This window comes from Aythya fuligula, chromosome 5 (assembly GCF_009819795.1).
Source record: "Aythya fuligula isolate bAytFul2 chromosome 5, bAytFul2.pri, whole genome shotgun sequence".
NCBI lineage: Eukaryota > Metazoa > Chordata > Aves > Anseriformes > Anatidae > Aythya > Aythya fuligula.
The window spans coordinates 8,352,331-8,472,158 of record NC_045563.1 but is presented as its reverse complement, the minus strand read 5'-3'; the positions used below and the strand labels follow the sequence as shown (position 1 = coordinate 8,472,158).

At 41.8% G+C, this 119,828-nt stretch overlaps 1 protein-coding gene across 1 annotated transcript; it reads right to left on the bottom strand.

Annotated features, from left to right (window-relative positions):
- Positions 1 to 35,245: 35,245 nt before the first annotated feature.
- Positions 35,246 to 95,957, bottom strand: NUDT14 (nudix hydrolase 14). The gene is made up of 5 exons (XM_032188959.1): positions 95,857 to 95,957; positions 67,798 to 67,841; positions 53,184 to 53,248; positions 48,100 to 48,337; positions 35,246 to 36,862 (listed from the first exon to the last, which is right to left on the bottom strand). Exons 1-5 carry the CDS (start codon positions 95,935 to 95,937, stop codon positions 36,622 to 36,624), a joined length of 669 nt encoding a protein of 222 aa, XP_032044850.1. The 5' UTR covers positions 95,938 to 95,957; the 3' UTR covers positions 35,246 to 36,621.
- Between the last annotated feature and the right edge of the window lie 23,871 nt (positions 95,958 to 119,828).

Here is a 119,828-nt window from a genome sequence, read left to right as displayed (position 1 = left end):
TATCCCATTCCACAGGGCAGAACAAACAGTGCCCACTTCTTGCATAACAGATGGGTATCCGACCTCTTCTTAAAACATCCCCAGATAGAAATTCTCAGCTGAGATAACCTGTTCTAGTAGCTAACCAGCAGAAAGTGTATGGTGCTGAATTGCTGCTCTTTGATCCCACTTCTTGACCTATTTGCAAAGGACGTGGAGCACAGCATAGTCCCTTCCCATCTACCACTACCCTTTATGTACTTGAAGACCACTACTGTGCCCCTGTCTGTTGCATCTTCTTTGTAATGAAAAAATAATATTTTGGTCTTATGAAGGTAGATCATATTTTTTTTTTTTTTATATGTACTCCTGATTGTTCTTGTGGCCCTACTGTGGTCTCTCTGCAATTGTTCCTCAATTTTCTTAAGCCCAGTGTGCAGAACTGGACACAGAGTTCCAGTGAGCAGTGCTGGGTGAGGTGAGACATCACAGACCAGGCAGGAGCCACTCCTGGCCATACATGCAAGCATGATGCTTGCTTTAATGCACTTTTTTTTTTTTTTTTTTTTTTTTGAGGAGGAGGAGGAGGCAGGGCTTGGGGTTTTGTCTGTCTGGTTTTTGCAATGATATTGTTGACTTCAATTTGGTTTGCCATCCACTGAGCAGTTGTGTTTTTGTGTTTTTTTTTTTTTTTCTTCCCTTGGGGCTTTTGAGTGTGTCTTATAGTTATAAGAATGTCCTATGAGAGTCAAAATGCCTAATAAAGGATGGGTTTATTGCATCTACTGGTTCTTGCATACCCTGCTGCCCCAGTGAAAGGAAAAATAACATCTGGGTGATTTAACAAATGCATGTTAGCTGTTACTCACCTCCTTGTTGCTTTCCAGATGTTTATAGAGTATTTATTTGTTCCACCTTTCTCTGGGAATTTAAACCAAGTTGGCTTGAGTATTATTCTTCAGCTCCTCCCCTTTCTGAAAAGGGTTTATGTCTCCCTTTTCCAGTCTTCTGACATCTTACTGGTTCTCTGAGGTCTCAGAGCTGCTGACCACTGAGTCTGCTTCAACAAGCAGTCTAAGCATATCGTAATATGTAATCCAACTAAGCGCTCTTCACTTAGTCTTTCTAGACTGAACTCTTTCTTTGTCATCATTCAGCACTAACTGTGGTAATCATTTGGGAGCAAGTGGTCTTTCTACTAAAAGCTGAAGTAAAGCAGGTAAATACTTCCAGTGTCTTCACATCATTTATTCCTTACCTTTTGGGTAGTTCTCATGGCCTTCATGTCACTGCTAATGTGCTTTAAGTTTTCTTGACTTCTTGTTGCGTTGATTCTCTGTTTATATCTTGACTTTTCTTTTTTAGTCCCTGCATCTTCAGGCTATTCATTTACATTCATATGCAAGTGAATCTGTGAATCTAGTTTCCATTTTCTAAATGCACTATTTCTTGTGTTAGAGGTCAATGAAGTGGTCATGATTTAAGCGTCTTGCAGAAGTTGCTTTCCCTCCTCTGCTGGGATTGTTTGAATTGATGTCCTCACCATTGTTTCTTTAAGCTGCTGCTAACTTTCCTGAACTCCCTTTTCTCTGAAACTTGTTTCTCATGATTATCAGTTCTATGAGGTTTTTGAAATATGCTTTCTGGAAGTCCATTGTATTTATTTTGCTGTTCTCCTTCCTTCCTTTCTGACGACTTGTGAACTCTGTTGTTTCATGGTCATTCTCACCCAAGCTGCATTCCTCTCGCATGTTATAAGCGGTTCATTCTCTTTGGTTAGAGTCAAATTCAATTCTCATTTTGATTTTGTATCAAGATTTTAATCTCTTCTTATTTATTCCTTATCCTCTTGTGCATTATTTCATCAGGTGATCTCCTGTCCTCTTCAGCATCCCTCCAATGATTTTCGTATGAGTAATGGTATTTCCCCTAGTTTATATGCCTCTGCCCAAGTACTTGATGCTTGTATTTACCTGTTTGCTTTTGAAACCAGTCCTTGCAGATCCTAGCTGCATTAATTCAGCAGGTCAGGGCACAGAGATGCTCTTCATGCTTTGTGCATTGAATGCTAGCTCTGATCACCAGTCCTTTTTCTTGGAATATCCACCCAAGTTCAAGCAAGTCAGAACCTTTCTGGTGACACCACCTGCACAGCCATTCATTCATTTCTAAGAAAAGAGTTCTAAGTAACCGATGCCACTCATGACTGAAATAGCCAGTGCCTTATTCATGGAAGGAATTTTCCCTTCCTCCTTTCATACATGAGCTGGTCTGACCAAGGCTAAGAAAACCCATCCTGGGTATCTCTGTTCTAACCAGCTGCCAACGCATTGCTAATTCCCAAGGAAAATTCATAGGGAAATTATCCAAGATGCAGTTAGAAGTTTGTCTGATTGAAACCCAATGGGGGCTCAGACTAAGACACTGACATTAATGGTATCTTGGATAGTCTGTTGACAGAGGATGGAGCCCTGACATCCCTCTCCTGCACCTGGACCACTCCACAGAACAGGCACTGGTCTTGACCTGGAGATGCTGTTGTCCTGGTAAGGGGAGGTGGCAGAACTCATGAAAATGCAATAAAATATCCATGCCTGTAGGAGGAACATATCTGATGAGTCAGGAGGAGAGTAGCTATGCATCTATTTGATGAACTGATTAAAAAAATAAAATAAAATTGCAGTACATCAAACATGCATACGTAAATAGAATTATATATTTCTCTTCATACATAAACACTCCTTTCAATGCATTAGCCACATGGTTGACCTTGACCAGCTTACAGCTTGTTAAAGTTAAATGTGTTTAAGGTGGAGAGTATGGTAGATGGCAGAGATAAAAACGTGACAGAGCATCACAACCTGACAAAAGGTGTACAAAGCTACCATCCCATTTTGTTTGGCTGAAAGCATCCTTCCACTACCACTCTGTTAATCGAGTAGTGTTCACGTGTTCCTCACCTACAGGGTCCTACACGGGAACATTCTCACCCAACGTCGTCTGCTGTTTCTCACCTGAAAGACATCCCAACGCTGGAGGAAGAGGGATTGATCTTTGTGCTCCTCTACCTCTCAGAAACCACTGTAAAGCAATGTGCTTGAAAGTAAGGGAGTCCTTGGGGACATACAGATTTGTATGTGGTACACTGGTGATGTCCAAGGGCAAGCACCATGCCAGTCGAGGCGCACAAAAGAAGCTCTTTCAGCACAAAGGCCCGGTAATATCCTTACACAGTGACAGTGATTAAAATTAAATAATAATTTTAAAAGACCAGTAGCCATGACACTCCTATAGATGTTTTCCGGTTACTCAAATGCATTTATTTGAATTTCTGTTTGCATAATTTGATCTGATGCGCGTGTTTATGCAATCTTTCTTCTGCTTCACCGATACCTCCAGCCTCTTACACTTTGATAAATAAAACTGGATCTCTTTCTAAAAAAAACCTTTTTATTTGGAATTTTGTGTAGTTGAGGTTGTTGGAGAAGTGATCATTCACTGCAGAGCTCTTGAACTAAAATAATTCTGCCCCCTGTCACCTGGATCTCAGCCAGTCTTTGGCCTTCCTTTCAACTGGTGCCTTCCAGTGCGTTCTGTAAGGAGGTGATGCACAGGAACAGACCTCTCGCTTGCAGAAGACAGCTCAATTCATTTGAGAGAAGTGACTCAGAGCCAGGACCATGCTATCCATTGTGCTGGATCACAGTCACATTCACAATTCATGTTTATGCCCTGATTAACCATTCAAATAAAATTTTTATCACTCCTAGTTAAAAGCAGGCATAAATGAGAGCTTCCTCTTCTGAACAAGGGACTGTACTCCAAAACAGAAGTCTTTCTTTCTGGAGCCAGGCAAAATAACCAAGAGGGGTGACAGATGATTCATCTGCCAGTGCTCTCCCATCAAAAACTGTAGATAAAACAAGATTACCAAGAAGAAGAGTGCTATTAAAGGAGGAAACTGCTTCTGTAATTTTGTTAAGGAACAAGAGATTATTTAAAAGCCTTTTTAAAAGTGTGTTTGTTCCGGGAGAGGAGGGGTGAGGGAGGATTTTAGAGGAAGAGAGAAGCGAGAGAAATCATTAGTCTTTCTTTCCTATAAAGATTCATGCTGCTTTCTTTGCCCTAGCCAGCAAGGGTAGCTATTTCAGGAGCCATTGTAAGTCATTACTCCAGTCCTAATGAATAGGACACAACCTGCACCTTAGCTTTGCAGGGGCTGAATGCATGAAACAACCATCGAGGGGTGTAGAGGATTTGGTGCACCATACTGCATGTAATTGCAGGTTCAGATTTTTCCACCAGTGAGCAAGCCTCAAAGCATGCACCTTGCTTCACTCGCTGGTAGCTAGCTTTGCACCAAGCTGCTTTGTGCATGAAACAGGCAGTGAAAGAGGCTACCGGCGCTTTCAGCAGGCTCCCTGTATCCTAATCACCGCGAGTTATGCAGCAAAAAGGTGTTAGTGCAGTGACCCCATAGGAAGCGGTGCAGAGACTCAAATAGATATTAGTGCAGTGACCCCACAGGAAGAGGTTCAGAGACCTACAGTGCCGAATCCCAGACCTGGGAGGAGCGGGGATTTGGGTAAGCCTGCCGGGACGGATCCAGCACTGGCTGCAGACATCAGCAGGGGGCTGCTGCTGGATTTCATCTGCCCCAGCGCGACGAGGTCCCCCGCAGAGCCCAGCTTGCACAGCTGCTCACCAGGATCAAGGGCAGAGCGCTCGCCTGGAAAGCTGGAGATCCTATTCTGCTGCTGAAAGTGGCTTCTTCACATACCAGCTGGACGCATTGTATGGATACTGAGGGAGACATAAAGGGGATTTGCGCCCTGCAGACGCAGACCACTGGCCAGGAGTTACATGTAGCTGCTCCAAATGTGATTCTGCACAGCAAAGGCTGGGGAACCGAAGGGATCCATTAAACCAGACGCTTTGGGCATTCAGAAAGCATTTTGTGTACAGTGTCAACTCTCAGCTAGAGCTGTGCATTTTGATCAGATTTTCAAGGTCAGGCAGAAACCTGACGGTGATCCAGTCTGACCCCAGCTGGTTTTCTGGCTCTCGCTCAGTTTGCTGTTTGCTCTGGATCAAGGCTCCCTGGGTTTGTGCAGGAAGGGCCACACTGGGCAGGATTTGGCCTGGGGGCCACATATTAGAGAGGAGGATATGCTGCTGAGCAGCAGAGAAGAAGCATCAGGAATGGGTATGGGTTTGTCTGTGCCTTTCCCCTGGACAAAGAGTGCTCTGGCATGGTGCAGATGCCTGTTTGTTAACAGGGTGTTGAAGCTGCACTGTTAGCCCAAATAAGGGATGTGTTTTAAATGCAGAGATCTGCTGAACTGAATATTATAGAAATTTGGCTTTGTATTGGGGTGGAATGGGGAATTCAGTCGAACTTCTGCCGTTCGGGAATTAAAAACTTATATGAAGGAGCCTGGAAGTTGAAAAAGGTTCAAATAATGAATGATTCTGAATAAAAAGAGTGAATTCAAGTTGGGAAAAAAAAAAAAAAAAAGAAAAAGAAAAAAAAAAGCTCAGGATGTGGCTTGTTTTTTGTAGTTAATCCCTTCTAAATATTTAAGGGAAAAAGAAGAGAGGGGATGGAAATGGTGCTTTGTTTAAAAATGGGATCTAGGTTCTACTAAACACATGAAGAAATCCCACAGATTCCTGTACACTTGAGCCTCAGACAGGCTCATCCCACTTGATGCAGCCTATAAGGAGCCAAAAAATGAGTATGAATTCAAAAAATGCACACCTCGGATTTGGTAGCCTCCAAATACACTTCACTTTTAGTCCTCAAAGCATGTGTTCAAGGTGTAGGTTGCACACAAGCCTTTCCTACGTGTCCGTGGGCACAGGAGAACGGACCCGCTCTTGCTTTTGAGTACAGAAATACCCTGGCACACGCAGCCCCCTCACTGCTGCCCATACACAACCTCCCTCTGCAGGCAAGCAGTGTGCCTGGGGCCCCCCAAACCCTGGATCCATCCTATATGGACCAAGACCCACCGAGCTGGCTGTGCGCCCACCTGCAGGGCTCCGTGGGTGTATTGTGTACTTGCATTTATTTCCAGGCAAAGCATATTACACCTAGCTTCCAATGCCAAAGTTTTCCAATTATGAAAGAGCAGTAATTCACAAAGGAGCAAGTATTCCTTCAATTTCCTTTGCTTGGAAATGATACCGAGAATCTGTTCTGAATGGAGGCAGACGAAAAATGCTACATGTTAATGCACTCTCTGGGTTAGCTGTCTTTGTTAAATGAGAATGAATGCTGCTCATTTCCCATCTGGTCCTCTTTGACATTACTTCCAGAATATATTCACAGCTCTTATTTGTACAGTACAAATGGCTGGCTGTAGTACCAACTTTACCTTTTATAGGCTGCTAAAATGTGGGTGCCAGATCGCAAAATAACATTCTACTTCTAGGAAGCATCTGTGGACTTTACTTGCTCCAACAGCTTTCTTTTTTCCCTCCTCTTATTTTCTTTAAATGTAACCATATATGTGAAGTGAGTTTGTTGTCAAACCGAGTGCAAGTTGACGGTTTGACAGCCCTGGAGCCTGCAGCCCTCCTCGCGCAGCGAGGATGCAGCAGACAGATCAAGCGATGCGCTATCAGCCTCCTCATCTCTTCTGCACAGCCTTCCCCGAGGGCCGAAAGAGCAGATAGGTCCCCATCTGCAGCTGCTCCTCAGTGCCTTCGCTGCCTGCTGTGCTGTGGGGTTGTGCTCTGGATCCTTTGGGTCACCCTGAAAATACCAATGCAGCAGAAAAGCGAGCAGCACTCAGCCAGCACCCAGTCTGCTGCTGCCCACCGGAGCTGGCTTGCTAAATCCCAAATTCCTCCTGTTTGCAAGTGTTTGTTTCTGGCAGTTTCCTTAGCAGGCTCTCGGCAGCCTCCGCCCCTGCCCTCCGATGCGTTTCAGACCTACCTGGGTAAACACGGGCTCGTGAGCCGAAACACCCGCGCTCGTCGGCGTGCAGTGACCGAGCTTTGCAGCGCCGCACGGGAATTCTCACCATAGCAACTGCCCGCGTTGACAGAATTTGGGGCTTATTAAATAGGCTGTTTGTTTACCTCTCGGGCTGAGTGAGCGGAATAAAACCTGCGAGCTGAACAATGCTGGGCTGCCGCTGGTGTCTTCCCATGCAAAACATGCAATTATTGTGTTCCGTAAGTGAAACAGATATGGGAAGTCTGTGTGGGGTAGGAGTAGAAGGAGAAGAAGATGTAGGGTGACACGCTGTTATTAATGGAAGATCAGCAAGCACACTACCTGCTAGGCGATCTTGAGGGATCATGCAGGTCACATCTCAACAGACAATCTAAATGATCACGTTTCCAGGGGTCAGTTCATGGGCTTAGCAAGCAGCAAATGCATGGGGAAAAGAGAATAAAATATTGTTACCCTAGCAGGAAACAAGCAGGCATGCATGTAGAAGCTTCCAACCTCCCAGGGACCAAACATATGGAAGTGTTTTTTATGATATCTGTCAATGCCCAACATGCAGAGTCCTGTAACAGTGAAGAAGTGATTGCCACGAAGCTCCTCCTCTCGGCTGAGAAGCTGTCCCAGCTCCTGCTCTCTGTGCAGCTGTTCTGCAAGGGGCACAGGTGACAAAGATGGGACAGAGCAGGAAGCATGCAAGGTCAGGTTTGCGATGCAGAGACCCCTTCTGCACCATACGAACTTATTGAGGCCCTAGCATAGCCACAGAAAAGGGGCACATGGCCAGAGCACACCACAAACCAGAAGAATTGAGCACCCTGAAACATGCAGCTGCACTTTCTGTCCAGCACCCAAACACACTGCCTGCTCCTGCACATCCCCTGCAAGCCCGCAATCCCAGTGGGGATTTTGGCTTGCTTTAGCACTGTGAGCTGCCTTGCCTGCCTGCTGCCAGAGCCCCAGTGAGGCTTAGGGTTATCAGCAATGAGCAGCCCAATCCAAACAGCAGCCTGAAAAAGGAGCAAGAAGCCACAATGCACAGCCCATGCCTGGCATCCCACTGAAAGGGGCCGAGGCTTTGTTTGCCAGCACTGAGGGGATGCCTAGGATTTCGTGCAGGCAGGTGCATGTAGGAAGGCAGGGTGAAGGACAGAAATGCCTCCGTGATGAACATGAGCCTGGAAACCGGAGTTCTTAGCACTGCTGATTGCAAAAAGCCAAGGACTCAACAGGCTTTTATTAACATTTTACCTTGAGCTACCCTCTCTCCCTTCCTTAGGCAGTAATTATTCTTTTTTTTTTTTTTCTTCCCAACCTTATCACTTGCTCATTATTCTCTCTTTTGTGCAGGTGCTAACCCTTCTTTTCACTTACCTTGTTGAAGTAATTAACAAAATTAAACCCAAGGAATTGTGCTCAAATACCCTTAGACTGGAACTGCTGCTCTTTTATGCCTGAAAACCTGCCTGTTTTCTTCAGCCATGCGATCTTGTCTGATGAGAGGCATTACTTCTCCATACAAACCTGTCCTTGCCATTACAAAGAGCCTGTGCTCTTGTCCCCTGCTGCCCCAGCACTTTCTGCATCTGTTTAATTTTAAATGCAGAGCTCTCTCCTTGGGAGTGCCCTGAGCAGGAGGAGATGTTTCTGCTCCTTCTCTCCTGGCAAATGAGAGCCTCCATTATTTTTGATTCAGCATCAATGGGAGGAGGGATGGAGAATGTCTTTGTAGCCCAGCCAAGCGCAGGTACGCTCCCGGGGGATTTCCACCGATTTGGCTCCTTGTCTTGATGTACCTGTGTGGCAACCAGAGGGTCTGGTCCCCATAGCTGTGGTCCTCTCTACTCAGCAGTGAGGAGATGCCCCAGAAGGCAGCAGAGCAATGATTTCAGCTGTCAGGATCTTGGGAGGGCTGGGGAGGGCCACCACAGCTTTGTTGCCACCTCACCAGGCATGAGGTACAGCTGGTCTCACCCAGACCCACACCTGGATGTGTGGGGCAGTATTTTGGTCCGCTCAGATACCACAGCTCCTCACAACATTGGTATCCTCCAGTTCTGGGTGCTTGACTTCAGATGGCAAGGATTTCATTTTCCAAGGTGCTGGACTCGCCTCGCTCTTGCTGAAATCAGGACAAAACATAACAGCAGCTCCAAATCAAAGCCTCCAGTTCGGTCAGAGTGGGGGTATCAGCATACCTGGAGGGGAGAGGTGATTGCTTTCCCTTTGAAAGGACAAGGATGGAGTATCATGAAGGAATGAGGATTAAGCAAATGCTCATGGTGAACATGTAAAGGTGATCAGATTAGAGGGCAAGCTGCAGGCCGTGACATGTGGGGACAAGCAGAGTTATCTGGGGCAGCCATGGGCCATGGGGCTCTTGCTTTGTGCTGCTTGTGCCTCTCAGAGAGGTGCTGCTGTGCTTTGTTTTCAGCTGGGTTGTGGCATGTTAGTTCTTCTCACTCCACCCTTCCCAATTGTTATGACCAGGCACATTCCACCTTTTGAGGTATTTTTTGCTGACTGTTATATGATCAGGAGTATGACCCAAAATGCAGCCTTGACTACTTCAGAGTGACCATATGAAAGATCTTCAAAGCTAAAACTTCTGCAGTGTCAGACATTTGGTGATGCTAGAAGATATGGAGATGTTAAAAGATGGTTTCTTGCCATTTGAGTCCACAAGGAGAGTGGCAATGGCATTTTTTGTGCCCCTCAGCCTCCTGGTGGAGAAGCAATTCCACACATACCTGAAGGACCTTTTGGTCAGCCTTGTATGGGACTTACTATGTCCAGGATAAAATCATGTCCCTTGGAAAGTCAACACGAGTTCCCATGGACAAAAGGATGCTTAGGAAGCCTGTCTTTGCTGAAGAAGTAAGCACTGTGCAGAATCAATTACATGTGACAGGAAAAATATATATTTGTATGCGAATTTTGATGAATTAGCTAGGTAATTGGAAATGTGTTTTCTCACTGGGTTATTTATTTTTACTTTCCTTTGCCTGTGATTTCTAAGTAGAGCAGACACAGAAAGCATGGACTTGACTGCAAAACAACAAGAAAACCGGCCCATTTTTCTCAGTTCATGTGGAGGCCCCAACCTGAGTCTATCACTGACCTCACACCCTCCCTGGACACCAGCAATTATTTCTGGTCGCCGCTTTGGAGGAACACCAGGGAGCTGCTCATGGGGACTTCTGTGCCTCTGTAGGTGCAGGATTTACCCGCAGGGAGGGAAGGGCCCAGCTGGTGTGCGCAGGCCCTGCCATTCCTCTCCTGCCTGCCCCTGCCCAGCCCTCCCTGACATCTCCCACCCTGCTCTAAAAGAGCTCCTGCCCGCTGCGAGGCCATGCGCCCAACATTTGGGGCTGAATCGGAGCCGGATTTCAGGCACAGCTGAGCCTCCCCCAGACCTGAACCCCAAATTTACCCCGGTTCGAATACCTGGGCGCTGATTGCTAGGAGTCAGACAATAATCCCTTTGTTTCCCATTTCTAACTAGCCCCCTTTCGCTGCCTCACGTTTCCAGCAAGGAACGAGACCAACTGCCAGTTCGGAGAATTATTTTTGTGGCAGAGCGTGCCTGATGGGAGAGACACCCATTGCTATCCATTTCCATTAGCAGGCTGTCAATAGAAATTAAATTACATGAATAAGGCACTACGAGTGCCAAAATCACTGCAGGAAAACATTAATTAATCCTCATTTACATTAGTCAGTGCTACCATCAAATAGACTCTTCTGTTGCTACAAAAGACATTTCCACAAATGATTGTTGCTGTCTGATAAACAGATTCACAGAGCCTCACTGACTCACTTGTTGGTAGCTCGCCATCGCACTCGGGGTCTGAACGAAGCAAATGCTTTGTGGGATCCTGTTCAAAGCCCAGGTTGAACGCTGGGCCTCTGCGTCCTATTCAAGCCAACCCGGACATCGGAGAGGTGGGGCTTCGGGCTGCAAAGAAAATAAATCAGCTCCCCAATTAACTTACAACAGTCAAAGCAAATTTATTTTTCTAAGGACTTTGTGATGTGCCTGTCACCATTATATCTAAACATCATGAAAGGTCTAATGATCTTTCAGAGGGTGCTATACAATCGGAGGAAAACAGAGAGGGCAGATCCTTCCCTTCTTGCTCAAGAAGGAATGATTAAGAGCTAAACTCTCTCCTGAACGAACATTTAAGACATGCTCTATTTAAATCACATCTTTGCTTTGTGACATTTGAGTCCTGCTGAGGTCCAGGTTTGCAAATTGCAGACCAAATTGAGCTCGTACATCCAAACACTGCTGCCCTGAGAGGGTGTCTGAGGGTGTGCGGCCCTGCAGAGGGACCGGGCCAGGCCTGACAAGAGAACTGCAAGAGGCAGTGCTGCTGCCACCTTTTGCACCTGGGTTTTGGGGGACAAAGAACTTATGGGACATGGCCGTGTCCACAGCTGGAGCTCATCCAGTGCAGTGGGAGTGACAGCAGTGTCACCATAGTGTCCTTACATCCTCAGAGGCTTCCCTGATGCTCCTTCACCACCCCATCCATCCATTGGGTTGACACAACTGGCTGCACCACCAAACAGCATTCAGGTCCATTTGTAGTGTGAGAAATGCAACCCAGGTGCCAGCAGGCCTCAGTTTCCCTCCAGGACACCTGTAGGAAGGCAGGGTCTGCAAACCAGGGCGGGTCAGAAAGCAATCTGGAGGGGCCAGGCTCCTGATTTGGGATTGTAGCCCTGCTCCTGGAGCCAGGGACATGAATATTGGATGCAATGATATTAATGCTGCCTCCAAGTCCTTCTGTTCTTTGTGGATGTGGAGGGAGCACTGTGACAACCCAGCCACCACCAGTCACAGGTGGTGCATGCTGTGGCAGGAGTGGTGCAGGTATCTGGAAAGCACCAGAATGTCTCTAAATCTGATCAACGGCTGTCTAATCTTCGTTTTGCCTTTCAACCCCTGATAAGTCGCCTCGCACAGCTTTATTTCACCAGGCCACCAAGGTGACCTTATGTACCAGACTGCAAATATTTTATTCTTCTACTTTTCTGCAGATTGGTCTAATGGGAGGTGGGAATGGGTGGAAATGGAGATGGTGATCACCAGCAGCTTCTGCCAGGAGATAAGGAAGGCCATTAGCGGCTCTCCTTCACAGCAGACTGCTGTGTCACTGGTGCTGCTTTTCCTCCATGAACATGCATTTTGCCTTGCCCTGGCTCTGCCTGGTGCTGGAGCTGCTTGGATGCACAGAGCCACAAGCACTTTTCTCAGCGGGGGACCTGCTCACTTGTGCTCAGGGTCTTGTTTTCCCATGTGGAAAGGCAGTACTGCTAGGCGTCTGTGCACTGAAAAGTGCTATTTTGAGTATAACAGGGGAGACAGAAACAACAGAAAAATCAGCCACAAATCTCTGGGTTTGGGTAGTTTTGAAATCCTATTCACTGGCTTGGCTGTGGAGGGCTGGCAGGAATTGCTGGTTATTGTAATAAGTCTCTAGGTCTATCTACTGGAAGTACCCTTCCATTTTGTTCCTTCCTTTCACAGGCTGCGTTCAGCCACCAGATGACTATGTGGGGATGTATTAAGCAATAAACAGCACAGTCCAGATAACAAAGCTTAGCTGGGATAAAGATAAGGCAGTATCCACTCAATCAGTGCATGCATGGGCAAAGCCGAGAGCAGGAAGAGTGAGATGCACCTCACGAACACTGTGCACAGAAGTAAAATAGACCCCAAAGCCTCCTGACATTTAGAGGAAACGGAGATATAAACAGCATTTATTTACTGATGGGTCCTGCCACGGCATGAAGTGTCATGGGAGCACAGAGATTGGCAGCGGGGGGAGATGCTGCCACAGGGCTTTGAAGCTCTGCTGGTCCTTCTGCAGCATACAGACCATCGACCTCCTCCTCCATCTCTCTCTACACCTATTGATCTGTAGGGAGAGACCATTTCAGCGCATGCTCCCCTGAGGCTGATGCGTGAAACGATCTCTGCAGGAGATAATGGTGAGCAGCCCTCAATGAAAGCATGAGCTAAATCTGATTCACAGCAATTGCTTGAAATGTGTTACCCAGTCATCTGCTACCTTGTACTGCGTGCCAACACTGATATAATGAACCGCTGATCGTTCACTTAATAGCTACACTGTGGCTGAAAAGCTGGGGACTCCTACATCATGTAAATTTGCCTAGATTTCATACGCCTACTGGTGACCTCCAATCCCTTTTTAAATGGTTTAGTTCCTCTGAATAGAATGGATTTATTCTTTTTTAAATTGTATTTATTTATTTGGTGAGCTAAATGAAACAAGTTAGATCCATAACATTATGATAAATTGCCTTGAAGTACCTGTGGCAGAAAATCTCAACTAAGTAGTAGGTATTTAAGATTTTTAAATATTTGTTACTAGCTTTCCTTGCATGAACTGCTTTTTTCCCTAGTAAGTCAGTCTTTACCCATTTTCCAGATGATAAACCTTTTGCTTCAGAGCCAAGGGTGAGCATGTGAGCGCTATTACTCCAAGGCATTCTCACCAAGCAGGACAAATAAAATTAGCAGTAATTAGATAAAAATAATATGGCACCATGAAAGACTGATAGTGCTGAAAGCAGAGAAGAAACTGTGGATAGTCTTACCTCAGGGGTTTTAAAAAGTGGTGATTTAACAAATCCAACTGTAATATGCGCCAAGACATCAAAGCCAAAAATAACCTGCAAATTGCACATCACCTTAAAAAAAGCCCATTTAATCAAAAACAATCTCCTTAACTAAACTCGGAGACTGGTTTCAGTCAAGACCCCATGCCATCCATCCAAGGCTTTGTTTGGTAGGGCAGTCCACTGGGATGTACCTTGCACAGTACGTATCCCTGTGCCATGGTGAATGACCTGCTGTCCATGGCCCTTCTGCTCCCTGGTCTCTCCCACAGCCCAGGGCTGGGCAACACTTCCCAGTGGCAATAGCAAAGAGAATGGCAAAAGAATTCTCCTTTTTCCATCCTTCAAAAAGAGGTAGTGCCTCCAGGTCTCTCAGAGAGTCATGCTGTTGGACTCTCTCAATGTCAGCAAACAGCTCACCTACTACAAAGAGCAACTGTTAGAAATGGGGCAAGAAAATTGAGGTGATGATGTAACTGAAGACATCCTTAATCCTGCTTTCTTACCTATGTAGGATTTGGTTTTCTGACTTCAGTGTTGTTCCATCATAGCTCAACACATAAAAAGGTCCTCTTCACAGTTTCAAAGATATGAACAATTCCTTACCAGCCCATGAGAGGTAAGAAAGAGCTCATCCTCAGAGGCTGCAGATTCATGCCCTGATCCTGGGATGTTTGTTCATTGACTCAGGAAAGGTAGCCTGAAAGATTTCCTAGCTTTAATCTGAGTCACACCTCCCGTTAGACACAGCAACATGGCGGAGTGAAAAGCTGGTGTAGAAGGGAGATGGAGGATTGCCAGGACGGTGAGATATCGAGTAAGTTTAGCTACACACACTTCTTATTTGTGTTGCTGTAGTCCTTGGAGGCCTAGCTGTAGTTCAGCACACCGTTCTACAAAGTTCTTGTTGGTTCTCCTCCTTTGTTTTACATTTGCTTTGAGATAACAGGTAATTGCATGGGAAATAGAAGCTGGGCAAGAGACCAGCCACGAGGTTTTGCTCTCAAAGGCTACCCAGAAAAAGCAAGGCATTTCCATGGATAAGTACATGCCAGACATCCCATCAGGATCATGTTTAATCAGTCAACAGTGATGACCCCCCTAAAAATTGCCCTTTGCCTTAGATAAGACATATCTGCTCTGATAACCTCAGTATTTGCCTTATTCGAGATATTTCCTATAACGAGTACAATGAACTACATTCTATTTGTTTAAGCAAAATTATTTTTGTAGGGAATGGCCGGCACTGTAACTCAGATGCTCACAGGTGCTCTTGGATATCGGACGGTCACAGTGATGTCCTGCTTCAAACAGGACATTCCTTGAAGGGCTGTGGTGACCTGTCCCCATCCCCTTCCCCTTGGGCAGCACTGGGGCAGTGAGCACCAGAGATTCAAGGATCTTCCCACCTATGGCCCCCACAAAGCCTACCCAGATGTTTGCTACAGCCCAGCTTACCACGGAGAGGCTGAGCAAGGCTTCAGTGTTCTCAGCATCTTCTTTCAGTTCTCAAACAAGCTTTTCCCTGGTTTTCAGGTTATTTGGAGGCTCTGCCCTAGGAGAAGGTGGTAGGAAGGGGAAGGCAGTGGGTGAGGGTGCATCTGGGTCCTTGGTCTGATGGACATGGAGGTGGGCTGGAGCACACGTGGCTGGGAAGGACTAGGTCATGGCCCCAGCTGGGAAGCTGGTGCTCCACTTGGTCTTTCTTAACAAGTAAAGCAAGAGGTTGAATGTGGGAGACATTTCTGTACAAGCCAAGAGACGGAGAAAACGTTAGGGAAGGAAAGTGGAGCAGGTAATCCACCAAAAGCAAGGCATGCTTTCACCATCAACAAAATTTCTGCAAAAGAATAGGCAGAGACTATAACTTTTTCCCTGTAGTGTCTAACTATATCTATCTATCTACATGTGTGTATGTGTGTGTCTATGTCAAATCCCCCAGCCCAGGCATGGTATGCTGACCACTCAATTGAATCTGTGAGGAACATTATACAGACCTACAGACCCAGGAATGACAAGGATTTTACAAGGGGCATATACACACAGGACCCTGAAGCCTAATAAGGAAACTCTTTACCATTTGTTTAAAGACTACATAATTTATGTTTTTCATCATCTCACAGAAGAGAGGAGGTTGTTTACTTTGATTTGTTGATGCAGCAATTTTAAACATACTGTATGGTATGTGGAGTCTATCTGGAAAAAAATACACCTTATTGATTGTGGTGTAACCAGGCCAAAAGCCATAGCACATAAGGAAAAAAACTGCCTGTGCGTGATAGAGAGTGTACAACTGCTCCTGTTATGCACCAGCACTATTTACACAATGTTTGTGATCAATGCCACCTTGCAGGAAGAATTATGGGAAAAGTAAGAGGAAAGGTTCAGAACACCAGGTTTGAAGTGTGTCACGGAGGCAGGAGGAGGGAGAGGTGCCTGCCGAGTCACCAGGGGATGCAGGGCTCCCAAAAGCAGCGGGTGAGGCTCGAGCCCTCGGAGGCAGGTAGCTGCAAGACCAGAGGAACAACAGCAAGGCAATTCCACGGAAAATCTGCAGTGATAAATTGTTTGCTCTTAATATAAGCAGGTTCATAAACCAATCTGATCCCTGAAGCTTGAGAGAGACCAGATACCAGCAAGCACATTTCCAGCTGCAGAGCTGGCAGGACTCGTACCTGGGATCCTGACCCAGGTACAGCGTCACATCGCGCTTCGACCAGGTTGGATTCCTCACGATGTCCTCACTAGGTAACCTGGCACTGTCACGCACAGCGAGGCTCTTGGGGATAAAATAAGCTTTGGTTTTGTAATCACAGGTAGTGCTGTGCCTTGGGTGCGCACCCCATCCACCTCTCGGTCCTACAGCAAGGAGCCCAAAGCCCCTCCTTTTGCTCCAGTGTCCTTGCATCATCTGTTGTTTTCATTTGCAATACACAAGTGCGCTGACGATTGTGAGTGGGGACAGCAGACCTTCAATTCTTCAAACTTTTTACAAGAAAAGAGTGCACTTTGCCTAATATGGGCTGCTCCCTGGGCTCTTTGCTTACATCTATAGTTTTAAACAGAAGGAGTGGGTTTTTGCTGGTGGCTTTTATTCCCTCCTTGCTCTCATTTGTTTTACTGTAAGAAAAACGAAGCCACGTAGTCTCACTTCTTTGTGCAAAGGGTTTGCCTCCAGGTAACGGGCAAGAAGTAAAAATGTAAGTTCGATAGTGCATTTTCATAGACCTGATAAGCAAACGGCAGATATACACTGAAAAAACAGATTCTGCCTTGAGCTCCTGAGTCAAATTGAAGTAGGTGGGCTAAGAGAAAAAAAAAAAAGAAGAAGAAAAAAAAAAAAAGATCTAATTCAAACTTCTTCCTTTGTTTATAGAAAGTGCTTTTTCCATCCTGAATGCTCTTAACATAAATTGTTACTTTGTTTGGTTGGTGGTTTTTTTTGCTCGTCTTTTATGTTTATATTTTAATGCAGCTGGGAATTTATTGGCAATATCTCTTATCAGAACTTCTTGCGTTGTGTCAAAATGTTTATAGAGGCATTCTGTAAGGACAGAAAAAATAACTTCATAGTGTAGGGATGATTTGCTATCCTGAAGCTTAACTTTTTATTAGAGGTTACGAAATCAAGATATCAGACAACAAATGGCTAGAATGGACCAGGAAAATCCTTTCCTTATCTCTTCCTCTCCTTTTTCTGCTGAGATTTTTTTTTTTTTTTTTTTTTTTTTTTTTTTTAAAATGCAGTTTTAGTTCCATTGAAGCATCTTGGCATTCCTCAGGAAGACCTCAATTTCTTTTACAGAATATAGAAAGGCTTTTATATGTGAAAATTACTGTTTCTGCTAGCAAAAACGTCTAAGCAGAAATGTTTCAACCAAATTTACTAATGGTAGTGTGCTCTCTGTTCCTATCTATTAATAGGATATATTCCAGTCAGTACTTGAAATTAAATAGACAGCTATTAATACAAGGTAGTTTCAGCCTCTGAATTTTTATGTTCATATCATTCCCTTTGAATTCTCTTTGTTCATGCAACGATCTTCATTTCTGCATTTGAGGGAGGCACTGGGTTTACCTCCAACATCCATTTGCACTGGAAACATAATAAAATGCAAACAGCATCAACAGCATCTCACCTTGGTTTGCAATATAGCAATAATCAGGTGCTTGTTATAAATACAGATATGACCTGCTGTGTCTCCACAGTGCATTAGGTTAAACAGCAGCAGCTCAAGGAGCACCAGGCAGCATGAGGAAGAAGATGCCACCAGCCAGTCGTCTCTTCTGGAGACTGAGAAGCCTGAAGGTGTCATCTCCGTGACTTGGGATGGTGTCCTGGGTGCCAAAGCAGTAGGGGGTGGTGTGACACCCTGCCTGAATGCATCAGCCCAGGCTAGCCACCCACCTCCAGGCTCCTTAGCTCCATCCATGCTGAGTTTCACCCAAACCAACCCTTCCCACCCCTCCCTGCCAGCAACTCGCTCCTGCCCTGCTCCACCAGCATGGCCATCAGGGCCTGGTGAGGACAAGTGTTGGAGATCAGACTCAGCTGTGGAGAAAGAACACTTTTTCTTGTCTCCCTCCCTGTGTTGTTTTGAGTCTCCTGGGCTGGCTTACAGCGATGCCACACAGGCAGGTAGGTGGCAGGAGGGACGAGGTGAGGAGAGGTGCGGGGACGCCAAGGGCCTGCAGCACTCCTGGGCAGGGCACTTCACCCGCTGTGTCTCGGCACAGGTGGCCAGAGCAGCTTCTGGTAAAGCAGAGCCCAACTGCCTCCAGTGGGCTCTTGATTAAGCCATTATGCCTGTGACTAATTACTTAAATATCTGCTTTGCTTCTTATGTTCTCTTAAGAGGCTCCTGCTCTGGAGCTGACTCATGAGCGAGCAGGTGTTGCTGGCACAGGCAGCAGGTGCTCAGTTTCTACCCCTACCCAGGCCCACAGCCCCCATGCACCTCCTCCCACCATGGGGTGAGAGCTCATCCCCAGCCTTTGGGTCCCCGTCAGGTCCTGGAGGCAAGCGTGACCCACTCCTGTTGCACACCCGAGCCACACGTGGGGCTACTTCTCCCTCACAAACTCCTTTGGACGGGCACTGTCCCACCTCCTCTTCCACAGCCACCACATGTCCTCCGTGGTGCTCCAGGGCCTGACAGGAGGCACATTCAGGTCTGCCTGACTGTGTGGCAGACTGCTGGGAGGCTCAGGGACAATTCAGCATGGACCTGTCCTGCTGCTACTGCTGCCAACTGGAATGAGGCTCTGAAGGAGCTCACAACACCCAAAGACCAGCTCAGGTGAAAACCAGCAATTTGATTGCTTGTTACACCTCTCAATGATGAAGAAAGGGTTTTGCAAAGTACAAGGGAGTCTGCAGTCAGGAAACAAAGCATTTCCATCCAGAACCTGCTTCATCATTTCCGTGATGTGCCTAATTGTGAAGACATCTCCATTTTCAGCATTGAGCACTGCATGGAAGGGGTTATGGTATCAGGGCTGAGGATAGGGTAGGCCTGTGAACAAATCGGTCAGCTGCAGGACAGGCAAGAGAACCGGGTTTCACTGCAGCTGTTACAGCACTGACAAATGAATCTGCCCTCTTAACCAAGTCAGCCTTTCTTAAGGAAATGACAGAAGGGGCCAAACTCACACAGTGCTGCAATGCAATAATCACTGGAGCACTTGTTTGAAAATTGCAGGTCTTGCATTATCGGAGAGCAGAATAATTTGGCAGCCTCGGCCCTGTGTATGCAGCTCGCTCCATGCACCAAGGCAAGGCAGGGGCTCCAGAGCCGAACCTCACTTCGTATTTAGGGAGAGGTCAAGGAGAAAACCGAGGGAGGAGGTTGCATTTCCTTAAGTGAGGCATGGGTAAGGAGATCTTGGCTGCTGTGCTGTCACAGGGTGTACCCTCCGCCTTCTTGCAAAGCCCTGCCATGATGAGGACGTGATTTGGGGTGCCATGGGAGAAGAGGGCAGATGACCACTTGTTGTGTGCACTTTCTTCTCATCATCATTCCCTTGGTGGCCCACGTGTCTCATCCCCATGTGGCAGCGCTGTCCATCTCTGCAGAAGACAAGGACAGGTTGTGGAAGCAACAAATGCTGCCCAAACAGATTCCTGATTGCTCCACTTGGGTGCTGGATTTGACCTGCTGGGGTCAAAATGTGACAACCCAACTGCTTCCCATGCCGTGCTGCAGCTCAAGAGCTGCAGCTGCTCCGGAGCCCCCGCCAGCAGCTTGCCAGCCTTGCTCTGCCCTCCCAGCTATCCCTGCAGCAGGGCAAAACGTCGCCGCAGAGAGCTCTGCAGCTGAAAGAGCAATTGCCTGTCTGCAAGGACCTCACACCACGTTATTAACGTTTTGTGGCAAGAAAAACATCACTGGGAAAGACTTTCCTCCCCAGCGCAGGGGCACGGCTGCGCTCTGCATCGGGGCTGCGCTGAGCCAGCCAGCGGATCTATACAATTTCCAGACCCGTTCCTTGCTTGTCCTTAGCCTCGGAGAGCAGATGCAGCACCACTGAGCTCATTCCTGCTTTTCCTTCCATATTAGGCAGACCCCTAAGTGTCATGCCCTTCGCAGAGCTAACATGATCTCCAGATAGCAGCAGATGGCACTCGACGGCTTGTGTTGTGTCCGCGATGCCTCGCGCACGTTTCACCCTTCTCCGGGGCTTCAATTCCCACCCCTAGCATCGTGCCCCACTGCGTCCTCCCTTGGGGTACTGGTGCTGGAGCGTGCCCTGTCTCGTGTTTGAAGATACCCGGCTGCTGCCTGTCCACACAGGCTCCCAGTGAGTGGGTACCACTTGGATTGTGCTACTGATGCTGTGGAGAAATGGTGCCCCAACCTTCCCCTTCCAACCTTCCCCGTGACCAAACTGTAAGAAAGGCAGCAGAGTGACTGAAAGATGACATCTATCCTTTGCTCGCCTTGGCCTCTGCTGGAGCCTCCTCCTCCCTCCTGCACCGCCGGGCTGCAGTGGGGTGAGCTCATCCACTCGCAGAGGGTCAGCCCTCACCAACCCACCTGGTGCTCATGCTGCTAAATATACCGAGGGTGAGTGGCACCGGCAAGCACATCTAATTGTTGTGCAGGAGATTTCTACAGTAGATGTCTCGTGATGATTTACCACGGTAGTCATTTGAGAGAAGGAGCATGCAGAGGATAAAAGCCTTGGAGATGCCTTACAGGCACTTGTCTGTACCAAGTGAAACTCGTACAGAAACTCATCCTGGGAGCAGTTGGATTTTGAGCCATTGCGAATGTTTGAAATATCTACACAACATATTTATCTTAGCTTGTGGCTTTAGCACTTAGCGTGTTCTGCAGTCTGTAACCACAGTGCGAGGCTTCTGCCTCTGCCTGGCAGAAGAAATGGCCTGGTGATCACTTTTGTGTGATTAATGTAACCAAACAAGTGTGTGCACAAAAGGGGGCAAGGCATTGCTCGTGCGACCCCGCCAACCTGGCAGTCAGTCTGGATCAGGAGTGATGATGATTTATTTGCTGGTGGGCAGACAGACGAAATGTGCTTTAATGCACAGAGAAGCGACTTAACACCAGGCATGCAAAAACAAGGGGTTGATTTCACGTGGCTGATTCCTACAAATGAGTCCATCATTTTGGCACTTGGTATAAACCAAAAGATTGGAAACAATGGGTGTGCTTGATAACAAAGAGTAGATTACATGGGTCATCTTCTTGGGCTGAAACCCCTCTGCCGATGTGGTTCATCCTTATTCCCCAGCTGCTCCAGGACCCATCCCTCATGCAGGACCATGGCATAGGCCAGCAGCATAGCTCCCTGTGCCTCCTTTGCAGGCCCTGCCAGCCCCCACCATCCTCTGACTTTGTACTCTCATCTCTGAGGGCTTCTTCCCTCAACACCCATTTCTTCAGAGCCTGGGCAAAGCATCGCTGCTACCTGCTGAAACTCTGTCTTCCCCAACTATTGGGTGGCACCCCAAGGCCTTCCCGTCTGTTGGGGAGGTCGTTTCACATCTCTGACTACACCATCCGTAACATCTGCAAGGCTAACTTCAATGTGTGTGCTGTGCGAGGAGGAATAAACTCAGATTTGGGACAGTACTCAGACATTCGCGCTTTCCCCTCCCATCACAGAGCAGCCTTTGCAGCTAAGGGAAGAAGGTGTGCACTTAGCTCATAAAAATAAACAGTGTTCTCTGCTGCATTCCTGGACGTAATGTTTGCAGATCTGATATTCACTTGTGCCGCTCCGGCAAGCATTAGTTGGCTCAAATACTAAATATTTACATAGTGTGTGTCACGTGCAGACTGCGAGGAGGGAAAGCATCATTGCTCCCACTTACAGGGGAGTTAAGTGACTTGTCCATGGTTTCTCTGGAAAGACCCTAGCAGGACCTACAAGTGAGCAGAGCCCTGGGCACAGGGCCACTCTCTTGCCCGGGGATCTTGGGAGCTGCTGTTTCAGGGGAAGGAGCAATAAGGAATTCAACACGGGCAGCTGGGTAAAGCTTCGAGTGCCCCATGGAAAACCAAACCTCTGCGGGCACCGTGGCATCACAGAGACACACAGCTTAATTTCACGCAGGACGTGGTGCCAGAGCGTTTGAAGAAGCAGCAGCTGCCCCCTAACTCTAGAAATGATGTGGACTTCTGAGAAAACTCATCTCTTCCAGGCGGCGTGGCAAACAAATTGTTGCTCTTTCTGTTGACAACAAGCCATAAATTATCCTGTTATATAAAAGGGACCAGCAGCCTGAGGAGCTGTGCCCCAGCCACATAGCAGGGGGCTTGTTTTAGCAGGGAGGGGCAAAATCCTCGTGTTTAGGGGAGATGCCCCCAGTTTACCCAGGTTGCTGCCCAGCAGCCTGCTGGCCTTCTATAGGTTTCTACAGTAAAGGTCACATAGATGGCTTGAGGATAACTCACCCCCTTTGCTGCATGTCATGCGAATGGAGCTGAAAGTCTCTCAGGACTGCTCGTCTCCTGCATGTTTATTTTATTCAGTGGTATCATGTCAGTGTGTCTGCCTAAATATAGCTTCTGTGAAGAGCATTTCTAAGTTTCCTGTTACAGTTTCACTCGCAGTTACCTTACAGTAAATGGAGGAAAATCAATGTAATCTCCATTACATGCCACATCTAAATGTGCGTTGCTGGAAATTCTGCCCGGATTGATTTTCTTCTCATGGAAACTGTGCGTCCTGTCTGCCCCCCACTTTTTTTTTTTTTTTTTTTAATTGGAATAAACCACAATTTTATCATTTAAAAACCTTCACTCTCCTTTGATGTACTGTGCAGATAAGTCTCTGGTAGGAACTGACAGCACAGAAACCATGGAGTCCCTGGACAGGGTTGCAACTGCAAAGCCCGGATCAATTGACTCCGTGTGGCATTTGGACATGACCATTTCAGCAGCTTCTACAGAGTAAATTGAGCAGAAGGGTCAAATTCAAGGTAATCTCTGAATAGCAATCATTACCCCAGAGCTTGCTTTTGTTCTTTACAGACTAGATGATCCCACAAGTTGCAAGAAAATGATTGCTTTAAGAATAAATTCCCTTCGCCGTGGTGTTTAAACACAGCTCTTTTACCCATCCCTCCAGTGACATGGATCTACAGATACACAGAAAAAATACTATTATCATATCCCTGCGGTGTCAGTGTCAGTCAGTCTCCAGTAAACAATCAGGGCTATAAAATGATCCAACAGATGTTCTGCTGGAGAGGAGTAGTCCGAAATAGAAAGTCTAAAAATACACCCGCAGGGCCAAATCACACCCTCGCTTTTCTGCCAGGCTCTGCCATTTCTGGCCCACAGTTGGCTCCCGGGCTCCCAGCGTAGGCAGTGCCGCGGCCACCAGCACACGCTGGGCAGGGGCAGGACGGGGGGACATGGCTACCTGGGGCCCAGCGGTGGCCACCACAGGGACCGTCATGGTCCCAAGCCTGTGCCTTTCAGGTTTAGTGCTCTTATTATTTGCCCCTCGAATACCTCAGTAATCCAACACCAGGGGCTCTGCCTGTGCTAACAGACTTTCAGAAATGGTGCGTGTTGGTATATATACTTTAAAGACGTGGACTTGAGGTAGAATTTAATGCCCGGAGGGGTGCTGTTGGTCTGTGTGATAAGCAAAGTGTCGCAGTCTCAGCTGTTGTAGGTAGGGAAGTGAACGGGTTATGGCAGATGAGGATCAAGGCACGTGCAGCTGACAGCTCTGTGTTGCTTGTGGTAAACTGGGGCCAGACCTGGGGCTCCTGCACTCCTGTTGTGGGTCCCCAGTCCCTGCATCCAGCAGGGATCTTTCATCAAGAGATTTCTTTTCTTTTTTCCTTGCTTCTACAGTCTGAGCCAAAAGGATAGCGCAGGGCCTGCAGGGGGGTTAAGAAGCAGCTCTAGATAATAATATCTATTAAAACCTGCAGACAAGTGCAGGATTGTTTTGTATTTCTTTGAAAGAAGAGACCTAGAAGGTGGCTCAGGGATATCTACTTTGCAGAGAAGAGTGCTGCAGGCAGGAGGACCCCAAAGAGGGACCGTACAGACCAGTGACCACAAGGTCCTTGGGGGTTTGTTGCAGCAAATGAGGAGCAGGTGACACCAGTCATTTTGGCCTCCGGTTGTGCTGTGATCCTATCAGACCTCGTGAGCCAAACAAGATGAGGCCACAGCAGCAGCTGGCTGGGAGATTTCCAGGAAAAAGCAGCAAGCAAGCAGTCTTTACAATCCTGCCCTCATAAACCCGACACTCTGCTCAGATCATTTCCTGTGTGAGGAAATGTGGGCATTTTAGGCATAAAAGACCAAAATCTGGGGTCAGCACAAAGACCTCTAACCCAGCCCAGCTCTGTGGCTGGAAGTAGCATTTCCCAGTTCTGCCAGTGGTGATTATTTGGTTGTTGAGAGGTTCTGTCTTCTGCTTGGCCTACCGCTGTGTCTTCTGCTCAGACTACCACAGAACAGCACTGCATGGACCTGACCCAGTGCTTGAGCAGAAACACAGCCTGCACAGACAGAAAGGAGGGACTGGATCAGAGGATGGGGGAGAAGCATAAAAAGATGCTGGGAGAGGGTAAAACATTCTGATCTCCAAAGGCGTGCAGTCACCTTGATAAGAAGCAGCGATGGCTGGGGAAGCCCCAGCAGCTTCCCTCAGTGCTGGCCTGCTGGCAAGGGACGGTGTGGAGGATGCCTGCAGCTGGCACCAGGGATATCCCCATGCCCCAGGCTGGGCCTCCTGTCCCTAAGCTTGGAATGAAATGGGACCCAGAGGCTCAGCAGCTCTCTGCAGGCCTTGCCCCAGCAAATGCTGACTCTGTTCCACAACATTAGCAGACAATTTGACGGGGTCACAACGTCCCCGCTTCCATATTCCCTTTGCCAGGTGGTGAACGTGGTTGTGTCAGCTCAGAGACAGAACCACGGGATGCCATCTCTGTGTGGCCATACAGAAGCAACCAAAGCCATGGAGGTGGCTTTGCAAGGGTCCTGTTCTAGAAGGCGATGCCCAGAAGTGTCCCGTGGCACGTCTCAACTGCCCACATCCACCTTCCTGAGACGTACGCACTCAGCACTGGCTAGGATACTCATCTTCCAGTGTGGAGGAAAATAATAAAACCAGAGCAAGTTTCAGGGGTTGCCTGGCCTGTGTGCATTGTTTTCTGAAATGACATAAGCATCTCTATTTTTTCACTGATTAATTCTTGCTCCCTGTGCTGTTGTTTTTTTCCAGTTTTACAGAGACTTCAGGCTAAACTCAGTTACTCTAGCAAGAATGCTTATTGCTTCAGCTTCCCGACATGGGTTAAAATCAGTAATGTTAAAGTTTATTTTAAACACTTTAATTTATCAAAGCAATTTTCTCAGCATTCCAGCCTGCTGTCAGTTTTTTCAATGTTATTTGCAATGCATTAGGTGTAGTAAAAGAGTGTTTCACAATCCCATTTGCTTTGAAAGCCCTTTCTAGCAAACCCTGCAATGAGGATATAATTCATTTGATGACCTTGGTTGAAAACAAACACAGGCCCCAAGGTGCAGCATGTGCAAAGGAGCTGATACACTCACAGGTTTTGTTAAAACAAAGTTTTTGTGCGTCGCTGTCTTGCTGAAGCTGGCTGGCCTTGTGTACACCCAGCAGCACAGCTGTTGCTAGCTGGGAAACCAGCTATTTCTTTGGCTCATTTTGAAACCATGAAATATATTTATGCTTTTAAATAAAGCCCTCGCCTGGTAAATTGCTCTGCCCATGAGCCGATGTTTGCAAACGCATTATGCCATTATCAGCTGAATAAATGCATGTGCAAAGTTGCTCAAGTGCAGAACCTGAAAGGGATGACCAGACATTTTTACAGGTGGGAAGAATTTGGAGGAGGCAAGCTGGGTGAATAAATTTGATGCATAAGCTCTGCAGGTAAGTTCTGTAATGAGAGGGCAGTTGGGTTTTGCATGCGTGGCATCCTCCTGTGCTGCAGACCAGCTCGAGAGGTGCAAAATAAGGTTTAGGAAGCTGATTCACAGCTGCTGCAGACTGACCGCTGCCATGGAAGTTGAAGCCATACAGGGAGCAGGTTGTGAAATATCCCCCCACTTCTGAAAATCAGGTCAGCTCTCGGGTGCCGACTGTGGCATTAAAAGTCTAATTTTAGGCTCTTGGCTTCTGAAAGCATCCCTGTACATGCTCAGCTCCTCTGCCAAGCTTCTGCAGGCTGGAGGGGAAATTTGCATCAGGGAGGTTTTACTGTCTGCACAACGAGTTGGGAATAAGAAAATAAGATGCAGCAACACATGCAAAAGAGGCAGAATTGGTTATTTTGTTTCTCAGCACAGTTTTGGGGCCAAACCCCTCCTTGCTGCAGGCTGCCACTGTGTCCTGGACCAGGAGTCCAAGAGCTAGGAGCTGCATGTGGAAACCAAGCCGAAGCCCAGCTCGCATGCAGACTTGGTGTGAGCAGCATGAGGTGCTGCTGGCCCTGATGTCCCATCCTCATCTGCTGCATGTTGGGAGGGAGCTGGGGCTGCAGAAAAAGTGAGGTGGGAGCAGGAAAGGATGATGGTGGCTGCTGTGAAGGAGGGGCGGCTACTTGCCACCCTGCACCCTCGCTTTCACATACAGAGCTGATACTCTGAGCTGACCCCCGGGTTATCTGAGGATGCAGATTAGCTAAGTACTTGTTTGCAAAGGACAGTTCTTTTACAGTGGTGTGAGTTATCTGCGATGCAGGCTATATGCATGAAAATACAATACCTTGAGCTCCTCAATTCAAAGCACTGTGATGTGATAGTGAGATACATATTATAGGGTCTTAAATCATGTCTACAGCACTGATTACAAATCCCATAGTCCTGCCTCAGCATGCACCAGGATCAGGGCCAGACCTGGAAAAGATTCTTTGGAGATGGACAATTCAAGTGCTCCAAATTCCTGCTCAGACTCTGGGCGAGGCTTTTGCTTAGGTGCTACCTTCATTTTCCCTCTCCAAACCTTCCAGCTTGGAGGAAACCTTTGTCACTGGCAGAGGAGGCTCTGCAGATATCTGGGACACAGTTGTGATACCCAGCCACTGCCACCCCTGCATTTGTTTTCACCAAGGGACTTCTGCCTCTCCCATGATTGTGGAGGCTCAGCCTGCAGCTGAGCTACCTCCTGAGCTGATCTTCAGAGGACGTGATTTTTAATATTACCGTAATATATAAATGGCCATATTACTTTGCCATAAGCTCTGCTCTTCTGTGTTGTTTCTGGGGTGAAATCCATGGGATGCTTGAGGCAACTGCTCCAAGAGGATCCAGAGAGAGCAGGTAAGGAAAGTGCTGTAGGCAACAGAACTGATCTATGGAGAGAAGTTAAGCAGCCCTGCTGAGCCCTCCCATGGGGACACCAACACAGACCCACACACGGGGATTGCTTTCAGCAGCTGCGTTTTCAGAGATGTGTTTCTAATGGAGAGCAAAGCACTCAAATTTGAATATAGTTATTTTCCTTAAGCGTCTCTGAGAAAACCCAAAATGTCTGAGGCTCAATACTGCTAAAGACATGCTCTTTTTTAAACAAGCCTTTCTTGAAGAAGCCTCAGTTGGTGTGCTGAAGATGAATGTAGATAGGGAAGCTAATTAGTTTGCAACCCACAGCTACGAATATCAAACATGGGGAGAAGGTGGCTGTTTCACCCAACTCTGCAGCTCTAAAAAGGAAATAATGGACATGCATTGCAACCAAGGATTACTGGGGTAGCCTCAAGCCAGCGTTGCTGATAAGCAGTGGGGTTTTAGGGCAGGAAGACAACATTTCGCTGCAGGCAGTCACCGACAGATGCTGGAGACACTTTCCTGACCAGAAAAAGGTCCTGGGGGGAGCTCAGAGACAGGTGTGATCCTGGAGGGAGGAAAGATCAATTTCTCTGCATGTTTCCCTCCTCGTACTCTTGTTCTACTCTGCTCCATGGTCAGAAGTCCTGGAAACCCTGCGCGTGCTCCTTTTCCTCAACAGCAGATCTTGTGTTCAGTGTTGACAGTTCCTTGTAAGCCGGACACGTAGCTTCAGGATCTGTGCCAAAACAATCAAGTCAAAGAAAAATGATGCTATCTTCCCGTGCAGTGTACATCAGCACAGCTCCCTTTCTGTCCACAACGCATCTGTATTTACTTCCATCCAAACCGGTTTGGCCCCAAGGCTGCAGATAGAGCTGTGTCATGTCCAGCAGGACAGTGAGCAGCTGAAAAGTTCCCTGGAGCTCTCCTGCTGTCAGAGGAGGCCTTTTGCTGGGGGGTGGCCTCAGATTTCAAAAAAAAAAAAAAATACCTCACAAAACCTAGAAGGATTAGGCCACCATCTTTCATCACTGCAGTGTGGGACACCCAGACCTTTATTGGTGGTAGCTGGAGAAGGATCGTTGGTCCAGACGGGCAGCAATGCCACCAAGGTTCCTAAAGTCATCTACTGATGATAACACCAGAGTCACAGAGCTTTGGGACTGGTCCTGCTGGTGATGCTTGGTTGTTTTAGCACACAGACGGCCAAGGCTTCTGTGCTGAAGGACCTGGAGAAGATACCACTGCCTGAAGGACTCGTAACCTGCAGGCAGAGCAGCAGAACAAGGCCAGGGGAGCCTGTGAGGGACAGCGATGGGCTGAGGGGGACCCAGAGCCCGGTGGCACCGAGCGCTCCCCTCATGGCCCTGCCTGTGAGGCCTGGTCTGCTGGCACCCGCAGCCCTCTCCTGTGAGGCTTTCCACGAGCACTGAAAATCAGCCGTATGATAGATTCAGCATAAAAAAAAAACACATCAGCTTAACTGGGTACCCACACGCAGCTTACCGAGGAAAGCTCCATCCTGAAAAAGAGACTTTTAAATGCAGCTTGGTTTAACCCTGGCTCGTGCAGAGTGCAGCGGCAAAGCCCCCGCTGACGACTGTGAGCAAAATGAGAGCTTTTGGCTCCCGCGTCTATAATTAGACTGAGCAGAAGGCAAAATATTCCATTATGACAACTTCGGAGTTGAAAGAAATAGGTCTTAGCAGATGTTGATTTGCAGGATAAACAAATTAATTCGACTCAGTTTAGTTCCCTCTGCCGTTCAAGTCCTTTGTTCCTTGATTTAAAGTGTCAAATACAGCGCTCGTGCTGCACGCATGACAAAAGCCAGGACAGACACATAAATCTGCAAATAGAAACTACATCCAGTATCCCTGTAGGTCTGTTGGTTTTGTCTATCGTCCTTTAGCCTTGAGGACCTTGGCTTTTACCCAGGGCTGCTGTTCTACAAAGAAAAACTCCATTTTCAAAGCTTTAACAGCTTGCAAGTGAAATGATTGCCTTTGATGCCGAGATCTCCCAGGATTACAGCACTGTATTAGGTTGTACCGAATAAGCAGATTGAGCTTTGTCAATTTAAATTCCCAGTCTCCGAATTTTAGGGGGGGAGGAAGATGCTTTCTCTGCCCCATCGAGTGCAGGGCCTGCTCTCCTGCCTGCTGCTGAGCTGAGCAACACCTCCTGGCACCCCAGGGGCGAGTGCCTGGGCTGGGTGGTCCCATGCCATAAATCATAGCCACTGGGGCCGCTCTCTGGCATCCCATCCCACTTAAAATGATGTCCCTTGTAAAGGGCTAGTTTGTGAGATGATTTGGGGAGGGAATTGGGCCCACACACTCAGAGTTGCGTGCTGAGTCCCTCCCTGTCCACATGGCAAAGTCCTAGAGGCTGGGGATTTCCTTGGAGGGCTGGAAAGCCCAACCCCATGAAGTGTGTTAAATGCAAATGGCTTGGAAATGAGCTCAGCTCAAAAGCAACAAGCAAATAAATTAGTACGGGATCTCTCCTGAGGCCACGTGCTCTTTCTGGAAAGTTGAGCTTGGGTTTAAAGGACTTTGGCTCCTTTAGAGGTCTTGCAGAGGTCTCTGCCTCCTCTGACTTCCAGGTTTAGACCGAGACATAATTCAGCCCTTTTAATAATTAAAAGGCATTTGAGTCTTCTTAGTCCAAAGGAGAAGATAAGCAGCTTTCTGAGTACTAAAACTCTGGCTGGCTTTATAAGGGGCATTAGTGCAATAGTCTTTCTGTGTTCAGTAACAGGAATATTAGTGTGCAGACAGGCTTAGAGAAATAATCTAATATTTTATTGTTCAGCATTTACGTTTCTTCAAACACCCGGCCACCCATGATTGGGGTAAAGGGAAGGGAATATTTTGTGTACAGGGTTCTGAGGCCCCAGAGCATGCGGTGGGGCCCTGCCCAGCACCAGTCCTTGCTCCCAGACCTGTCTGCTCCTGGGGTCCCACCCCCACCAAAGCCTCCTGCATAAAAGATCTAAATCTATTACCTGAGGAATGAAGCGGCCCTCATTTTTGCATCCAGAACAAATGCTCTGTCTTAACTCTGTGCTGCCATGTGCGTACCCTCAGTGTGCTTCATGAAGCTCACAAGGACAAGCCAGCTCCCGAAGCACCAGTCCTGCAATGAGCAGCAGCCAGCCACAACCCCAGGCTCCAGGCAGGTCTGCGGCGATGCTCTCCGACCTCTTCCAGGAGCAGGAGCTCCCAGAACAACATGTTTTACTACGAAACAATTTTACTATGTAAAAATGAGTCACTTTGTTTAGTGTTAAACTACTTGCATTGCATATTTACGTCTTCTCCCTCCCTGCTGAGTTGCAGGCTGCAGGTGGCAGGAGAAGTGATGCAAGGAACAGATTGTCCTGAGCGTGGTGGAGCTCAGAGGCTAGGGCTGTGGGATGTGCTGGTGCCTCTGCCCTGTGGGGCTGTGCACCCAGTAACATCCTTAAACTCATCCTGGAGCTCCTGCCCTGTCCAGTCCCAATCTCTGCAGCCCAAGTTGGGACATGGCAAGGCTGGGTGGTAGGTGAAGGCCAGAGCCCCTGCGATGGGCAGCCGGTTGCATAAGCCCCGTTTCTCTGGAAAAATGGCTAAAAATAGCCAGGGGAGATGTGCCACGGGCTGCACACTCCCTGTGCCAGGCTTGTTTTATATTATTGCAGCAGACCTGGGACTGCAGCCCAGGCTGGGCACGACACCAGCGCCAAGGGCAGGCCTCGAGACGGGCACCTTCGTTAGGTCTGGAGAGGTAACGAGGAAGATCGGGGAGGTCTCAGTTTCTTTATCCCCTGTAAGAAGGTTTGTGCCATAAGATGATACTGTGCTGCAAAGCAGTCTGGTCAAGTGGAAATCAACACTGGCTAAGTAAACGCTGATCATCCTGCTTAGAGACTTGAATTAAAAAGCTTTGCCAATCAGCCTTGATTGATAGAAGAAGGACAGGGCATTAGGATCAGGCACAGGGCATTGGAAGGCAGGACCGTTGCCTCCATTTTTTTTTATTTATTTTAATTAATTAATTAATTTATTTATTTATTTTGCTTTTTTGACATTTGCTGATGCTTTCCCTGTTAATCTAGCTAGGAGCAGAGCTATATTGGTGACAGCAGAATATTTACACATTGCTTTTGCCAGCAAGAAAAAAAATAAATCTGCACATTAGTGTCCATCCAGGAGCTAAATCCTCTGCTGGAGAGAGCTGTCATGGCTGTGATGAGTACAACAGCCAAGGTCGCTCAGTGCTGGGCTGTGTAAGAACCCCTCGGTCCAGATCTTATTCTTTGGGTGCCTTGGCATTACTTTGTCTGCTCATCTGGGATTGATGCGTGGAGGAGGAGCAGTGGCAGCAGAAGCAAGGGCAGAGCAGCCTCCATGTCCTGGGGAGGTCACTGGGAAGCGTTGTCCCTGTTAAGACCCCCACCCTTTCTACTGAATAGCGAAGAGCACAGCATGGACTTGCAATACCTTTGGATTCATTTTCCTGATTCCCTTGCCACAGCAGCACCCTGAAACCCTGGGGCGGGAGCCCGAAGGAGGAGGTTACGAAAGGAGCCGCAGGTTATCGCTGCAAGTGCATTCCTGCGGGGCCGGGCAGCCAAGGCCGCTTTCGGAAAGCCCAGGAGCTGTTTGCACAGCGCCTGCTGCTTGTCCCAAGAACATTTCTTAAATTGTTTCTAGCGCTTTCGAGTGCTTGGTTGCACCTTGTCCAGTTATTTCACCGGTTGCTGCACGAGCTAAAGTGCTCTGGAGCTGGCTGCCAGCATGATCGCTGCAATGTTTTGCTCTTGTAGAATGATTAAATCATGTTAATGCTGCTGTTAATTGCTCCAGTCATCACACCTGCAGCCCCATATTGAAGCACAGTGGGCACAAGCAGAGCCAGTGCCTTTTATTTAAAGGAGGTTGGGGCATGAGGGAAGCCATTCATTGATAATGGTTGATGGACATCTCCATATCACCCGCTGACAGCCCGTTTTCATCCTGACCAAGTGTCCAAAAGGTTTTTTTTTGGAGCCCTACTGCTTTTGAATGCTTTATTAGAGACCAAAGCCAGCACAGGATATTACATCCTCCACCAGCAGAGCAATACAGAGCAGGGTTTAATATGTCCACGATCATGTTTCCAATTCTGAGGCAGGCCGGGGAGCACCACAAGTCTGGGCTGTTCCGCTATGGTCTGACTTCTGCCTTGTAATTTATCTGGAGAGCAATTAAAGCCCTTGTAAAAATGTGTTCCCAATTACAGAGCGAGACTGGCTCTGAAGGATTATACAGATCGAGGGGTAACATTCGCAGCAGCACGGAAGGATTTGTATGAACATCTTCCTGCTTTTTATCAAGCAAAGCCACGCGTGACCCGGTGGGAAGGAAAACTGCCATGGGGCACCTGACCCACAGCCTTCCGTACCTCAAATGTGAATTCGGCTTGGGGCTGAGGGCTCTGAGGGCTCCACCTTGCTGCTGTGCTGCCTCCAGAGAGCCTTTTGGAGAGGCTGAGCCCAAACAGGGGCTGTAAATCGTGCTTAATGCCGGCTGGGCCGCTCGGCAGCAGTCCTGGGACCGCAGAAATGGGAGCTGCAAGCCCACCCTGTGTGCATGGGCCTCATCCTGACCCCTGTGAAGCTGCTCCACGCTTCGGGAGGTGGCTGCGAGCGGCTTCCAGCGAGGGCGTTAATCTGCCACAGCCTCCCTCGCCACGCGCAGGGACCGGCGGCACAGGGGGCACAGCGGGGGCCGCGCAGCCAGACTTTTATGGCCACAAAGGCCAAGTCGCACCTGCTGACGGTTGTGAATAGACTTGCAGACAGCACCAGGTGTGCCATTTCAACAGATTTCACAACTGGGTGTGCCTTTCATCTATGTATAGAGCTCCGGCGAGGGGGATGAAGCCTGCGTGGCGATTGTCCTAATTTAGCAAAAATCCGATTTGGCCGGTGGGTCGCCCTGCTCTGGCCGCGTGTGTATTTCAGGAGCAATTATATCGGTTGCCCTTGGCCTGGCCCCGGCCCCGCAGGGAGTCAGGGCACGCCGCTTTTGTCCTTGGCGGGGAGGGATGGTAATGAGGCAGCGGGCAAAAAGGCGAGCGGCTGCCTGCCAGGGGAGCGGGGCCACGGCAGGAGCATCCCCGCGGACAGGGCACCCCCTCCCCGCAGCCCCATGGTTCATCTGTCAGCCCTTTAGAGAAGGCATTTTTATCAGATCACTACTCGTAGGAGTAGCTTGGGGCTTGTAATTAATTATTTTACAACCATCCCAATAAAGAACAAAAATAAATGTCATCTGTGTACCTGCGAGGTGCTGGTGATGTCTTTTCTGCCGTCTCATAGCGAGCCTGACAGCTACTTTACATCCCAATTTTATAATTTCAGGCTTCATTAGAAGCCTGATTCATAATTTCATTAGATTATCTCTATATCCCAAAGCCATATCAAAAAGATTAAAGAGATGCTAAGACTTGTTTTCTAAATGCAGACCGATCGATGCTGCTCAGCAGAAGGAAGACGCTGACCTCACCGGGCAGGGTGGATGAGATCAGACGTGACTTTTGCACAGGTTTCATCACCAGCAAGCGAGGAAAGGCTGAGGGAGCTGCCCTGCTCAGCCTGGAGAGGAGAAGGCTGAGGGGGGACCTGATCAACGTGCAAGTTTCTGAAGGGAGGATGTCACAGGGATGGGGCCGGACTCTTCTCAGCGTTGCCCAGCAGTCAGACGAGAGGCAACAGGCACAAACCAGAACACAGGAGGCTCCATCTGAACACAACAAAATGTTTCTTTCCTGCAAGGATGACTGAGTACTGGTGCAGGATGCCCAGAGAGGTCGTGGAGTCTCCTTCCCTGGATATATTTAAAAGCCACCTGGGCACAACCTTGTGCTAGGGGACCCTGCTCGAGCAGGGGGCTGGACCAGGTGCTCTCCAGATGTCCCTTCCGACCTCAGCCATCCTGCGAAATGGGGACTCTGTTTTATTCCAAACTGCAGGCTCTCCACGGCCATATACATGTGTGGTGGCATGTCTGAAGGATGTATCTAAAAGGCAGACGTGATTTCAAGATTCCATTAGAAGCACTTTTCTCCTGCCTGGGCTTGGCTGATGTATATCAGATTTGCTCTAATTATGATCTTTGAAATGAGCCCTGATGAGAGAAGTGGTATCTGAATTGCCCTGGTTGTATTTTTATATATATGAATCATCTTCCATTTGGAAAAAAAGTTCAAACCCTTTCTCCTGCATTTTCAAACCTTCCTAACTACTTACAAAAATCACCACCAAAACTGACAGGGAAGAAGGAAAAGGATGTCAATACTTTTGTATTTGATACTGCACAGCCCAACACCAGGCACAACCGTGCTCTGTGTGCATCACATTGCGTTGCTTCTGTCTGATGACTGCATCCAGGGGCGGGACGGACTGCTCTGGTGATGGGGAACAGCCTTCTGCTGCCCAGCAGCTGCAGTTTGTGCTGGATTTTGGCAAATCCAGCAGGGCCTTCACTCATACCCAACACACACACATGCACTTGGGAGGCAGGACATTATTTATCATCTATATTCTACTAGCTTTTAAACGCCTCAGCAGCAATCAGGACACATGGTACTGAGCCCTGTAAGGATGCAGAGCAGCAGAGACCCCACCCTAAAACACCTTCTAATGTAAATACCTCAGACAGACGAGATTTATTTACTTTTCACAATAACTCAGCTGTCGGCTCTGCGGACCAGGCACAGTTCTGTGAATGTGTCTGCACTCTCATAAGAGGTGTCGAACTGCTCCTTCTCCAGTGACTCTCCAAAGAGCTTTCCTCCCTCTCAGCAGAACAAGCAAGTACCAGTTTTAAAGGCTTTTTATTTATGCATTTATTTCTTAAACACCGATTTAGATCAGCAGCAATTTCGAATCACCTGGCGGACACAATCGCTTCCAGCTGATCCGCGCTGCGTTTATCCCAGCCGCTGTGTGAAAGTTTGCACATTCCTGGTGCTCGGCTTCTAAAAATACCTTGTAGTCCTACAAGCACAGATAATGTAGTCATCTTAATTAACATTAACTCAATGAATTGCATAAACAACTGCATAATTAAATGTCCAGACTTGATTCTCTCTCATTCATGCTATTAACAGTTTTTCACATGACAAATCGTCCACATCTAAACCATGCTGATAGAATAATATACGTTCTAATTAGACCACTTTATTAAATCAAATTGCGTTGCTCAGTGTGTCTGTGCAGGATGCACGGCCTTCGACGTAAACTGCACAAATGATGATAAAGCCTCTCATTAAAGCACTTCCGATGGTGGGATTTCAAGGAGCGCTATCTAAGAGGTAAGGCCTGTTCTTCCCATTTTGGCTATAAGGAATCCAAGACCACAGAGCACCTCCGAGAAATCACTTGTATTAGTCACCTCGGAGTCAAATGAAAAGAATTTGGCTACTCAAGTCCTGCTCTAGATGACAAAGTTTGATCTAATTAAGCAACTATTATCCATACAACAAACAAAGAAGCATGTGTTCCAGTCGCAGCCCCCATCATTCATCCCCATCCCGGCTGCTCAGCATTCTAGCGGGCGCAAAGGGAAGTACATAGCCTTACAGCTGGGCTATTGTCCGAATGACACATTAGCAGAAGGATTTACAGGCATGTTTGCTTATGAAATAAAGGTTTGCATGTTCAGAAATGCAAATGTTTTCTCTCTGGTACGGGAGCTACACATCACAGAGAAAGCTGCTCCCTGGAAGCTGTGCTTAGCTCAACAACATAGTTAGGGTATCTGTAACTACTACAGTTGGCTTCCTCCCCCCCCCCCAAAAAAAATATTAGGAGAAACATCCATGAGAACTAGAGTGAATACACGGCTACCAGACCCTACAGACAGCAGCAACAGGTTGGTATAGCAGCTGCACCGAGGCCCTGAGTATCTCTTCAAAATAGTGGTAGAGCATTGCCATGAAAAGAGGGCACATTTATTAGCTGTTGAGTGAGAATCAACATTTGCCTCTCAGAGGCAAACCCTGGTCCCGGAGACACCCACTACTGTTCTGCTAATGATGGAAATTGGGTGAGGATTTTACTTCAGATTTCACTTCCAAATTTATTTTGAGAAACATTTGAGAACTCTGTGGTGAGTTGAGTTGATCAAGGCAGTTTTTTTTTGTACCCATAACCAGCAAGAAATCTTCTCTGAAAGTCACAGTGCTTTGATCTTATTTTTTTGGCAGCTTGGGTGCTATGTTGGTTTGGAACCACATGAAGCTGAAGATAACACCCATTGTCTTCGGGAAAGTCTCATCATAAGCAAACTTCATGGAGTCTTCTAAAGGTATTTCTACAACTTCAATCAGCTCTCCTTCCTCAGGCTGGCCACCTCCTTCACCAGTTCTCATCTGGTCTGTTACTTCTGCATAAAATAACGTTTGCCTAGAACCTGTCACACCAACTCCAGACCTGGAAAAAAGCAGAGAGGAAAGTTGGTTTTAGATAAAAATATGGTAGCTACGAACCAGGAAACCTCGATCCTTAACTTGCGTCTCTAAGCAATGCCAAAATATGTCCTTACCCTCTGTTAATGTAATTGCTTGCAACTTTCATGCTGAAATATCAACACTTTTGAAAACAGCTGCATATGAAATGCTTCTGTCTTCAAATACATTCTGCAACTTTGGGAAAATGTTAGCTTGAGGGAAGATGATAAACTTTTTTTGAAATTGATGAACAGTTGTTACACATATACTTGAAGTCAACAGAAGTTTTTTTCAGTTGATCTTGGTGAGAACAGAACTGCACCAGAGATCTACAAACAACAGAATTAAGCTCCTCAGTGTATCTGTATGCTATTATGCTACATTCGTTTACTTGTTTTTACACAAATATTTAGAGTTTTTACTTAAGAAGATTACGTCCATTCACAGCTGGAGGCCTCTACTCATGGAGTAGATAGATACAGGAATAGAAAGGCAGCCTGAGAGTCTTTCTCTATCCTTCCTGAACTTTAGCCTTGACCCAAATGGACCACCGTAAGCATGCATGTATCTGAAATAATTCAGTCTCCCTGCTAAATTTATTACAGTGGATTTAGTTATTTTAGATTATGTAGTCTTTCTTCAGTTAGACCACTTGCTGTGCATTACACTTATTTGTTAATCCTCTATTTCCTTTGGACAATTTCATTTAGATATTTTAAATAAGGGATGAGCACATAATCCACTCATTTAGTCCTTCCAAAAAAAAATCACTTTGTAATTGCAACTTCCTCATTCTGTATAATTACAAGTGACTTCTCATATTGAAGATGGATCCAAAGTTCACTGAAGCTATCAATCAGGCCTTAGAGAAAGCTGAAAAATTAGCCTCTAAATTATTACACACTCCGAGGATTCTAAGATTTGTAGCAATGTTATAATCCTAAAGTGTACATCCGCGCTTACCCAATCACCAGTCAACTAGGTCCCCCAGCTAATCCAACATAAATACCTCTATACCAGAAGGTCATCATTTGTCTCTCAATTTGCTATGAATGCTGACAATTATTCTGTTTGGTCAATTAATAGTGATTATTGAAGTTGATTCCTTACACCAATATACACCTCATTTTTTAAACATAGAATAGGGAGTGAAAAAGTGAATTATTTTCCTAAAACCACTACTGATGCACTCAGTGACTTTGGGCAAGGCATTTCACCCCTCCAAGATCGTTCCTCTATTTCTAAGAAGTGCTAGAGAAACTTAAGCATCTTCCACACTTCCATGAACTTAGAATAAAGGCTGATATGTGATTTTTTTTTATTCTGGGCTCATCACTATAGTTCAGTGTTTGTAGTACTTTTTTTGATACACACTCTCTGCCCTGTGCCATGATCCCTTTCCCCTGCTCTTAGGGGAAGCTGCCTGGCAAAGCAATGCCATCTATCAGCGGTGCTGCCACTCATCCTGCCATGACCAAAGACCCGACGGCAAACTGCAGTCTCTGAAAGCAGCAGGAGTTGCACACTGCCCCACCGTGCTGGCTTAATTGTCCTAACCTCAGTACAAAAGTAAGGTAGACTCATCTTTCCTCAAGTTGCTATCAGCAACCAGCTTCCAGCAGTTGGAATGCCATTTTTTATGCTGATGTCCGATCGGTCCTCTCTGCTGTTGGGGTGACAGCACACTTTACCACATTCTCCCTGTGTTTAAACACAACACATTTTCTTGATATTATCAAGCAGTAATATATAATATTAAAGAGAAACACTGGAAATACCGATGAGGAGCAGACAGATCCCTTTCAGAGCTCATCACTGCTGGCCATTTATGCTCTGGTCATTCAGTGAGCGATCTGCCCCAGCTTATTCACCTTGTTATCTGCCACTGGCTGCTGAACCATGTGCTGCCCATTCCTCACTACTGGAGTTCTGCCCATGCAAGGAGCCTCACTGACAGTACATATTTTGATGAAATAGTACAGTGTTTGTTCACTTTTTGGCTCTTTTCCTTCTTTTCTTGTGTGAGAAGTCAGAAAGGATTTTATTTTTCTTAATCAACTGGAGAGCCAGATCTGTTTTCCTTTCTATACAGCGATACTTTTTCTTCTATTGTTTCTGCAAGAATTGCATTTTTAGTAGTAAAATAAACATAGGAAGCCTGGGGTTCAGCAATTGTTCTTTGGTAACTGATACTAAGAAATAAAAAGCAAATGTTAATTTATACTGCAAAATTTCCAACACAGAGAATGCAGCTTGCTAGTCTCTACAGGTACTACAAAAAAGGACAGGACTGTGCACAATACATTTAATGTTACATTATTTCTGCTAAGTGTCAAATCTGAACTTCATCTGGGGTGCCCCACCTGGAGAATGAAGATGCTCTTAAATGGACTTATGCCCACGTCCACTTGATATTAGGCAAAGGCTATATAAAAAAAATAGAGACTTTATTGAAGAAGCCCTTCTATCAGAACTTTCTAGCTTGCATATTTACAGTATAATCTCCTGCTATACCACCTGTGACAATTTACTTAGGAAATAGCTGCAGCTGTGGAAATCACAGGAGTTCACTTGCCACACATCTTTTCTTTAAAGTAAAAGACAAATGCTTGCTGTGTGGCTATACCTTAAGACTCAGTTTCTTGTCACTCTAGCTCAGACAGCACCGAGTGATTTCCATATGCTTTTATTTCATCGTGTTATTTACTTATATGACACTTATAATAAATCAGCATTTCTTTTCTTATGGACTGGACACACCAAGTGTGGCTACTGTACTGAATACACTTTCAAAGATGAAAGCACTGGACATCAAAGTCTTTCTTTGTTACGATGCCCAGAGTTATAGTCGGTTCAAGTGGGGTTTCTCCATGCATGCTGGCATATCATTTGCCATGGAAATCAATGAAAAATTTGCAATAATACATAATCAAGACAGGACACAGCCACATGTTCATCCTTTCTATTTGATTACCTACCTTCTTCTGGCACAACTTTGCTGCGTGTTATGCATTAGAGGCTAGTAAGAACTTCAAATGAGCTTTGAATAAAATCAAAGAGTGCTGGTATTAATATTCATGCTATTCTATTCTACTTTTGCCCCAGAACAGCACACTTGACATTTCTAAGACTACTTATAATCCCCTCACTATTTAGATCGGTAACTTTGGAGACTGGTGTCTTACATTATTTATGCACATATTCACTGCATTTGCCGTCTAACTACATGACTAGTTCAACCTCTTTAGTAATAGGTTGACACAGGAACATCCTGTAATGCATTAAAAAAAGACCTTTCTACTTAATATTTCTTAATCTAAATACCTTGGCTTACTCTGCTACTTTTTGCATGGACCTATGTGGAATGCCCTTTACTAAATATTCTCCAATATTGCCTACTGCTGTCTTTCACATTTCCAGACCCTTAGGTATTTCTAGATTCTGCCTGTCCTTAGAAAATTGTCAAAAACAACAACAAAAACCAAACCCCAGTGCTATTGCCAATCCACTTGTCTTAGTACCTTTGGTTTTTATAGAAATGAAAAGTTAGCAGGTCTGTTGCTTTGAAGCCAATCTAAGTCTCCATCTGGATGAAGTAATAACGTGTTTTAAAATATACTTTTGAAAATGTGTATACATTTCAGCAGAGGGAGGAAGAGAGGGGAGTGAGAGAAAGTGAGTCTGCCTGCTAAAGAGGCAACAGGCTACAATTATGTTTTCAGTGTGCTTTCAGGTTTATCTGCCATGAGAAACTTCCTACGCTTTTGCACAATTATTTGCACTTTCTGAGCCCTTTGTTTAAGGAACGCTGATGTGCCTTTATTCATGTTTTCATTACTTCTGCTTACTGCTACCTTCTTCCTCTACCCTGAGTCTGTGACATATGTTTTTCTTTTCCCTAGTATTTCACACTACAAATAAAATGCTTTTGGTCTAAAATGAGTCACCTATTAACAGATTACAACTATATTCATTAGCTTTGCATCTGTGAAAATCACAGGGGTCAGCACACACAGACCGCAAGTGATGAGTTTCACCCTGGGAAAACCACCCCCTGACGAAGGTGTCCCCCCTTCCAGCACACTGGGACCTGCTCTGGGGGAGGGCAAGCAGGGTCTGAACTCGCCGCACTGCCCCACAGCAGGACTTCAAGCTTCAGCCTCACTCCGCAGGCATAGCACCGAGCTGCCCGGATCAGGCATGGCATGGCTCGTACTGACCCAGACCTACCTCACCTGGCTTGACTCGGCTCGCTGTTCCAGATGTATTTTGATGTGCCTGCCTCTCATTTACCACTGTGGGACAAATGCAAATGATCTATACAAAACACAGCTCTGATTTACTCGTCCCTTTCTCATGAGGATACTCTGAGAAGCTCGTAGTTATTTCAATTAACAGCTACGTGGCTGACAGAGACTCTTTGTCAAATCATTAGGGCTTAAGGTCACAAACCCTGTAACCTCAACAGATAGACTTAAAATTAAAATCTTTAGCAATAAACTTTAAGCATTGCTTCAAAGATGGTAAGAAACCTCTACTACCTTTGACAGTAGCAAGTCTAAGAATGTAAGCACATCAAACTGAGGATACCAACGCCGTATGGTTTTCATCACAACAGTAACTTCAATTTAGGTTTAACGCACCAAACCAGACTGTGTGCTGCTGTTCCACATTTCACTTTAATAAAATACCCAAATACTGGGATCAAATCATGCTTATGAACCTGTGGGCAATACACTTGTAGGCAAGAGCACAACAGAGATGCAGTTCTGCAAAGTGCTTTTCCTCACCTCCTGCCCAGGGGTGGGACTGGCTGGCAGGACAAGGCTGTAAGGAGGGTGTTTTATCTCTACTTCCCTCTTAGACCAGGGAAACACAAGAGGCAGATTGTCACTGCAATCTGGCTTTGAAGCACAGCAATAGCAGCTATCACAAAGTCTTTGTTTAGCTTTTCCCTTTCATCAAATAGATGAGGAAATATGCAGCACCTGAACCAGAGCTCACAACACAGGACTTTTCATTCCTCAAGTCTAAGTTCATAAGCATAAAATATATAATTTGATTAGAGTTGGGTGGCAGAATCATAGTGCTTTAAAAAAAAATGTTTAGTAGTTCCCACAAGCTACAAGAGATTGAGTCCACCTCCTATGAGTGCCTATGCTCATTAACAAAGAGTTTCAGCTTCAAATTCTTGTGTACACACACATGCACATTTGTAAGCAGGGTCAAAATTCAAAGTGTGTACTCCAGTATAACTTCCCCTTTTCTCATGTCCAGGTACTCATTTATGCAAATCAAATTTTACATTCAATATTTTAATGTGAAGGAACAGACAAACATCTACGGCAAAATAAACAGGATTCATACTGTGCTCCTCTGCTGAAATGTGGGGAACAAATAAACTAAATCATGATTGGGAAGATGTGTTAGTTAAACTCAGATTTCTGAAAGACAGTAATTAAAAGTTAAATCTCTCATCTTTTAATATTTAATAAATTATATAAAACTAGTTTTATGTGCTCCTATTAACATAGAAATACATGTTTTGGTTTTAATATCACGTAGTAAATGTGAAAACCCTTAATGCCATATATCTATTTATAAAATGTTAACCCTTTGGATGCAGTATTTGGATATATGGTGAATTCATAGTTCAAGTTTACATATAAATGTGACACAAATCTCTGATCAAGATCTATTTAGGCATGCCCCATGTAAACTGATGAACATTGACATCCAGCTCCTATTGTCACTTCTTAGGACCTTTGTACAGTTCTGACATTATAAGCAGCAGGTGCAGGGAAAAAGCAGAGAAGTAATTAACATAAAATTATATTACATTATGCCATCACCCAACAGGTGTACTAGCAGGTGATCTTTCTAATTATAATGCACTCCAGCATTTTGAAGGCCGTTATTCTTTCTACATAATAACCTGTGAATACAAACCATTTTTACCTCATTGCACAGGGACTAATAGCCGTAGCATGGTAATTGGAACATCCAATATTAATTCTGTGAATACCCTCCTTTGTTGTGTACTTTTGGAAAAAATTCAAATGTAGGAAGATTAAAGTAAGTACCTATGTTAATATAGGTAGGCCCTTAAACTAATCCATCTGAATTTTTTACAGCAGGGCTGGGAACCTGCAGATCCTATTGTATCCAATTCATATCCCAAGATTTTGTACAACCGCTGAGAGAAAATGAAGATGGGATGAAGAGGAAAGGAAGATGAACCAGAAGCTCTAAGTAACCTTTTTCCTGATGATCTAACATATTATCAAGGTCCAAATAATTTTTAAAATACTCCTCAAGATGACCAAACATTTTGAGAACTAGAAGAAAATACTGTAAGTATTATTATAACAACATATTTAGTAATAACAACAACAACAACATATTTATCTTTCTCTGTCTTGTAATGAAACAAGTCCCAAGGAAGATAGCTGGAAATATTTCAACATAAGAAACTAACTCAAAGCTAAATTCCACATGGGATTCAAACCAAAAACTGCTGGGATAGGATGACAGAAAGAAAATTTGTTTTATCTGATACACAAGTAAGGCTAGTTCACTTTCAAATTTTTGCTTTTAAGAAACCAAAACCGTATGAAAGCTCACAGATTCATTTTAGAGCTTTTAAAAATGAATAATTTCACTGACAACCATTTTCACGAAGCCCCAGTTTACAGTTACACAGCAGAATTAGCACCTACCATCCATTCAATTTTTGACTTGAAGCCATACACATAGCTGACTAGAACTCAACACAACGCTAGGTGTCAAAACTATCACGATGGAAAATGAAGTCTCCAAAAGTGGATTAGTTGCTGACAGAACAGAAAAAAAAAAAAGAAAAAAAAAGATTACTGTAGTGGCAAAATGAGGCTACTCACTTTGTGCCAGTCACAAATGTAGCAATTTTTGCAGCCATGCTGAGAAGAGGAAACTCATCACAAGGGTGAAAACTATAACGTATTTTTCAGAATGATTCCTGCCTCCATCTACAGAGGTGAACCACGTACATTCAAATCTAGTTTCTGGCTGGCGTAATTCTATCATAAAATCAGATGTTTCTGATTTTCAAAAATACAAGTCCTTTGATTTCCTGCAATCAAGCCCCTCTTAATATATTTGTCATTCTTATGCTCTGCTTCCAATCCAGTCTCCTTCGTTCAGCCACAGCATGCTGTGTCCTTGTTGTTGGAACAATTTGTTCCAAAGACTCTTGCTCAAATAGTGTAAATTCTCAATTCCTGGCTTTCTCACTGACTCCAGCTACTCTGTGGATCATTCAAGGTAATTATGTTTCTGCTTAATTCAGTGCCTGACTTCTATCTGATTAGTATCATGGCACAGGAGCTTTGACAGAGCTTAAAAATGGAGTCCAATAGCTCATTTGTAAATGCTTTTGAAATACCTGTAGCAGGATAGTAAACTTTTTCAGTTAGCTGAGAAACTTTAATAATAATAATAATAATAATAACAACAACAATAACAATAATAATAAATCCTCTAAAAACACTACTGCAGACCCTGGTAATAAATATGAAGAAAATGCTATTTTCAGATTACCTTCAGTCTTTACTGCACCCAATTCTTGAGAACTGAGAGAAGTTCTGCTTAAAGTTTAGGAACTTTCCACATGTCTTTAAACAAATTCCTCTCCACCGCAATGATTGTACTTTTCCTGAGTCCATTTCCTTTTCAGTCCATGTTCTTTCCCTGCATTGTCGCTTCATCTCTTCTTCTCATTTATAATTGAGGAACTTCTATTCCATTTTTCCCCCTAGTCTAAGTTCTCCCCATGCACTGTCCATGTCCCTCTCCTTCTCCATCCATTAGCCACAGAACTGTATTTACTGTTCTGGCCAAAACTGCTTCTCCCTTTACATTTGTTGTGTCTTCTGCTTTCCATATCCTTCTGCCAGGTCTGCTTTTATTCAAGTCAGGCAATTTCCTTCTCATTACCAGGATTCTAGAAATGGGTGTCATTAGGCATACAGGACAACTCCTTGCTTTCAGAGCAAAGGATGTATCACAGAAGCTCCTGCGTGTACGAAAGCCTTCTCACTGCATGCAATTCTCAGCTTTTATCTACAAAAATCTAATAGACTTAACTCGGTAATTCTGCATTATATTTTATCAGTATTCGCAGTGTGGCATTTTTTGCATCGAGAAAAGAACAGCTAACAGATTTGTAAAGAATGTGTGATATGCAGTCAAATAATTCCAGCTACAGTAGGATAACAGCTCTTGTGGGTAGGAGTATCAATACAAACAATATAACTTCCGTTTCTTAAGGCTTTGGATTTTATTTAACATGACTGTTTCATTAAGAAGCTAGGAAATCATTATATAGTTAGAAATTGAAGAAACTGTGAAATTGGTGTAAATCTAGAATGAAAATGGTACTCATGGAGTGGGTATCACTGCTGAATTGGAAACACACACCAAAACAAATTCCACTGTGCATCATCCTCAATTCAGTATGAATCAGTATTTTATTTTAGGACTTGCATGTTGGAAGAGTGACTGCAGGTAGCAAAGCAATGGATGGGTTATTTGTGAGAAGCTAGAGATTAATATTGAAATTCAAAATCATCCCAACAACTTGGAGAATTGGTCTGAAAAAACGGGATGCAATTCAGTAAAGACAAGTTAAAGATCCGGTGTGCAGGCAGGAGTAACAAAAGCACACAGAGAGCCCTGCATTCAAAGAATGACAGTCCAGTACTTCTGCAGAAAATAGTTTTGAAATAAGAGAGGCATTATGGACCAAAGTCAACAACATAATGGAACTGCAAAAGACATCTTACTACAGCATAGAAACAAAATCATCTGTACGACTAGGGAAATAATGGTTGCAGTCAATCTGAAACTGGTATAGCCTCTATTAAAATACTGTGCTCCACTTTGGGCACTATGTTCTTAAGAAAGATGCAGACCAGATGGAGAGAAGGCAGAGGACAGCAGAAGGAATGATCAGACATCAAAAAAACATAGTCTATAAAGAAGCTTAAATCAACTAAGATAGCTTTTCATAGACAAAAATAGAATCAAGAGGAGACCTGTTCAAATAAATGCACGGAAGGTGCAGAAGTACTTCACATCCACTGGGAACAGGGTAATAAATCACAGACTTGAAATGAAGAACAGGAAATTCAGACAAGATATGCGGAAAAACTTGCTTATGGCAGGGACAGTTAGCCACTTCGAACAGAATGCTTGCAGAGGCTATGAAATGATTAGATTTTAGGGAAAGCACAGACGCACATTTGTCAGAAATTATTTAAATCCTGATCTTTGGAAGAGGAGCAGTCTAGACAAGATCCTCCCAAAATTCCTTCCAATTGCATTTGCTAAGGCTTTTCTCTGACCTGCTGCAGTGGAACAATTAATAATATAGAGCTACTATTACACAGATCACTGGGATAACAGATAAAAATAGAAGAATTGCATGATGCATTTTAACTATTAATGACATGCATGGGGCACTAATGTAACACCAGCATAAACCATTTGTAAAAACCTGTTACACTTCGAAAAAGCTCCGAAATTCTTATATGTACCATAGCCATTATGGAAAAAAAAAAAAGTATTCAGCAGAGTCTAGGGGGACCAATTATTTCCTCTCTTTGCATCAAATTCAAGTATCAAACAGATACCAGTCTTTGGCTGAAGGAAAAATAACAGGATATTGCTAATGGAGAGACCATAACATTTAGAATCAAATTTTAATACAGAACACAGTAAGTCCAATAAAGAAACTGAAGAAAATCATTTTTGATGATTCAACCTTTCACATTAATCTGAAAAAGTAAATACTATACAGAGCCTTTTGACTTCTGCATGGATCTCTGTGGGCAGAAAGCTGTGCCCAGATAGACAAAGCAGGACTGGGGGATTAACATATTAAGCATCCTTTGCATGGGTTTCAACAGAGAAAACTCCAGTTGTACGCTCTCTTTGCAAGTCTCAGTGCAATTAAAAAAAAGTCAACCTATAAGATTAAAAGCCACTTACCAATCCAAAATGTGTGCTATTTTAGCAAGCTGAGAATCATTATTGTTGAGTTAAACTTCTATACTGACAGCTACAGAAATTACATTCTACTCTTCCTATTCTGTAGGTATGTGTATATATCTGTATGCTACAGCCCATCAGTGTCACCCAACATATGAAATGCTACAGACAGCTTTTCCTCAGAAATCTGGAAGGCACTTTTTCTTTCAGCAGAACAAACCCTCAATCTAGTTTCAAGGAGTTGTAAGAGACAGCTCCTGTGATTCACCCCTCCCCTCAACAGAAGCACTGCTCGTTAATCCAGCAGGAAATAACATTTGCCAGGATTGACAGCTGTGGATTTGTATTCAATTCCCAAATTAAAAACCAATGACAGGGCCTAGTTCAATGGAGATGTCAAGCAAAACGAAGAAAGTAAAAAACCTGCTGCTTTCTCTGTAAAATACAAAGATACATACATTTTTGATAGCAGTACTGAAAGCTGGGAAGGAGATATAACAGAATTAAAGCTGCATGCAAAGTTTCTCCTGAGCTTTTTTTTTTTTTTCTTTTCTTTCCTTTTTTTAAGTAACTCATATTTTTGTAATTTTCCTCTTACTCCTAATACAGATTTTAAAACACGTTCAAATCTATTTCAATAGCTATTTAAAATACTGCAGCAAATATTATGTAAAAAACTCCACAGTCAAATCAGCAAAATCTTAATATATAACATTAATTACCATTCAATTAAAAGGAGCATTAATTATGCCCTAAATATATGAAGAGACCAAATGGCACAAGTTCTCATATTTCATATTAATAGAATGTAAGAGCCCATCACGAGCAACTTATACCAGCGCAGGAAGAATCAGAGGTAGAACAAGCCTGGCACAGAAAAGCCAGGCAGTTTTCTAGTGCTGTAACAAACTGCTCTTAAGAGCCCAATGCTACTTCTGTCCAGTTCTAACAGCCTTTGGAATAAATCACAATAGTTGAATTCTTACTTGGAATTCCATTCTGTAATTATCAGTTTTTAATTCCTAAATTCTTAATAAATACTCCTTTTACTTGTTGAAAATTACACCTTACACATACTTTCAGATGCCCGTGCTTCTCCAACACACTGCTTAGAACATTAATTCACACTCAAGCCACTTCAGAAATCTGCGACACACAAAAAATGCAGTATTTTTACTTACTGTTACTTACCTGTAAGAAGTGATCTTCCTTAGGTTTGTAATGGGAACACGATAGCCACACTCTTCTAAGATCTCCTCGCATGCAATTTCTTCTAAAGAAAGGTCTGGCTTGTCTATAATGCCAGCACAGAGTTCATAAGTCACTCCTACCGCAGCAGGTAAGGGATCCTCTACACGAGATAAACTCTCCTTGTCCTGGTTCTCAAAGAGCTCAGGATGATGTCTTTCTAGTTCGCACATGTAAACAGCTAAAAAAAAAAAAAAGAAAAAAAAAAAAAGGAAAAGAAATGAAGTGTTTTTTGAGTTTATTTGTATTAATGGAAAAAAAAATATATATAACATATGAATTTTGCCTGGGAATTTACAGATACCAGAGCATCAAGAGCAGCAAATATTCAGTAGAATTATCTATTAAAATTATCACACACTAAAAATGGACTGAAAACTTTAGAGAATAAAGGTTATTTTGCCACTTCTGTAAATTTATTCTTTGAGCTCTATTTGTGCTTTTATCATTTGGAATGAGATCATGCACACCTTTAAAAAAAATAAAATAAAAATAAAAATAGGAAGCTAGTTCATCCAAGAAGTCTACATCCAAATGGAAGCACCAAACAGCTTCCATTTGCTGGGCAATGTGGATATCAGGATTTAATTTAAACTATGCAATTATTTTGCAGGAAAGTTGGGTTGTACATTATGTACCATGTGCACAATGATGAGTCTTTCAGCCTGTCAACTCAGCTGTTATTTAGAAAGGGTATGAAAAGCATGTATGTTTGTTTGAAAAAAAAAAATCCTCTTTTGAACATATAGTTCCTTGCACAGATTCCTGTGTGAAGTTTGAAAAAGACTTCTTGAATTAATCTACAAACAGCTGCCACTGTAATGGACTCCTAAAGAAAGTGCAAATGCCAGATTTTAGCCCTCATTTAAGCAAAACCTCTCACTGATGTCAGCAGAAATTTTGCCTGAGTTAGAACTGCAGGACTGGATGCAAACACACAAAGAATCATTGTTGATAATTCCAGATGACGGTAACTTTAATTTACAGGTATAATTCCATTTAAAATGGCATGTCTACCATCTTGTTGTTCTTGAAAGGTTACCATGAGGGTGTTATAAAACAACCTTAATAAAACTATTTTAAAATTTGAAACAATTTTTATTCCATTAAAATATTTTACATCCATATTTCATGTATGTGTAACATGGTTTTCAAATGAGCTCACCCTTTATTTCCCCTTCTAAATCTTCTACAGCTGGCATATAAAAGAGCTCAAGTTCAATGGACAACCTTTTGTTCTTCCAGTTATTGCATTTAGCTCATTATTTCTTAAAACTGTGTTACACAATCAGATCCCTAAAGAAATGTAGCATAAAAGTAGCACAGTGACAACTTCTCAAGCACTTTCTGTATCCCAGAAATTGGTGCCTAGGCTTCTTCTGTAAGACAGCTTAAAAGGGTCGTACAGTGGACCAGCACTTCATGGGAGCTGTCAGTCTACATAGAAACATGAAGTGCAGAAGAGTGTCCAAAAATTCATCATTGTCCAGAACTCACGACCTTCAAAGCTGTTTGCAGTAAGTACACCTAGGCCATTGAGATGCAAGGATTTAAGGAAAAAAGCCTCCAGTTTTTAGATGAAAGACATGGTAGAGCTCAATTTTCTCCTTAAAACGCAGTAAGGAGGAAAAAAAAGTAGTCCATGCAGAGCCTGAGGGACAGATCCTTGAGAGGTGAATATTGTCGTTAATCCAAAAATATTTTAAAAGCTATGGCAGTTATCACAAATGACAACTACCTCCAGGATCTCGCTGAGATGAGCAGAATACTCTGAAGATTGTATTGTCTTGTCAGTACTGCCATGCCTTTATCAGCGAATACAAAAAGGCACAAAGCACACATTCCAGTAGAGGACTTAGGCACCAAACCAGGATGCAGGTAAGAGTGTGGGAACAGAAATATGAAACTGTGATTACAGTAACTCTCTGTTACAAGCCTGCTGAATCCCTGAAACCCATCCTGTCATTCCAGCAGGCACCTGCCATTCTCCTTCTCCCCCAGCACAACTGGGCTCCATGTGGATCAAAGTTACATTCCTGGAAGGACCCAGTCGAGCAGTCCTCCTCAGAGCAAAACCCTGGAATATGCCAGCATTCAAAGCACACTAACAGCTTTTCTCTGCAGATAAGGAAGAAAACAAGCAGTACTCGTCACTTCTTTAGAAGTGTACGAAAATTAGAGAGTGTTCACTACAGAATCAAGTGTGAATTCATTATCACCACTCCTGGAAAGGTTCAGACTCAATTTCTCTCTCATATAGAAGCAAAGCCTAGAAGGCCAAGCTGCCTGCTAATATTAGGGAACAGAGGAGTCCCCCATCTCTCTCCTGCAGGTGGAAAACTGACCGCACGGCTGACACGCCAAGGGACATAAAGCCACGGACGGAGCATCAGCCTGTGGTCTGTTGGATAGGGCATGCTCTTCGGATGTAAACCTGGGTCTTCCCTCTTTCTCATCACAGGTTGTCAACTTACTGCAAACACATAAAGAGTTCAGACAGCAGAAACCAGAACCCAGGACTCAGCTGCCAGCCCCATGGCCCACCGTGGACACTGGTGCTGTGTCTGGTTGCTCTCTCATGTCTTCTGGTGGCTTATGCTACTTCAGTCAGACAGAGACACTTCTTCACCACCAGGCAGCCTCCTCCATCATCCGATATACGCATGCAACCAGCAGCGGTGCCATGAAGAGCATCTTGACTAATTACCCTGGAGCAGCTCAGCTATGAGGGGTCCCAGAGTGGAAACTGTGGCAGAAGTGCAGTACTTGCCTTTCTTTCTGCAAGTGGGGGACAAGGGAAAGACAGCTCCACCAAACTGGTTGAATAAGATGGTTACAGCTATTCAGAGCAGTCTTTTTAGATGATCCATAAAGGGATTTGTTGCTCTTGCTAGAGAGAATAAAGTAACAGCCTGGACTTGGAGGGGTTAGTGGGGTTCAGCTGACTGGGGAACGTGATAGCTTGCATGTAAACTTCAGATTTCTCTTTGATTACACCAGTGTTTACTATCTCCTGAAACAGAATGTGGCTTATGACTCAAATCTTTGATACTGCTTACTTTGAGTCAGTGCAAAAACAAACATCACAATCCAATAAAAGGTAATTATTCTTACAGTGAAAAAAAACAAGGCGCATGTCCATAGGTACTAAGGCTAGCCTTACCCCAGAACATACAATTTTATTATAATTGAGAGTGTGTGGTCATCTAACTGCTATAACGAGCATTGTCTGAGTCCTTGGTCAGCAAGTAACGTGTGAGGAATTAATATGGAAACTACTGAGATATACGTGTAACTTTCCATTCTCCATGTTCTTTCCAAATATCCCATTTTATGACCATGCAAGGTGGCCTAAGTCTACAGTACACTGAAAAATAGAGTCCTGTGTGCCTCACCAAGGTTGTGTGCTCCTGCCACCCCTCAAGCCACCATGAGATCTTCGAGGACAGTCAGATAAGCTGCCTAACCCTCCACCTTATCTGCCTGCAGCCGTATCAGACCTCTGCTGGGGCTGCATCAGGGCTGGTGCCGCCAAAGGGAACGGGGTGGGAATGTGCGTACGGAGAGGGACAACTGCCTGCAGAAGCAGCGCGGACTTAAATGGGAAAACCTGACTGTGACACCACACCCGAAGGAAGGGCGAGCACAGATGTCACCACCAGGCGTGCAGGGGACGTGCCTGGTGCCTGAGCTGCAGCTGTTTGCTCACCAGAAAAGGGCGGCGTTACCGCCTGCCTGGTGGGACCTTGGCAGGGGCAAGCAGCGAGCAAGCCTTAGCCTTCGCTTCTGCTCTGTGAAACAGGCACCGAGGCAGACAATAACCAGCCGATGGAAATGTAATAATAGCGATGTGAGTCATGGAGGGGCATTGTTGCATTCATGGGGCTGCTATGGGATGTCTGACCCACCACCGGTCCCTATGGCCAGGATTCTGAACAGCTCCAGCCTCTGGAACAGTTCAACTCCAAGAACAATCCAGTCTGCTGAGGCAGATTTGACATTTCCATGGAAACGATATAATGGACTTGTCTGTGTTGCTATTACATACATACATATATATATATATATATATATTTATGCATATACATGTAGGCTTTTGCCTAAGACTGCCTCAAACTGATGAACAGCTATATGAGCGATTTTATTCAGCTGGCAAATAAAAGGCACTGAACTATGGATAAACAGATAAACAAACTCTCCGTGTAATAGCCAACATAGTGCTTCATGATAAATATACACTATTATTATAACAGTGCTGCACAAAACAGAGCCTGTCAAGCTCTGTTGGTAAGCAAGGACAGCATGACACCACCCTAGAAAGTTTTCAATAAAGTCTACCATAAACAGTCTTGGAATGGTTTCTTAGCAACAGTCAGTGAAATATCTCGTGATTTTTTAATTAGCATGCAAACAATATGCATTTCATTTTTAACTTCCAAAAAGTAAATATTGCTTGGAATTAAAAAAAAAAAAAAAAAAAAAAAAAGACAAAAATACTGAAAAATACAGCATATTAACTTAAATTTGTAATATCTCATAAAATGAAACTGTTCATGTATTAGTGAAACATTAGCATAAACAGTCCTGAATTTTTCCCATTTTAAATTTGCAGGTATATAACACACAATAACACAATCTGATTTTATTTTATTTATTTATTTAAGGAAAAAAAGGAATATTGTGGTTCAGAACAAAAGCCCCCAACTAAATACTAGATAGGTAAAGAAGGAACTTCAAATAAAGGCAACTTATTGCATGATCATCATAGAGGTGTTTGAAATTTCATCCAAAAGAGGACAATGACAAGCCCAAAAGCAGAATGTGAGGCTACCCTCATCATTCGTTTCATCTGTAATGGAAATTTCCTTGGTTAAGAATTCCAACCTATTGAAAAGTGTGGGCTATCGTACAAAGAACAGAATATAGAACAAAGATTTTATCACCACAGATGCACCAACTTTTAACTGCTAAACCCTTAAAGCTTGCTTCACAAGAGAGCAAAAGTAAATCTAAAAAAAGAGGATTACCTGGGCGGAACTGCTTCACCACTACAAAGCACTGCCGAGAAGTGTTAAAGATCAGGATTGACACACTGAGGAAGAAGATAAAAAACAAAAGATCAATGCTTTATGAAGGATTAATGCAGCACTATTAGACTTACATCTTGAGAATTTCATTTTAACTACATAAATACATAGAAGATTTATTACTAGAGAGACAATGCAACAAGATCCTTGACCAAAATCCATCAAGAGGAATAGATAATGGGTCATGTTCCCAAAGCAAGTCACTTTTGTCTCTTGCCATATAAAGTAACTTGCCAATCAATTCTTCTCTCCAACAGGAAAAAATAGACAGACCAACTCTAGGGACATGGCTACAAGACAGCAATAACAAGAAAAGAATTTCTTAAAACCATTTTCTTCCCTCCTAACGGGCCCATATTAGGATGCTCTAAATTTTAGGAACAATCCAGCCCCATTCACACCTAGACTTCTGTATAAGCACAGAGCATCTCCTATCCGTAGCTACTTGCTGAACTGGGGTCGTAAAAAATACACCACCCAAGTCCAATTTTGTCCAAATTTAAATCAGAAGTGGTTCTAACTGCTACCACATTCTATGGTTTAAAAGCCAGATTTTAATCTTTCTCCCATCTTCCTGGATGTTTGAAATAAATGTCATAGGGAAACCTGACGGGCTGAGTATTCAGAGACGCTCAGAAAGTGTGAAGTGCTGAAGTTCCCCTCTTTTTTTTTCCAGTAATATTACTCTTTGATTTTACTAGTTAAAAAGAAAAAGAAAACAGACAAAAGTCTCCCTCCTAAGTTGGTAGCCCATTAAAACCTGCAAAAACAAGCACGTATTATGCTTATTACCATAGTAGCATTCTGTCATTTGTTATGCCTCACTGTGTGCAATTGGAAAGTTAATTCATTATTCTATGAATTCTACAATAGATTATACTAACAATGGCATATTTGCAGAGTTTAGTCAAACTATTAACCTTCCTTGTAAAAGAGCTGTATATTTATTTTCACTATTTGATTTTATAATGCAGTCTCAAGCTGCCAGAGTAACTGCTACTTGATGATTATCAAAAATAATATTAATGTTTATTATAATAATATAGAAAGACCAAAACAGAAGGGGGAAGTCCAGATGTTAACGTTTATATTCATGGTTGTTATTCTCAAAGAGCTGTACTGCATATTGATGGCTTCCTGCCCCACGAGATGTCATTTGCAGGCAATTTTCAAGCAAAGGTTTTAGCCTTTGGAGACACTGAAAGTGAATATTTGTTCTTTTTGTAGAAATGGGGTTCCTTCTGACACAACCCCAAAGTATCTGGGAGCTGCAGTGTGGGCTGCTAGAAGAGATGAAGTTAAACTACAGTCTATAATATTTTAAAATTTACTTTATTTTTTTAAATTATTTTTTAATTAGTTTCTTTATTTCCCCATTTATGTGGCCATTCATTTTCGCAAGAGCAGTACTGTCTGAGGGTAGACATGACACAAAAGGAGATAAGGAATTACTGCTACTGAATATATATATATGTACACGTATATAATATATACACATATATATATATATTGACCATCGTTCCAAGGCAGAGTACATTGCCTGAAACTGGAGTCAGCAGCAGTCCAAGTCCAAGGTTAAAGGAACTGGTAGGGACTTCTAAAGGATGCAGATGCCCTTTGCCTTTCTTCACAGCCACCACCCCAGGCCCAATTTTTCCTTTGGCATGCCTTCTTCAGCATGTCTCATTAAATAACTCATACCAACTCATTAAAAATGGCTCAGCTATTAGACATTTTTTTTTTTTCCTAAGAGTCAATCACTTGAGATTTTTATGGAACAGATGGGAAAATTAAAAACAATCTGTCAGAATTAAGGAACAGGATCAAATTAAGCTGGAAAGGAGTAGCAGCAAGTTATTACAATTGTCTGCTTCTCACACCATCTTGAGATGAGAGGGTACAGAAATGGCACAAATCTGCAGAACTTTCTATTTAATTACTTTTAGTTTTCTGAGAGACTGACAAACAATTTTGAACATAAATTTACATGTTTTAACAAACCGCAACACACAAGTTCTAATAGTTCTTGTCAGACTTGGAGAGGAAAAGTTCAAAATCAAAGCTTCTTAAGAGGAGTGTGACCCTACAAATACTATTTGGTATTTTTTATTCCACAAGAAACAAGATAACATGAAGTATTTCCACACGTTATTATGCTTGTAACTTACAAAATGTCATTTAAAGCTGAATTCAGGAGAGTTATTTGAGTATTCCATAAAGCTAGGGCAAGGCCATTCAACAGATCCAACTGGAAGATCCCCACAGCTTTCAGGGAGTTTCCTTACTGCTGCAAGAACCCAAGGATGTTCTTTGGTCTGGCATATAAAATTAGGAAAGTATCTTCCAGAGTTTTACATCACCCCACAGAGAATTTATTACAGAACTATTTCAAAATTACTATTTTTACAGATAAGACAGGCTACCAAAAAGCCATATTACAAAAGAGTTGCAAATGCATCTTTTAGTGGTAACACACCACAGGATATCAGACGAATATTTGATGTTTCAAGGCAATTCCCTTTAAAATATTACAACTGATCCTATTTTTAAGTATTATATATGCACCTATGTAAGTTAAAATGATCAAAAAAGAGTATACATATTAAAATAAGCAATTAAAACTTGTGTAATGACTCTTGGGAACATCTCCACAAATAAAAGATATGGAAGATCAATGAAGCCTAGCTTGTATGTTATCAAAAGGGAAAAAAATAATAAAAATCACACATGCCCACAGGTGATGGTGGGGGAGCTGAATTTCCTAAAAAGGCAGAAATCCTTGGCAAGACTTTAATCTGACACGGGTATCAAAACATCCTAACCTAACAACAGGCTTCAGGTGTACAAGATCTAAAAAGCTGCACGGTGTCACATTTTTCTTCATTTTTTACAAAGGAAAAAAAAAAAATGTCTATTATAAAAGTGTCAAGGTGTATCTGAAACTTGCCTCCACGCTTTAAAAACAAGCTGCACAACTAAAACACTGCCCCAGCTTAGACCTGCCACCCTTTTCATTCCGGGTAGCGGGTCACTCCTTTTGCAATACTCTGCAGCTGTAAATCTTCGCTGGCTATGCCTGCAGCAGCTGACACCCAGGCAAACAGCTGGTGCAAAAGACCAGGCCATTAAGGCAAATGCCATGCCACGGAGCCACAGACCTGCACCTGGGACCCACTGGGCTAAAACTTTGTATGCAGGGAGCACTTGGGGTACTTGCCATTGCTGGTGGGCTTGGTACACGTCTGCAGGCAAGAGGAGGCAAAGGAGATCACCCTCCCAAACACCCTGTACATATTATTTGCTTCTGTAAAACACAGATCACCTTCAAGCAATAATGGAGCCCTGGCTCCCCTGTGCTGCATCTCTCAGAGGCTGCCTTAAGGACTTCCACTAAACAGAAGCAAACTGCATTAGAGATGCCACAGGTCTGTACAGTGTCTTCCAGGGCTGGTGATGACCACAGACCTGCTCAGCCTTCAGGCCAGCTCCTCCTCACTTCAGACATACAATAAATCACTGCTCCAGTGACCAGAGGCTTTCTCCCAGAGAAGGCATGCACATAAACAGGGTACTGTGCAGTAAGGCAGGACACTGTTCTTTCCATAAATATAGCAACAATTAGTGTAGCCTTGAAGTATTTTAAGAAGGATAAATACCTACAATGTCAGCAAGATGTATCTTAAAAAAAAAAAAAAAAAAAAAAAAAAAAAAGCTAGGCTATGCTGAAGCTTTTACTCTAATCTTGTTTGCTGAAAAATGTGCCTGGTTTTGGTATTTAATAGAGCATTTTCTTAGAGGGACTGAACTGTTCAGTCCAGGGACTCACCTAGCAGTTAACCAGCAGAATTCAAAGAAAAGCCTGACTGAAATAGCTAAGCTTTCTTTAGGCTTCTCTAATGGCTGTCAGGCTTCCCTAAAATGTCAAAGTCAATGTGCAGAAATCACATGCAGCTCGCTCCTGGCCATCTACAACACAGGAATCCAGAATCTTAATTCCTCTTCCACCTTTAAGACTCTCAATAAGAGCGATGATCTCCAGCAGAATACTTCCCTGAGAGCTGAAAACAACTCTTACAGGAGTTTAGAAAATGACTCTATTGTGTGCCACTGACCTAGAAAACCACTTCCAAGTTTTTCTTTCCCCCAGCATAGTACACCTCTGTATTTATTGAGCTCGTGGTAACTGATGCTTTGTGACATTTCAGCAGAGCAGACATGGGCGGAGAAATGATATTACAGCTTCACACCCTCGAGGCTGAAAAACGAAGGTGATGCTTCCTTCTAGGAGCCATGTAAGAAACATGGTACGTGACCACAGCAGGTACGAGGTAGGGGACAGACGAAAACTGACATCCTGTTAAAATGTGCACACGCATACGGAAGGACAGAAAGTTAATTCTTTTGAATTACACCCCAGCAATTAAGATCAGCAAGCGAGCTTTGCCAAAGCTACAAGAACAGGTACTTCTTGAGATCCAGAGCTTGAAGGATGTTATTGTGTTTGCTTTTGGCTGAGCTACATGCTTTGTATTTTGTTGTTGCTTTTTGGGGGACAGAAATAGAAATTCACTTTGTAGTCGTTGGTTTTGTCATTTTCTGTCTTGAGGATTTGTCAGTTGTTAACCTGGCATACAGTTAATCCACGAGCACATGCTAACATTTCCTAATTGCTTTTCAAGAGACAAACTTTTAGAATCCCTTAATAAAAAGATCCATTCAGCCTTTCGTTATTCTTACATGTGACCTTAATGCATGCTTTACAAATGTGTATTTGCAAAATAAGTAAATAAATAAATCACAGTTTAGTAACAGCGAAGAAAAGGACAAGATTCTCTTGTGTTTCTGTGAATGAAATAAGACTCTCAAGACTGGAGATGAAGCTTTTTAAAGATAATCTTGCACTAATACTATAGTATGCTAAGTAATTGATGGGGTAATAAGGGCAAAGAAACTGACCCTTCTTTAATCATTTTAAGAGCAAGTCAGGATATTGTTTTGTAGATGTCTAGTGTGGGTATGTGTGTGTCACACACACATTCTGATCAAACTGAATAATGGAAGATAAAGCACCTAAAAAGACTGGCATTAACACTGAAAGCCAGGGCTTCCCACCTATTAACCCCAGCTCCTTCCATCTACTTTTAAAGGCTAAAAATTATCACATAATTAGTTGAAAGTCCATAATATTAGGAATGACAGTCTCCTGCACCATAGTGGAAATTCAAAAATATAATGTTATTTGATTAATAAAAAAAAAAGGAAAAAAAAAAAATCAACCAAACCCCCACAACACTATCAGAGCCTGTGCTAATTCAATGCCAGTCTCAAAGACAATGAAAATAGACTGGACAATGAAAACAAAATTCCAAAAAGAAATACAAAAATGGCATGCAAGAATAAAAGTAAGTAATTGACTTAAGTCCCCTCAACTCCCAGCATATTTGGTATTAAAAATCCCCTAGATGCAATCAAAAGGAAATAATCAATTGCAGTGTGCAACCATAAAAGTATTTAGGGAGATGTACTCATCTCAGCTGGAGAGCACATGAATACAAAATATACACGTAGTATTTTTGCCTTGTATGTTTTATAAAGGAGCAAATGGCAAGATTCATAAATCTCTCAAGAAAGGAAGTAAGAGAAAAATATCACTTAGATGTACTACAATTGTTTTAGCTTTAAAGTATATATTTTTTAATTAAGTTACATTAATTTGGCTTTCTTTGTTTATACAGAGTTGACAAAATGATCTTTCACATTATTTTCTGCATCAGATCTATAACTCCATTTAGTCTTTTTTTTTTTTTTTTTTAAATTATTACCTTTGAGAAACACCGTAGATCAGGATTAAAGCATGCTAGTGAGCAAGCATCCTTTTCTTTTCCATGAAATGACTGAGCTTTCCATTTTAAAGCAACAAACAAGCAAATAAACAAACCTGTTTGAGAGCTAACAATCAGAAGGAATTGTAAGGGAAGATTCATCCTCCAGGAGGGCCTATTTCACATTAAGTTACTTCAAAATTATTTTTGGTGACCATGAGCAAGAATTGCATACAGCCCCTGTGTTAATTCTGTATTCGAATTAACCATCCACAGTTGGACACATCCCTGAAAATTTACAACTTGGTACCTAAAGCGCTGTCGTCTTCCTTTTATCAGAGAAGCACAGTATTGTAAGCCAGGCCCTTCATTTCAGAACAGACATGTAATAAAGCTGTACCCTTTGATTATTCTCCAGTGCAATTCCTTTAGTTTCCCAGAGCTTTAACTATAATGCAGATAGTCCTGAGATTAAACGTGGGCTTGCACAATCTTTATTGGTTCATTTAAGTCTTCCTTCAAAGCATTTTACATTTTTCAAAGGCCAGCACCAATCCAATTGGCTGCTTAAAATGCAGCCTATTACAAAAGCAAAGCTATAAGCTCCTGACAAAAACATTCAGCCTTTCATACTAATCACAGATAAAGTGGATTTGGCAAAAGATAATTAGAGACGTCTAGAAGACTTCTGTATTCAGATGAAATGTGAAAGCTTCCTCCTTTACGATTTAAATATTTAATATCAAGTAAAACCAGAATAAAGTGGTGAGATGCATATGCTTAAGAAAACGTTACGTTGGGAAAAATCCAAAGGAAGGCTGGTTTCAGAAAAGTGAAGTGCAGCAGGAAGTTGTTCGTGACACCATAGAGCAGGAAGCATATGTTTGGTTAATCATCGGCCTGGTAGAAGAATGAATTAAGGAGTGCTAACAAATCCATACACATGCACTTCTAAAACATTCCCTATCTCCTTGTAAAGCAGTAATTAGTCCCCTATTCAAAGAATAAGATGTGGGACAACTTGTTTGGAATAAACAATCCTCCCAGCACCCTGTTTTCATCTAACAAAGAAAAAAAAAATTAAAAAGTAAATTCAACTGCAAAATAAATGAGACATCAAAGCACATTGCCTTCAATAACATTCTTTAAGTGTCATATCTTGGCCCGTATCCCAGGATACCCTTGGAAATGACACACTGCATCTTAATGGGATTCTTTCAACAAAATATTTTAATAAATAAATTCAGGTTTTATTCTTATTTCATTAAATAAATCTTTGTAGGCATTACGTACAACAGATGTCAGAATCTGATGGGCTTTTGTTCCAATTCCTAATTATTTTTCTGAAACTACTGCTTACAAATGCTATCACAAAATAAGACCACCAAGTGATCTATCTAAAAGGCAGAAATATGACTTCATTCTGAAATGGCAAAAAGAAAACTTTTAAAACAACTTGAGAATTCAAGGACAGTGCACAGAATAAAAAACTCAAGTGTTCTGTCCAAGCTAAAGTAAGGGACAAACCAGCAACTTTCTTTCATACCTATCAAAAATCAAATATGAAGTGAATAGCAACTTTTTTTCCAGGTATAAAAGTATAGTCTCACCACCATGAGTGAGAAACTGATAATGTCAGTTATTCACATTTTTCCTAGTTTCCCCATTTCTGAAATAATGGATTCAAGAGTTTCCTCTTTTCCACGAGATATATTCTGATAAAAATTCAAAAACACAGGCACTCAGATTAGAAAACATTTCCTAGTTTTCGTAAAATTACTTTTACAATCCCAGATGCAGGCCATGACCACGTTACTGTCCCTAGACCATGTGAATAACTTTTGACACTCCTTTCAGACAAACAGGTTTAATTCCACATGGAAGGAAATTCTTCTTCAAAAGTTCTTCTTGATTTCAGTGACTAGAATAGAATTAATATGTCCACTTATTTTAATACTGAAAAATATTGAAAAATGAAATTCTGCACGTTATGAAAACTAGATGTCTTCACTTTGGCCACCATAAACCTGTATGTAGAAATTTGTGACTCGCCAACCAAAACTTTTAAATACCTGCTTAGTTTAAAATATTTCTATTGATTTGGTTCTTAAAATTAGACAAACATGTAACTTTCTAATGAATCGATGCCCTGAACAAAGATTTAATTGCCATTTTACCCTATTCAGTGATAGGGCATAGTTAAGTTTATATGCTATATGGAGTTTTAATGGCAGATACTTAGAAAGGGGAAAATCAGAACCTGGCTTATGATCTTGTGTTTGTCTCTGATAACTTCACAGCATCAAATACACTTATTTTTGCCTCATTGCTACAATTTTATTTAGATCAGATCCTAAGGTAACAACATAATAAGACATCTAAAAGACAGTAAACATGCCTGCAGAATTCCTGGCACACCAGCAGAGGATATGTCAAACCTTTGCTTAAAAAAAAGAAGAGAAAACAACAGAAAAAAAAAAAAAAGCATAAATGTATTTTATTTGCAAATATCATATGCAAACAAATAGTGTAATTACTTGGGTTGAAAGGAAATCAACAGGCTTCTAAGATTTTTCCTTTTAATGGCAGGAAAAATATCATTATCCTGATAGCATCCTTGATAAACAGATACCAAGTCTAGACCCGAGCATTTCTAGTGACAGCGATTACAGAACATGCCTTCCCAGATCATCTTATTGCCCATTGTTAAAAATGGTTTCTTAGTGTTTCATTTATGAAATACTTTCTGTATGACACTATTCTTTCTTGTTCTGTCATTGATTACTGATGAAATTAAATGTTTCTGGCCTGCTTTAGAGCATTCCTTTCAATTTTTGTGATAAGCAGTAATTTCTCTCTTCGGTTGTATTATCCTTTGCAAGAACATGCCCAGCTATCATTATTTTTTCTCTCAGCTATTATTTCCCTAAACTTTTCATCATTTTTGTTGTTTGTTGAACTACATCCAGTTTATTTTAAACAGCGCATTATCTTCTGCACTATCTTTGAAGATAATCATGAGAACTCCACTCCATTGACACCCTGGAGGAGATGTTACAAAGGCAGACAAGGTTTAGACAAGGTTTACACCACAACAGCCTATCATTACACATAAAAGGCACTTGCCACCCAAGAAAGATTGTTTTTTAACTTAAAAAGATGCTAAGAGGCTGTATTTTACCCATCTTAAAGCTACTGTGATAATTCTTGCGCAAAGGAAGCATCTGAGTTAAATTTCATGGTGTCTTATAATACACTAGGACATAAACTAGAAAAATACATACAGGATTAAATTTCCATAAAGCCCAAACGATCCGGCATATGAAACAGGAGAAGGAATTTAATCCACTCCTATAATGTGGTCAGGGCACATGACTTCCACCCCGTCTCCAGAGCTGCCTGCTGCAGCCCCTGAGCCGCGAGAGCAGCCGGCTGCCCCCGGCGAGGCAAAAAAGGGCAGCGGGGACGCAGCAGCTCCGATGGCAGCATGATGCAGGTACCTCCCAAGGCGTTCGTCCTCCCACTCCGTGTCTCAAGACCCCGCAGGGGACAACACGCCGGCGTGCAGATGTCCTCCGCTCCCTTCAGCCTGCAAACCACCTCCTGATGGCAACCCGTGCTTTGCAGTTGTCTTTGCAGCACATAAAGCATCTTTTCTGAGTGAGCAGTTCAATTAAGAATGAAGTTGCTTTAAATGAGAAATAAGTCGATCCCCTAAATAAAATTATCTCATGCGGCAGGAATATTATTTCCCCTTCTTTTTACAGAAATTAGAAAAGAAAGTTTTTTCCATTAAGAATTTTTAAGTTGAGAACTACTCCTGAGCCACTGTGACATGTTTTTGTAGCTAAAATCAAAGGGTTTTAGTTATAACAAGGGTGCAATGCACATGCAAGTTTAATTTTTGGGGTCCTACTGCCTTTTCCTTCTCACATGGTATTTTCAGGGTTAAGAGGAACTCACACAACACTCTTACAGGCAGTTCAGTCTCCTCAATTTATTTCCCTTTTGAAGTAGTGTACTTTCCAGTGAAAGTTTAATTCTTTTAAATAGACAACTAGCCATCATTTTGCTCAATATCCTTTCACAACACAAGCTGTCCTTTTCCTTGTCAGCTAGCAAAAGGTTCCTGTTCCTGAACATTATTACTCAAAGCACAAAAGCAAGCACATGACTCTGCACTGACCTTCATCTGTTCCCAAATTATGTCTTTTAAAAGCCTTGAATCTGTTTAAGGGGAGCTGCTGAAACCTGAAACGAACTGGGTCTATTGCTTTATAAAGTAGATGAATGTAAATCTTAAGTATTACATTTCAGGCTCTTACGGTACTAAATATAGCAAAATTAGGATGAGGGGGGAATATAACTGGAGCGTGACTCTGGTTTTAGAGACTTTTTTTTTGTTACAGGCATGGATGATTACTTTGTAATATTTGGCATATTTCTATTTCTGACAGAAAATCACTATAAACTTGCAGAATTAAAGTGCACTCCTAATCAGGTATTTTACTTTTAATAGCAGTGACCTTAAAAAACAAACAAACAAAAAACCCTCCCTCCCAGAAATCACTGCTGATTACTAAGTAGCTTTGATAGACTCAAATCTAAGAAGCACCTTGCATTAATGATTCTATGATTTAAACTTTTCATCTCTGTATTCTGTGTGATTCTCTTAAGGGTGTGTTTAATAATGAGGAAAAAAATTCACCTCAGTGTTCAGAGGAAAATAAAATTAACTATAAAAAAAAAGCACAATGAAATTAATGCAGAAAGCATCTCCTCCTGTGTGTTACTGCCTGACACAACAAGCCATAATTATCTAACACTTATGAGCATCACCTCAATAAACTTATAAAATACTTTCAATAGAAGAGGTAATCAAGATTTTTTTTTTCTTCATCTACTTTTAGTAAATTTCAGCATTATTTCTAAAGACATGATAAAAACCTGTAGTGAGCTCTGATACTCTTCAACCACATGTGTCAAAGAATCATTTACAAATGTGACTCCAAAGGACCAGAACAATAGTGAACACCTTATTTATGGATAGAAAATTGGCTTTCAAGTTGACAGATTTCTAGACAAGTTTACATTTTTTTGACAGTTATCAGATGAGAACTGTAACTTTCATCAAGTATATTTAATTTTCATATAAAGTCATAGAAACTTTCAGGTTATAAGAGGCTTCTGGAGATCATCTGATCCAACCTCCTGCTCAAAATTGGCGAACTTCCAAGTTAGGTTTGACTTCTCAGAGCCACTCCAGGTTTGAATTCCTCCTAGGATGGAGACTCCTCTGCCTCTCTGGGCAGAACGTTCCCAGATTTAGCTACTCTCCGTGTGCACGTGTATGTCTTTGTGCCCTGGGTCTTCCTTCTATTACAATTTAAACCCAAATAGGGTAGGAAATGCTGCCTCTTTTGTCTACAGTAATTCTCAACTGACTTTTGGCAGCACAGGTTTGGAAGGTTTGCCTTAGTAACAGTTTACTGTGTGACCAGTAATAATTTCACAATTTTTTTTTTTCTTTTTGGTCTTTAAATGGTATAGAGGAATTAAGAGTAAGCATAAATTACAAACTAAATAAAGCAGAGGCGACTCCAGACATACCCTAGTTTTGAATGCTCTTAAGAAAGCTCAGGAGCCACACAGTAGGGGCTCAAACACAGATCTGCAGTAACTAAAAAGGAGAGGGAAAAAAAAAAAAAAAAAGAAAAAAGGGAAATCTAATTAAAAGTTGTCCTATTTTAGCTTGCACTAGTGTTACACCAGCATGTGTACAGATAAATGATTTTGTGTTGAGCCCTACTGGAATACATTGAGATAAGTAGGTGACTCACACCTAAGGCAAATGAAATGACTACTGCAGTCCTCTTGTTTTTGTCGTTGTATTATTTAATCAGCTGTTCATCTGAACAGTTGGAAAGGATACGTTTATACAGAAATAACTTCAACTCTCTTGCTAAATATTTTCTTGTATCAGGTCTATATTCTGGTACAATCTATTGAATATTGGCTTATGCTGACCTCATCGAAGATGAAAAAAAAACACAAAGGTCCCAGAGGAACCAGAAAAGACAAGCTCTGAGCTTACTGTCACACGGCACTGAAGTCAGTCTTAAACACTTCTACTTGTGCTGCTGAAGGAGGATAAAGACATGAATCAGGCTCAATGTCTGTTTTCATGCAATTAACATTTTTTTTAATATTAAATATCATTAAATCAATTGCATATATCAATTTTATGTAAATATATAATACACACATATGCATACTTTGTAGATCTGTTGTTCCAATGTATATGTTCTATTTAAGTAAACAACCTCATCTATTTTTTTTTTTTTAAAAGGAGCATTTACCAGTGTTATAGCATTTTCAGTAATAAAACAAATTTTAAGTACTTTTGAAAAGTTATCTTAGTTCTGGAAAACTCCCACAATCTTTCTGAAGGTGACAGTTATCTCCTAACTTCATGCACTAGGAAATCCTGACCAACAGGACACATGCCCTGGAAGCCCCTCCTCCCTCAGTATTTTATCCCTCATTAAGAGCAACGAACCTCTCAGGGCCCTCAAAGTACAAAGTTCTCTACACTCTTCAGCAACTAGACAAGACGACTTTTCCATATAACTAGCTGTCTTACTTTCCATATAACAGCACATATCTTTCCGTATAACAGCTGTCTTACTAAAGTACAGTAAAATGTAGGGCTTCAAGGCATTATATGGAATTCTGAACCTAACTAATCTTTTTGATAATAATTGACTTTGCATTCACAAATAGAATGTATGAAAAACATGTTTTTTCATATAGAGGGTTCATATTATTACCTTAGGTTTCAGAAGTTGCAATGAATTGACTTGTGAAAGAGCGTGAGGCATTCTGCAGTTCAACAGTAGTCACTAATAAGTTAGGATGGCAGCTGTTGTACATCTGAAGCTAACAAATGTTATGTGACCAGAGATGACTGGCATGACATGTGGCTGTAGCCTTTTTATACAGTTATGTACTCAACTATTTTAAAAATGTTCACAAAAGTCCTTCAGAAATACTGTTCTCAAGAAGTTCATGGAAAACTGATCCTTTAATATTTACCCCACTCAGTTAGTTGCATATGCTCACACATTATCACACAGTGATAATCTGAAGCTAAAACAAAAATAATAACATAAATTATTCTTCTGGAAGATATGTTCTTCTCAGCACAGTGACTTGAGGCTGGATTCACTTGCTTGAAAGTACAAGGCATATATTCAATTTCCAGCAATCAATTATAATTTCAGCTTTTGTATCTGTGCTCATAAATCCTGGCACATGCCCATATGGACAGACAAAGTGCAAAGACAGAACTGTCTTCCAGGCAAATTCCAAAAGCAAGTGTGAAGTTCAGTAGTGAAATATCACTCCTTTTTCTTCCCTTAACCTCAGGCAGTACAGGCATTTTTAATCAATTTAATATTTTCCTAGTCTTCTTGGAACTTTTACCTTCATAATCTTTATATTGATAAAAAATGTTGTTATCACTGAAGTAATATAAAAATCCATTTCAAGAGCCTAAAACAAAAACATTCATTGTAAGGATTCAGAAGGTTCTGACAGAGCAAAATTTCAGAAAATGCAATTGATTTTACCTACTTACCTCATACACAAGAAGAATCTCTCTCTCTCTACATGACTCTGGTTGTGTCACAATTTCTTTTGCCATTAGTACTTTCTACATTTTATACATTAATAAATTCAAAAAAATCCTTTTATTTCCTAGGGACAAGTCATTACCTCTGCTTTTTATTTTCCAATACCTGAATTTTCAGTAACTAGATTGCATTGTTATACATTTAAAAAGAGACAAATACTTTACAATTTAATAACTCTGAGACTGCCTCTACATCATACATACCCTAGTTGTTATTATTTTTCATTCTTTAGCGTCAGGAGTAAACTACTTTACCTCCTTTATAGGAAAAATACTATTGGAAAGACAGAATAAAGTCAGAGGTCATCCATTTTTTCCTGTGTGATTAGGAGAGCATTTTGGTCTACAGAATGCATGGGCTGAAAGGTTTCAGACATTTGCAAAGTCACTTTGCCTGAAACATCATTATATAGCAGTGATGGAGAGGATTAAAATAAAAAAAAAATAAAAAAAGCACAATACTAAGATTTGATCAAACATGAAACAAAATCTCCACCTCATTGCAAAAAATTGCCAGTGACAAAATCGAATGGTATGACTGTAACTTTAGACCTCTTTTTATGAGCCTTTGTAGGGCAATATTTGGGCTTGTATATTCAGAGGTGAGGGAACGCTGTCACATATTTGGGCCCAGACTGTTTATCGACACAAATAACAGGGTTAACTATGTGCAGACAGAGTCCTTCCCTCAGTCAATATTTTCACACTCAAAGAAGAAAGCTTCATACAATTCAAACTTTTAGTTCCATCTTCTATATCATTACATCATGTGCAATGTATCACGTGCCAAAACTCTTAACATCTGAAAAGTCAGGCACAGACAAAACATACTGAAAGACATAACAAACCATAAGAAGATTTTAAAATTTCTGCTAATTCTGTTTGAAGTAGTGAAGAATTAACTGCATTATGCAAGAAGTAAGAATTGAAGAGGAATTTGGAGGAAAAACAAGAAACTCAATATACTAAGATTTGACCAGAGGAAGAGTATGAAATACAACATATAGAAAAAAGGAAATAATGTGATTCCATCAGTTACCTGTCATGTGTCCTCATAAAGTCCCAGAACTTCTTAGTGCCATTCTATGGAAAAAAAAAAAAATAAATGCATCAGTAAAATTAATTCCAAATGAAAACTAACTATAATGAAATTGAACAAAATTTTAGAAGGTATTTTTTGAACGCTCGGTAGTGCTGGTTTTACTTACGACGTCATTATTCTGGATTATGACAGTAAGTATTAAAGATGGTGACAACTATCTTAGGAATTTCTGAAGCTTTAGTCCACAGTATTAGGCTGACAGCTAATGAACGACTGAGGTACTCTTTGAGCCCAATTCTGGCCATGGTGTCAACTCCAAACCCCAATCTACTCATTCAGGTGCTAGGAAGCTATATACAGCTAACTTTCAACCAGTAAAATAACCCATAGGTCTAAGTTCTTCCATGGTACATGTGCTGAAGTAGACTTAGCTTTGCAGGACAGCTCAGCATTTACCTCCTGTACCGTGTCACTGTTTACTACTCACACCTCTGTTATCTTAATAAATGACAGGTACCACAGGTAACATGGCTGAAACAAACACCTGAAAAACACCACTTTTTAACAGTACACACACACAATTGCATATATATTCTATGTTCTGTAACCACCTTCGTCAGTTCGTACACAGCAGGTAACAGAGACATACATAGAATCAGAATGGCTTGGGTTGGAAGGGACCTTGAAGAAGATCCAGTTCCAACCCCCTGCCATGGGCAAGGACACCTTCCACAGACCAGGTTGCCGAAAGCCCCATCCAGCCTTGCCTTGAACGCTGGTCCTTCTCTGGCAGCCTGTGCCAGTGCCTCACCATCCTCAGAGAAAAGAATTTCCTCCTGATGCCTAATCTAAACCTACCTGCTTTTAGTTTAAAACCATTACTCCACATCCTCTCACTCAATTCCCTGACAAAGAGTCCCTGCCCAGCTTTCCTGTAGGCCCCACTTAAGTACTGGAAGGCCACTATACAGTATATAATTCTGTACCCTATCTATTAGATGTGTGGAAATACTCTTCAGATGAAGAACAGCGTGATGAAATTCCCTCCTCAGTCAGTTTTAAGTCTGTATAAGGACTCAGCATACAACCTGAGGAAATTCTTTTGGTTGACACCTTTCTTGTATTAGCAAGGCAAATAACAGGCCAGCTGAAGACCTACAAACCTAAAACATGCCTAATGTGAAGAGCAGCACAAGCTCTCTATTATAAAGTATGATTAAACGGATGGTCAAACCCTGAGCAACTGGTTAATGATTTAAGGCAGGTAAATGCAAGCAATGAAAGAAGAATCAGGTTCAGTTGGTGGGTAAAGGTGCCAACCAATACAGACAGGCCCTTCAGCTCTATTACAGATGTCATGGCTACCAAGTACACAACAGCTGGTGGGGATTAGATAACAAGCACTCTGGTTCAGAGATTAAGCTCCTGAGCTTTATGAGTTTACCGAGCTTTTTCGAAGAGTGACTGTTTGCTTGCTAGCAGCGTTTGCCTTCATTCCCACAGCTCTAATTATAAACAGTTGTCCACCTCAAGAGAAACTCCAGTCTGCTCTTCCATCGGTGCCTGTGCATAACTTCTGTAGCACTGACAGGAATCAAATGCACGCATCAGAAGAGTAGCCATGTCATTGTTTAAACGTAACATAATGTTGAAAGAGAAATAGAGACAGCAAATTCTGTGTGAACTGAAGTATTAAAACCCTTGGTCATCAAGCTGAGTGTACATCCAATCTGTTCCACCTGGTGAGAGACAGAGGAACTATGAAAGGAATAGGACAACACATAGATGCAACACTCAATAGCACAGAGCAATGCTGTATGGCAATATGGTTTAATGTATTAAATTCATAAGGTCTGCTCAATCCTTTTGTAGATTTATTACTACCTGTAAGACATTAATGTGTGGGATTTTCTCTTGCTTGCAGATTGCTATGCAGTTTGTTGTTTGGCATGAGCAATTTGGGAAAGTGTGTACTGGGAATGTCTTCTGCATGTACCTTCACATTGGTTCTCCAGCTTTAACCTTCCACTGCCCTACACAGTAAGATGTGCTCCCATCCATTCTCCCTTAGTAGTGTCAGCTTAAGAGAAATGTGTGTGTCCAGCTGATGGAGAAGACAAAAATGCCTGCACCACAGATATCCTAGAATTGACTTAGGCTATTAGTCCTGTGATACTAATTCCCATGGTGTGATCCCAGCAATAATCCTCCTGACTTTTTCCTCCTGCCATCGTTTTGCAAATTATAGAACCTGATTGCTTTGGAACACTTATGAAAGGGTTTCAAATAGCTGAGGAAAATTACACCCTGGAGAATGAGCCTCAACCAGATGGGATCCATCAGATTCAAATGCCCTCTTCTCATGGGTGAGCCCCATTAACATTAACAGAACCCACCACACAGACGTGCAAATAATTTTTAACAGAAAGTAAAAGAAGAAACCTAGTATTTCAAAAAATAAAAATAAAAATCAGCAAATACTTTACTTTTTCTATTTTCTAAGCAGCTGGACAGCATATAAGCACTTTCTCTAGAACATAATTTGGTTAGTTTAAAACCCAAATTCAAAACCAACCACAGGCTAAATTAATTTTAATCTGTCCATTCAAGATGCTGGTTATGATCATACACTCAGACTGGACAATGTTGTTAAGGTCTTGTCTGTCTATATTTGAATACGAATTTATTTCATATGATCAACTTGCACCTGTCCAAATAAATAAATCAATAAACAAATGAAACATTCCAACATCTCATTGTTTACAATGGCAGAAACTCAAATGAGCACCATTCATGCCCTATTGTCCAAGTCAAACGTAATTTGAACCCAACCGTATGGAGTTGAGTTTCTATTGTACCCAATGCATGGTTCTTTCCTAACAGACTAGTATGAAGGTTGCTAATTATTAATAGCATGTAAACAGTTACCAATGGTTCTTATGCTGCTTTACATACTTTACAGAACATTAATTCTAACCAGTTTCCAACCAACTATGTAAAGCTGTACGTAATATACCTATCTTATCATTAAGACAAAAATATTAATTGCAGAACTCATCAAGATTCATGCCTTTAAAAGCCAGGTAGCCATGACTACTTGTTAAATTTAACCATCCCATTCTGTATATCCTGTCTTCTACCTTTGACAATGTTCTCTTATCACCACAATTACAGACAGTTGCAAAGATTTAAAAGGTATCAGTGGGTCAGCACCACTCCCAAAAACCAGAAGAATCTTTGTGAAATATGAAGGCCCTCTCAAACACTTAATGTTCTTCATTTTAATATATATATATTTATATTAAGTAGTCCGTTCTCCAACGTCTATTAAGGAACAATCAAAGCATTTCTCATTGAAGTGTGAGAAGTAAGCAAAATAGATCGCTGTGAGATCTTAACACTGACACTTAACACTTTACGTTTAAAACTGACTTAAACAACTGTCCTTCAAATACGAGATGTCTCTATTAAAGGGAGGTATGTCAACACTGTATTAGTTTTTATCTCTTTGAAATAGCAGTTTTGATACTCTTCACAGAAGTATATAACACACAATTGATTTGGTAAATCTTTAATTACAAAGTAATTACACTCTACTTCTGTGCTCAGTGATCAGATTCTGTCATGTTGCAATGATGAACTAGTGCATATAGTATGTGTAAATTAATAAAGCTGTATTCCAGGGGGGGCAGCATGTAAGACAGCTTCGTTTCATGTTACTCAGAAGACAGATTACTTACATAAGCACAAATTGCGTAAGAAAGCTGTATCAGGTCAGGCGAGATGTCCATCTTGCCTTTAACAGCAAAAGGAAAATTTAAGAATAGAGGAGGCATAGAGCAATGCTTCCCCAGACCACTCTTTCAGACCTTTGACAGAAGGCAGTTGAAGGTTGTCAGAAGACAATGCCCCCGAAAGGCATCCAAATTAAACACAGTCCCTTCCTCCTTCTCCCCCTCCCAGAAAAGCAAGCACAAATAGCCATTTCTATACACTACTTGAGTGTGCAATAGCATGTCACAAGTCCTGCTCGTTTTGTCTGTAAGACTGACTTGATAATGGCATTGACAACTTAGAATTACAACAGCATACTACAAGCTTCCCAGTCCACATGGAGCGAACTTGATCCCTTTCTATTCAAGTGACTGCAGGACAACCACACACTGCACAGGGCTCTTTGCTAGACAAGTGCTGACAGTGGATACAAGTTCAGCAGATGTGGCTCCTACCAACAAGGCACTGTTTATGATGCCACCCATACCTGATCTCCACATTCTCTGTCCTTCCTCTATCCGTGAAACCATTTCCTAAGACCCTTCCTGCACCTGCTCACTGCCATACTTACAGGCAGCAGCCTGTTCACACCATCTGTGACAGATAAATTGGACTTGTCTGCAGCCTCTGATCAGAATACCATTCTTTTTCCCACCTACACTCTTTCTGTCTCTGGATAAAATGCTGTAAGACTCACTACCCCAGGGATATAACTGTCCTCTGCTTTCCTCTACCACCTTATGCAGTATGATGTCTGAACGATGTGGTCCCATTGCTGTCAGGTTACCCGTGCAAAAGATAACCTTTGCTCACTAGAGAAACTCCTGTAAGATTTAGCCCAACCTAGCCAATAAAGACTACCAAAAGTAGTTTGGGGGCAGCTGGAATGCCTTCCTCCTTCTCATCGCTGTGGACAGTACCAACACACAGCTCGTGCTTTTGGGAAATGTCTCTCCATGTATAGCAAAGCTCAGCTCAGCATTGCACTGATACCATCCACAGCTGTGAAAACAAACAAACAAACAAAACAAACAAACAAACAAAAAAAAACACAATGCAAAACCCCTGCAGTTTGGCTGTGGTCTCTACCATTGTGTAGGGCCTTATAGGGACCCCTAACATGTGTTTCTGTGCAGATGTGACTTCTTCAGATGGAGGCAGTAAGCACTTTGATGTGATTTTGGAGAGACAGGTATAGGTCTTTTCCCAAGGATCATTCTGCTCCTCCCAAAGAATGGGATCTGCTCACAGATAGCACAAATGAATTAGTGGTGGGGTGCTGCAGTTATAAATAACAGGACCAGGGCCCTTCCAGTGCTACAGAGTTTTGAGATGGTAAGGAAGAAAAAGATCTGGTGGTGCCACGCAGCTTAATGTAACCTATGCAGAGGGCCACACTAAGGGCTGGCACGGCAGCTCTTAAAAAACATGAATGACATTGTGACGGTGAGTATAAAATAATTGTTCACTACTTCCTATAATACAGAAGACTGTCATTGCTTGGTACCCGAGGAGAAAGTCTAAGGCCTACCTGGGCACTGAACTGGCTCCTTCTGAGGAACCTGTGGTACAAACTGCATTATATATATACATTTTAAAACATCCTGATGTAATGTTTAATAAAATCTAGGCTAGGTAAAGTTTTATTCTTAAGAGTAAATTGAAAACATGCTAGTGTAGTAGGTGCAATAACACTAAAAAAAGAAATCTCTCTTTAAATGTTTCTTTAACATTAGGTAATAATCGTTACACAACGGTTAAACTGAGGTTATCTAAAGCAAATCCTCATCATGAACGTTTACAGTAACATATTTCCTGTAGTGATTGTTGGGAGTTCAGACCATTCAAAAAGACAAACCTTACATTAGAATTGCACCAACTTAAATAACAGAAAAACTTCTCGTAAGGAGCTCTGTACATACAATACATGACCAAAGCAGTAAAGATATTTGTTCAGACTCTACATAAAGCTCTTTTTAAATTTGCATTATTTAAAGTATGACGATTTAAACAGCTGCTGAATTGAAAACATTGGCCAGCAGCATCTCTTATGTTTATCCAGAGAAAAGCGCTGCTTGGACAGACAGCAGCCAAAGTTTCCAAGAACTGTACAGCTGCAACAAAGCCACCTCAGTAAAAGGGGTTCATACCTTAGGTTACACTTTTGATAAGGCTGGTAACAGGCTAAGGAAACATATAATTTAAATGTGGGAGACGTATGTCCAAAATAAGCAAACTAGCTTCACCTATGCCATTCAAAGAGGAAAAAAAAAATCTGTCCATGACAATGATTAACTTCTTATTGTTTACATAACAGGAGAGACAACCAGACGTTTGGCGACCCATTGTGATGGGCATTAAAAATACTTAGTGGGAACAGTTCCTGTTCAATGATCTTACAATTCAGTTAGAGCCCAGACAAAGTTGGTGTAAACAAACAGCGGCAGTTAAGGAAGAAAGGCAAATACATTATGGTATAGATAAGCTACATGCACAGGTTATGAGGGTTAAAATGAGAAACAACAGTAACGATCCCCTAGCCTCTACCAGTTGGGCTGGGTTTAAAGCGGTTATCCATGACATAAACGTTCCATGCTTGTGAAAAAAAAATTGAACTCCTGAAGTTGATGCAATTATAGCATAAAAATAACTCTATCCTCACTGCTCCATTTTGTCTGTTACCATAGTTCTAAGACACAAAAGCAGTTAATGCCCTCAATGCAAAGGGATTATGACCATTCTTCAAGCAATCATGTATCAGCATTACAGGTAAAAAATTAAAATAAAAAATTATTTGGCAAATAACGGTCTTAAACCAGAGTCAGCAGTGTCAAGCAAGTGTGCAGTCCCTGTTTAATCATTTACATGTAACAAAGCTGTAAAACTTCCTGCAGGAACAATAAATTTTTGCCTTCTGTTCTCATGAAGAAAAATCTTAGAAGTACAAGCGTGTTTTTTCATTAAATGCATTTGTAAGATCTGTTTTCTATTGCGTACTTTCCCATATTCAACCAATCTTCTCTAAATTCATCCAGTTTAGTATCAGAGCACATAGCGTAACCTCTATCTGGAAATTTGCTACATATTCTTTTGCTGAGGTATCTCCTCGTTGCCCAGAACCACATGGCAAGAGAACAGCAAACTCTTCATTTTATTAAGTAACTGACTCCTGAAGACAGACAAAAATCTGCACCAACTCAGCCAGTTGCTGCACCCTCTTGTTACTTTTATTTTCTTAAGTGGTCTTAGCTTAATGCTTTTCACTGCTTTTTATGATCAATAATAACTGTGCAAAGGTAAATTTGCGATTACAGCAACTCAGTAACTCAGTACATCTTGGTTTACAAAATTTATGTTCCTACAATGGTAAATACGTCCTGGAGATGTGCATTAACTACTGCTTCTCTATCAGCCACTGGTCTTGGGCTATACAGAGCGGACTTTTGCTAGGTAAACCTAGCAAGACAGGAGATGCTGGATGTTGCCACTTAAACCCTCACCCTTTTGGAAATGAACCTTTCCCTTTCTTTCTTCCCTCAATGCAGATGAAGCACCCGTATCAGTTCAAATTTCCCTGTTACATTTCTTTTTTCACTTTAATAGAATCTGATGTCATATCTGTAGCAATTTTTAGTGGAAACATATGAGGATTTATAACCTCGTGCATACCATTTCTTGCCAGGTGAAATATTAATGCTATAATTCTTTGCTATATATAATCAATACATGATGTTTCCAGTGTCCACAGTGACGTGCCAACATGAGCTGTGCTTCCAGGCCAAACCAAACTCAGGACTGAATACATTACGCTTTTCACTTTCATATCAGACAACTAGTGATCAAATTACCTTACACTGCCTGAATATTTGTGTAGTATTTTCAACACTGCCAAACACAGAAGTTGTCTAAAGAAACAAATAAATAAGGAAAACCACCAGTTTGGATGCCGAAAAATCCATGTACCCCCATGGTTTCAGATTATTTTAGAGCAATAAAGCAAAAATCATTAACATAATATTGTGAAAACTGTATGAAGAACAGAAATTATACAGAGAAAGCTAAAACTTGTTTGGACTTGTGCAGTTTTCCAACTAAGAATAAAATGAAATAGCCATTCCATATGCTTTAGAAGTTTAATTGCTCCCCATTGTTTTGTTAGATTAGTAAATTAGGGCAGTGTTTAGCATCTCTTTTTCTTTATAGGAGCTAGAGGGCTGCCCTGCTATATAAAAGTATCTTTTTCATCCACAAAAAAAAAGAATGCAAATGGACAGTCAAATATTCAAGGTCAATTTATTTTCATTTTTTTCATATAGAAACAATCATCCCGAACCAGCTATTTTGCATATAAAATCTGTTTGAAGTAATGACATAGCAATTGTGCTTTTTATTTTTTTGTCTATTTCAACAGTTTGATTTGTGAGAAGCAGGGAGGTAGCTGTCTTCTTTTTATATAACTACAAATTTTACAGAAAGTATTATGTATCTTTTAAAATGAAGAGACGTATTCTCAGACAGCATAAAAACATGGACAAAAAAAAAAAAAAAGTAATAAAATCATTCTGATTTTCATGAGTCGAGTGCCTGGACCTTTTTCTTTTCCTTTCGAAGGAACACATCAGTATTACTGAACCGCCTTACGCTTGGCTATCCTATTACATAACTACTCAATTAAATGTGAAGTGTTTCTGTTAAACTCTGTCCAAGGGTGCTGTCCTGTAACACTGTAAAGTCAATCTAAACCTAGGCTGCCCCTTTTTCTACCCCAGCTGCATAACTCTGCTCTACCCCTACCCTACCACTAGCATTTGTGTAACCATACAGCAAGCTGGTTCTGGAAAGCGATCTGAAAAAAAAAAAAAAAATTACACTCTCCAATAAAAACTGATGGGAAAAAAATAGTAGCTAACATGAATGTAATGCCATTATACACACACCAAATTTTCACCAACGACTATTAAAAAGAGTACTCTTGGGTCTACTCAAAATTATTGCAAGAATATAGAGATGCATCTGATAAGGAGTGTTTGAGAGAAAGACACATGCACACACAAAAAAAGCCTAAATTACAATTTCAGTCCACACCCACTAATCCACTCAATCAGACTGCACATGCTGGAGTAAATGAAGCCTCATCTTCAAAAGCAATTTGCAGAATTACTTGCTGATGTTGAAGACCTACTTCAAAAGAGTTTAAGTGTTATGGAATTTTACTGTTTTTTAAACAAGCCACTGTTTAAGCTCCAGAGGAAAGGGGGAGGTGTTTGTTTTTTAAACAAAGCCTGTAAGATTTCATTACTAAACTATCCGGAATGTTTATTTTAAAAGCATCGTGATTACTAATAATGGTGTTTTGCAGTTTTTAACTTAACCACTATTCAAATATTTCAGATAGAAATGACTGGCTTTAGTGCCTTTGTGGAATGTGCATCCAAAAATATACAAAATGATGACTTTTCAATTACATTAAAAATCAATGTTGTGTCTAAAGTACTACATCTACTGCTGCTAATTGGCTTTAATTGACAATATTAACAATTTTGTAAGTAAGACTAAGTCTAGCAAAATTCACAGGGACAAACCAAGCTACTCACTAAAGAACAGCGTGCCAGCTCCAGCTGACACAGCATTTCTGGGCAGGGAAGGGCAAAGTTGCTGTAGTCTCCACTACACTTGTTTTACATCTAAGGATCTTGAACGAGAGATAAAGGTGCTGAGCTCTGTGCGACAGCAAACTCTGAAGCACGGACTTGACTTCTTATCTGAAATTAGCTGGAAGACAAAGTTACTTCTTCAAGAAATCATAATACACACCAGTATAGACCACACCAGGGATACCTAAAGAGACATAAAACCTAAGGTCATAGACTAGAATTTTTACAACCCGTATCAATTTTCTCTTCAAAGTGAGGGTTATTCTGGTAGGAGTTTGTAATGAAACTGCAAACAGATGGTTATGGCAATAGAGGTTACTGTTCAAAGGTGCAATTTTTTCACACTTTAGGAGGTAAAATAAACAATGGAGAACACACTAATTTATTCAACTGTTAATGCAATACTGGGCCAAGCCACTTTGTTCATTTTATGTACATCAACTGCCAGAACAATTACAGCTAAGATACTTGATGTGTAAGTAAACTTTCTCATATAATCCTCTGGAAGTTTACTTTTCAGGTCACAGTTTGTTTTTTGTGTGTACTTTTCAACAATGGAGTTGTTGCAGTCTAGTTTGGCATTCAGCTATCAGTAAGATCACTTACATTTGAATGAAATTTATAAAACACGAGAATTAAGCATATATGAATACACTAAATTGAGTTAAATCCCCTTTCTGTCCTTGTTTGTGTGTGTTTTTTTTTTTTTTTTTTCCATTTTGATTATACATTATTACTAAGAGCAATTACATATACATATCAAATGTGCTTTAGAAGTCAAATATGTAGTAGCTATAGTGTGTTTTCAGTATACTGAAATCTACACTACAAAGAGCAAGGATACGGTGCCTGCATTAGGAAACACAATATGCACAAAGGTCAAATTTATGACTTTTCTCACTAACATCATTTTACTGCCAGGTCAGCATATAGTTTAAGGTTATAACTTGAGATACAGATGGTGCTTTTTCCAGTACCAAGTTGATTCCAATAAGTTCTGTTGAAAGGTAGAAAAATCTACTAGGTAGATTTTTTAAAATAAGCTATTAGAATATTTTGAAGACTACATTTAAAGCAAGTATTCAAATGCTCCGAGTTTTACCTAAATTCCTATGATATCATTGAATTAAAAGTCTGTAACACTTTTTCTTATTTTGCAGGGATAAGCTGACTATACACCTTCCACTTTTACAAAATTACTAACACTACTTTTTCACAAAGCTATAGTAAAGCATGAAATCTGAAACTCTGACTGGGCATAGTTAAGAAATAGCTTCCTAAACATGAAAGTGGTATCATTTGCAATTTTTGTATTCAGCTGATGTGCCAGCTAAGTATTTTCCTGTAAATAAGCACTGTATTCTGAAACAAACTTAATGCACATCTCACACAGCCAGTGATACCCATACTTGTTAAAAATCTACACAGTAAATGTCATTTAACTAATATTGTTAGAATCTTTTACCTGTATTTTTATGTTATTGATAAAAATAAAAAATAAAAATCACACAATTTGCAATAGTTGCCTGATTTATTTTTTTGTCGTTGTTGCTCCCCCTCCCCCCTTTTTTTTTTCTAAATCACTATCAAAGAGACAAAAGGAAAAGCTCAGGAAATTTAAACCGCTAAGATTTCTTTTGCCCAGTATGACCTAGGTCAGCACTTCCAACAAAATAGCATCACCCTCCCTTTCTCTGCTTCCTGCATGGTCTCCTGCATGCAAACAGCACAAACACTTCTGCAACCACACACTGAGCCACACTAAAGATGTAAGCTGGTTAAAGCACCTCAACACAAAAAAAGTTTCTCCATCGCCAGTCATGCTGCCCCTGCATAAAGGTATGTGCCACACAACAGGGAACCAGCATAACCACAATTTCATCTCTCACGTTCTGCAGTCCTGATCTACCAAATAATTAAAGACATATTAGACTTTATGAAGTTCGATGAGATTAAGACATGTAACTTAGAAGAGAATCAGATGTTAGAAGCAATTGAGATGACTGTCCTGGGTACATCATGATCAGAAACTGTTAACACTTTGTCTCCTCGATTCTTATCAGGACAAGCAAAAGTGTTTCCACCATTAAATGCACACCCTTGTGCAGAAACAACATAGAGTATTTGATTAGTTTATTGTACACTTTACATATTCAGTGACCATTAAAGGAAATTAAAAATAAAATTCCCCAAACAACCTAAGAGGCTAAGAAACACAGATCCAATTTTTCAAAATTAATTCAGTATTGAGGAGAATACCATACTTCGGATTTTCAGCTCGACAGTTGTGAAATTGAAAATAATCAAAATAATGCCTCCCTCCTCTCCCCCCCCCCCCTTTTTTTTTAAACCACAAAAGGATAAAGTTAGGTTTCATCAAAACTCTTTCTGGATTCAGAACAGCATTTCTACTCAAAACCGAACAAACTTCTGCTCATCAGCACAAACAGTCAGATGCTAATGGCACTCTCTGGTGCTACAAGAGGCACATCTGCTGGCTTCAGCTCAGAGACTAAAAGCCAGGGAAATACCCAAACAGAGGGCTGCAGGGAACTCTTAGGTGTTCCGCATTTAATTTCTTTTTGTAGAGTTTTCCTGATTTGTATAAATCGTTACATATTCATTGAGTCAGGAACAAACACACACGAGGCCTTTGTAGTTCTCTAACAAAGAAACAAATGTGGGGAGCAAGAGACACGCGTTCAAAACCCTTCTCCAATTCTAGTATTTCCTGAACATCTCCAGAAGAGGAGACGTAAGAAAGCACTTTGTAGCATTCAACAACCTCCAATTTAAGGCACTCTTCAGAAAGACAAGATCTGAATTTAAAGATTTTACTTGAACCATTTCAGGCAAACACCTGAATCCCTGAATGTTGAAACATCTTTATTAAAACCTTTGTTTTAAAAATTTAAATAGATTGAAAGAATGAAAATGTCTCTGGGAAATATGTTTTCATCTCTTTTGGTCTGTTGGCAGCTGACTTCTTTTGGCCCCAGAGCTACCACGTAAGCCTGCTCTTGGCCTACCACGCCTGGGCCTGTTATGTCTGCAGCGGTGGTTTCAGGATAGAGTGGGACTCCACATACAGGACCCACTGCAAGTCTGTAGAGTCTGACACCCCACAGTAGATAAGAAATCTCACTTTGCACTCTTGTACTCTTTCCTCTACTCATTCTGTGCATTCACTACTCAAAATATTCTTTCCACCCCCGAGGGAGAGGACTCTTCTAAAAATACATGGTGGACAAGCTCTGCTTTGGTCCAAATCACATTCCTGCAATTCTCCATTCCCCTCTTTACAGGTATAGGCATCCTGAAGGATTTGGGACTGCTGAAAACAAGCTAACTTAGAATCCCTAACTCAAAAGGAGACATTTGCCCCACTGACTTGGCCAGGATTTAGCGCTCTCATCACATCTCTGCAGGTACAGCAGAGCGAGGCAAACACAAGAGTAGTCAGAGAAAATGAATCTTAAAATCATCAGTCCCAAGGCAACCACTACGCCTACAAGCGTAATTTCTTTTTTGCTACCCTAGGTCATGACCCTCATCCAAAAGAGGAAGGAAAGAAACTGTCCTTTCATCATTATTTTAGCTATGCCACTGAGGAAAACAACACTGACAACACCATAAAACCACAGTGTAAGTTGCCACTGGTATTCCAGCCAAATGCTAATCACCACCATCAATTGTCTAATATTTCTCATTACCTCTTTAGTCATTCTAACAAATTCCACTGCAACTTACACGCAGTCTGATTAAAATCTTCTCTGGTTGACAAAGGGCCAGCAGAAAAAGAACCGAGCCCTCTCCTACCGCGTGCCGGACCACTCCATTTCCAGAGAGATAATAAAGTTGCATTAAAAGCCATGCACTAGATGAATGCCATTCTAATTTCAAAACCAAACAAAACCTACCAACTATGTCACCTGAAGCAGAACACTGATAAGAAATAGCCGGTGTATGTATTAGACTGTTGTATCATTAAAACTAGATTAAAATAAAGTAACACAGAAAACAATCCATTATGCATAAACTCAGTTACTTGGTTTTGCAAATACATCTGTAAAGCAATAACGTAGATCACATAAATATGATTTTAAAATATAATTAACAAATCTATTCATTTATTTATAACTTACGAAGGACAACATACTTCTGATGCAGAAGTCAAGTCAATGCAGGAACAATATAGCTCAGTGAACTGTACACCTTGCATCACACACCAATCTGGTACATGCCAACAAAGAACCAGCATTAACAAGATTAACCAAGGTTAGCAAGCAGCGCTCGGGAGATCCTAAGTTTCAACAGAGTTGGGAAGAAAGCCAGGTGCAGCACCGTGGTGTCTCCATGGTGAAGCAGAAGTAGGAAAGGACGCCTCCTACCCACTGAAGGCTCACAGGAGCTCAAGGTTACCACTTACCGCAAGTGTTTTTGTAGACAAGGTCTACAGGTGCTTTAGCATGTCGCCTCAGTAATACTGGGCACTGTAAGCTTTTTAAATCTATTTATTGCTGGTTCTGCTGGCTCCTTCAACAGAATACCAGGCCACCATAAGCTCTAAGACCTTAACCCAAACATGGGATGGCAGGAACCCAGCATACACAGAAGTGACTAAAATCTTAGACAAGGAATGAAGTTCATAAATCCACTCCCCAGATTCAGCAGGGCTGGACTGACAATGAAGAATTACCTTCCACAAATACTATAATTACAAGTCTTCCACTGCAAGAGCAAGACACATTCTTATGACTAAAAAAAATAATAAATATACAAAACTTGCACTGCAGCAAGTTGCTTCTTTTCCTTTGCACCCTCTCCCCAAGGCACAACTGTGAGGCACGGTTTGTCATCCCACTCCTCTATCACAAGGGCTGTAACAAACATACAGGAAGAGGGGAGGGAAGATACACCACTAAATGGCATTCACTCGTTGTGTTTTTAATTAATTAATTAATTTATTTATTTATTTATTTTGAGAAATGCTTCAAAAGCGAGAATTCAATGTTTTTCTCTGTAGGGAAAAAATTTCACCGACTGCCATGTTTTCCATTTCAGGGTGTGATTAAATCTCTAACCCCTGAGCATAACTTTTACGCTTAAATCTGGACATCTATATTATTACTTTTACAAATTAATCTTTCTCTGTGGAGGGCACCAGGAGGCTCTAGGGAAGCTCATGTGTTCCAGTGATTCTTGACAGATCAAGCAGAAAATAAGGAGATTAAAAGAAGCAGGGTTCTCCACACTGACAGGTCAACCACCCACTCTCAGCGAGGCAGAAAAGGTGGCTTACAGGAACAAGCAGGTGTCAAATTTGGAGGAACTATCCTGTACAGGACTACAGCAGTCAGCTCTTCACTGATGATCACTGACTGCTTTCACGGCACAGGAGGCCAGTGCTCCCACATTTGTCTTTAACGTGACAGAGCAGTATAAGTGGGATGAGTTACCGATTGAACTTCAGGCCATACTCACTGCAGCGCTATGAAATGTCATTTCAAAGAGCAACACAAGCCTTGCAGGCAAAACATGCTGGTATCCACTTCCTTTTCTTAAGTCACAGCCATTTAAAAGCTGAAAAATTCAATTTGGAGGCATCACTCAATTCCTTAAAGCATTGCCGAAATGCTTTTCTGCTCAAAAAAATACCTACAGAAACTGCACCTGTGCTCAAGATTTTAAAGTGCCAGAAACACTGCAATGCTAAAAGCAGTGCTAAGCACAGACATACAAGTGAAATTCTAAGATAAACTGCTGCAAAACTTGTCGACCAGCTTCTCTTCCAATGCTGCTGCTTCAAGGTCACCAAGCTTAATTGGCCGAACAGAAACAAAGACATGTCCCAAAGCCAAAGAAGGACTGAATGAAGCCCGCAGCCATACTTCACTTCAACAACTCAAGATAAGCACATATATAAGAGCTATATAGGTTCATACCCTAAATAAATTTTCCAATCGCTTACAGTGTTATACACAATACCCAAAGTTATCTATTCCCCCTGCATTTTCCACATCCTGACTTCCAACTCAGTTTGTCAAAATGTGTAATTTCTGGTCATAAAGCACCAAATTGCTCCAGCTGCAATTACCTTACTTTCTACATAAAAACAACATTAGTCAAATTGCTTTGGACTTCGCCTAAATTAGGATCAAGCAGAAACAATGCAAGTAAAGACCTGGCCTCCTCAATATAAGGACCAAAACCAACATTGCATTCAACAAGGTCAGAATTTTAAAAGTTTGTAAAAACACATACCAAAGATTTCTATACCTGGCCTTTCACAGCCTGGAGCCTTTTATAGTCTAGAACCTTTTTACGCAGCAAAACATGATGTTATAACCACTCCAAGTACACAAATAACAATAACTATTATGGCTAACTAAAACACCAGGTAAAATGACAAAATTAATTGAGAAGAATCATTAAAATAATAACATCAAGTTATCAAATTCTATGCAGTTAATTGCATAGTCAATATTCCTATTCCTAATCTAAAATGATCTTGTACATCATGAACATCTTACAAACTCACACAAAGTTAATTTTTTTGATGATACGTACCATTTCTATGCTATCATTCAGAAAATCAAGTAATTGCAATAATCACGTACTAGGCTCTTGCGAAAAACAATTTTCTTCATTATAAATCAGATCTAGGGTCCCAATTATGCATAGACGTAGCTGTTTAACTACAGAAAGAATTCACGAAACTGAAACAACAACATTGAACATTTCTGAAATTTTAAGATGGACTAGTAAATAATGCCCTCTGTGCTTTATCAGCTTGCTGAGGAGCTCCTTTAGTCTTTGAAAACAACTCTTTGTTTTGCTTACTAAATATGCACCTTGATCATAAGCAGCATGACATACCAGAACAAGGTTTTGGCTTGAAGGTATAGAGCTCAAAGTCTTAGTGGAAATGCTGTGTTTTATGTTGTTTTCTATGCACATTCATTTTTTTTACCCATCTTATGGAAGAAAATCTACACAACTCTAAAATCCACACCTTTATTGACTGGAAAGACTGAGGAAGGAAAAGAAGGTGTGGAAAGGAGAAGAAAGTGAGAGGACTGGACTCCAGAAGAGATGCTCTTGCAATTCCTATGTGATACACAAATGTACTTCTCATCAACCGAACACACACACAAAAAAATTGTATTTGATAGAAAATATATTACAGCACAAAGAAAAAAAAAACTATTTAAGATAGACATAAGGATTTGAAACACTAAACATTACAAATATCAGAAGACACCCATATACGCAGGCAAAATAAAATTAGAAAGCATAGTAACCTCCACTTTCATTTTTACAGCGTGCTTTTCCTGCATACAAGAAAAAAAACTCTTCCAAAAATAAATAAATAAATAAATAAACCAATCTTGTACACATGCACACACACACAGGGTCACAAAAGCTATGAAAGAGATACTTCACATAGGATCCTGAGCAGATGACAAGCCATTAAACTTTCACCTTTAGGTAGTTATGATGATTTGATGTCTCTTTTATGATATCTCCCATTTTTTTTAATTAAAATCTACAACGTGTTTAACAAGCAATTCTTCCATCAATCTTTGATGTGTTTTACTTATAAAGCAATGACAGTTTTCAGTTCAGTCTCCTTAAAGTTCCAGAGAAACCATTTTCCACTCACTTGCTTTGAAAGCCATTAAAATAACTTGATGAAGAACAGCAGCAGGGGGCTAATAGAAGCCAAGGCTTAGTAACAATCTTTAGATTTTTCTCCTAAGACTTTCTCACAGACCCTCCTCACAAAGATCTTCAGGGCTTTTCATCCTCTCCTTTCTCCCCACCCCCCAAATATTAGTTCAAAGTGACAGATGCAACCAGCTCCAGGTTTTGCTGTTTTCTTAATTTCACTTTTACCTCACAATTGAGAAAGACTCCACTGAGATGGGATTATAGCAGTGGCCTGACCCTCCCCATCAAAAAAAAAAAAAAAAAAATAAAAAAAAAATAAATTGAAGAACTCCAAAACATCTCCTAACTGGTCAACTATTCTGAAGGGAGCACTGGGTACAGAGAAATGTACCTGTTGCTTAAAAGCCACATACAACTCACATTCAATTAATTGAATTAATTAGCGATTAACTGAGTTGATTGGTGATTTACACACAGTTCTGCATTTTAGTACTTTATTTTGGAAACCTTCATAATGACAGCAATGCTGGAACAGTTTAAAACTTATGATTTAAACCAAAGAACTATGCAAGCCAACTGCAGATAATCTTTAACCTTTCCTTAAAAATGGGAACCGCCTGTAACAGATGGTTCAGTTCTTTGGTTATAGCATCATGCAAATGTAGAAATTAGTTTTACAGAAAACAGAACTATTAGGATAGTATTTAAGCCAGTCAGAATCAGTAGGGCATACTCTTTTTGATCTATGTTTTGTTGTGCAAACATTTCGTTTCCTTATTGTGGCCACTTGAAATACATTTTTTGCTGATTACTGACTTTGGGAAACTTCTGGGCCCCAGAACTCCAGCGCTTTCCTGGTAGTGCAGCTGCTGTACCTGGATGATAGCGCTGCGGTCCGAACACAGCACCTGGCGTTAGGGCACAGGACAGCCCCAATCAGCCCCAATTCGAGTTACAGTTGCCCATCTTAAAAATTAGAGGTACAGTTACAGTACACAGGGCTAGGCAGAAACTGGGTCTGAAGGAGGCCAGATCTCTGTTCTACCCTGTTTTCTAGGACTGAGGCAGCACTTGGGAGAGATTTGAGGTCAGGGAAGACAGATGGTGGGCATTTCCATTGCAGCTCAGTCACCTCTTGTCCTTATATTGAGCTTTATGTTTTACAGTTGGTGACTCTTACAGTTTGTGTTTCTACTTCATTTTAGCAAGCTTTTACTTCCTCTTACAAATGAGAATGCATCATGGAATAACCTCCTTTATCTCTGAGAACAGATCTTATCAGTGCTTTGTCAGATGGACATCACCAGTCAGGCTTTTTGCATCTTCTCCTGCTAAAGTAGCACACCAAGAGTGCTAATGAGATCTACTTTTTTTTCGATGAAGTTTGCTTAAAAATGAAGATCAAAAACAGAATAGAAAACACTGTAGAAATTTTGTGAACTAACAGAGAATCCCATCAGTGAACACACAAGAAGTGTAGCTTTCTGAGATAATTGTATCATAAATATAGGAAAAGGATCCAGCAAGACCTGAAAACAAAGAAGTTCACGACACCAGAAGCAGTATTCTCAGAACACCAACAGTTAGGTGTAATTTCTCAGAAGCACGCAATCATTGCACAAAATGAGAAGAACGTAAGGCTGGAAGGACCTCACAAGATCACCCAGCTCAACTCTCTTTTAACGGTGGCAGGATCAGACATATGTTACATGAGAGCTATATAATACATGCCAGATACGGAGTGTGTCTGAGCATTCCTCATCCAGAGCTCCCGTTCAGGCTGTTCTGTCACTGAAACTGCTCAGTTATTTCTGCAATTTTTGGTCTAAAATTAATAGTTTCTATGCTATATATGTAGTATCACTGTAATGTTGTTATGCTAAAAGTACACGACCTAGAGTTTGTCACAAATGCTACCACAGAGTAACCATTTCATTGAAATTACTGCTAACATTTCTCCTTTCTGTATTAAAGTATTCACGCTTGTGTCTCCGGGAGGGCAAACTTTTCTTTTCCCATATTTTCTATTTTCAGGGACAGCACATCCCTCACCTTTAGGAGTTTAGCCTCATTTCCCTATAATGTATTCATCACCACTCAGCACATCTGTCCTAGCAAATCCCATTTCCTGTTCTATTCATGAGGCCCAGCAACCTGGAGCTTTAGTGATTGCCGCCACACTTTTCCCATGGCCTTCTCACCTCTCCCCCCCCACGCCGCCCGCTCCCATTGTTTATCATCTGTTCTCCCCTGCTGCAAACTGCTGTCAGATGTTCACTTATCCCTAATCTTACTCGCTGCCTTTGATATTCTTTCTAATCCAACAACCTGTCAACTGGGGCATCAGCCCATGTCCAGGCCAGCTGCTCTGTCACAGGCCTTAAGATTCCCTCTCAGCTCCATGAGGTATTTAAAGGATTTTGACACAGCTACCACGACGTGAAACCAATAATTAATGCTGTTTTGAGCAGCGATCACGCTTTAGTGTGACATGAGCTGACCACGAAGAAAAACTGAGCTTTACTTTGTTTAAACTTTAGTAAACTTCAGTATTACTATACTAACAAGACTTTGATCAATGTCTGGAGGACAATACCAAGAAGCCAAGCTTGGAGATGATAAAGCTTTGTTTTAAAGTTTTGAAGAGTAATTAATCCAAATGCAAGGCAGAGAGGTGGTGAATTTTATATGCCCACAGTGTAAAACATGCTTATTTATGCAACATCAGCTTGTTGTAGAGAGTGTTCAAAGCACAGGAGCTGACCATTCACGAGTTACAGATGAAGATAAAAATATTTTCTAAATACAGCAGCAGTTGAGGTAAAATCATTATTTAAAATGCAATTGTATTTTAAGAATATAATAAAGTATACTAGCATCCCATACAGGCCATCAAACCAAGCCATTTTAGAGAATATTCCCACTTACGGAGAATGTCTCATTTCCATAATATTCAGATTTGCTGTAAACACTTAAAATGTTACAGTGTTCATCTGCTTTAAAACATACCAAATACACATAATGTCATAGCTGAATGAAATAATGATTCAGATGACAGATTTTTGTACCGGGAAAAAGAAATATCTGCTATTTAAGCAAACATATGTATTTTGATCCAAACTGAAAAACAAATACAGCATTTAGTTGTTGAACTACATGAACACTATTTTATTTCTCAGATCTAACTGCAATTACTACAAAAGAAACGTTACCAAACAAGTCAAAAAAGCCTACTTTATACACCACAGTAGCCATATTCTACACGTAAAAAAAATACAAAAAATAAAAATAAAAATCTCAATGATGGATTTTATAACGCGGTTCATTCACTTAGAACTAAACCGCTTTCATTCTTAGGGCTTGTCTCTACCAGGACATCAAGAAAACGCATCTGAAACAAGCACCTTGATGAACTTGCATTCTGCTAGTTAAACCCCATTAAACCCCTGTGTGGACACAGTCATTCAGTTGAGTTTACTGCTCCCTTAGGGCATGCACGGGAAAGTTAACATGGATTAAGGTAGGGTATGAATTCAAAGTGCAGTGGTACTTTGAAAGTGGTTTAGTGTAAACAGTACCAGACTCTTTGTTGTAGAATGAGACGTGGAGTTAATCGGGAAGGTCCTGTGTAGACAAGCCCTTGCAGATGAGGCTACTGGAGTGGTACTGTCAAAGCCAGTGGTTTTCAACCTCTTCATCTTCTGGAAACCTGGAAACATCTTCCAGTGAAGCTGCACACCTTTGGTAGCACATGAAAACCTGCTGGTGATTGATCTGCTTCTCCTAGCTGACGCATGGACCACGTGCAGGCAGCACAACGGCCCTCACTGAGCACTTCATGAGAACTTGAAAAGCACTGCCTTAAGCTAACTACACCCCATGGACTTCCTCCTAAAACTTGGTCTCAACTTCATAGCTATTCCACAGTAAACCACCTAGCATACCCACTGATGACATTAAATGAGATTTTAATCTCATGGCAGTTGGACTCTGTGGTCTTTGTAGGTCCCTTCCAACTAAAGTGTGCCATTCTGGTTTAATGTTCGTTTCTCTAGGTGCAAACATTTCAGCCCTGTGCGAGGATGATACAAAAGATGCGCAACACAACCTCATTCTTCCCAGTGATATTTGCTGCCATAAATTCATTAACGCAATGAAAAATGTTAAGTTTTGCCAAATAATTTTAATGTATTTACTTCAAACAACCCTATATTCACTTCTCAAAGCATGATGGATAAAGATGTTAAGACTAATATAGCACAATATTCACTGAAACAAAAAGGAGCACTGGTTTTCTTTTCAACTGTAGCTTTTATTTACTTATGCTTCCCATTTCCCGCTGTGGTAATTCATAAACACCTCATTCAAAAATATCTTGTACAAATTTCCAGAGTTGAACTCCACGTACATAGCTCAGCCAGAAGCAGATACACCTGAATTTCTTAATTTATTTTCTTAAACCTGTGCCTTAGTTGCAAAGAAAACTGTTCCTCTCAAAGCAAATTACATTCCTCAGTATTTTAATTCCCTAATGCTGTTATTGCAGAAACTCCACAAATCTTTTCTTCCACCCGTACAGAAGAATCATTCTGCACTTTAACCATAGTTTCCCGGTCAAAACAGCAGCAGCCATATCAGTCAGATCAAAAATTTTTCTCATCCAGGATCCTACCTCTGACAGAAGCCAAGATGCCTGAGGAAGAATATATTGTTAAAACACACTCAGCCTTCTGCAATTTGCAGCTCGGGAACTTCCTGAGCTAGCAGCAGTATGTTTAAGATTAATATTATATACTGACATATTAGACTTGACAACCTGAAGAAAATGAGACAAATTTCACAGCAAAAACAGCATCACCTTTTATTGCACTATTGCTTTGAAAAAATGAACTGCAAAATAAATGTATTACTGGGTTGCTTATTTCCTACTGCTAGAGCCTTTTGAAGATTCAAGTGCAGACTTACTTGTTTGAACAGGTAACTTAAAAATCTGTTTACTCCCTCAACAGCATCATTTTTAACTGTCAAAATAGGAAAGAATGTTTAATGTTTAGAAAAAAGCAGATAGAAGTTCCAGAGAATATTTCAGGCAGCTGGGCACATTCATGTTGCTATTACCATGTAAAAATTTTTTGAATGTAAAATCAGGTTGTTATTATTGCTGTAACACTGCACAGCTTTGCTCTTTTCATCTTCAAAGTTTTCATGACATAAATGATACAGCCTTTGCTTCTCCTCTGCATGTATACAGCTTATCACAGAATCAGGGTCTTAATCTTCATGACATCTCCAAGTCAGTTGAATTGTAAAGGCACGGCAGCAGAGTGGTTGCTTATAGTCACAAAAGAAAGACGTATCAAATCTCAGATTAGAAATAAGACATTCCTTATTCACTGATGAATCGCACGCTACTCCTGAGGTACATGATAAAGTTCATTGTGTGTTAAAATCTACCACAGTCTTGAAAATTACTTTAAAATGACCGTAAAGCTTTGAGATTATAATTTAATTTTGTTAACACAGAATGAAAACACCTTGCATTAAAGTGAAATCAAAGGGAGCACTTTTCACATGTCAAACTTCAAAATAAATTATTCTAAACATTAAATTGACGGAAGAAACGCGATACTCAGGCACTGAGCAGGACTGAATTGCAGAAGGGACATGAAGCTCCCAGGAGCAAAGAGCTCCAGTTCACCATTATTGGTCATCTCTTCAATCTATATGCAGAGTTTTTCAGGTTTATCCCACACCAGTGAAGCAGATGCCCATTCACCATTCCAGAGATTTGGAACAGAGCCTCACTCATGTGGATGCTGGGAGAATTAATGACAGTTGCTATTAGCCTAGTAGCAAGATTCTAAAAGCTCTTGGACAGTATGAATGCTTATGTTTACACAATGCAAGGAAACAGTGGCAAGAGCTCCCTTGCCAGAACAACCTTCAAAAGCAAGGCTATAGGAGCCTGGGCTAGATCCACAAAGGCTTTGGTATGTGAGCTTTGGGCAGAAGTTTCTTGAAGTGCTCAAGGTGTTATTCCCCCAGCAAGATGCTCTGCCTCCCCTGGAAGGATGCTGTCCCCAGCACAGAGGTCACCAACAGGAACATGCCAAGTCACTTAGTCCTGTGCAAAGCTTGGTAATTTTGCTTAAATGGCTAATGAAGGCGGGTTTGAACCAGAACAGCAGAAAGAGAACTGGAGCAAAAACACTTCTGCTTCTGCTAAGCCTCAGAGGGTAATAACCATTAGCGCAGAGACAAACAAACACGTGCAGTAGCATCTTCTATTACTACAGGAAGATTTACTAGAGCTCAGAACTACTAAAGTCTCTGCTCAGGCATTTATTAAGACTACAGTGAATCCAGATTCCCATTTGGGTACTCAGAATTGCCCAAAATCCTGACAACTGCTCAACTGTTACCACTCAGGGTCTATTTCATCCCTGAGACTCGGCAGGATTCTTAACCTTTTGTGTGCATGCGTGTGTCTATCTGGTATGTAGGCCAGTGTCTGGCTAACCTACACAAAAGAGAGCTGAAGATTTACACACAAATGTGTTTCCCAGCAGTGAGAGCACTCTCCTGTGATGTGGGAAGCGATATTAATTGAAGCAAGATCTTGCAGCCTGACTCTACCACATCCCAGGGAAATGCCCTAGCCCTTGGGCATAGAGTTAATCTCTCATTAGCCATCCCTCTGGTCTCTTGAATAAATTATTTATGAAAAGCAGAAAAACTTCAATAGGAAAAAGTGAAAAGAGATTTACCATGGAGTTCCTGGTAGAGAAGCCAATTCTCTGGGAGGTGATATATGTTTAAAAAAAGGGCCATTTTAGGCAACAAATCAATTTGCACTTTGGGGGCAAGTATGCATTAATAACAGCCAGATGCTATCCTATATGTGAGATAAATGAATTCTTTTCTTTCAGCACCAAGCAGAACAAAAATATGTAAACAGGGTTCCTACCAACAAAACATACAGCATATTCATTAGGCTGCATGAGGTGCCTTACCCTTCTCTGAGCACCACATCCCCCTTAAAGTAACTTGGATTAATTGACTGAGGGTCCCCAGTCAAGAAGAGGGTTTACAGCTGAAAATCCCAAGCAGAAAGTGAAGTCTGTTCGGAGGTGGTAAGTGCCTATTCTGAAGTACATCCTTTTAAACTTTACCTTACCCCTCTGCATCGGTCCTAGCCAACCCTGCCTACAGTTTGCTGATTTCTGTGACTCCTTTGCTGCACTTATTCCTTCGTTTGCACTGTACGAAGACAGGACAAATCCTTTAAAAAAAAGTGGCTGGTACAGTGATGTGTCTGGAGCCAGGCTCCTCCCCACACTGTGGATGTCTAGCACCACGCTGCCTCTATGTGTGCATGATTCAAAACCTACATTTTTTTCAAAAGGGTATACACTTACTTTTCTTCTCTTTGAGAAACATGTAGAAACCATTCCTTTCATTTAAAACACTATCAGCAGGCAGAAGGAGAAAAAAGACCTCATATGAAAACAAAAACATCTCATGACCTTCCGTTGGGAGAGTAGATCCGCCACAGGCACAAATTGCAGTAATTTTGGGAACTGCTAAGAATTACGACAAACCCTTCTCCATCCAGAATCCTGCATTCTTCTCCTGATCTTTTGGAAGAGTATTTCTATATAACCAAATATAACACATTCAATCCAAAAGATGATTCAAGCCTTCGGAACACAGGTAGACTTAGGACTAGCACACAAGTCTAAGAAGTTGACATGAAAGTAACATGAAAGTAACCACCAGGCCTGATTCTAAGTACACATAACTCTGTTCCTGCATGTGTCCACAGCTCTTTGTCTGAACATCCAGATACCCAGGCAGAAAATTCACCTGGCCAGAACACTAATCAGATCTTTTGGCCTACGGTTTTGCATGCGTTAAGTGTCTCTGATGAACAGATGAAGGCCACCTGAGCCTCTGGCTCCACTCTCCATCAGGTGTGACACAATCTTCTTCAACCGGGACATGCTTACAATCATTATTTCCTCACCAGTTTAGATTTAACCCCTCTCATGGATCACTTTCTGATGTCTTGAAAACTTCTGGTGGTCTGCAAACCAGCTAGAGCAATGGTGGCCTATGACTCAGTTGGCTACAGACTTAATAGATAAAACCAGACTTGCACAATTAACTGTGATATGGCTCATCTGTACTTAAATTTTACATTTCACTTTTAAAGACTTAACTGTTTTAGGTATAGTGATGAGATCCAAATTACCTCTGAACAAGTAGTGTAATTTTCAGATGAAATATCTAAGAATCCATGCTATTACTTAAGTATCCATGAATGTTTAGAAACAATCTTCAAGTCATATACTGTTTGTAAAAATTCTCTCAATTTCCTATTTGTACAGAAAAATAGTTGTAAAAAAAACAAACTAATAAAGTAAAAAACACTGATTCTATCTGTATACCTCCCTAGACATAGGATTTTGTTGAAATATCAATATCTATTACAGGAATGTATCTGTTTGAGAATAGATTACAAAATGATGACCTGTAAGGCCTAAAATATCCTTCATCAAAATTATATTTAAAAAATTAAGCATCAATGAATCTTCTTCAGATTACAATGAATTACAGGGGACGTGTTATTGTTTTGTAAACAGCACCCAAAATACCACCTCCAATTACAGCACTATGCCATGTATTGCATTAAGAATCCGACTGATTTCGGTTTTCATAATGTATCAAATGCTATTATTTAAACTTTCTTCACTTAGATTATTCTGTTATTCACAAAGACTTTTTTATTAGATTTGGGTTAAGTTCAGCAAGCAGGTGCAGGAAATTTGTGGAGAGAGGTAACTAATTTACTCTAAGATAGAGCACCAATTAAGAACTGGAAAAAAGAAAGATTTTTCTTTTTTTTTTTTTTAATTTACTTTTTCCAGATGGTGATTTAAAAAAAAAAAAAAAAAAAAAAAAGTTGGAGAAGGAAAAGATCCACTCACCATAAAACCATTAAGATCAAGGGCTTTATTTTTTGAAACCATTTTCAGCTTTAGATAAGCGGTGGAATTTTCAAAATTCTTAAGCAGATCAGGCACCAAACTCCCTCACATTTTAGGCAAACAGTTTAGGTATTTACTGGGGTTTTTGGCAGGCCCAAACACCTTTGAAACAATTAGTCAAATAACTAAAAATATTTCACATTTCCTTTGGTTAGTAAGTCAGTTTTTAAATACAAAATGTGTTTTTAATAAAAGTAGGGCCTGTCTCCTGGGTCAGGTGCAGACAGTTGTGCGCTCATTCAGTTCATGCTCTCAGGAGGCTGGGCCCAAGGCAGTTTCTGCACAAGTGCCGTATAAACAGTACTTTCACCTTCTTTTTAGGAGTTTTGAGGCCAAGAGAAACAATCTCTGCCCTCAACCAGCCCCCAAACATTCATCCCTAACCACCATATTACCACTTCCCCTCTGCACTTGTTTAGGAAAAAGTTAACATGGGTTTTTTTTGGTCAGATTAGGTTTGCTCTGGACCAGCTCCCCAGCCCAGCTCCCCATGCTGCTGCACAAACGCTTGCACAAGGAAAAGAGAGGAAGTCAGAGCAAGCAGCAAGACTTGCAGAAAGGGCAAGTCTTGGTGGCAATGCCATCTCTTGTCAAATCACAGCATGCAAACAAGTACATCCTTATTTCTTAACACAGTCATCATGTTTAATGTACTTGTATTCAACTAAATTTAGTTTTACAATACTATTCCGTACATTTTAATGGAATCCCATTTTCCAAATAAATAAAGCACAACTCAAACAAAAATGAAATCAACATTAACAAGTAAGACTTGTCAGTTACAGGCTAAGCCAGCAGAAATTGACAATATGAAAAAATGGTCAAGTTTCCTTCTAATACATAAAAAGAAATAGTTAACTTGGTGTAAAACGTACAGCTGTTTGCAAATCTCTGTTTCCATTACACCAATCAATGAGAAGAGAGATTTCTTTAGGGAAATCACATAGAAATATAAAACAAGGTAAAAAAGTCAGTTAATCTGTATCGATGCAAACTATTTCAACCCTTGCTCAACCTTTTCTGTATCTCATCTCACTGTTGGGCTTAAACACCTCCGCTGTGTGCATTCCCTCTTCTACCTGATGTGTTCAGGAGCAAAAAACAAATAAAAGTGAATGAGAGTGAAACATGGTCCACATTCATTTCTAGGGTTGTCCAAGCTCTTTTGTATTTCCACTTTCATCCACCTCCCTTTCTGTGACACTGGAGCCACCACTGTGAAGTAGAGAAGCAACCAGTTCTGTGCACAACCTCACTCGCAGAAAATGTCCCTCATGGAAAATTTGGCATTTTAGACCACGAGAAAGGACTTCCACGTTACGCCTCGCATTCCTTCCATTGTTGAAGGCTCCCATTCTCTGGGATCCCCTGGAAGGTGATTCATGTTGATATAAACATTATAAGGAAGAGGATTTCCTTCCACCGCCTCCACGTGCCTGCGGCGAGGCTGGCCGTACGGCGCAGTTGTGCAACTCAGAGTCACGTCAATAACCCTGCACACCGAGGGCTGCCAACCAACAGGTTGTGCTCGCAATCCTCGGCAGGGAAGCGAAACCTAAATTAGAGGGTGCCCTGCTGCAGGTCAACCCCAAAGAGAGGGGTTGAGGCAGGCAGGATGCCACGGGAGGGCCGGGGCTCGATGCCCTGCAGAGGCGGCGGGGAGGGCGCCATGAGCCTGAGGCGCACCCTGCTCCGAGCCGAGCCCAAAATGGCGGGGGCGGCGGGCGGGGAAGGGGGGGACACAGCACCAGAGGGGCCCCCCGGGCAGCCTGCCCTTCTCCTCCGGCCTCCCTCCGCCCCAGCCGGGCTTCTCCCGCCTCGGTGGGGCGGAGGGAAGGGGAGGAGAGACGGGCAGGCTGTGAGGGGAAGAGGCAGGGCGAGCCTGAGCCCCCGGCGGCACTCACCTGCCGGTAGCAGAGGCGGAAGGGCCGTAGGTAGAGGGAGGAGGTGCAGGGCTGGATCGCCAGCTCCTCGATGGCCTCCATCCCGCCGGGGGCAGCGGCCGTCAAGAGGAGGAGGAGGAGGAGGAGGAGGAGGAAAAGGAGGAAGGGCAGAGGAGGAAGGGCAGAGGCGTGCGCAGCCGCTGCCGGCCGGCCTGGGAGCAGCAGGCAGGGCAGGGAGCGGTTTCACCCCGAAACGGGGGCGCAGAGGGGGCTTGTCGCGTTGACATGTTAAAATACCTGTTTGTAAAGGTGTTTTCTCAAACTGTTTGCGACAGTTATCTCCAAACGGGGTGTTGATACTGCTGAGGGACTCCGACATTAAACAGAAACTGGGCCCCATCCTCTGGAGAACTGAAATAAGTGTGGAACTTTGTCCGAATTGCATCCCCATCCTGGCTGTGTGTCAGGCTTTGCAGGGTGCCGACCTTGATGTTAAAAGCCCGGTCCCTTACATTCACCTGTGTGGTGTTTGTGTGTCAAAATGGAATCATATCAGGGCCATGGAAAGCATGGGTATGAATACATGCTCATTTGTACCTTAAAACATATAAGGCAGTGCTTCTTAGGCTTGTCCTCATGACCAACTTCTAGTCAAGGCCACGCAGGCAGCCCATGGCATAAGAGCAAAAACCACCTTATTAGGCCCATCTGGCAGTTTTTAGCTACAAAGTTATGAGATAATTACTTTCTCCCCCTTCATATTTTTTTTTTTTTTTAAGCAAATCACTATTAGATTTAACAACCTCCTGGTCTTTTGGACTTTCTGGAGTTTGATTGTCATTATGTAACATCAGGTTAGATTCCCTTTGGTATTTTAATGTTCCTGATAATGTTTTTTATAGATTCCTGAGCAACAGAGCCCACAATTTGTCGTGGTTATTTTCTCTGACTTGTGCTCACTTCACATGCAGAAGTTCCAGTGTACAGCTATTTTAGTTGCTGTATAAATTTAATTATTTGGTCGATACATTAACTGCACTGAGAATAATCTGAAATCCCTCCCACCTGTTTCTTTTTTTTTTTCCTCTTCTAATCTACTACCACTGCACCAGTAAGAAAGTTTATTGTTTTCTAATGTAGCACTCAGAGTCTAAACAACATGGCTAAAAAGAGGATATTCAGCAATTACAAAGCTCAATAAAAGTAGGTGAGGTAGCACTTCCATTGCAGAACGTTTACCATCGGTTCTAATAACACAAGTGACAAAATAATAAAATGTTTTGTAGGACTGAAAAGTGTTGTGTTCCAAAAAGCATATTTGGAAATCTCTCATGACAAATAGACAACTAAATGTATTTTATTATCTACTTAAAAATATTGGTTTAATTCTATATTTGCGTCATTGGATATGTCCCTGTATTTTTTTTTTTTTTTTTTTTTTTTTTTTTTCAGAATGATCTTGAGGTCATTCAGAGCTCCTGGGAACTTAAGCTATATTTTGCTATTAAATTATTTCAGTCTTCCAAGCCCAATTTAAGTATAAACACAGTTTCCATGCATAGCAAGTTTACAGTATCTCTGTTTGCTTATGTTAAAAGTTACCCAGTACCCAGGTCGGCTCAGCCAGTGAGATTGTGCTCTTCAATAAACATTCTGACACCACTTTAAGGTTTTCAGTGTGTGTGTGTTTTTGGGAACATGTCATAGTGTGTGATGGATGGTTTATTCCATTCTTAGTCTTAGGTGGGAAGCTTTTGGGGTTGTGATATGTCACAGACCTGATCTTGCTAATGTACCTGGAGCAGTTGAGCACAGTGTCACAGGAAAAATTGTTTTGGGGTGCTCTAGCATTGCAATTGTGGTTGAAAGTTGTAGACTTCTTTATCGGACAGTGTTCTTGGTGAATGTGACAGCTGAACTAAGGATTTAACAGTCTGAGATTGAGAAGCTGGCTTGGTGCTATCATTTTACAGGTGAAATCTGAATGAGAAATTAAAAATATGCCCTGCAGTGAGACTACTGTTGAGCAACTGAACATGAATTTGTTACAGTTCTTCATTAATGCCTAGATACCCCGCATAGCAAGTGGCCTTGACTTTGCTAGTCCAGGAACAATCCTGAGAAGGGAATGACCTGCTCCTACTTACTCCCATGAGCAGTACTCAAGGGGAATAACTTACCTTTCGATGGATGAAATGCACTTCTGCTTTCCTGTTTTCCTGCACTGCTCATGTAGCTTGCCTATGGTAATCGGTGCAGTGACTCCGACCTGGCTGTAAATGCACTGACTTCACAAGAAGAAGCAAATAACAAATAACGAAGCAGAAATGCTGCACAGCAGCTCAGCACTGAGGTCAGGATAGCTGTGCTCACGTGGTGCACACAGAGTTCCACTAGAGCAGAAGTGCACCCACCATGTGCTCACGACTTTTGCTGGGGTAACTTGATTCCAAAGGACATTGGGAGGCCGGGCATGTTTGCTCAGAGTGCTGCCCCATATGGATTTATTACCTCAGATAACTATCACCTTGCAGATCTCCATACTACTCTGTTGTGTGTTACTAGACATCTCTGCATGTTTGTCTGTGTTTTAAACTGGTGGTTTCATTCCTCCAAAAGCTTGAGAAAATAGACATTCATAATTCCAAGGTGTTCAAGTGCTGCGCTAGTGTCTATTACTTTCAGTGAGATGACTCTGATGCTTAAGTTGAGGCAGATGTTTAACTGCTTGCAAAATCTTCTGGTTTCCATTAGTAATACCCTGTAAAGTATCATTTCCCTTTCTCTGACACTGTCCCTAGATTATCAGTTCCCAAACTTCTTACATCCTAGGTTGCTCTTTGCTATCGCAGTTTCTTTGCAGATTACTACCTATGTTTACCATTAGACTCCTGATTAAAATAGGCACAGATGGTATGCTTCCACAGACCGATTGTATTGTGCCATCCCATCATCCTTCCTAAGTTACTGTTAATTTGACTCACCCCAAAACCAGGAAGGTGTCAGAATGACAGGTTGCTTTTCATTGCATCAAATATAGTTCTTTATCTTCCTTAGAAGTGGCATCTGTACTATATAATGTTTTCTCACTTATTAAATAACATATGTAATGTTGCAACGAGTGTTTTCCTGGATCTGATCTATTGTAAATTACTGAAGTATGGATGGTTTATGGGCACGGGCTTTAGCAGGTCTGAGAACATTTTGTGTGACTGTGTGACAAACAGCCAGGTAAAGAAGTGCAAAAACATGAGTGCAAGTTCATTTCTTTCCTGGAAAGAAAGATCAGCAGATTAGGTCAACAGAGAGAGAAGAAAAAAGAAGTGTCCTGTCTGGAACTAAAGAGTCTTAAGGGAAGATTCACTGGGATTTCTTATAAAAAATGAAATGCTAACATTAGTGCTAAAAAGGAATTCTTTCCTCGGGGTAAGGTTCTTTGTTTAACAGACTTCTCTTTCCTTCAAAGCAATGTTTGCTCTGTGTTACATTGTGAGTAACTTTTATTACCAGCAAAATATCCAAACAAATTTTGTTGTTGTTGTTTAAAAAAAAAAAAAATCCCCTTGAGGTTGAAGTTTTTGCAGACACAGTCCTTCCCTTCCCTTTAAACACACACAGACCTTGGGCATGTACTTTGCAGAGGGTCAGGTTGCATCCTTATTAGCAGTTTGTTTTATTGCTGTTTGCTTTGGGACGGAACAGGGAATGTTTCCTGCATGGGGCTGGCGCTGCTGTCCCCTCTACCTGTGGCAGCTCGTGGAGCCATGCACACCTCGTGGAGCCTCTCCACCTGTGTGCCTGGGGATCAGCGTGCAGGGAGCTGGGTTTGTCCTTCACCACCTGCCCCAGCCCATCTGTTCAGGCAGCAGCCCCGCTGTTTGCCATGTGCACCGGGGAATGTCCCTCGTGGCACTTCCCTCTTCCTGCTGGAGCTTAGCAAAGCGCCTGAGCTGCTGGGCTCCTTCGTGCACAGTTAGGTGGCACATTTCCCACAGTGATTTTGGTGTGTGAGTGTGTGTGTGTGCTAGTAAATTCAGTCTGCCCTTACCAGGCACCATGGCATGGCCATCGCTTAACAAAATAATAATAAATAAATAAATAAATAATAATAATAATAAAACATCTCATCCAGAGCTTTTCTTTATCTCCAGATATTGCAGAGTATCATTTTATATATACAATCTTATATTTCTTTTGATATCTGCGTAGTTACTAAGATACTGCGAGGATGAAAGCCTCAGCGAGTAGAGGCCAGCTGACTCGCAGTTCTCAGCTCTCATTTTTAAAAATTATTTCCAGCTCTCGTGGTTACAGGAAAAAGTCAGGAAATGTAAACTACGGTAAATCTATGGTTTGTGAGCCGTTGCACGCAGGTCCTGTGCCAAGGAGATGGCACGTATTTAGTAGAAAGGCTTTGATGTTGGGGTGACAGATAGCCTGAGCCCATGACTCTGGGCAGAACAAAGCCAGTAGAGGCTGCTGAGGACCCAGCTGCATGCCCGGTTCAGCATTATCCAGCCTCAGGCAGCTGGGATGCCCGCAGAGACATTGTCTTCTGCCTGGAAACCACTCCCAAAACGCCCTCCTCCCCAGCTCTCTGGACCACATACAGTTTTTGTTAAGATCAGATAATGGTATCAGGGAGGTTGGACACCTTGGCTGTAAATGCTTAGTGTGACAGGTGGATAAAAATGTCCAAAATCTGGTATAATTTTTGATTTTGTGTTGGGAAACCTTCCGGCTGCCACCGCAAAAGCTTGTCTTCTTCACGTGGGCCATCTTTGCGTTGCCACAGAGAGCTTAGTTGTGAGCACCTCTCCGGGGATCAGATGCAGGTTCTTTCCATAATGAAGTGGCTGTTCTGAAGTTTGCCTTCTGAAGTTTACCCCCTAGGCTCCTGCAGAAAAGCAAGCCTGAAGCTGCCAATATCTAGCTTTTAATTATTATTCAGTTCTGGGGCATAACCACCCTGGTTACATTCATGAAAGTCAGGAATCGTGCTTATGCAATTGTTCTGGCATTGAAAATAGAGCCCTAGAGAAATTTGTTTTTATTTTAGTAGTAACTTTTCTGAGAGACTTATTTTTTTGTTGGTGCTGTTTTAAATAATTTACATTTCCATTACTAAATATAAAATCAGAGGTCCGCGCTGCAGTACATAACAGTATGTTCCAACCATTTTATTTACCGTCAGTTGGTTCAGAGGTGCTTTAATCACATGAATAGCCCCAGTCAGAAGAACTCGGAGTAATTATTCCTGTACGGGTTTGCAGAATTTGGTTCATAAGGACTGAATGCGTGAGCAAGACAGGAACGGTGTGTGGTATTGCTGGTGTGCACCACGCTGAGCTAGGGGAATATTTGTTTGCCTTCCTTAGATCTTACCATTAGCTACTGTTTGCTTTCAGAAAACCAAGATGTGTCTCTTTTAATGAGAAAATGACCTTCTTGGTCTGTACTTTGCAAAGTCAAGTACTGTCTCATGGCTATAGTGGAAAGCTCACCTATGTCAAGGAGAACAGCACCATTTTCCAAAACTGCTGGAATTTATCCACCTCCCAGGGGAATGAACGGCTGATACAAAGCTTTTTTTTTTTTTTTTTGTGCATATTGTCATTAAAATTCTTGTACAAAATACAGTAAAAAAAAAAAAAAAAGAGACGTATTCTATATAAATACAGATACAGATACCATGACATGTAAAATTGGTCTCTAAAAATAGTGAGGGAAAAAAGCTCTTCAACATAAATATGTAACTAATATGTCAGTAAGACAGTTCATAAGATATTCATAATAAAATATGACAAGTTGCAATATGGTATAAAGTAGAGAGAGGGAGGTGAGAACATGGGAAGTAAATTCTGATTCCTAGCTTTTCAGCTGGGGGAAGAACAAACACATAGCCTGTGAAAAAATAAGAAACAATATGCATGCAAAAATCAGATGCTTTTTTAATTATTTTTAATTACTATCCAACAAATGTTGCCTACAGCTAGCAGAGTGAGAATGATTAGAGAGAAGACTTTGATTTTTCAATAAGCTCCTCTCTAATGAGGGAAAAAAAAAAATGATAACACCTTGTTGTTTGTGTTACAGTACCACGCACAGCTACAGTCTGGGTCTCATTATGCCAGAAACTGTGCAAATACAGGTAGAAAAATGGTGTCTTTCCCAAAAGAGCTACAAACTAATTTATACAAAGGAACAAACAAGACTAGCATAACATAATAAGGAACAGCTGAAGGAGGGTAAAGGAGTAAGAAGAATCTGCTTTTGTTTGGCCCGTATGTATGCAATAGAGCTGTAAGGAGAAAAGTATTTTGATTTCTCCGGGAACCTTGATGTTCCAATAGCTGGAAATTGTCTGTGAAAAGGACTGGAGCCCAAGCTGTTGGATGCTTAAGTGTTGGCCGTGGCTCCAGCCATGACCCTGGTATCTCGGAGCTCTCCAGTCACCGTGACACTGTGCCTGGTAGCCTGCCTTGGACTGCAGGCATTAAAAGCCCAAGGGTCCTTAATCTTCAGGCAGTTTGCCTAGCAAGATTTGTTGAAGCTGTGGGAGCTGGAAGCCCTGGTCCTCAGGAGACTACCAGCTGGGCTGCTCAGAAGCCGGGGGCTGGCATAGCTCCAGTGGAAGCCTGCCTGTTTTCCGAAGGAATTTAATTGAATACTTGTCTGTATGAAACATTTCTCTTCGGTAAATTGAGACATTCCAAAAGAAAAATATAGTTGGAGAGTTATTTTATTATTTTTTTCTACCAGATGTAGGGAGCAGGTACATGGCTTTTATTCTGACATGTATAGACATAAATATCTATGTAATTTATGAGAGAATAGTAAGGAGTCACAACTGGCCATTTCCCTGCCTCTTCTTCATTAGATGTACAATCTTATTCTCATATTTATTAGTATTGCAGCAGTGCTTAGGAATCCAGAGCTTTATTGTGCTCATCAGTATCAAAACGGAACAAAACAGCCGAAATGCTTTTGAGAGATTCTTGTGGTTAGAAGTGAGTTGGAGGAGGGCTCTGGGGAAGGGCAGGCTCAGCTCTGCACAACCTAATTCAAGGGAGCGTAGCTTTCATCCGAGTGTGAGTGTGTGAAAGGCAGCGTAGAGAAGGGATCTGGGAGCATTGCAGCAGTGGAGGAGGTGGGCAGCTGGATTTAAGTGCTGGAGAGTTAAAGTCAGGAAGCAAAACAGGGGTCAGACTGATTACATTCGGGTGGTTTGGCAACGAACTTGGAAGTAGCTGAGCTGATCTGTTGTTGAGAGCTTGCCGGAAAGTTAGAGACCGGTTCTTTGATCACATGAAGGGCTCTGTAAGAACTGAAGTTCTAAAAAAGAAATCCTAGCCGTCTTAAATTGGACTCTCAAAACTGTTGGCATTGACATTTCCTAACTTTTGAGTGCTTGACTTTGAAACCTTGGCAGTGTTTTTTTTTAATAAATGTTGTGTGCATTTAGACAATACCAAGTCTTTGGTTCTAGTTCAGCAGCACCCACCCCCACATCCCCCCCCAAAAAAGAATAAAAAAAAAAAACACCTTTCCCATTTGTGAACGATCTTGCTGGATTTATTATTTTGTACTATGGCCTTAGAGGCTGCAGAGAAGGTATCCAGTGCATTTCAAGTGGAGATTTGGGCATTAGCATGCTCGCAGCAGAACTGAGCCCAAGGATATCTATCCCTAATCTCTGCTGATCTCCCGGAGCAGTCTGTTTTCACCTTACTTTTGCAGTGCTCCTTCTCTTAAAGCCTCTTCCTTGCCTGCAGCCTCCTCATTAGAAATCCTGCAGAAGGGAAGAGGCGGATGTATTAAAAGTTGGTAGCTGTCAAGAGACACTTTGTTTGGCTACCTGCTTGTGCAGGGCAATGCTGCACCTTGGCTGGCTAAGGCAAGGGACTTTGGGACCCGAAGCTGGCTCATGCTGTGCAGAGGATATTATTGCTTGTAGATCTATAGCTATTTGCTGTATTGCTTTCTTTTTGCTGAGATTAGATTTGGGATTCTCATAACTGGGTATGCTGTATGAAGAAAATGCCTTCCTTCATCAAGATCAGGAATTGCATGTTGTTTTAACAACAGTGTTCTACAGTAACTACTACGGTTTTCTACTCGGTATTTTAAAGATATACAATCCATGTATGCTAATATATCTGCATGAGAGATTGCCATGACTGAGAGCCAATCGTTGGCAGAAACAATAGAACAGACTCACAAACAGGTGGTTCTCATCACTGGATGCATAATGCTGTATGTATGCACTTAGCCTTTGCCTAACGCCCTGATCCTGCAGAGAATGTGGCTCTTTCTGGACATAAAATGGAAGCACTTGCTGGAGAAAGTGGCAAAGTACTTATTTCCCTGAGATGCTCCTCTCAGTAACTGGATAAATCTCTCTCACTACTTAGGTAAACCAAAAGCACATAATCTGTCATTGCTAAGGACAGCATTGCTCTTCTGTGTACCTAAGAAAGGAAAACGTATTTACAGCGAATGTAGATGTCCTGTTCTTCATTCATGTGTGACCAAATTCTAATCTCTCTCAGTCTGCCCTAAATCCAAAATAACCAACTGAAGTCAGTGCAGTTCCTGGGGATTTGTGCTACTGTAAATGAGAACGGAATGGAGAAATTTTTCTCCTCCCTCTCATAACAGTGAGAAGAAAAGCTGCAATGTCAGACTGACTTTTTATTTTTTTTTTTCCTTAACTCACGTTGTCATAAAATGGACATCATTTAGACCTCCTTTTTTATGTATTTGGAATATAACAGAAGGAGAGCCTTGATGGTTTCTTATTTTACAGGAATATAAACATTAAAAGTCATTTTTCTTTTACACATGAGTTAGGAAGCATAATTTACTTGAAAGGACCCTATTATATACTCAGTACTGTATTTGTTTATCTAATTGAATAGAAGAGCATTTACTGCAGTTTCAAAGCTAAGCCAATAAACATTTGTCTTTGTATTGCGGCAGCAATGTTTGACAATTGGATTGGGCAACACCCATTTCAACTTCAGTTTATTTTATAGTATTGATGAAGCAAAACTCCTTGTACACTTTCACTCCCTTGCTCACACAATTTCCACGAGTTGGGTATTTGGCAAAAGATGCCGAAAGCCTTTCTTACAGGTCGCCTGTGTTGCATTGTCCTTGTTTCATACACCACCTCCACTTCATACACTGGCTCACCTCACAACTTAATATTTTATTTCCCATATCCTTGTGAACAACTAGGTATAGAGAAATAAACAGCAGCTTTTTAAAAACATCTACACGTCTAATTTCTCTTAAAATCCAGAGCACTTAAAAAGCTTTAATTTTCACTGTCAGTTATACAATGCTGTCAGCATTCTTGGACGTAAAAATATTGGAGATTACTGCCTTTTTATTGACTCGCTGTACAAATGTCATTCTGGATTGTGCTGCCTGTATCAAATAGCTTGTGGAACATCTCTCCTAATCAGTTCCTTTTGGGAGCAGGATAACCCCATCCCTTCTGAAGCTGTGTCAGTGCCTGCAGTGCCTGGGACTACAGATGAGATCTTTGTTAGAGAAGCATGAGATGAATTCGTGATTCCAGGCCGTGTAGTAAGTGCATTCCTGACTGAATGTTACATCGTTTTGATTTTCCTGGGACAGCGTTGCACTTTGTCTCCTCGCTGAAAAAGCTATGTTCATTAGATACAGGAAGTCCTGCTAAACACCCATAACGTTACATTAACAGCTGCTGGTAGGTCTTTGAATGTCCAACGAGCAGGGGAGAGTTTGCCAGAGATTAGGTATTTCTTAGCAGTGATTGTTTTCTTCAGTGAGCTTCAGAATCTAAATTTCTGTTAAAAAAAAATAATAATAATAATTTAAAAACAGGGCAGTTAATCCTTAAGGTTGTGAAGAAAACTTTTAAAACATGCACCAGATGGGAATCAGTGCAGTAATGTCTGCAAGCAGACATGCCGAAAAGCAGTCTGAAGGCTGATACTATTTAGATTAAAGGAGAAAGAGCTGCAAAGCAGTCATGCAACATAGACAGCATCTCTACAGTGCAGGGAATCTGCAAGTCTGCAGCAATCCCTGCTTTGTTTTACATCATCGATGGGTTTGCTCTTGACTGTGGCTCAAGAGAAACCCAATTTTCTCTCCTGCTGATTTGTGCTCCCTCCGTTTTATATAGACAACTCCCATTACTTCCTTTGGCAGTGCACACAGATAGCTGACTCAATAACAGAGCTGACTGAAAAAAAGGAAAAAAAAAAAAAAGAAAAAAAAAAAATTTACAATCTATGAATTTGTGTTTCTTCTCTTGTTTTCTGTACTTCCCAAGCAGGGACAACAGACTGCTAAATGAAACTGCTTTGAAAGTTCTGAGTAGAAGGAAAACATTTTCTCACAACAGCAGAAAAAGAGAAGAGATCATCATGTCTAATGAGTGATGAGATTTTTGATTTCAACTGTTTCACTCTAAACCTGGTGTTAGAACTGATAAACAGAGTGGCTTCTTTATGTGTTGTGATGTCTTCAGGAAGCTGTAGTTCTGGTCACCATCCAGTGACGCCTTTGCCCCAGTTTCTTGTCTCTGGTCCCTCCCCAGAGGTGGGATTTAGCACAATTTCTACGGAAACTCTCTCGAATAATCATTTGCTCATGTCTCCAGGAGTGCTGCATGGCCAGCTCCAGTTCAGCTCATTTGGCAACTCTCTGCTCTCACAGTGTTGCTGATTTTGATAGGGGAAGATGAATCCTTCCAGTCTTCTGGGTGTCACTTCTGAAATGGTAAAAAATAAATAAAAAAATCCCAAGAGGAAAGGTGGTTTACAATGCCTGGGAGGAAAATTACATACTAAGTTACATCTTGTACCTTCAAATCTGCATGAATATCCGGTATCAGCAGGGAACAGGGGATGTGGTTTCAGGGAGATGGATATTCCATGGTCAACAGAGGTGGCCTGAGACTAAAGTATGTGAAAGCACCATCGTTCCTGGCCCCTCCAGCACAGGAAAATGCCTGTGACCATAACAACCTGCTCGGGAGTGAAACCTCTCCCAAGTGAATATACAGACCTGGTTACACCTGATGGCTAAACCAGATAGGCAGCTTGTGCCAGAATGGACAGAGCCCATAGAGGGGAACTGCCCCAAGGGACAGCAAAGGTAAAACAGAAGAGCAGGCCCCATTTCCTGCTTAGAAAAAATTGCAGTATTACCTGTGTGTGCCTCTTTTTTGCTAACTGACCCTTAACGGGGAGTTTCTACCTGTGTCAGGCAAGGCAACTGGGGACAGGCACGTGGCAGAAAAGGTGCTGGTTGCAGTGCCCCACTGCCTGCTGTCTCCCCTTCCCGTGCAGCCCTCCTGTGCTCTGCTCCAGCCCGGGGTCTCGGGAGGACAGCCCACAGTGCTGGCATCTCCTCTGCCTGCAGCTCAGTGACAACAGGGCTGCTCCTCTGGTACTCCAAGGGGCACAATGTTAGGGATGGAGGACATAGGTTTCATGTTTCTGCCTCTTCACCCTTCCTCTTACCTCTACTTCCCTTGATTTTGGGGCATTAATTGCTGCTGAAAGAAAAGGGCAGGAGATCTTGCTTCAGAGGAGAAGAATCCACGGACAAAATAGGAGTCTTCAGGCCGTTATTTCTACCTTGTCACAGATAATAAAGTTGGTCTGCTGTTATCAGATGCTACGTGCAGACAGGATGAGATGCTTGTAGTGCTCAAGTGCTGTCAGCCCACAATATAAAAAATGTAATGCTCAAGCCCCAAAGTCCTGGAGACTGGCCATGATGTAATGAGAGTTCAAAATAAATAAATAAGCATTTCAGTTTTACTGCACCGAGTCTTTAAGGCTTTTATGTTTTCCTGTGCAAACTTGGAGGCTGGAAATGAATTATTTAGGTGAAAGATGAGTCTTTCTTATGATTATGTTTTCTTGCCTGGATATACTTACATGTCCAGTGCTGTAGGAGCTGGGAATTTTAAAGAAACCTCTCAGAAAGCTTGTGATTATGTCCTTAAAACTGGCAGTGCTGGATGCTGTTATATCATAGAACGGGACTGTTGTGAGAGTAAAGATGAAGTCCTGATTTTAGTTGCACTCATAATTTTAGGAAGTGCCTACATGTGCTTAATGAAACTAGATTTCCACCCTCCTGACTGCAGTTTTAGTCATAGCAGCACATTTTGCAGCTCCCACTCAAGCCAAGCTGTATATGATAGTAATGGCAGTGTTGTTGAAGGGGGGAAGAGTTGGATTAAACACTATTGCAATTGATCTCCTGTGTCTCAGCTCGCAAACTGAGCAGGAAAGCGTTAAACCTCCTCCAGCCGGGCTGTAAGGGGAGAGGCTGCAGTCATCTTTACCTCCTAAGTCACTTGCAAACCAAGGAAAGAAGCAGATCTCCAAATTCTGTTTGCTTCATTCTGAAAGATTTTTATTAAAATGAAGTGTTGTCTATTCCTTCTCCCAGACAGAAAACAAACATTGGCATCTAGAGTGGCAGAGGACGAATATTTGGTGCTGAGCAACTTGATTAAAGTGTATTCCTCGCAATGCGCGGTGCCTCCCTTATCCTGCCATTGTGTTCATACAAAAAAAAAAAAAAAAGGAAAAAAAAAAGAAATAGGAGGGCTTGCCCTTTCCCATTGTATAGTCACATTTTCTGAGTTCAGCCAAAATGAGTTTTATAAAAAGCTTAAAGAAAAAGATGAACTTTGTCTTTTAGTAAACCACTGAGGCAATCCTGAAAGCGATCTTGTGCATTTTGTGTATAGGAAAACTGCTGTAGTTAGTGCTCTGGCTAATCTGCCAGGGGAGGAAGATAATACTAATACAAATGGTTATAGGATAAATGTTATCTGAGCTTTGCTTAAGGGTTTGCTACAAAAATTGAAGCTGAATTTTACTGAAAACACTGAGAAAGTTTATAGAGGAGGAAGTGATTTGCAGCAGAAGAGAGTGGGTTCGTACTGTTACATTTTTATCACTGCCATCAGCAATATCAGCATCTACATTTATCCACCGATGTACATTAAGCTAGTGATCCTCTGATGTAATTAACAAACATTATTAGCCACAACAGCCTAATTCAATCAGAGGATCCGAGAGTCTCTGCATCGTGTTTGCCATTACCCAGAGACAGTTGCTTGTGGGCATTCACCTGTGTGCAAACTGGGCATGAAAAATTAAAATAGCGCATCGTATGCTTACATTATGGAAACACTAAAAAGAGGCTGTAGTTAGTTGACAGATACAGGTATCCACAAAAAAAAAAACAAAAAAAAAAAAAAACAGAGACCTAGGCTGAGCCATGTCCTCAGCTCTATTTTGTGGCACTTTTATCTGTGTTAAGGACTCAGCCATGGATTTTCCTCTGTGTCTGTGTATACTGAGTTTTACTGTACTGGTTCCACCACCACCAGACTTGGTAAACAAAGATGTGCCCAGGGAAAAACAGACATGGTTACAAAGATCTGTGTTGCCAGCCAAAATCTGGTTAGGTTACTGTGGGCTTCTAGCAGCCAAAATAAAACAGTTGTGCAGGGCCAAGAATTTTGAGATAGAGAGGGCTGGAGGAATTCGAAATATGCTACAGAAGTGGAAGCAACAGGACTTGGCAAAATCCTTGATCTAGTTAGAGAAACAATGCGTCCCGGTAGCCAAACAACAGGGTGGTGTCAAAAGAAAGAGTGAGATGGCAAAACCCTTGGGCAGAGACAACAGAGGATATCCAGGAAGGGGAGTTTGAGACCTGGGTCTGGATGGAGATGAGAAGTTAGCTCTAATGAAATACCCATTGGCTCAGGGTTTTGGTTCAGTGTAACTGTAAATTCCTGACCTAAAATTCTTCTCCAGTATTATCAAAGGATCTGTGCTGACCAAATAATCCTAAGGGATCCATCAAAAGCACAGCATTCTTGAGATATGTGTAAATATACCTACACCTCCATCCATACTTACATACATGTGTGTTAAATGGAGATGGTTTTGCCACAACAGTTTAAGTAATAGAGACAGATACGTTGTACTATAACAGCGTTAAACAGTTACAGCAAAGAATCTGATGTCCTTGTGCTTAACTCCAGTTCTGTATGGATGCATTTGTTTTTAGGTTTTCTTCTTTTTTTCTTTCTTTTTTTTTTTTTTTTTTTTTTTTCCTTACTTTAGCAATAACTGTATTCCCCATAGCTGTTCCACTAATAGAAATTTATCTGAGGAACTTGCATCTGAGGAGCTGAACGTATAAATGCTTAGCAAGAGGATTAGCAAAGTGATATGGGTATTTCTGTAGTCATCAGTTGCACACTAATGTGTATTGATCGAGAGGAAAGCAGTGCACATACCAATTTCTCAGCACAAAAGAAAGATCTCTCTTGCACTCACTCAGCCAGCGTGGCGTTTTTGCTGTATGATTTTCTTTGTTTTTAGCACCAAGTTCAATATAAAAGGCAGGTACTTTCAGTTAATTAAAATTACACATTTTATCCATGAACACATCAATAGATAGGCGTGTAAAAGGCAGAGATTTTATCTTGCTCAAAGAGAACATGGGTTTGGTTGAATCTTACTCTTTGAATTTGTGTTTGTGGCTTATTACCATTGTAATCAACAAAATATAAATCTCCTGCTCAGCACTGGCTTGAACCTGACAGCACTGAGAGAGGGTTTCTGCAGCAAGACTCTTCCACTCAAGACCCCTGAAAGCCAAGGGTCTTTTTCCCTCTCGTGTTGGAGCGGGCAGAGCTGGCGGACTTAGCACAGGGGTGAGTCAGCAGAACCCAAAACCGGGTCACTCCGCCAGCCACTGGCACCCAAAACCCCGAACTGCCAGAGCAGAGGAGCTGCACGTGCCTCTGCAGGGCCCCGAGCCCGCCGTCGGGCGGAGACAAGGCCGGTGCCAAGGTATGCAAAGAATTGAAATGAAGGTTCTCCTAACCCTATACAACATGCATTTAAAATAAAATAATAATAAAAAAAATAGCCTAGATCTCTCATCAAAGAAAAATGTAATTAGGGGCATTATTGCATGCCTTCTTAATTGGAACGGCTTGTGACAGAGAAGTATTTGGGAGGATTTCAACCCAACAACAAAGCGCGAGCCTTGTGCCTGCTCTGCTCACCTGGAAGTGCAGCCCGGTGAATCTATGTCTGGCGCAGCCGAATGGCAAGTGGCACAGCTGCAGGTCTGCAGGGGTTTGCATGCAAGCTTAAACCCTGGTCACAGTGAGATGCTGCTGAAATTTCCCTGGGCTGCTGAGCAAGGTTGAGTCATGTCCCTGTGAGCAGCAGGGAGCACGTTGATGAGTCAGGTGGTATGTTAAGTGAGATCTTCACTCAAGAAGCACAAAGGAGTGATCGTAATGTCCCAAACTTGAAGCCAGTGGTGTCACCAAAGGCAGTATGAGGTTCTCCCAGAAAACCTTATTCCCCTCATACCCACCCATGTGAGTGAGGTACTGGCAAATGCATGGGAGGAATTATCGTGGTGAGACCAGTAACACAGACAGGATTCAGGCACTTTTAGGGATGAATAGACATTAGGGTGGGAAAAGATGCCATCATTCCTGTGCTGTGGCCAGAGGAGTCACACCACAGGGGGCCGTTCACCCAAGCAGCCTGGCTAAGGGCCAGGTATTAATTTCTCTGTGTTCCTGCGTGGGAGTGGGGAAAATGAAGGAAAGTGTTAGAAATTAAAATGAGGTGAAGATGCTAACGAGGTCTGCCATTGGGTTTCTTCTTGGACAGTGCACTGCTCACACAGCCCCAGAGTCAGTGCAGGAACAAGGTTGTTATATTTCATTTGTACTGCTACTAATTTACATACCTGAAGATTACTAGAATATAATTTTATTATTATTATTTTTTTCCTCTAATATATCTCTTGGTGGAAAGCAGATGCATCTGAAAAGATTTGTTTTAATGCAGCATATTGAGAAGACCTGTTGCCTGGCATGCAATAGTTAAGCTATGAAGTATTGGACACTGGAGTAATAAAAACCGATTTGCTTTGATCTTGTAGTTAAAAAATGATTAAAGTATAGAATTGCATGTGCCGACATTAGATCTCCACCCACAAAGAGATTTAAGGCTGTCGGGGGAAAAAGGAAAGTTGAAAGACAGCTTAAATGTAATAATTCAGAAATTGAGCTGCTTTTTTAATTTAAAAGATGGTCAGGATAAAGGGATTTTTATACCTTATTTGTTGTACTAGACCTAAGAGCCTTATCCCAAGATATTTCCTCTTGCACACAACTGAAAAGCTGAAACTTGGTAAGAAGAGCTAGCATGTCAGGGAGCTGAGTTTCCATATTTTCTGTTGAACTGAGCTGAGTGAATTTGCAGCTTCGAGAAGGATTCTCGCTTCCCCTCTTGGTACCTCCACCGTGCTCAGGGTGACCCCTGCCCTCCCTTCTGCTTGCATGCTGCAAATAGAAGACAGAGTATTCAGTAATGTACTTTGCAGGGATGAAAAGCTTTCTTCTTTTAATTGCATGCATATTGTCATCTCCCAGGCACATGAAATTACCTTGTGGAATTGCAATTATGAACTTATTACTGGTTTATCTAATTGTTAAAGAATACAGAGACGTGTTGAATTGGGTTTCTGGCCCCTGTCATGTAAACTGCTCCAGCGAAGGCACACCCTTACACCCACACACAATCCTGAATTAAGTCAGTAGGAAGCCTCTGGTTTTGCATAATCATTTTGTAGCCAGTATAAAAAACATAAGAAAATACATTAACTGATGCTTGCAGTATTACATCTGCCCAGCCAGACTTAATTCTTCTGGAGCGACAGCTCTGCTAGTGTAAAGTCAATGTTTGATCTTTAATTGTCCTTGATTGTTTTGGATAATTTTGATTCTTTGTCCAATTACAGATCCTTAGCATTCTGTTAAACATTGCTTAGTGAAAGAAAAGACTTTTAGACTTTTTATTAAAAAAATAAATAAATAATGCAGTAACATTCATTGTAAGCAACCTTGGAGATCAGATGCAACGTTGAAGAGCAAGGACAATGAATTGGGTTTCAGTAGTGCTGAGCTTGTTATTATACACATGATGATCCTGGTCAGAAATTGCAGTTTGACACCTGTTAATGTTAATGATCTCTGAGAAATAAAGACCTAGGAAACACACCACGCCATCTCTGAGACATGAGGTGTACTAGGATAAGAAGACTTAAAGTCAGTATTCTGGGTTGGCTTTTATTTGCACAGGAGTCAATATTTTTGCATTTCAATTGACTCCTCTATTTGCAGTGCCACTCTTCTACTGTGTACTGGATGTTCACTGCTGAAGCACACACTTCATAAATTGTTATTGGTACGATTTTTGTAATTCGCTGTTTTGTTACACATTACCCTCTTCAACATCAAAAATTAAACACTGTGAATCTGGCTGCTAGGGTGGACAAGCAGCTCATTTTGTCCCTCCAACCATCAGGGATCCACTTTCCATTTGAAGAGGTCTCAGACTGCTGCAGGACAAGCTCCTGGTGCACCAGCCTTGTCTTTTGGGGAAGCCACCCACATCCTTCCCATGCGGATAAGGGAATCTTCAAACCACACAGAGCTTTCCCTGTACTGTTTCCTCAATGGGACACTGAATTAATTTCTATCCTGATCAGGTCAACAACCAGAAGTAGAAACATAAAAGCGTGATGGAACAGAAGTGCATAGGACATGGATTAGGTCAAAATGGGGGAAAAAATATGGTTCACAGAAAAGCCATGGCGAAGATCTCCATGTTTTCATCAACACAGAGGAATGTTATCTGGCTTTGGGGATACGTCCTCTGGTAAATGGGCACTTTCAGGCAGAGCTGTGAGAGAGGTGCCCAGTCAGAATCATAGAGAAAGGAGCACCAGATGCTTTTGGGTTCCTCTGAAAATGGACCATCTGAGGTATTTACAGTTCATTTCAGAGGGCCAAGGTCTCAGCTGGGGTTTTGCAATGGCATGATGGAAATGGACATGTTTTTTAATGGTCAAATCCTCTATCCCAAATGCAAAAATGACACCTTCAAGTTAAAATAGCAAAGAACATCTTGCAACTTTTATGTATAGAAATAAGCTCTCTAGGTAATAGTAAATGACTTTTTATAATTGCTTGTTGGGATGCCTGACATCAGATGGTTGTACTGGTAACATGAGAACAGTATGTGACAGTTTGGGAAAAACACATGGCAGAAGATGGGAATATTGATTTGTAGGCAAAATTTGGAAGGGGGGGAGAGGGAGAGAATGGCCAAGAATGTGCTTTACTTTTTAAGAAAATGACATTCCTGCCACCAAAACAAAAACCTGAGAAAGAAAGCACATTCCAAAATGATATCATCACATTCCTTCTATTCGGACAAACACGATTCACTGTAACTGCTGTTTCCTGCGTTTGTGATTTCCCTTAAAGGGTGTTTCAACGAGAGATGTTTTCAAATAGGAAGAGAAATTCAGTTTCAATGTCCTTAGGAGCCTCTTGGCAAAGCCAGGCCTTCTCTCTAAGGCCAAGAGAGGTTTAAAAAACAATGTCTGGGTCAGATAATACACCAGCTTGTAAATTAGTGACGTAGGTAGAAAGTAGCTTTTCCTCTCATCAGACACTTTATAGACAATTTGTGTATACCCTGAGCACCAGCTCTCACTTCTGTTGAATGCTTTAGACTGAGCAATAGACCCAAAAGGAGATTTTTATTTGTGTTGTTCTGAAAGAGAGACTGCAAAATGTATTGTAACCATAGGAGGCCTGTGAGGCTCAACAGCATTTGTGTTATGGTGACTCAGAGTGAGCAAACCACTGCAATACCTGACCAGGGATGTGGTGATTCTCCGTCATCAGGAGACTGCAGCAAGCTGTAGTTTCTAAACCGCCACCAACCACAAATTGAGACCACAGCACTGTGCAGGAGCTTCTGCATGAATTTCTCTGCCCTGGGTTACACCAGAGGTCAGACTATACAATCACGAGATCATGACAGCTTCTCTGACCTTAAAACTTGTAGGATTACAAATCTGGGAGTTGCAGTCATTGCCCGGACTTACTCTTCTACCGCAGGAGAAGGCATTCAGGCCTGAGGAGAAGTGAATGCATGAGCGACCACAGCCAGTGTTCAGCATGAGGAGCACGTTAGATATGGAGAGAGAGAAAAGGGGATGGACTCAGGTTTGTGTGGGAGTAGTTTACTGGATAGCAAACATGTCCTACAAGAGCAATGCATGCTGACTCTCACTACAACATCAAGACAGGTGACTTTTTTTTTTTTTTTCTTTCTCTCTCTGCTGCATCCCACTCTGGTAGAACTTGGTAGTTTCTGACAAGTGAAATCAGACTTGATGAATTTAGAAAAGACAAGCCTGAGATTCATAAGTGTTTTTTTTTCAGAGGATAGAGCACAGAGCCATGGATCTAGGGATGTTATTCATGAACTGTGTTATTCTGAGTTCTTTTGTTATGAATAACAGAGTGGTGTTCCAAAAGCCTGAATTTTATCATCAGCTAAGCAGCGAGCTCCTGGAAGATTTCCTTAATTATTTCCCAGTATTCCTACTATTTATCATTAGCTTTCTAAAACTGGCATTCAGGCACTTCCACTAACATCTTGTGTGATTTCTGACCACCTAATTTCTTCCTTTCCTTTCTGTTTTTGTTACCCTTGTGACACAATATACTTGTCACCAATATCAAATGCAGGTCTGGAGGGTCTGCCTCTGTGGGTATGCAGCAGGTCTAACACAAACAGGTCTTGTTCTCAGTCAGCTTTATAGCCCAAATAATACAAAATAATATTTATTGAAAGGAGAGACACTTATTCAATCCTTAACTCAGATTGGTAACTTGATCCTCATATATCAAAGATGTCCATTTGTACAAGTGATGCCAAATTATGGTGTCTTCACTCACACCAGGCTCATTATAATATCTCACTTGGTTTCAAAAGAACTTCCTCAATGAAGTCACTTGCCATAACAGAAACCTGATGGTCCACCAGCAAGAATTGCCATGGTACCAAGGGGAATGTCCCTCTCACCCTTTTCCAGCCCATTCCCTGACTGAGTGCAGCTTAACTACAGTTCCTGTTCTGCTTTTATACAGGGTGTGATCCTCCTCCACCCTGCTGCCCCCAGACTGACAGCTGTTCCCTCTGTCCTTGAAGCACTGAGGGAAGTGTATGACTGGCTTGTAGCTCTTCCTCTCCTCAAAGCGAGTGACAAGGTTATGTGGCAGTTGCATGTTTCCTTTGTTATCCATTTGTTTGAAGAAATAGGAGTTGCACCTGACTGAGACTGCAGAGGCATTCAATTAAACAAAGATGTTTTATTTTAGAAACCATGTAATGAAGAGGAAACCAATAGACAATCTTCTCTTCCTCTGGGCAAGAAAAGCATTGACAAATGCTATATTTAGTTGTGAACTATACAACCTGCAAAAGGATTTCATCCAGCTTATCAGGAAACGAATCCCCCTTCGCCTCTAACAACATGAACTTCAGGGAATGAGAGCAGTTCACACAACACTTGAAACTCATGTTCCTAAGGGCATTTGTATTAAAAAAAAAAAAAAAAAAAAAAAAAAAAAAAGGCATTTTTAGGCAAGTAGATCTTCCTAGACCTACCTAAGTCATAATCTGGGATACATTTGTTGACATGGGAAGGCAGGACAGCTTATTGCTCTTGTTCCACTCAGTGCTGTGATAGCTTAGGACCAGTGATGGCTGAACCAGAATGGATGGGGGACTGTGCATGAGGAATGGCTTGTTCAATGGAGCTCCATCTTCAGGACTAGGTATTGGCCTCAGTTATGGCAAGAGACAGCCCATCTGAGCTGAAGGACCTTGATGTGTTCATTGCTGATGATGATTCATAAGACACTTGAGAAGACAACTAGATTCTCAGATCCTAAAGCAAGTTTCCAAGGCTGGGTAGTGTAGGTATAAACTGAGATAATTAAAGGTAATTTTTTTGTATGTGACAGGAAAAAGCTGATAACCTCAAACCCTAATGGAGATAGATGGGAGAATTTCCCTGAGCTATCTGCTTTTCTGCTGAGAAATCAGCACTTGGCAGATAGACGAAGATGAAACTGATTTCCAATTTTGTCTTCTATTAATGTTTTATGATTTTAAATTTAGCACATCAAAACTTCCTCTGAGCTCTGTGGCTTAGGTCCAGCTCTGCCTGGGTCTGACTCTTCAGATAACAGAGGATGCAAGTAGTTCTTCCTTTCTTAACCTCCTGGCTTAATGTTAACCATCTCCTGGTTGAGCAAGTAGGTTCTTGGCAGAGAAACGGCGAGAGCCACAGTGCAAATCCTTTCCTCCCTGCTCTGCGTATATTTGGGATGTAGGCTGTAAGATTTTATGCAGGGAGCTCTTATGGCACATGGAGAGTGCTCTGGCACCAGGCTGAAGCATGTTGATTGTCTCCCATTATAACTGCTTAGGAAAATGAAAGAAGGTAAAATACATATGCACCTGTATGGGCACTGGGGACTATCTGAGAGATGGATGCTGATTCATTCCACCCAAAAAAAGGTACAGAGAGAGCACAGAGTCAATTGTCTTCTGCATCTCTTTCCATTCACTATCATCTAAACAATATCCCTCAGAGTGCTGGCTCTCAGCAAGCTGAGATTTAGGCAGAAGAAGATGGGCAAAAGGCATTGCACTCAGAGGACCAAGATGGGAACAACAGGTGACTCCTCTCAGGGCACATTTCCTCCCATTCTGGTGCAGTCAGTGTGCAGGGACTAATTCCTGGCAGCATCCCCATCAATTTCATACTGCCAGTCCCTGTATAGGGTAAGGGGCCATTGAGACAAGAGTTAGTACGTGCCTACAGGTTAGTTTGGTTCTTGTTCATACTGACATCAGTATAGAGTAACTCTTCCAACAGTTAATCTCCCTTTATATTGCTGATGCCCAGAAACCAGTGAATGAAATACTGTGAGTTTGGGAACTTCAATTAGCAGTTCCTAAAATGATGAAATCCTAGGAGGCAGAGAATGCAGGCAGAAGGAAACCTGAAATGTAAGTATGATTCTGTAAGATATCAGTAAGAAAAGCAGACTAGGAAAGGAATTTTACCCAGCAGGGTCTCTTGGCAGGAAGGGAATCTTTATTTGGAGAAACATGACTTCATTGTGCCGATTGTAGCACTTTTTCTTATCTTATGCTGTTGTACAAATGAAAACAGGCATCCGCAAGAAGGCCTAATACGCTGGTGCTAATTTAGGTGTGACTGGGTGTAAAAACACAATCATTTTAAAGCGGGGGTAAAGTACTGCTGGCGATCGGGAGTTGCATATCTCAGGGTTTCAGTCGGCTCGGACAAGCTTCCTGTCACTGTCCGCCATTATGTATCAGCAGGAAATTACACTTTTATGAGTGATTTACCTTTAAACAAACACTACTACACAAACAATATGGTATTGAATTTGGTGGTTTGCCTTTTAAGTATTACAGTGAAAGATTGTAACAGCTGTCTAAGCTGATAACTACTACCTAGGATAAGAATATTGTTGACTGAGTTATTAGCCGATTGTTCAACTAAATCTAGCTGCTTCTTTCTCTTTTAACTGTGTGACATTTACAGTTTCTTTAAACAATATAGTTCCTTGAAACACGAATGTAACTGGTTCCTTGGGTGGGAACTTTATGGGTAAAGAATTGTTTAGGAGATCAGATCACACTTTTAATTTAAATTTTTGTATTTTTGTTTTATTTATTTATTTTTCTTAGCCGGTTCCTGGTGGGAATGGTCTCCTAGAAGTGAATTTCCATGCAGCTTTCTAATTTCAGCAGATAAGCTGTGACCACAACCTGTGGCTAAAGACGACTAAACGGCACAGTGGGATGCATTTTGGCAGAGAAGGAATGAGACAACATGATGGATCCACTGCACATCTACTCATAAGAAGTTTTATCCTGAGATGGGACTTCATTTTGCAAGGTGCTGAATGCCTACAGCCTTCTAGGAGACTCATTGTAAAATCAGACGCAGTGTGTGTGGAGGAGGTTGACCTTGCAAAATTCTTATTCTGTTTTTGAACAATTAGGGCTAACTCTGTGCCCGGTTGAAACTTCCAGACTTAGAGGCTCCAGAGTTTGGGCTCGATCCAAGGCCCAGTGAAGTCACCTGGAGTTTTTCCATTGACTTCACTATGCTTTGGACCAGGCTTTTGGAAAGGCTATTCCCATGAACATAAATGCCAAAAGCCAAACATGGCTTTACACAATTGAAAAATCACCTACTTTGTATGTTTTCAAAGGCAACTTCACTGGTCAGCAATAACAATATAGAATGGGGATGAAAGGGTGAAAATAGATTTGAATGTGGAGTGGCTCTTCAAAAAGGCTGTGGCAATGCTCCAGCACTGCAGCACTGAAAATGAGAATATTTAATGCAGACTTTTTTAATGATCGTTACTGAATTAAGTTTAAAGGGAAAAATCATGCCAATATACCAGAATTAGAGCACTCTTTTTGTTTTATGTGCTTGAATAATGTTTGCTGCACTCTTTGAGAAGGAAATATCTTATTGCTTTGAGGCATTCCTTTTGTTGAATCAGTCATACTATCACTTTAAAGCAGATTTCTTTATGCCAATTTTGGTGATACGCTGGAATAAATCTATACCAACAGCCCATTTTCATCAAATTTATTGCTATGCTTCAACGACAAGCTCTTCTCAGGAGCTTTGCATCTGTTCAATGGTCTTGTTCCAAAAAGCTGGACTCATCCTTGAGTTCCGGTATAGTTTACACATAATGGCAACCTCATCTCTTTTGTCCCACCATTAGTTTTTTCAAAGCACAGCTCCTCTTTGCCTACAGATACTCTTTGCAACAGAAACCCTGACTTTTATGAAGTGTTTTTGTCATGCACGCTAATATTGCTGACTTTATGTCTGCTATTTTAAATTAGGTCAGTTTTGAAATTTGACATTTGTGCATAAAATATGTGGGTCCTGACACGGGTCCTTCTTTTTCATATTACATA

Coding starts and splice junctions, on each gene's coding strand:
- NUDT14 (XM_032188959.1), bottom strand. CDS start 95,937: ATGGAGGCCATCGAGGAGCTGGCGATCCAGCCCTGCACCTCCTCCCTC. Junction 67,842..95,856: donor TCCGCCTCTGCTACCGGCAG/GTGAGTGCCGCC, acceptor TTTTTTCCATAG/AATGGCACTAAGAAGTTCTG. Junction 48,338..53,183: donor GGTGAAGCAGTTCCGCCCAG/GTAATCCTCTTT, acceptor TTTTTTTTTTAG/CTGTTTACATGTGCGAACTA.